General features: G+C 43.2%; 4 protein-coding genes across 11 annotated transcripts in view; 2 read left to right on the forward strand and 2 right to left on the reverse strand.

The window, feature by feature from the left end:
• The window catches only part of TP53INP1 (tumor protein p53 inducible nuclear protein 1), a 12,310-nt gene extending 9,389 nt beyond the window's left edge, over nt 1-2,921 (forward strand). For all 5 annotated transcript variants that reach the window (XM_075743681.1, XM_075743679.1, XM_075743684.1 and 2 more), the window contains one exon: nt 1-2,921. This exon is cut by the window's left edge and continues 588 nt beyond it. The gene's annotated coding sequence lies outside the window, so the exon portion shown is untranslated.
• A 7,751-nt stretch (nt 2,922-10,672) lies between these two features.
• CCNE2 (cyclin E2) lies at nt 10,673-25,323 on the forward strand. 3 transcript variants are annotated; one of them, XM_075743690.1, is made up of 12 exons: nt 10,673-10,732; nt 12,911-12,949; nt 13,043-13,151; nt 13,326-13,385; nt 15,330-15,481; nt 17,555-17,690; nt 20,152-20,298; nt 21,569-21,664; nt 22,409-22,543; nt 23,345-23,456; nt 23,822-23,976; nt 24,376-25,323. In XM_075743690.1, exons 2-12 carry the CDS (start codon nt 12,936-12,938, stop codon nt 24,475-24,477), a joined length of 1,218 nt encoding a protein of 405 aa, XP_075599805.1. In that variant the 5' UTR covers nt 10,673-10,732; nt 12,911-12,935; the 3' UTR covers nt 24,478-25,323. The 3 variants fall into 3 exon arrangements, with proteins under 3 accessions (XP_075599805.1, XP_075599804.1, XP_075599806.1); XM_075743689.1 differs by lacking the exon at nt 10,673-10,732 and adding an exon at nt 11,057-11,137; XM_075743691.1 differs by lacking the exon at nt 10,673-10,732 and adding an exon at nt 11,057-11,137 and having other exon boundaries at nt 13,329-13,385.
• A 367-nt stretch (nt 25,324-25,690) lies between these two features.
• INTS8 (integrator complex subunit 8) lies at nt 25,691-52,114 on the reverse strand. 2 transcript variants are annotated; one of them, XM_075743686.1, is made up of 27 exons: nt 51,875-52,114; nt 50,163-50,337; nt 46,479-46,619; nt 45,977-46,048; nt 44,793-44,844; nt 43,587-43,769; nt 43,006-43,113; nt 42,140-42,295; nt 41,571-41,671; nt 40,006-40,147; nt 38,750-38,820; nt 38,437-38,612; nt 37,533-37,666; nt 36,799-36,909; nt 35,974-36,175; nt 35,294-35,415; nt 34,102-34,286; nt 32,626-32,659; nt 31,865-31,921; nt 31,720-31,781; nt 30,534-30,652; nt 28,744-28,847; nt 27,204-27,254; nt 26,429-26,502; nt 26,285-26,349; nt 26,137-26,180; nt 25,691-25,897 (listed from the first exon to the last, which is right to left on the reverse strand). In XM_075743686.1, exons 1-27 carry the CDS (start codon nt 52,002-52,004, stop codon nt 25,781-25,783), a joined length of 2,988 nt encoding a protein of 995 aa, XP_075599801.1. In that variant the 5' UTR covers nt 52,005-52,114; the 3' UTR covers nt 25,691-25,780. The 2 variants fall into 2 exon arrangements, 1 of the variants encoding a protein (XP_075599801.1); XR_012833755.1 differs by lacking the exons at nt 25,691-25,897; nt 26,137-26,180; nt 26,285-26,349; nt 30,534-30,652.
• A 1,149-nt stretch (nt 52,115-53,263) lies between these two features.
• On the reverse strand, nt 53,264-117,069 carry LOC104629307 (neural-cadherin). The gene is made up of 33 exons (XM_075743685.1): nt 116,131-117,069; nt 98,198-98,392; nt 97,526-97,751; nt 96,012-96,216; nt 95,498-95,609; nt 91,554-91,803; nt 90,568-90,710; nt 90,040-90,212; nt 89,527-89,695; nt 88,049-88,219; nt 82,398-82,570; nt 82,105-82,272; nt 80,919-81,168; nt 78,299-78,426; nt 76,932-77,118; nt 76,622-76,765; nt 74,596-74,879; nt 72,009-73,626; nt 69,980-70,073; nt 69,011-69,195; nt 68,156-68,388; nt 66,844-67,121; nt 65,213-65,427; nt 64,804-64,935; nt 63,842-63,965; nt 63,571-63,703; nt 63,308-63,488; nt 60,185-60,351; nt 59,251-59,515; nt 58,279-58,459; nt 56,616-56,869; nt 55,512-55,666; nt 53,264-55,110 (listed from the first exon to the last, which is right to left on the reverse strand). The coding sequence occupies exons 2-33, from the start codon at nt 98,325-98,327 to the stop codon at nt 54,709-54,711; spliced, it is 7,530 nt and encodes a 2,509-aa protein (XP_075599800.1). The 5' UTR covers nt 98,328-98,392; nt 116,131-117,069; the 3' UTR covers nt 53,264-54,708.
• Between the last annotated feature and the right edge of the window lie 2,760 nt (nt 117,070-119,829).

Here is a 119,829-nt window from a genome sequence, read left to right on the forward strand (position 1 = left end):
GAAAATTTGAGGTTAGCTGTATGCTTTAATGACCAGTACTTGACAGCTTGTTTATCTGTCTCTATTCAGCATATAGGATTACTTTCTAACAGGGAAATACTATAGCTGCCAGTGGGTATTACATAAAGCTATGCTGAACTCTTACAAGAAGGACATCTAATCTAAATTGCCTAGTACCTCCTTGTGTTAGTAGAGTCTGTGTAGGTGTGTTGGGTACTTAATATGGGTATCAGAAAAGGGTTAAATGTCCCCCCCTGCAATATTGTTGCAGTATGATATGGCGCTGGTGTTACAGATGTAGTACCTCAGTGGAGTGGAAGGAAAAGTGGACCTATGGGTTAAATGCAGATGCACAACCCAGAGAGCTCAACTGGGTTTGACTTGGTACAGTTTGAGTTCTTACTCCTTTTCTCTAAGTCTTTCTTTTTCTGTCTCTGAAAGGTGTTATTTCCTCTACCCTATTTCACTTAATCTCTAGTCTAGTTAAAGGAAAAAGATGGTGGATTCACCATTCTTCTAATCCCATCAGTAGCTGACTGCTCTTTAAAGAAGTCAGGCTGATGGATAGCTGTTTCTGAGCTGCTAATTGCTGTTAGATTGTATTGTATTTACAGATTGAGAGTAGCTCAAAAGTAGCTTGAAGGAAGATTTTTATCAGTTGTTCTCCTAATGTTCTCTCTTTCTTTCTATGAAAATGAAGTCTCAGTTAATTGTGACTGGAAATGAAGGGCAGTGTGTGGCAGGGAGCAAAGCATGCTGAAAAACAGTCTTACGGAACTAAACACAGTGATAGCAGGATGTATAAAAAAAAAAAAATTAAGATCAGCCTTGGTTGTTCTCCTAGCCCATTGGGGGCAGAAGGACTGGATAGCAATTCTGTGGGCCAACAGGAAAGAAAAGCCATTCAAAACTAACAAGTAGGTTTTTTTAAGAACACTGTGCAAGATGTTTTGGAAGTTGGCAGGCACTTAAAAAAAAAAAAGTAATGTCAAGTTCACCTGTTAACAAAGAACACGTATTACACAGCAGCCACGTGGCTTGCCAAACCCTGATAGCTCTGTCTGGGAAGTAGATTAAATGGCTAGGGAGGTGAGGCAGCAGAAATCTGCACCAAAAGAAGGGGGGAAGTATAAGTAAGTTTATCCCCCTTTCTGTTGGTGCTTAATGTGACTTACTGGTTTTTTTTCCTTGTGTTTAGTGCCTAGGGCGTTAAAGTGTTAACGTTACATTCAACTATGTCTTCCAGTAGTCCTTATACAGAAGTTAGTATAAGGTGTCATGTCAGGAGTCTTTGAAATTAGGCAAGATCAATAATGTGAATTATTCCAGACCTATGAAGTATTTTAAATTTGGCAAAATGCTTCCATTTCACTGAAGCAGAACCCTGACAATTTGGATTGACCTTGATGTAGTGATACTGTTGCATGTTTTGCAGCTGGAATTGTTGCAGAATGTATTTAGTATACAGGAAATAGCATTTACAACCTCTGCTTTACTGCAGACATTTTTGTGCTGCTTCACTGGGATTAGTTAGGATTGTTGCAAAGGGATGTTGATAAATAGTTAAATGTATAAAAGCAAGTGGTGCTTTCTTGGATACACTAGTTTGTTTTGGTTTTTTTTAAGACACATTGAATTCACATGGACAGTGAAAGAAAACACAAATGGTCACATCATGAGTTTCCAAAACAGAGGTTTTGTTAATACTTTCTTCAGCAGTACAGGCCCATGTCCATACAACAATTCTCTTGTGGTCCAAATACTCTGGTTTATCTGCAAATAGCTGTAGTTTCACCAATCTCTTGTCTGTACATGAATACTCTTACTTGCCTCAGATTATCTACCTTTATCACTCCAACTTCTTGTCTGGCTTAAACTTCTTTCTCCTCACTGCCAACTTTCTAGCTCAGGAAAATTCTTTCCTTTCCTGTATTATTTTCCTTCATATAAAAGTAACTTCTTTCCTTCAGCTTTAATTTTCTTAAAGTGAAATGAAGGAAGATGGAGTCTCTACCTCCCCATGTTGGAAGGAGCAAGTAATCCTTTAACTCTTAACGGGGAGATGGAGTGGAGAGTATAAGGCTCCCAGGCGTTATGATGAGAGCCTTGGTCCGTTCTTCTCAGTAGGCAAGTGAATGCAACTTTAGACTGCTCCTAGGACTGGGAGATACTGATCTTTTTATACTACATTACTAGATGACTTTCTGGTGATGAAAACCTATATCTTTCAGGATATAAACTGTTTTGTTGCACAAAGCTGTGCTTCTCAATTTGTAATATTGGAAACCATATTATTGTGTGAGATAGTACTGCATCAATGGCTTTTTATTAATTTGTTTTACGTATTTATGTTGGTCTAGCCCTGTTTTGTGCCTGGAGCAATTGGGCAATTAGATTTGTTTTGGTTTTCTGTTTTAATAGTGAGCTGTGTGGCTTTTTATATGGTTTTTGAATTGTATTAAAGTGTGTGTTTTTTTCTTGTAAAAGTGGAGGCCTTGCACTGTCTCATACTGATTGATATTCATGAATCTTGCTGAAACTGTATTTTCATATGTATTGGTCAATAGACAGATTTGCATTTTAAACTGTGCCTTCTACACAGCAAACTTGAAGATTGAAAAGGGACATTTCATTTAGGATTAATACTGTAAATCAGTCTATGCATATATGGCAGCTTCTTTCCAGAGCCATTTCTCTATTTGTAGCAGTCCTTTTGATACGGAAGAATGTCTGGCTCTTATTTTTAATAGTTTAACACAAGCTGAAAACCGACAAAATACAGCACTTTGCCAAAAAGTAGCATTGCTTAACCAGTGTGTATTTACTAAAGCGATCTTCTGTATTTTGTTTTCACAGTGCGTTCTGCGCACCATGGGGAGACATGATCTTAACTCTCAATAAAAAAAATGGCCTATTAAAAATTGTCATTCTGTTCTTTTATGTTATAGGTTGGTCAAAATCCAATTCAGGTGTGGTAGGTACAAGTACTGAGTATCTCAAAATGCTTGCTCTAGTACAGAAGTTCCTCTGGGAATCGGTTTGCATTGCTGATCAAGTGACAATGCATGGTATAAGTAGTGTTTTACGTCACTGCCAACTGCTATGTGTCCTGATCAACGTGCAGAAGTGCCATAGGTAAACACGACAGATAAAAACATGTTGCCGCTTAAAGCGTGCATGGAGTGGGGGAAAGGTTTTTCCTTTTCTAGGCTGAACTTCTCTTGTTTCAACACATACCCATTGTTTTCCATCCTCTGTGAAAAATCTGTATGGAAGGTGGCTGTTATGTTTAAGAGGTGGAAGAAGGGACAGATAACCTGTGAGGGACATAGAGATTCCATGCAAATGGCCAGGGGTGGGGTTAGGAAGGACAAGGCTGAGCCATCTGCAGTTGAACCTGGCAAGGGATGTAGAGGACAATAGGCCTTCCAGAGGTATATCAACTGCAAAAGGAAAACTAAAGAAAACGTAAGCCTGCTGCTGAAAAATGAGGCAGGAGTCCTCATGACAAAGGACATGGAGAAGGCTGAGGTACTCCATGGCTTCTTTGCTTTGGTCTCTACTGATAAGATCAGGCTTTGGGAATTGCAGGCCCCTGAGACCAGTGGAAAAGGCTAGAGCAAGGAAGATCAACCCTTGGTTGAGAAGGATCAAGTTAAGAAATGCTTAGAGATGGAATACAAACAGATCTATGGGACACATTCATGACTGGGGAAGGATGTGGCTGATGTTATGAAGCTGTTCTCAGTCGCCTTAAAGGTAAGGACCTTGGCAGACTGGAGAAATGGGCTGATGGGAACCCCATGAAGTTCAGCAAGGGGAAATGTGGAGTCTCGTGCCTGGGGGCCAAGTGGCTGGAAAGCACCTTGGCAGAAAAGGCCCTGGGGGTCCTGGGTGGACACCAAGTTGACCATGAAACAGCAGTGCGCCCTTGTGGCCTCAAAAACTAAAAGTTTCCTGGGCTGCATCAGGCAGAGCATTGCCAGCAAGCGGAGGGAAGTGATCCTTTCCCTCTGCCCAGCACTGGCAAGACACATCTGAGTCCTGTGTCCAGTGCTGAGCTTCACAGCACAAGAGAGACATGGATGTATTGGAGTGTATCCAGCAAGAGGCCAGGGAGATGATAATAGGATTGAAGACTGAGATAATGGGGAGAGGCTGAGTGTTGGGGTTGTTTAGGGTGGAAAAGAAAAGGCTCAGGGGGCTCTTGTCAACCTGTATAAATACCTGATGGGGACAGTAAAGAAGACAGGGTCAAACTCTTCTCTAGTGGTGCCCAGTGAAAGGACAAAAGGCAAAGGGTGCAAGCTGAAATATGGCAAATTCCATTTCAATGTAAGAAATAAACAGATCTCCTCTGGGTTGTTCTTTTGGCTTTTTCTTAAAATGTGTGTGAATATATTTTAATTTCTCAAAACAGACAGTCTATGCTGAGAGCTGTACAGTATTCTGCAGGAGAAAGTTTGACCAATTATGCTTGTATAATCGTATCCATACAGATAACCTGACAGAACTATGCTGATAGTGTTCCTCTTGGGGGTGCTTATTTCATACTTAATGCAGCTTTTTTCAATTTAGGTTGGATACTTTCCAAAACATGAACTTATGGTTTGTTTTTCTTAAAACTTATCCATGCCAATGCCAAAAATGTTCATATAAAGGGTCGCTTCAATATAACCATATTGACTTAGCTTCTCGCTTTACATTCTCATTTTTTCTGTTTATATAAATTCTTGTAAATCTCTGATGAAGCTAGCATGCTAATTATTGTTCTCTGACACTTAACACTGATAGAAGCACTCTGTTTCCTTATTGAGTCATTCAGTATCTGTTTTCTTTGTCACACTGAATTCTTTTGGTGCATGTTCACAACCACAAAACGTTGTCACCTCCGCTATTCAGTGATACTTGCAAGTAGAGTTTAGGCCTTTTGACACACATAGAAATGACTAATCAAAAGAACAGACCGGTGGTGCTGTGGCAGTGCATGATGTGATCACGATAGATCAGTGTTAGAATAAATGGGACTGAACTGAGACTTAACAGGATGTGTACAAAGTTTTGTTTCTCAGCCAGCCTTTTTCTTCGTGAAAATACTGTCTTGGAGCTTCTGCTGTATAACTAATATTTCAGAAATTAAAGTCTCTTGACTTGTTTTGAAGATTTCTGGACAGATTGGTAGTTAAACACTAAACACCTTAATTAAACAGATAACTATATTGTAATTTAATGGGTGAGCTAAGGAGAAAAAGAATAATAGCCAGAAAAGAAAACCCAGATAAGAGCAACAAAACTAGGCTATTGGCCATGAGCAGACTTCAGATCTCGTCTTCTCCTGAAGTGCAGCCTTGTTGTGTCCAAACAAGATGGCCTAGTCAGGCAATATGATGAGAGGTGTATTTATGCCCAAAAATCAACCTGAGTGCTGAAAGAATCACAAATTCCCTGAAATAGGGCTCTACAGAGAATTAGTAGAGGCAGAGAGAGGTGAGAAAGAGAAGGGAGGCCTCAGGCTTTTGGGGGTATGTGGGTAATGGCCAATGGCTGTCAATTTTTGCTAGGTGAATAAAGAAGATGATATCATTATTAAGAAAGGGGGGACTGACATGGGCGGAGGTATCCCCTTGTCTACTCCCAGCAGTGAATTGCAGCTCTAGTTCTTCTGTCTGTGGTGTGAGACTGAGGGAAAAGAGATGGATGTGTCTTCTATAAAAAGGGGAGGAGAGAGAGGTGTTTGGTTTCTGTGGCTCATGACAAACTATTAAACAGCTGAATTAGTAGATACATCTTTACCAAATATCTGCTGACAGTGGGCAGTTTGGTATGGGGTATTATCTCCTGCACATCATCTTTGCCTCTGGAGGGATCCATGATGTGCCCTAAACATAGCCAAGATCAGGGCTATGGAGGATCATAAGCCTTGGTCCCCAGGAGTTGAAAATGTGTTTGCTGCAGTGCTTGGAAGCTGGAGCATCAGCTCTTCCACTTTGCATGCTTCAGAGGGAAAGCCCAGGGCCCAGCAGTTGTAGGTTTGACCTGGTGATGTGAGTCACCTGAATGAGAAACCACATGGACCCCAAGTCAGGGGCTGAGCCAGGGAGGAGAGGGCCTTCCCCTGCAGCCACCTGCCTACTTCTCCTGGCAGCAGCAGGGGGAAGGGGGTTCTCCTAATATGCTGTCCATCCTAGGAGGTCATGGTGAGCATAAATGAATCTGGTTTGTTTTTTTAAAATACTGTATTATTGTCCTACTTGTGTTCTACGTGGTTCTTTTCTGTGACCTGAGATTCCTTCTTTTTCCCTACCTACACTTATTTCCTGGTCCAAAAGGTGTCACGTTTACAGCCCAGTGGTGAAGCGATGCTGAAAAAACACGAGGAAGGTGCATCTTGTTATTTCTTGAGCTGCAAACAGGAGATCCAACACAGGGGTAGGTGAAGATAGGCTCAATGCTTGGCTATTAGTTATAGCTGCTTCTTTCTACTGCAGAGATGCTGTCCTTACTGGGGGGTGACTGTGGGCTTCGTTCAGGAGTTCAACCATAAGGATTGTACTTTAAAGGTGTTTCACACTCGGTGCGTTGGAAGTGGGAGTTTAAACGTTCATGTCCAGGACAGGATATGGGTTTCTGACAGGACATGGATAAAGTGTCTCCTGCATTAGAGGGCAAGATAATGTTTATTCCAAGCTTCTTACTGCTGAGAAACGTACATCATCTCAAGAAGAAAGAAAGAGGCTACTAACAAGAGCTAGGAGTACGCAGTCTGTTGGTTTGCTTTATGACTGCTGGGAAGTGATGGCATCTACTTCTGAAAGCAGGTTTAAAAGTTTGGTAAGTCTCTCTCTGCTCCCCCCTCCCCCAAAGTGTGAAAAAATGAAAGTCACATTTGAAAAAATGAAGTCACAGAGGAAATCCTCGTATCATGCTATATTGTTGTAGATCTGACCCTTCAAATTGTAAGGAAACTGTTAACTTGTTCTCTGAGTTTTCTTCCTCTATTATAAAAATAACTCCTAGTATTGGTTGTCTTAAGCTGACCTGATTGTCATACAGGCTGCTTATCAATAGCTGGTCGTTGCCTATGCTCTCTGTTGCTGATATTGACCTTAGAAAGACATATTCACATGCTTATGACTAAAAGGTTTACTCTGTTATGTTACCTCACAGGTTCTTAATAACTGTGATATGGGCTCTTTCCACCCCAAATTGGGGGGGGGGGGGAACACACCAAACTAAAAGAAGTTAATCTAGTAAGATCTTAAAAATATTCATTAATGCATATTAAACTGGATTGTGCCTTGTTTGAAAAAGCCTCTGAGATGAAACAAGCAGGAAAGTAGTGGAATATTATAGGTTCAGATAGAAAATAAGGGTTTTGAAACTTCAGAGTTTCAACTTATCCCATGCTGTTCAACAGAAGAAAAAAAAAATTCTAGTTTGGGAAAAGTGCAACTTCCACCTAAAGGATTCTTCTTCAGGAAGCGTGTAAAGATTTAATGGTGCTTTGCTTAGACTATGTAGCTGGAGCCATTCTGCCATAAATAAGCTTAAAACTCCTCTTAAAAACAATGAAGTTCATCCACACAAGAGTCCTGGAGAAGGCCTTTTCCTTAACTGGATTATAGAATAGCTGTGACAACATGGCTGTGACTTAAAAGGACGAAGCCTAGGAGCACAAGTGAGTGACTGTAGTAAAGTATTTACTGCAATGAAGTAGGAACATGGGGAGTGATAATCTGTGTTATTTTGTGCTTGGATCACAGTGGAGCTGTGTGCAAATGTTTATAATGAAATACTGCTCCCTTCCTTGGGAATAACCAGGTGGATTCAGAAGCTCTGAGAGAAGAGCAGTATTAAGCACACTGGGTAAATGGACTGATCCTCATGGCTTTTGATCTGTGCTTTATAGATCCCTAGTAGATTCTGGGCTCCTTCAAAGAGATCTATAAAAGGATAACTAAGAAAAGCAACCTCAGCTGTGTAAACTTGGAAGGAAGGCCCTGTAATTCCTACCTTTCCAATGGGGTTCACACCTCCAGAACATATCTAGAAGTGGTAATTGGCAAAAAAAAAATCAAAACCACTAGATAATCTAAAAGGACTTACCAGATCCTAGCACAAATACTGCTTAGCAGTTGTAGTGTATTTCTAGAAGCCTAAAATTTCTTCTCTTTTACACTCGTCGCCCCTAAGGAGGCATCCACATAATGAAAGAGGATGTATTGTGTGTTAACTCACTTGGAATTGTCCCAGCGTGGACTAAGTCACTTTAGTTTTATTGCCACATCAAAAGGTGGCACGTTAGCTTGCATTAAAATCATAATTTCATTGTCTGCAGCAGGATTTTATTACACACTAGCTTCTGGGTTTTTACAGGAGAAGTTGCTGACAGAGTGGAGAATACTTACGGGACCTGGTGCATTTTCCAATACTGAGGCAAACCACAAATACGGTGGCATGCGACCTCGCATCAAAAGGTGTGGAAAAATGAGCAGCGTAGTCATTACAGTCTTTGTGCCAAAATCTATTCATGGCAGACCTGATTCATTCAATTTTTAGCTACGACTTCACTTTGCAGTATTCTCCTTTCACGATGTGCCATGGAATTTATTCCTGACGCACCAAACCAGCTTTGCTGCTTGCAGGCTGGCTGCCACCAAGCCCCGATTTGGTATCTGTGAGGTGTGGAGGGTTTTTTTAGGGTAAAAGATACTTTGTCTCTCCTCTCTTGCTAGCCCTTTCATGAAGTTCTAGTTCTTTTTAACAATTTGTCTATGGTAGGGTTTCAACTTCAGCAAGTCGGTTAAAGGCCCAAGGTTAGAGTTAGGTCAAGTTTGCCCAAATTCAGGAGATCACCTTCTCTCTGTGGTTGGGGGAGCAGAAGATGCACTTCCAGACAGCAGGATGTATCTTGCTGGTGGACTTCAGTGGAGGTACCTAACAGAGCTACCTGCCTGGAGGCTATGTCTACTTTAGGCATCCCAAACTATGACATGAGTTAAATTTCTGGTGCAATATAGACAGTTGACAACAATTGTTTAGAAGTGCCAATGGGCTTGAACAGATGACAGTAGTTTGTATTTTTTTACATCTCTTTTGAGCCACAGCTGGCAGATTTCTTCATGATAAAGACTGGAACAGGCATTTTGCAAAGCTGAAGAGGCTGGGTGGCTGCAATGTCCATCTCACGTGTCTGTCATGCACGCTGCTTTACTTGAAGTTTGCAGGAATTGTTGACCTTGCTCTGCCAGGTGCTGTAAGCACCCACAGCTGAGGGATGGCCCTTGCTGCCCAAAACTTGTGACCTGTTAAATTGCAGTTAGCAACCCTACTGTAACAGAGCCTTTGGTGGGCTCTGCTACCTTTTCTCTTGCCCTTTAAAATGGCAAATCTATGAGAAGGTAAGCATGAAAACCTGGTTATTTTGTTTAATTACTATAATACATATTTGGAGGTGAAAACTATGTTTACTCTTTAATAGCGTTACACTTGGGAAAAGAAAAAGCAGAAGTGAGAAAAATGCTGATGAGGTGGATTTACTTGAAGGCAGCTGCAGCTTCTCTTCGCGCTGTTTTGCAGCACGTGTGCCCTGCGCTGCGAGAGAGGAGAGGGAAAGTACCAGCTGCTTCCCAACAGCAAAATGGCTGCAGGTGGCCTGTGCTGAGGTGAGGCCCTGCCTCCACACACAGCCCCTGCCGTGGGTGTTTTAAAGAAAAGTGTGCACTCAGAGCAGTGATAAGTACATGATGCTGTGGGGTTTGGCTGCTTTTGGTGCAGTGTGGATTAATTATTTTTTTTTCAGGGTATTTATTAAGAAAGCTCCACACAACCCTTGAGCGATGTTACTAGTGACTAGGAGGTGTGCCTGGCGCTAAGGATAAGCTTCAGCATCATCTCCTGATAGAGAAGGGTATTGCAGGGTGGGCAGTCCCATGGTGGGCACTGCTGCCCTGGGATTCGGTGGACCCCAAGGAGCAGTGGTGGGCCTGGCTGACAGGTGGGGAAAGGGGACTGTCCATGGGAGACCATGAAGGCTGTGCTTGGGGGAGACCTGTTTTCTGCTGGACAAATTTCTCTGTGGCTAAACACGCTGCAAAAACAGAGGGAGAAAGAAGGGACCTCAGGGAAGGTTCTGGACATGAAGGCCCAGGCCCCTCATGGCAGAGCCGGCTGCCTTCATGGGCACAGCTGTGTGAAGGCCATCCGGATGTGACAGCCATGGGGCGGCGGGCTGACACCCCCCACCCTTGACGCGGGGTGTCGGTGGGGTGTCAGGGGCCTGGTCGCACAGCAGCGGGGTGTCGGTTGGTCGGGAGGCTGGTGCCACATAGAGAAACGGGGAGTCGCTGAGGGACAGCGGCCTGACACCCCCGACGGGCAGGGGTGCCGCTGACGGGCAGCGGGCCGCTGCGCAGCCGCAGGGGGTGCCGGTGGGGCCGGGGGAACGCTGACAGGGGCTGCCGGCGGCGGGCGGGAGGAGCCGCCCCGCGCTCAGGCCGCGGCGGGGGCGGGGCGGTGCGGTGCGAGGCGCGCGCGGCGGAGCCGTGTTTACATTCCACCGCCCGCTGCACGTTGCCGCGGAGCGGCGTGCTCCCATTGGCCAGAGCGGGCGGCGGCCCCGCCCCGGGGCGGGCCAACTGCGCCCTGCCGGGAGCGCGGTGTGCGGGGCCGCCAGCGGAGCTGCCCCGGCGGGGCGCGGACCCGGGGCTTGATGCAGCGGATCGGGATGACGGTGCCGGGGGTGCCCCGCCAGCGGGGTCGGGGCGGGTGGGGAGCGGACGGGGCAGCGTCCCAGCTCTCCCTGCGGGTCGGTAGCGGTGGCAGCCCTCCTCCCGGCACTGTCCGCCGCTCTCCCGGGACGCCTTCGCCAAGGGAGTCGCGGCGGGCGGGCGGGTGGGCAGGACGCGGGGGTGTCCCGGCAGCGGCGGCGGGCGGAGGAGCCGCTGGGCCCAGGGAGGCCCCGCGGCGAAGGGGCGGCGCTGGGGCGAGCGGGGCGCGGGCGCTGGCGGAGGGAGGGCGGCGGGCGGGAGAGCTGTCTGCCGCCCTCGCACATGCGCAGCGCGGGCCCGGGCCGCGCTATATAGCGACTTGGCGCCGGCGCCAGCTGAGCAGCGCGGCCCGGGCGGCAGTGGCAGAGGTGCGTGAGGGGTGGCAGAAGGGGGTCCCGCCGGTGGGCGGCCGTGGTGGCGGTGATGATGATGGCGATGGTGGTGATGATGGTGACGATGGTGGCGGCGGTGGTGGTTATGATAGTGATGATGGCAGTAGTGGTGGCAATGGTGGTGGCGGTACCGGCAAGACCCGGTACCGGTGTGAGGGGGTGTGAGGGGCCCAGTCGTGGCGGGCGATGGAGTGGCGCGGGCAAGCGGCCAGGAGCGGGAGCGGTGAGGCGGGCTGCCGGCCCGGGCACCGTTTGGGAGGGAGAGCGGCTGAGGAGAGCCGGGAGGTGGGTGACCGCGCGCGGCCCCATCCGCCCCCGCGGTGCCCTCCCGCCCCGGGCGGGGAGCGCTGCGGGGCGCCCCTGCGCGAGGCGATGGTTCCGGGCGGGCACCGCCGGCGGGAGGCAGCGCGGCGGGCCGGGGTGTCGGCGGGAGCCCGCCATCGCCTTCCCCCCTACTCCTCCACCCTACCCCGGGGCTGCCCGGCGGCGGGGAGCCCGGTGGGGGTGGCGGGCTGCCGGGTTTTGGAGGGAGACGGGCGCGGTGGGGGCGGGGAAGCCGGCCGAGCCGCTTGGCGGGCTGACCCCGATTGCCGGCCCGCGCCGCCCGCCCTCACCCCACCCCGGCGGCGGGTCCCGGCTCCCCCCGCCGTGGCCCTCAGGATAGGGGCTTGGCGAGGAGAGTGCCTGGTGGGGACACCCTCTCGCCCTGTAGCCGCCGATCCCTGCGGGGCTCCGGCCCCAACCCGCGCTTGTGTGGGGTCCCCCCCTGAGGGAAGGTGTCCCGGCTTGGGGAGGGTGGGGGTGTCCCCGTGTGTGGGGCTGCCGTCCCGCAGGCCCACCCCCCCCCCGCTTCCCTCTCAGGTTTTGGAGGGAGCCTCGCTCGCAGCAAGGCGGGAGCGCGGGGGAGGGGGTGCCGCGTCTTGTCCTGCTCCCTGCCCCCTCACGCGTCCCCTCAGCACCCCTCGACCGGGGGGGGGAGGGGGGCAGGCGGCGGCTCGGCCCCTTTTGGAGGGAGAACGAGCGCGGGCAGCGGCGGTGCCCCCCCCCCCCTCACCCCGGAGCCTGACCCCCGCTGCGCCCCGGGGCTGGCCGAGGCGCCCCCCCCGGCCCGGCCCAGCTCAGCTCGGCGCGGCGCAGCGCAGGCCGCCGCCTCCCCGCTCTCTGCAAATTGGCGCGGAACCGGCGCGACGGGAGCGCGGGCGGCGGCGGGCGGCCCGGCCCGGCTCAGCTCGGCACGGCCCATCCTGGCAGGTGTGGGGGGCCGGTGGCGAAATCGCCCCGGAGGGAGCCGCTGCACCGGCAGAACGTGTGTGGGTGCCGGGTGGCTGCGGTATGCAGGGTGTAGAGGGAGTGGGGGAGGTCACAACTTCAGGGATCCCTCCCCCCCCATCCTCTTGTGTGGGAAATGTCCCTTTACAGCTTCTACCCCCCAACCCCCCCCGGCTAGACAAGCCCAGCTAGCCTGAGCCAAAGTGACTGCTGGCATACGTGGGCATCGCTGTGTAACCCGCTTCAGCAGTGTAACTCCCAGCAGGATGTGGAGCTGCCTGTGATTTTATATATATATACACACACCACAGACATCCTCTGCTAAGGCGTTCCTCGCCCCAGTAAAATACTTGGGCCCTTCTATTTCAGTTGTGTAAACCATGCTGCTCTTTGTGACGGATCTTATGATGCAAAGTATGGAATTTGGTCCTAATTTCTTGAGGATACGTTAACTGAGCTTATGTTATTCCTTTGGTCCAGGTAGAGATCTTACAACCCAAAGAAGATGTCAAGACGCAGGTAAACCGTTAGCATTGTAATACACTGAGCTTATCTGTATTCATCTAGCAACTGCTGCTTTCCTAACATCTAATGTCTTTTTGCTTTCTGCAGTAGCCGGTTGCAAGCCAAGCAGCAGCAGCCACTGTCATGTCAAGAAGAGTCTCCAGAAGAACTGCAGGCACCAGAACATCTCCAGACCAGAAAAAGGAGAACAGCAGAGGTGACCAGTTTGGGCAACTTGAAAAGTTTAATAATATTGAAAGTTCTCCAGTGCATTTCCTTGGGAGAATCTTTACTCTGCGGAGTTAGAAAGTGGGGCAGGAGTGGCAACACTAGCTTTAGAGGTGGGTGTGCTGGTCATTGTCAGTGTATTGATGTGTCTGTCTCTTCTCAGCAGGAGATTAAGAAAAGAGAAGATGGAAAAATTGCTAAAAAGCATCAATATGAGATTAAGGTAATTCAATCCTGATTACTGGTTCAAACTAGGTGAGGGAGTCCATCTGGTTTGTGTTGATGGGTGTAAAGTCATGTATTCCACACTAGAAAGCATTGAATAGGGGAAGTTTCTACCTTCAGATATTAAAAACTATGTGAGCTTTGCACCTTAGCTTCTTTTTAGACATTTTTGCTTTTTTACGCATGGCTTTGTTGTAGATAAAGGGTCCTTCAATGTGGAAACCACTGCAGAGTAAGGTTAGGTGTAAAAATGAGAACAAACTCAGGTATTTCAATAATTTCACATGCAGAGCAGGTAAGGCCTAGAGGCAAGATCATTGCACTTGTTTTAACTTAAGGTGTGGTTTCACGGCCATTTAGTTAAGACTCATAACCATGCAGGCCCTCTTTACTTTCATTTAACAGTTCTTTTGATTATTTTAATCAATTTAGGAATCTGTTTTAACTAACATAGGATACTCCTAAACCAAGTGTGGGGCTTTACAGTTGTTTAACTTAAAGCAGATTAGTAAAATAATGTAGCTTTCTCTTGCAAACAATCTTGTTTGCAGTTATTCTGTTTGTAAAGCAAATGAGACTAACAGCTATGGCGAAGCAAAACTCTTCTGATTGTGAAGTTGTCTTTGCAAACTTTGTATAGGGAAAAATGCTGTGTAAGTATGTCAGCTGTACTCAGGGTGAAATTGTGTGTCACAACTTACCTTTGCTGAAAGAGGGAAATCCTGCTCCCCTTTCCTTCCTTCATAGCTGGCTACGCACTCCATCCCCTGCCTTGCTCCGTTTTTAGTTCTCTTTAAATGAAGCAGTATGCAGGTTCAGCTTGCTAATTAATGTTCTGCCAGGTTAGTGAGTTGAATCAACCCAGCAGAGAGTCTGACAAGCCCCAAAGCTGACAGAAGAAGGAAGGGGTGGGACTTGGGCAGTGGGGATCACAGGAGAGAAGAAAGAGCAGGATTTCCCTTTTTGCATGGCTATGTGCCTGTTGAGATCAATTCTGTTGAAACATGTAACTTCGCTCTTTAGTCTGGCCATAAATAGATTTAGATATGCTAAGGAAATTGTATGCAGTTTACCTTACCAAAACAGCTATATAGGAAAAGTTACTGTGTTCAGGGGCAGGTATTGCCATTCTTTGGGAGTGGGATAACCTCTAAATCCACAGAGCATAATTAAAGTTCTGTGTCACCATTTTGAAGGCTGTCAGCCATTACAGCATTGCATATGCTCCATGCATTTGATCCAACCTTATTTCTATTTGTTATGTACAACCAAATAAGTGTTAGTGAAACAAGTTACAGAGTTAACTAAAGTCATCTCGAATTCCTTCTTCAAAGCTTTTTGCATGAATAACTTTGGACTCTTCTCCTTTTGAGTCATTACATCCCATATTTGGCATTGGCAGGCTCAGAGATAGTTCGCAGCTGCTGCTTGCTCAGTGGGTATCTAGTGCTGGAGCTGAGATGGGTGGCTCCTCTCTGGGGTGCTTAATTGGAAGATAACAAGTTGCTGAATTTCCACTGAGAGACAGTAGAACCTCCACCCTCTCCTTTCTTTTCCCTCTGAGTAGATAAGTAGATAGGACCAGCAAGCTCATGTCATGTGTTTTAGTAGCAATGAGTACCTTTTGCCTTCTGTACTGTAACTGAGCAGCTCAAGCAATGGATAGGTTACTTGTGGGTTCATAAACTAAAGTCAGTGGTCTTCCTCAAAGCTGAGTTTTCCAAATTTCCCAAATTTGTTTCTAAGTGTTCCGCCTTGACTCTGAAAGGCTTTGTTGGCATTTAATCTCTCTGTCTTCCTTGGTTTCAGTACTTGAATCGATGTTGAGGTCTAGAAAGACTAACATACATTACATATATTGTTGTTACTGTAATGTACTACTTGCCTTTCTTTGCTCTCATAGTAAAATCAGCATTTAAAAGATACCTTGTTTATGTTGCAGAGTTGTTGGCCGCCCACGATAACGGGAGGCATCTCGCCTTGCATAATTATTGAAACGCCTCACAAAGAATCAGTAACCACTGACTTCTCAAGATTCAAAAAATACAGGTTCAGAAACCTCTTCATAAATCCATCACCTTTGCCAGAACTCAAGTAAGTTTACCAGATGCAGCGGTTGTTGATGTTTTATCAAATATGCTGAACTACTGTGGTAAAATCTGTTGTTGTACTGTCTCCTATTATACAAACACAATACTCGATCCATATTTCTACTTGTCTCTTCATCCCACAAACAATTTGATGTCCAAAACTGACAGATTTTGTCTGTGTTTTTCTTTCCTCCCCAATCTTATAAACGCACTGGACAGATAACTTTCACCTTCCAGAGCTGTCCTTTTATAACTTGACATTGGAGACTTTAAGCGGTTAAGAGGCACACAGTGGTTAAACTAAACTTCTTTCAGTGCTATTGGAACTGAGTGACCAAAAAATACTAAGCAAAGTTTTCTTTAAGAACATAAAAATGTACGAATACACAAATAAACTTGTGGCAATAGTGCTGTGCAGGTAGCTTGCTAATGCAATGCAGTATGCTTGGTGCAGTCACGGTTCTAGAAAAGGTTCCCTTCTGCAGAGGGATAGAGTAGCTGACTAAATTGAATTTTTCAATTTCTAAATTCCTTAGCCATTCAGGTGTGTTGGAGAAGTACCCCTGTTGCTGTTTGTATCAGCCTGGTGTTTAATGAAGAGTTGTTAAATTTACTGCAATGCCTTAGGGAACGTTTCTGCAGAGGTGAATGAGAAGAGAAGCAAAACATGAAGCATTTCTTAGAGAGCCTTTCTAGATACACTATGTTTTTATTTGTTCTGGCCAAAACTTGATCAGAACTGGGAGATGCTGCATGGTGATGTTTTGTCTCAGTGCAAAGCCACAGGTCTCTTAGTCTTTTTCACTGAATTTCAAACTCAACTGCTCTTCCTTCTCAGTATTACTCCCAAGCTTGCTGAACTGTTCTTTCAAGAACAGTAAGCTCTTCTCTATACCTAGCAAATCACATTTTTGTATGTGTTAGAAAGCTTAGTGCAAAGTAGTTTTTTTAAAATAATAATAATAACGATGGTGAATGAGGGAATCTCATGCACTCCTTTAGCAAGTTGTTGGAAACTGCTGGATCCCAAAGATATGTTCAGAAACAAAATTCCATGCAAGGAGTTTGATCCTTGATGTTCACTTCTTGTCAATAGGCATCTGGTAACACTGAGCTCCATCATTTCTGATTAGCTGCATAAGAGGATAATTTACTCTCTCCTGCTTTCCTAACTGCTGCAGGATAGGAGATTTCTTGATGCCTGGCCACTTAAATGGGGAGATTGTGCATTAAACAAGCAAGTATCTCTCCAGCTTTTAACTTGTGATGGTAGCAGAATGAAACTGATCTGGGTTAGAATTTGTAGGTAATACCAGTGATCAGGTCTGTTTACCTTTCTCAAGCAGAAGCAGAGAGACATTAAATATATAACTCCAAAAATTTCAGTAGGAAATCAGCATGGCATTGGTTAACTTGCTGTCCCCCTTAGTAACTGCAGGATGAGAAGTACACCTAAGACAAAACCCCACATCAATTCATAATAACAATAATTACAAATGAAAACCAAGCAATATTACTGATATAGGCATCATCTTCTAATGAATTATAAGTATTATGAATCTGCTAATGAATTATAAGTTAGCAATGAACAAGAACTCAGTTTTTCTCACAATAGCCTGTTTCTGAGCCTTAAGGGAGGCTAGAAAAGGAAAGGATGGATGAGTGACTTTTAAACACCATCTGTAAATGTTTTTCCCAGAATAAACCGGACAACTTCATGTATGTTTTGTGTTTCTTGGGGAGTGGGCTGGGTTTTTTTTTTCTTTTTTTTATGGGGAAGGTTATGTTTTTTATCTTGTTCACCTAACTAGGCAAAATAGGAAAGTCTGGTTGTGTGTGCAACTTGGGGATGTGCACAGTTTTATTGGCTGTTCTGTAAAACTGGACATGCTGATGGTCTTGGCAAGCTGCTGTTGTGGTGATGTAAAATGCTCAAAGTATACCTGCAGTTTTCTAATTACCATAAGGATTTTTCTTTTTGTTCCTGACTATCTGTAAACAATAAATAATGTTTTTATACTCCTTTTGTGAAGGTGTATATATACTTAACAATGCTTTGTATAACTTTTTTCCATAGCTGGGGAAATTCCAAAGATGTCTGGCTCAACATCCTGAAGAAAGAGAACAGATACGCTCATTGCAAACATTTCACATCACTACATTCTAGTTTGCAACCTCACATGAGATCAATACTACTAGACTGGCTCTTAGAGGTGTGTTCTTTTAGTTACTTTGCCATGTGTTATGCCTGTGAAGCAGGCAGATAAAAGTACAGCTTTTACATAAAGATCTGATAGCAAAATGTATGGTAATGATAAACGCTAAAACTAGTTTGCAACAAAAGGGTTACAAGTTACTGTTTTTGATCCTCTTGGTGAGCTACATTCAGTCTTCCCTGGCAGGAGATCTGAACCTTCCACACAGGACCGTGAGCAGCAGCATGATTTTTGCTCTTGCTATACATGGGAAGGGGAGAAATCTAGATTTGAGATACTTGTATTGAAATAGGCTCCATAACTAATCTGTCTGTAGCTCCCTTTACATGTCAGCATGTATCTAAGCCGTGAGACAACTGTATCTGTACTGAGGACTTACCACCCTGGCCCTGTCTACATCAAGAGCTCTTAGATGTCAGTGCCTAACACTATTTTCTAACTTATTAGTGAATTTTTAATTCTATCCTATGAAGTCAGCAGAAGCAAGTAGTGCATTGGTGGCTGACATCTGAAGGGTCTTGATATAGACAGGTTCTTATTTGAAAAGGATTACAAATAAATCACCCATATTCCAGTCTAATTATTGTACTTCAGAGAATTCCAGTTGCCAAACAAAATGGAAGCTCTCAATCTTGGCAGCCTATGTGAAGGAGTATTAGTGTTGTAAATAGAGAGCTATGTTCTGGAGGCGTTTCCAAGAACTCTATATTGTGCATATTCAATCACCACTGCCATAAGCAACCTTTGACTCATGCAATCCTTGCCCATCAGCAGAAGAGAGCTTGCAGGTTTACCAATTCCATAGCGAGTACTCCAGGGAAGCAGATGTTAGTGGCGCTCTTGCTGTCTTGGTGGAATGGTGCTAATAGGGAATTGCAAGAGAAAGGAAAGGATCATGTGGTTGTTTTTTTGGATACTTCTTTTTTTTAAATACAATCTGAATTTAAAACCTATTGTAGTTGTCCACTTCACTACTTCCTCTAATGTGTAATTTACATACCACCATTAAATTGTGTTTCGTTGCTGCTTTTTTTTTTTTTTTTAAATCTTGAACTCTTAGGAAATCATTCGATTTCCAAACAAAAATGTCAACAAGGGCCTTGCTGTTGTTGCCCAGCTCAGTGGTTCTATATGCCACAGTGGATTAAAATCCCAGCAACTTTGAGACTCCTCCAGTAGCTCCTAACATTGTCTTCTGTAACATCATAACTGAGATATTATTTAACATGACCAAGCACTATTGCTTATGTTTGGGCAATACACTTTTACAGAAATTGTGCCATTTATTTATTGGTGAGCCTGGTCTGTACCTATTTAGTTCTGAATCTTGTTTGGAGCAGTAGTTAGTAATGTCAGTGCAGCACATCAATTGGCAAATACTAGATCAAGTCTAAAAGAATGAGCTGTGGTGTTACTCCCAGCCAGTTGCATTTTTGATGGTCAGGAAGGGTTTTAATTTACAAATAGGCTTTCAACCTTATTTTAGGAAATAGCTAGTAGTAGTGAGATTTTACTCTGTATCCAAGTGACATCATAGTGAAGCAGGGCAGGAAGCTTGGACTTGAGAGCTATTTCTTGGATATTCTTTCCTATTGACTGTATGTAGATTATAAGTAATTTATAGATATCTAATTAGTTTCTAGTTGTGGAAGGGATACAGAGTTGCAGATAAGCTGGACTTGCGGTAGACCCACCCGAATTCAAGAGTTTAGAGGAAAAAGTAGCCCCGTGTGTGAGATCTCCAGGCCTGGACAGTCTCCTTGCCTTTTTTTGTTGAACTGGCATTTGAACCACTTTGATACAATGAAAGTACTAAAAGTTCTCCCTGCCAGGGAAACCCGCAACTGTAGGGAGCAGATGGCCATTCTTGCAGTTTTGTTCCTGCTTAGCGAGGCTGTCGGTGTGCCTGAGGGGCTGCAGGCAGGCTCCTGGCTTGCCAGCAGAGCCCCCTCCAGCAGGAGCTTCCAGGCTTACTTGCTGTAAAGCAAAAAACTTCAAGTTTTACCGTGGTTCTGCCCTATAAAAGGGACAGAACTGCTAGGAATACAGGCAGGATCTGCTCAGTGACTTCAGCCTGAGGTTTGAGCCCAAATTAGTGGGGTTTTTTCCCTGGGTTTTTTTTTTGGCGTGTTTTTCCCCTCAATGAGGCTTTCTTCTTTCAGTAGAAAATTGTTTGTACTCATTTTTAGGAAAAATGGATTCTGTTAAGATTGGAAAAAATATACTTTGGAAGTATGCTTGTGCATCACAGACAATCCATGTTTAGGTGGGAGCATGGGGAATACTTTTCCCAGTCCCATGCTAACAACTGCTGCATCCTAACATACCTAGGTATGTGATAGTTGGTGTGTGCAAAAGATAAAATTGTGCATACTGTGTTGTACTGTTCAAGTGTGAATATTCTAATGTGTGTACATAGAGAGTTTTAATAGAAAAATGATTTTTTTTCCTGTTGTAGGTATGTGAGGTGTATGCACTCCACAGGGAAACCTTCTACCTAGCTCAAGACTTTTTTGATAGATTCATGTTGACACAAAAGAACATTAACAAGAGCATGCTTCAGCTCATAGGAATTACCTCATTATTCATTGCCTCCAAACTTGAGGTAAGAAGCTCTGTTAGAGGGAGGAGAATATTAAGTTTGGAATAACTAAAAAGACAGTGATAACATATTTATTTCTTCTGTCTGGCTCTTTTGAACTTGGTGGTGTACATACAGCTCTGAAGGTCAGAAGGGGAGTTTTTTTCTCTTCCTTCAGTTGTGCATATGTCAATCTCTTGGAGTCTAGTCTTTGTCCTCCCTTTCCTCAGCAGCAGGGAAGGAGAGCACATAAACTTAAAAGGTATGCAAATGTGCTAGGAGTAGTTTTGTTTTGTTTTGTCTTTTTCCACATACACAGCAATTGGCAAACAATCTCAGGAATGGGTGTGGGACTTGGAACAAAACCAAGCCTAAGTCTCAAACTGCCTATACATCAGGCTGATATTCCTTTAAACCCATTTACTGGAGATTTTTTTTTTTTTCTTTTAAAGATAACATAATCAGTGCAGCGATGGCAATATGATACATGGCACACTACAGCTGTGAGCTGAGAGCATATTTTTGCATGCCTCCTTTTGTAGGTCATGGTAGGTTAGACTGAGAGGAAAATTTGGGATATTAAATCTTTACACTTGGAAACCCCCCAATCTAGCTGCTGTTGTTAAGGCCAAGGTAGTGCGCTACAAGCAGTTGTCTAGCCTAAGAAAGTGCGTGGGGCTGGTAGAGAAGCAGTTCTGCTAGCAAATTCTCTTTTACTAACACACCTACCTATGCTGGCCCCAACTGGCACGATGGGGTTGGCACATTTCTTTGTTAACTGTCTCTGCACCATGGATTTTGCCAGCTACAGTGGCTGTGGGACTTTCACCTTTTTCTAGCTTTTTTTTTTTTTTTTTTTTTTAATCAATGAGGCTGCATCACCACTAACTGAGATGATTGTGCATAACTGGTCTCTGCAAACCTTTTCTAATCCTGTGGTGTGCTGTACAAGAATTAGGATGGTATGCGTTTTTACATCAAATGGCATAGCTGAGTAGAAAGCGGTATAAATGAAAGGCTGTTCTGATTGCTTGGTCAGCATTTATTTCCCCAAAAGCTAAAGTTGTGATAAATCTACTTACATTTCATATAATGAGAATCTACTAGATCTACGTATCTAGTATCTGGTAGATATGAATTATATTTCATATAATGACAAAAACACTGTTCTAGTATAAGAAATGTTAATATTCCAATACGGACTGAAAAGTATTTGCCAGTATCTTCTCAAGCTTTCGTAGAATCATAAGGCACTCTAATCTTCACTTTTTCCCCTCCCTCCATCCCTTTAAAGGAAATCTACGCTCCTAAAATACAGGAATTTGCTTATGTCACTGATGGTGCTTGCAGTGAAGACGATATTGTAAGAATGGAACTTATAATGTTAAAGGTAATAACTTTTCTTTGCTGAATGACGGTCTAGCTGAGCCTTGTGTTTTAATGTCATTCATCTGCTTAGAAAGGGAACGTGTTTAGTACGTCCCTCTCTCTGTAAAACAAGGCAGCCTCCGTTGTACGTGCAGTGGACCTCTTGAGCCCATCTGGAGTGAAATCCCTGTCTGTTAGAAAAGGACAGGTTTCTTGTCCTTGTGTGAAAGTAAAGGCTCCTAACGGGTGCAGCCAGCCACAGGGCAGACCAGGCAGCTGCCGCTGGAATGTAGTGCACTTGCCAGGGTCCTTTGCTGTCCAGGAACATGGGCCTCCGGGAGAGCGAGACACAGAACTAACACTTCTCGGTGCTCCTTATGTTGGAAAGGATCCACCTTTACTATCACAGAGTTCCTTACACATTTATACTTCATTAGTAGATAGATACCAGTTGCAGGTTCAGGCAGCTAGGCTCAGGGGAAATACTCTGATTTCCCAGCTTCCGAATGGGGAAGATAGGGGATCCAACTGCACAGGCATAGGAAAGGGGGTTGAGATAGATACACTTTGGTGCTGATAGTAACGCAGCCTGTTCAAAAAGTAGTGAGAATGCGATCCAAAAATGCGTAGTTGTACTTGAAATTGTACATTAGTGGCTTTTGAGGAGCTGTGCAATAAAACTCAGAAGGGGAGGTGTGGGAAAAGAGACCAGAGCACAAACCTATCTGTGCGTGGTTTAAGATGCTTCACTGTTTAATTTTCACAGGCTTTAAAATGGGAACTCTGTCCAGTGACAATCGTCTCTTGGCTGAACCTCTATCTTCAGGTGGATGCTCTGAAGGATGTTCCAAAAGTGCTGCTACCTCAGTATTCTCAGGAAAAATTCATTCAGATAGCACAGGTAGGTAGTAAACTGTATTGGAAAGTGCTTTTTGAAGTGATTAAAGCACAACTGAGCATTCTGCCCTAAAAGCCATTAAAGAATGGTTTCCCTTGTTTCACCTTGCCTGTTACTTTGTTAAGGAACGTTAAGACTCCCAGAGAACTTCATACTAAGTTTTGAGGAGAAGCACCCGTGTGTTTCCTGATACTTTAAGACTTTTCCGTACACTGGAAAAATAAAAATCCTTTTTTTTTTTTTTTTTTAATGACTACAGCAGGCAGTGGCAACAGCTCTGAGAGGAGGGTGGATAATTTAAGATAATTTAAGATGGTTAACTGTTTTTACCTCTCTGATCTGTAACAGCGTCTCTGTGTATTTGCCTAGAAGGCAGTCTGAGAAGTGTTTTGACTATCTTGAAACTACTGTGGTTCAATTTTTATGGGCATGTGTTGTGTCCAACCTACAGAGGCTTACTGAAGAGCAGACATGTCTACGTCACTGAGCTTCTAGGTAATATTTTAAGAAAATACCTTCCTGGAGCTCTGCTAAGAGTTTAAAGGTGTACTTAAATTTGTGCAAGTGAAGTGTCTTGCATGTTACTCGCTTGCATCATAACTCTGAGAGCCCCACTTTAACTGCAATTGGTGCCAAAAATAAAATAGCTGCATGCAATTGATGTGAAAAAGCAGAGCTGTGTTACAGAGAATAGACTGTAGGAGGACTGCTGTATGCATAGCAGTTTCTGAGACAGGACTATACTAAAGTATCATCATGTTAAAATTTGTAAACACTTATTTCCTCCACTCTTTATTTCCTCAGCTCTTAGACCTGTGTATTCTGGATGTGAATTCTTTGGACTTCCAGTATAGAACACTAGCTGCTGCAGCGCTCTGTCACTATACCTCACTTGAAGTAGTTAAGAAAGCTTCAGGTAAGAAGCCTTTGTAAAGCTTGGTCTTGTTAGGCTGGGAATTCTGAAAGCTGTTACATGCCTGAGGCTGCTAAGAGCGTATTGGTTTACCAGGCTGCCAAAGAGCAAAGTCTACATGGACACTAGGGCTGTTCTGTTCCACGGGGGTGCGCTGTCCCTTTGGCCTCCCCTGCCAAACAGGAACACTCATGGCCAGGGAGCTGCTGTGCTCCCCATCAACACTTTTAAGTAACAAGCACAAGGAAATGCTGGGAGTTTCTGGAAGGATGTTTCTGGATTTCTATCTGCAGTATTATTGTAATTTTTAAATTTATGTCCATATTGGAACACTATTTCTAACTATAATGCTGTGTTCTACCCTCTAGGCTTAGACTGGGACAGCATTTCAGAGTGTGTAGAATGGATGGGTCCCTTTGTGAACGTGGCAAAAAAAATCCCTGTGAAGCTGAAGAACTTTAAGAAGGTTGCAGCAGAAGATCGACATAATATCCAAACACACACAAATTATTTGGACATGCTGGTAGGTGGTTTGTGGAGTTGAACGCATTACACACCCCTCCTCCTGAGGCAGCTAAGGGAGGCCAAACCCCTTTCTGCTCACACCTGGCCTGGCTCGCCTCAACCAGCCTGGTCAGTAGTGCCTAACCTTTTGTTTCTTGCTCCTGCTTGAGGATGCTGTAAACTAAAGGTGTTTTACCATAACACTCGCAGGCCACAAGCAAAGACTCAGAGTAGAAGTACTGCTGAAGTGTTTAAAAGATAATCACCTTTGTTGTGTAACCTTGCTTTGGCTTTTTTGTTCAGTATCCTAACTCTGGAGTACTTACAGTGTGAGGAAGCACTGCTGAATAGTACTAGTGAAACAAATAAGTAGAACTTGTCACAGGTAGTAACTGCCTTCCTCCTCCCCACTCCACAGGAAGAAGTTAACAGTGGAGTAGCATCTACTGCCCCAGGCCAGTTATCACCTGTGTCAACAGGAGGAATAATAACCCCTCCCAAAAGTACAGAAAAGAAATGAAATACGGACAACCAACATCACAAACAGGTTCAGAAACAGGACTTGGTGCTTCAGAAAAGACCACACTAAAGATGAATTTGCTCTTTACTGCTATTCAAGACTTGGGCAGTACAAGCAGCATCAAGCACAGAGCAGCAGCTGGAAATTGAGACCCATGTCCTCCTACAGACTTGACAGAAGATTTAGAGCCAGCATCCTTCCATGCTACCACAGGAGCCTGGACTACTTTGGTCCATTCTCAGACATGACTTTGACCATTCCTAACTTACCCATTTCAAGAACTTTTTAAGCAAACATGGCTGAGTGGCAAAGTTTGTCCACTCAACTTACATGTCAAACTTGCTTTAACTTGGGCTAGCCATACAGAAGTTAATGACAGCTTGTACATATTACCTCTTATTTTTTTTTTCCTTTTCTTGGTAAGGGCTTAAGGCCTGTCAGTCACCCATGAGCTCAGGTGCAGTATTACAGAGGTCAGTGGGTAGCAGTTTACTTCTCTGAAACCACTCTGCCCTTGCAGTACAGCGCAGCCAGCACTGTATCAAACTCTAGCTCCACATGAGGCTGATGAATTGAAGGTGGCCCTTCAGGGCTGCCATGAACTTCAGTTCTAAGTATCACTGACCTCAGGTAAGAGTACAAGCAAAGAACCTGCTGCTGAAATAACTGTAACTGGAAGTACAGTCCTTAAAGGAATGAGTTCTGTTTTATACAACCTAGCCACCAACTTTCAACAAGAACAAACAAAATGAGAACTGGAGAGGGTATGGAAAAAAGCCGCTGGTACTCTACAACCACTCACTGCGGAGCTGTACTTTATCAGTGTTTATAAACAGCATTAACTACTGTGTTTTCCTTGGACTATTCACTACCTCTGCCTCTGAGGTGCTTCACTTCTGTGATGAAGGGTCAGTACTGGGAAAGATGGGTATCAGTCCTCCCCCCACCTTCCAGATGCTCCCACCTGTGCCCCACTGCCAGGGACAAGGTTTACATGGCACTGAGCAGCCTGTGAAGCTGCACTAGAGCATCAAGTGCCACCTGCATCCACATTAAACTCGTGCTCTTAGCAAACTTGAATCCATGTCTTCTTCAAAACAAGCCATTGTGGAACCAGCTGAAGTTGCTTCCAGCCTTCTGTACAGTTTGTAAAAATAAGGGGTTTATTATAAGATTTCATCTATTTCTATAAAGAAAGATACTAGACTGTAAATGTTGTATAAAAATTTAAATGAATTTTAAAAATAAAGTCTTGAAAGATTTTTTCACTTTACACATTTTATAATAGTCTTCCAGCATTAGCCTAGAAGTAAAGTTTTGCCATTGCTTGAAGAAACTTCTTTTTTCTCCTCTGTGCGGCAAGCTGCAAGACTTCCTCAGGATTACTGGCATTCAGCTCTGTCTGCCCAATGGCTTTTATCTGAAAACCAAAGAGGAGACAGCACTAGCAGCAGTCACTCTAGTAAAACTGTCTTGTTACAAGGTATTTTCTGTAATGCTGTGCCACACCACAACCATCCGAGTACAACTTTCCATCAGCATCCCTCCTCTATTAAGAATTACACAACAAAATTAAAACCAGAAGTGGCAATTCTTTTCAAAGATGGCATCAGGGAGGAAAAATCCCCCACCCCCCCCAAGCACCCTGCGTTAACTTACCGCTATCTGCCGCTTGTCCGTCTCGCCTCTTTTGTGGTGGAGATCTGAGAGGGAGTTAGGAAAAGACACTTGGGTAGGAGACAGACTTTTTCTGGCCATGAACATCCAGTATGAGCTCTCTGCAGTGGGACTTCTAGTGAAAGGATACATGTCAAATACTCCAAGATGGTGACATCCCAGATGTATTCATAGTAAGAATCCATGGCATCATGACTGAAAGAATACAGGTTAGATCACCTAACACATTCACATATTGTGGGTACATATTGATAAGCTTGGTTGGAACATTTACCTGTTTTGTTCCTGCAGTGCCTTAAACGCAGTTTTATAGTCTACTTCTCTGAGGAACTGGCATAAAATAGCTACCTGTAAGGAAAGGCTCACAGGTGATTTTCACAGCCTGCCTTCCCCAAATACTGAAATCTTCCACAAAATGCCTCTGTAATCCCACCCTGTTTCTAGACCTCACCAAGTGCTTGTTTCCACAGCAAGCAAGTTCTGAGCACCCGAATTTCGAGAGCATACACAGCTCATTCTGAAATACCAACAAAGAGTAGTAGCTAAAAGGAAGAAAAAAGGGTTTTACTCAACTATGCAGGGACTGACCTGGCTTCCAGGTTTCTAAATGCATTTAATAGCTCCTACAATCAGAGCCTACTTATAATCCTTGCTACTTCCTGGGGAACAAAAAAATCCCACTGACCAACAGTGGCCACCTGTGGGTATCATGAAGAACAAGGCTGGGTTCCCAATACCATTCCACAGATACCGTACCCTCTCTCAACTCTACCAAAAAAACCCCAAACCATAATAAATCTATATCCTAAGAGAAAAAACGGGACAACCCCCCTCTAACTGTTTCTACTTTTTACAACATTTCCCAGTATATGTTTGTTTACTCCTTAATTTGGGTCCTTTTAATGTCCTAGAAGCAACAATCTATTTTATTGCAGATTGCATTTACAAGGAAAGTTGGGTTCAGTTTTACTTTTTAGAAACTTCTCCCGTTTTAACATCAAAGTATTTATAAACTAATGTTTTACTTAATGCCATGTTTCACCTCTTACCTGTGTGTGACAGTTGAGTAAAGAACAACACTTGATCATTCTTTTTATCACCTACAGAATGGTTAAAAAAACCACAAGTTTTGAAGTGCTACTAATGGAACACGAACAGCAGCTTATGTTTTTTAAATACAAGGTGGCAGCTAAATAACTATTCTGACCCCCCCAACAATCCCTGGTTCTAGCACAGCCACTGAACAACTGAGCTTCTGTCAGTTTGGAGACTTCACAGGAGCATGATGTGCACTACAGAACACAGCGTCGTGTTCCTGCTAAGAGCCAAGCTGTGGGCTGATAAAAGCTTCACCGTTACCTCCTGCTGCCCACAGAAAAGGCCTGTCCTGGGTGGGAACAGCACAGCGAGCGGGCTCACGGACAAAAGCTCTCCCACCACGGCCAACACAGCAGTGCTGCTGTGTGACATGGCGGTGGTCCCAGCCCACACTCCTGCTTCGCAGCAGCCTGGTACAGGCACAGCTTAGATTGGGCCGTCAACTTTCAGGATCCCAGACAGCATGCGAAGCTCTCACTTGCCATATGAACGGGAACGTGAAAGGAGCAGCAATGGGGCAGGGTAGGTAAATAACTTCCTTCCCTGGGTACAGACAGTCATGACAAGCAGCCATTCCCTACTGCCTAACGAAACGCAGCCTGTGACTAACACAGTGGTTTCCTAATGAACAAGACACATGCCTGGATAAAGGCTAAAGAGGCTGCAAGATTTCACAAGAACACCCTGTAGCTGGGATTGAAGATTGCCCCCCAAAACACAGAGTTATTAAGGGGTTTTCACTCACAGCCCACTTGCAAGTGACAAGCCACTTGTTACACCAACTTGCAAAGCACGCAGGTACATGCTACTTACAGTGCCATGCCTCTGGCACACTCTGACAGTGCAGAGTTGCACGTGTGTGTGTGCATGTGTGTGAAAAGGAGCCAACGTTGTCTGGATCTCACTACTAATGTGATCCATGCTCCTACCCCTCAACGTGTTAGCTAGAGCAGAGAATATTTCAGAAGTGTTTAGACAACACATTTCTGCTCATCTGCACCATGGGTGGAAGCAAGCAGGCTCCATTCATGCAAAACCAGCACCAGAAGCACGGCAGGAGCCGGACGTTTCCAGTGGCGGAGGCCCAGGGCAGCGCTCCAGCACCGCCAGCGAGGCAGAGCAAGTGCTGCTGCGCTGCCTGACTTCGCAGGGATGAGCCAGGCAGTGATGCACGCGCTCCTCCCGTTTTCATTTGCTCACTACCGCACTGGAGCCCAGTACCAGCACTTTCCCAGCTGGCAGCTCTGCGCACTCAGTCTCTAAAAACAAATAGAAAAGCTGTCTGTGCTTCAGCAAAGGAGAAGCTTCAGATGTTGGCTTTGAGCAACAAGCAAAGAAAAATGGGATCTATGAGGATTCAGAGTCCTAAATGCATTAAGATAGAAAACTGTACAGGCTACAGGAATGTGTGCGTGTTTAGCAGTTTTATGTCTACAGAGAATGTGGATGCTGGCTGAATCCAAAGAGAGATTTTTGTACATTTTACCTCACCTGGTCTGTGTACACATCTGGTGGAACCATCTTATTAAAGAAGTCTGAGCATACAGCTCCTGCCTGTAGATAGTAGTGAAGGGCTGCTGAGTACTGATTCGTTGCTGCAGTGGAAAAAAACACAATAAGGTCTTAAAAGTAAAAACACAGCAGTTATTTCTAAGACTCACATCAATTGTTTATAGAATTACTCAGATACATATATCTCATAGCTGAATTCTACTGGGAAAGTGACTTGCATATCATTGTTTAAAAAGCACAGACACACAGGAGGTGGTAAAACAGTGATAAACAGAAAACTACACAATCAGGAAAACAAGGAACACAGGCAAAGTTCTGCCTTTTGAGAATTACTTTTTACTTTTCAGGTATTTGATCTTAAATCCATCAGCCTTAGAGTGGAAAAAGAAGTTTGCCTTTACTGAGCTTAGCATGTGGGCAGTAGTGAAGGAGTTTGGTCAGTGTGAGTTAGAGAGGGCCAGCTGATGCCACCACACACCTCTCGTGGCTCAGCAGGAGTTTTACTCCCAGTAAGTTCTTAGTGAACTGACATGAAGATGAGAGCCTTCAGGGGCTCTGTGGTGAGAGCGGTCTGCTTGTCAGGTCTGTGTTTCAGAAGCTGTGAGGACACGTGCCAGGAATGCTTCAGCTGTTGCTCTTTCAGGTACCAGCTTCTGAGGCTCCCTACATAAACACCCTCCCTTCCGGGGTGCTGCTCCACTTTGTACGAGCTGTAAATACTGTCAGTTTATAACCTTCAATCACGCTCCCATGTGTAAGGTGACAGCGCTAAACGCTGGATTAAGAACCCTCCCCTCACCCCAAGGGTGACAAAGCATCTTCTAGATAATTTGTCTCCTTTGGAAGAAGCAGGCTAGGACTTCTGCACTACATCTCACTGCACGCCACAGACCTCCTTCCAGTCCAAAAAACCAGATTTGGAAACACGCACCCATGCCTCCCGCGATAGCCCAAAGCACCAGCAAGTCGATGGCAGAGGCACAGCACATACCCTGTTCTATTGTCAGAAAAGAACAACCTGGCTTAAATGCTACATTTCACTAGAGTGGTCTCAACAGATAATTTAAGTGGCAGAAATGGCCAACTACCTTTGAGGATGGCTATGGCCACATCCTTCCCTGGCACATACACCAGGTAGTACCATACTTGTCTGGGTACAAGTCATGGTGCCCAGAATGTGAAACACTTTATGTCCCAATTCTGCTGGCTGCTCTCAGCTGAGGAGCAAGGGGGAGTACTGGGAAAGTGGCAAGTGAGGACAGAGCTAGAGGAAAGAGCTTCCCATAATAACCAACACCAGATCAGGAGCCCATACTGCCTCATTTACAAGTCCCAGATACTCCCCTATATAAAATACAGATCATCCCTACTCTGCTCGTCTTCTGCTTCAGTGGAGCTGAGCTCCACATTTAAAAAGCAACCACTATTCTCACACAACTTTCCATTCCCTTAATAAAAGACTCGAATATTAGGGATTTGCATAGTTATACCATGTAAGTACCAACTGCACCCACTAAAAAAGTGAAGCTAACAGTGACTCTTAAGGTTTCCCCTACCCTACAAGCAAGTCTGCACAACCCATTGAAAGCTCAGTCTCTTTGTGGGCTTAGACTAATTCACCTACACTATCACTTCTAAAGCTTTTAAACTCATATATCACCTAAGCTTCTTTCCAAAAGAGGAAATACAAGGAGGGTTATGTCAGGCAAATCTCAGAGAAGCAAGGTACCCCTACACACATGCTAACAACAGACATTGGTTTCACTTACCAAAATAAATATCCGCCTGAATAATTAACCAGAAGTGGTTGTTTGCGTTAATAGTCAATGCATAGCTGACCAGCTCTTTTACTGTAACAGCCACAGCTTCAAAGTCCACTGACTGAAGACTACAGGAAAAAAAAGGAAGAAAAATAATTTCTAAATGATCTTTTTGGTTTTTTTTAAACAGCAGTCTGTTTAATCACATCTAGTTTAAGTCCAAAGCACCTTGCATTAAGTGTCAGGCAAAAATAACTCCAGGAAAGTCTTAGTGTTGACTAAGACTACTGTTGAATTGTTTCAATACAGTAAATCTGACTGACAGAACAACTATACCCTTCACAGACTTGGACAAAAAGCCAGGACTATCTGTGGCTGACACCATAAAAGGGTTCCATGCACGAATATATGGTCTCAGTTTCAAGAAGTTTGAAGACAACACCTGAAACCACTACAAATTTATCACAGCATCTGCATAGAAGTCCACAGACAGCATCTCTGGAAACTTGTGGAACTAGCTTGGAAAGGAAGGCTGGTAATGGTCTGGCCTTTCCCAGCTCATGTGGAATCTCCATTTTTAAAAACAAGTTTTTTCTCACCCTACTGCCAAATTCCAGTAAAATTAAAACTGCTTGACCTTATAATATACACCGAAGTCTACATCAGTAACAATGAGACTATTCAATCAGACCAATTAAAGACAGGTTAACCACACTAAGCATTGCACACACTCTCACGAGAGTCATCTCTTGATCCATATGTGGAATCTAAACCAGTAAGGTTCTAGTCCCACAGAGCCTCTAAACCTCGTTGGAGAAATACAGTTCAATCTAGTCAGAACAAATCCATACACACAGTATGTCCTTTAATATTTAGGCAATTATCTAAACACACCTCAAAAAATCTTAGTTATTTTGTATCAAAATATTATACAGTTCACAGTTATGTATAGCTCAGTAAAACACACAGCTAAAAACCTCTCAGGTTCTTGTACCTGCACCTCCATCAGGGCCATTAAATCAGGAGCAAAAACCTCTGTGCAATCAGAGCAATCTGCCTGCAAACAGAATGGGGCTTGGTGATGCCCTTACATGGCAGAAACCACACTAAACACAGGACAACTAATACACAGTAACTGGAACCAAACCAATTACTTAAACATGTATTTTATAAATTATTTTTTTAATGATCTTACTTGGGGATGGATGAGGGCCAGATGGAAATGTGCTCTGCTGCAATATCATTCACAATATCTTCCTAAGAGTAGAAAGATGATAAGAGAAATTACAAAGAGAAACATTTAAAGAAAACTGAGTAAGTTGTTTATGATCTATACTAACCCGAACATTGTGAAGCTTGACAAAAAGGGACAATATAGTGGTTAAAACCAATGGTTCCTGTAAGGAGAAAAAAAAAAAAGAGTATTCCCATGAACTAACAAAACTCCACTTTTTACCCCAAGTTTTAAAGCTATGTAAGAAGTTCTGACATCATTATAATTTCCTATTGACAGAAGGCAATATTTTGTTGAGAATCCTGCAACGCAGGAATACTGTAAGAAAGTTTCTGTAGGAAGTCTTTAATTACTTCAGATTTTCCTGAATAACTCCTTGGATATAAACTTTACTCAGGTTTTACATATCTTTCTGCGGGTACTGCCTAGCCTTAAACTTAAGCTAGGTATATGACATCTTTCTATGCATTTACAAACCCACAAGCTATAATAAAACAATTTCCCTTCCTCTTACTTCTGCTTAGTTACAATGCAAGTAGCAGCTTCCTTCTCCCTTCAAAAGGAATGTTTTGCTTTGTGATAGCTGCAATAAAATGAACTTCACGATAGCTGCAATAAAATATACTCCTAATGTTAACAGATCTCTGCTGTCAGGATTCAGGATCTTTTTTTCTGGGGTTTTTTTTTTTTACAAGCTATTCCCAATTGCTGTATGGCAGGTATAGCAAGTTGAGAAGTTCTTCAGCCATATAAAACACCTGTACAGCTATCAGATATTCTGAATTTAACAGGAAAAAAATCCAGGAAAATATGATACCAAAAGAAAGTTCTGGTTGCAAACACATTCTCAAGACCACTACAACTTACCCGAAGCTTTTTGATGAAGGACAGCAATTCACTCCTAAATTAGGGACACAGATACCCATGTAAGTAATCATCCACAGCAAAGGATATATGCAAACTTAATACACTGGAAACAAGAATCAGTAAAGCAAATTCTTCACCCACCAAAATGCTCCGTCACCTCTAAGTTTACAAATGCAGGGTATGTAAGTGAAAACACTCAAGCAGGTCATTGACTTTTAATGCAGTTTCACTTTTACGTTTAAAACAAGTTAAATAAGATGTATCTGTTATTCCATCAAGCTATCAAAGGCATGAAAAATCACTTGGTACTAAGTCAATCATTGACTCTAAAAGGGAAAGCGATTGAACCATACTGTAATTCTCTAAACCAGGATTGCAACAATAACCTACAGGCTTACAGAAGAGGGTACACAGTGATCATTTATAATGCACATTGATTTCCTTGTCATGTCACATCAGAAATTGTCACCATAAGACAATCCAGACAAGCATAGCCTGTTTGGAAAAGATTTTATTGCTTCTTTTCCATAATTACATCAGGGTCACTGCCCTTTACTGTTTGAATCAGAGGGATTGGAAAAGGTTCAGTATCCTAGAGTACATCTGTACTGCTTCCTTTTCGTTGCCAGAGTATACAACTGAAACCCACAGCAAGCACATACCCTCTCCTCCAGCCATCCCACAGCAGCATGAACAAAAGCAGCTGGCCTTTAGGCACACATTAACCTGATTCGCTCAAGAAAGGCCAAGAAATAAGTCGATAGTTTGACAAGGGCACCTTTTCCCATTTTTTACCATGGAAAGCTGTTCCAGAATTTACCATAATAGGCAACTTCTAATCAAGCTTGGACTTAAGAACAAGCTGAAAAGATTTACTGTGTGGAAAAATCAGAGAGTCCTGAATCAATCAACCAGAGTAAGGCTAAGGCTAGCAGAGGTTAGGTAACCGACAGTGAAATTACTCCAGTCAACAATATTGTCTTCCTTTTGCTCTTCCCAGGGGCTCAGCTGAACGAGAATTACATTTCAAGACTGAATAACATCTAGCTTTAGATTGAGACACCTAAAGCTAAGTGTAGACACTGTGAGCTAAGTAGTTCACCGATACAGTCAAAGGACTCTGCAGAGCAATTCTATTCAATGCAAAGCAGACATCTCCAGTTGGTCAGCTAAACTGCTCTCTAGATGCCATTACCTTTCCTGGAAGATCTACACTGATTATAATGGGAGCACAGGCACACATGCTTTGGTGTCTGTATGTTGACCCAAATCCTACACACTCCTTTTCTCTCTCTGAAAAGGAAAGTCAACATATCACCGCTAATACCCAACACTGCCAGCGAGCATTGTTCACTCAGTAGAGTTCTTTAGCTGCTGCTGCCACTCCAATAGGGGAATCCAGACAATTCTTGAAGGGAACACAGTGTCAAATATACAATTCAAACAATCTTTAAACATAATTTAGGAAAAACACACCTGTACATAATACCTAGTGTAGACTCCCTGTGCTTTATCAAACTCACTCTGCCATCGTTCCCCCGTTTGTGCTGGTTGGATACGCTGCAGATTTGTACAACAACTTCCCAAAGGTCTTTCGCTGTCCGTCTACTTTCTTTGGGACCTGGAAGTTCTTTGCATGTAGCAGCCAGCAACTGTCCCAGCTATGCAATGCAAGAGAAAAAATACAGTAACTACAGCTTCTCTGAATATTGACTACAGCAAAGGAATTATCGGTATTTAAAATGGCTACACAATTTTAAGCTACAAACTACAAAGCAATGTGACTAAACTGTGCAGCAGAGGACATTGATGTGGACCCTGGAAAACAAGAATTAAACAACAGAGGATTTTTCCCTTTATTAGGTTCCTTAGGGTATATTTCATTCCTACAGGCTCCAGAAAACAAGCTTTACACTCTACTTAATTATATTGCATAAAACCTAAAAACCATAAAATATAGTTTTTACAAAGACTGGTTGCCTAGAACTCCCTTAACTTTCATATAATAATTAATCTGAACTGAAACTGGAACCCTCTGCTATACAGAAAAAGCTGAACCTCAAAATGGAAGCACCACAGGTCAAAAATAACTCTGTCCTGTAATGTGATCTGCATTCAGCTTCAATATCTGACTCTGAAGTAGAAACATTGCTGTAGAACTATTTTGAAAGTAAAGCTTCAAAAAATGCAGCGCTTGAATGTCTCCAGAAATTCAACATGGTGTCAGGTTCAAAAACAGAATCATTACAGCACATTTAGGAACCAAGTGTCTTTGGAACAGAAGAACAGCCACACATGAAGCTTGAGATCTGTACACTTCTCATACCTCCTACATGAATCTAGGCTGAGTTCCAGGTGAGAGGACAGTCTTTTATGGAAGTGCTATAGGACTTCCATCAGCTTATGGAATCAATCTCCGTTGGCAGTCGACAAGGATGAAGATGCAGTTTGGTTTATTTGTTTTTGCAGCACAACCTCCATGTCTTTTGCCAACCGTCAAACACACTCGTTGCTCAGCCCTGCTGTCTTCTGCACCACACAGTTCATTATAGCTACAAAACCCAACACTCTTGAGACAGAAGAGTACTTGCTTTTAAAGGTATAAAAGACTTCAACAGGAAAAAGTTAATTACAGTCTGACAAAGCTTTGAGACTGAGCACTCATTACCTTCACATAGGGATTAGTTTGAACCAGAGGCAATGGAACTTGCATGGTCAAATACTCATTCTCACGCCAGTTTAACAGGAAGGCAACACATTCTTCAGCTATAACTTGTCGAAGAGGAATATCTGGAAGAAAAGGGGTTCTTTGCTTAACTGCCTTTTTTTTTTTTTTTGAGAAAACACAGTGTTACATGAAAACAAGCTAAACCCTTTCCCTCTAACTAGCCATTTCTGTTCCATATCTTCTATCACAGAAAAACACGATGCTTAGCCCTACAAGAGACTTCACCTCTGAAAACTAGGAGCAACACCAGCTTCCTCCAACCACAACAGCACTATGTTACTCCCTCAGTGTGAAACCACACTGACTGCCTTAACAACTAGCAAAACTTTTCAGGTAAAAATGCAGACATGTTTATCCTGTTCAAGTCCTTTAAGTGGCACTAAACAGAAACCGCCAGTGTTCAGCAATATAGAGGCATCAGGATGTTGCTGTTCTCATTTCCAGCTTCTAAAAGCTAACCAAACCTCCAAAGACTCACTACAACTAGTGTCAAACTTCACTATTGTTTTTCCAATTATATACCTAAAGAGTAGATTTACAATACAGAGTTGGGCTTTTTCCCCTTTCTTTCAGCCTTTGTGCTTTTTACTGCGTCCCAGGGAAGCCAGCAATGTACTTACCAGGTACTCTCATTTCCAAATACCCTCGGACTCTGCTTATGAGATCAGAAGGAGGACGTTCTCCAGAAACACCAGCTCCAGCTTCATGAGTGTAAATGTCCAAAAGTAGCATTTCATTCAGCATGACTTGACGGAGTTTTGGAGAAAACTCTGTCACAAGCTCCAAGCAAGCGGCAAAAAGCTGTTTTGCATGAACAAAATCCTGCAATAAAGAGGATATGCGTTAAAGGTTCCTAATGGATTTGTACGAGAAAATACTAAGAGTTAAAGTGCTGTTCAGCTCTATCCTGGCTGAACCAGCCTCAGCATCCATTATCATTAGCACTGCTCAAGCATCTCACAATTACTATTTACATTTTTGAGTCCTTCAGACTTGCTATTAAGCTTAACAGTTCCAACAATTCCAGATCTTGTAAGTTTATCTTGTAGTTTAGCAAACTACAGCATTGTCAATTACAAAGCAAGTAAAATAACATTCCAATAAATTCGGTATGTAAAATGGCCAAAAGAACAGCAATTCATATCAGTAAGTCAAATCACCACTGAGTTTAGATGCAATGTGATTTACTACATCATAATCAAAACTTGGTATGAATGAAGTTATCTCCAGGCCCAACTCACTGGAAAGCCATTATCCCTGCTCTACTGATGGCACACTGTGAGACAAATATTTAACCATCATATGAGACATGGAGCTTGTTACTATGTCTCCCTCACCTCCCAGTTTTTCAATTCTTTTTCTCATAAAGAGCTTTCTGTATTTTCAATTCGTTAAAATTCAACTGCCCAAACTAACTCACCAGTAACTTCAGATGGCTCGCTCACCTTAATTGCACAGCAGTGTAATCCCTTTGCCATAAGGATGTAGACCAAATCCCTAGTCAGATTGTCTTTGATTCCTAAAATAACATTGCCGTAAACATTTGGTACTTCCCACTGGGAGAGAAATACATAGGACATTTGCACAGAAATAGGTTTTAGAGTTCACATCACTGGTTAGAACATTAAAAAAAAAAAAAAAAACAAATATTGAAAATGATTGACATCTAAGTGCCAACTCTCATTTTCACATCTAATCAGAAGTAACGTATTGCTTATATAGAAGTACAATAGGCTAGCTACCCTACTTTCTTCATACTCTCAATATGCAATAACTGGAGGGGAAAAAACAAAAAAGACAAGAAATCCTTAATTTAAAAAAAGTTCTTCCTCTCTCCTGCTCCCAGCTTTTAACGAGAATTTAAACTAAAATAATATTGCCAATTAGTCAGAACACTAAAAGTAAAAGCTACAGAAATTTGTTTTCTCACAAGAAAAGCGTGTGATAGTCAGTAATTGCTTAAAGCAAAGGTTATACGTTTTGTTGTAATACTTTTCATAGAGACTGTGAGTTCAGGCATGTATCATCATTCTTATTAAACCACCATTATGTAGAGAGAGAAACAAACAAAAAAATTAACCACGTTGAGGATCTATGACAAAATGTTTACTGTTCATTGCAGTATGATACCTAACCAACCTTGAATTACACTCTCTCATGACCACATGAAATAAAATACCTTATTCGAAATTGTCCAGAATTGACGTTCTGAAGTCATACCATGCAACTCAATTAAGATCTGGCGAATCCTCCAAGGATCTACTGACAATATGAGCTGATGTTCAAGCTGGCCAATATTGACACTTGCTGAAGCTAGAAGAGAAGGAAGGTCTCCAGCACATTCCTTCTTAATGTAGATGCTTACACTTCTTTAGTATATAACATTTTAAACGTAACACAGTAAGAACGGCAGATACATTGATGCTTTTGTAGGCCACTTACACCCCTTCATGGCCTCCCATGAACACCTTGTGCTAGCTTCCCAGCACCCTGACTTAAAGGGCTGCTTGCAGTGTCCCCTTTTCTCACACCAGCAGCTCTGAGTATTCCCTTATCCTTGCTACAGGTTCAAGATCTGCACAAAAAGAATATACATTTTCACAATGGCTTAAGTCAATGCAAGACTCGGTATTAGAGCTGAAAAGGTAAGTTCTTTCCAGCTCCAGTCACCATGTGGCACCTCTTATGCTAGCTTTGACTTGTGCAGCTGCACAGCCAGCCAACTATATCTGGGAAGTGAACTGGCCAAAAAGATCTGTGTTTCAATTTGGTAGGTTTAAAACTTCATCCAGATGGTACCCCGATCCGGTTCATTACACAGCCAGATTTAAACCAACGGCCACACCTCTCTTTCACTTGGTCAGCTAGGACACATTCATTTGAGCATATCTTTTATATGAGATACAAGTAAATAACAGTCATCTTCTTGAACAACTAGGACATTCACCAACTAAAACCGGGAAGTATTCTCTCTGCAAACATTTTCTCTAAACTTTTTCTGAGAACAGAGCTGCACATAAGAACCTCAAGGATGGAAACAGGTAACTGCCTGCATAAGTTAATGGAAATGCTGTGAAAATTACCAGGGATATCATAAAAAGAAGTCACAGGTTTTGTGCACAGGTTGATTCGAGGAGATCTCTTCCGCATTTGATCAATGAGCAGCTTCCGTTCATCATCTTTCAGCAGTTTTATGAACAGCTCATGAGACGAAATCATGAAGACAAGCTGAAGATCTTCCAAACCCAAACACAAGTTTCTAAACAAATAAAAAAGTTAATACATGAACAGGAAGAAGCTGCTTATTTTTCCAGTTATAAGTTCTCAAAACATTTATTGTGCTGTATTACATTCCTTATAAAGTGTAAATTCATGTTATTTAATACAGGTACATACTTGAGAAATGCTGCCATTTTTCTCTTCAGTGCTTCAGAGGCATTTTCCAAGTTTATCGATCTTGAACAAACCTGGGAAAGAAAGCAGTAAATAATTAAGCAGCCCCCTAGAACTCTTAAGATGTTTAAGTTACATTGTTACTGCCCAGTTTTGTGACTTCCAATTAGTATCAGACAGTAACCCCCTCTCTCAAGGGAGGCAACAAAGTTATCTGATAAACACTGTAGCCATCACAGATGGATCAGAGTTTCCTTGAACCTGTACACAAGACAGGCTGTTTCAGACAACTGTGATCTTCCCCCAGACATGAGTCACATTCCATTTTCCTATCATCTGATATTCAGGGGGGCTTATGCTGAGTGCCACAGTATCAGCCAGCCTCACAAGATCATTAAGTACATGAGAACAAAGTTCTTTCACATGACTTTAAAAATGAACCAGCATTTCTAAGTGCAAAACCCTAAGATTCAGTAGGACTAACAGTTAAAAAACCAGAATGCAGTAGTTGAAAAGTAACTAGTTGCATTTAATTGCCAGCTTGCAAGAAATGATTTGAGAAACATTGAAGTCCTAATATGAGCAGCTGATGGAACAGCTTTTGCTTGCTCTTCATGGAGTACTGTCAGTCAATTTTTGCCATGTGCTTGAAGAGACAAACAAAAGACAAGGCTCAAATTAAGCAAAGATGCTACAAAAATAACAGCAAAGCAACACAAAGAGTTAAGTTTAGTTTGAGCTGAGCAGTAACAGTTTCCTAAAAAGTTTCATTGAGGGCAACAGTTTAAGTCTCACACATACAGTAACTCAGAATCATTTCACAACATGCTAACTTTTACAACAATGCTGGTAAGGGAAAGTGGTCCTCCTCAACAGATACTTCTTTTTCTAATATATATCTCTGTCTTGGAAAATTTGTTTCTTTGTTCCTTGAAAACAAATATTCAACAATATTTCTATATAATTTAATGATGTCAGGAATCGCAACAATTTCAAATTCATGCTGATGCAACAGGTCAACACTGGTTCCTCCCCAACAGATGGAAACAGAGCTACAAACATAGATGCAAGACTGATTACATAGAGTGTAACTGCACTAACTGCAAAGAAGTTGAATAAAGCTAAAGAAATTACTGCAGAAAGCATATTTCTCTTGCTTCAAAAATTTGAGCATGACTTGCAACAATAATTTGGTTATATGGGGAAAGAGATAGCTCACTAAATACTATTTCCCCTTCTCATTTCAGATAATTTCTTACCTCAAGGAGGAAGTCTATTTTCTCTTTGCTGGGTTTCAGGAAGAGCTGACAAAACTGAATATCAATTGTTCGACCCTGCAATACATCGCAGACTGTGTTGCATACACAGACTTTGAAACAAACTTCATCCAAAGCATCATTCCTGCATGAATACAAAACCAAAGATCACAGAACTTCTCTGACAAACACAGAGTTGATATCACAGCAAAGCTCCAGTTGCCAAGTTTGGAGCATGTGCTTGTGTCCAAGACTGCACTCTGAAAAAAACTTTACTCAGGATCTACTTAAGTTTACTCAGGACCTCATTTTTTTTAAAAAAAGAAAATTCCCTCTCTGCCCACAGCTCTGTTTCACACACAGACTTCATTCAGTCTGAGCACCACTGGAACTCCAATTAGAGCAGTGCTACTGACACAAAGGTGCATCGCCTCTTGGCGAGCATGCCCTGAGCATGACTGAGAGCCCAAAAGACTTCAGGAGTATTTACACATCTCAGATTACACAACTCTTGGACAAAAATCAAAACAAATAACCAGAATGGCTTCCTTCTCCTAACCCTTCTCTGTGCGCCTTAAAGTCATGCTCCTCCATCCTCCTCTGCCTAGTACTCATCACTGAAGGTGCTCCGTATCAGCCACATCAGAGATGAAAACGCCCCTACGCAGTGCTATGCTACAGCCTCCAAGATCCTCTTCTAAGAGATGGTTATTTGACTCCTCTCTGGCTGAAGTGAAAGCTGAATTCAGTAACTACTAAGCTCTTACACAAGAGGCTGTCACTATCCATATTACTTTTTCCTCATACATGCGTTTGTGAAACTGAGCCCCTCTCACTTCAACTGAAATACCTGTAGGCATCTTCCCTTCGGAGAAGAATTATTATCATCATGTTCATATGGAGATGCTTTCCATATAGCCCTGATTCAAGTGCCTAAGCTCCACAGAAGGTTGAATTTTGGATGTGGCCACATGCTCAGCATTTCTCAGTTGAGTCATCCACATGCTACCCTTATAATGTGCCTAATTCTCTCTGCTTATTATATACATTTTTTCTCATTATAAACGTACCATACTAATCCTTCAGCCCAGGGCTAGTTCAGCAGTGCACAAGGCTCCTCCTCACAGATCACTACGCTGCCAGTGTTTCTAACAAAGTACAAATTTCCTACAATATTACCGCTTAGTATGGTTAGCCTGACCAGCTTTGACTTCAAGTTTTAGAAGACCTCTAAAGAGGCATTAACTTAGTTATAAATTTTATATATATACATACATATGATCAATTATGACTCTTACATAAATTAAAAAACAAACAAACAAAAAAAAATAAAGTGGTGTTAATACTCATTAAATTTTCCCCCATCTATGACCAGTGAGATAACATCCCAATGTAACTCCTTAGTTGGAAGATAGAGTTTAGACTATTGCTAACAGAAATAAAGGCTGAAGTTTCTTAGATGCAAGTAATCCGCTGTTAAAAGATTTTGTACACTTTCCATGAAAAACATAAAACTCATGAAAATTGCTTTTCATCATCATTGAACAGATCATTATTTGATGTCTCACCCCTGTTGAGCTTTTTGGAAGAGCTCTCTCAGCACCGATTGCCTGAACTGAACAGGTAAACTGAGGGTTAGATTATCTTCAAGGAATATCTTCACTACGTCCTGTAACACAAACACAGTTGGAATAGTCAATAGATAATGCGAAAGATACAGATAAAATAATTTTTTTCTGCTAAAAAAGATCATGCTAATAGAAGCAGCTTGCACCTGTATGTAACACCAGAACTCATTAAACAACCAGAAACGGACCAAACAATAAAACAGTCCTCTAGCATCAGAGAATCAATTGAAAAAACCCAAACTTGCACATCTCAGCAGCAACATTCCCTGAAACCCAAAGAATTAGATTCTATCTGAAAATTTCACACATCAGCTAGTAGGAATTATTTACATTGTATGGAATCCAAGGTATTTTAATCTAATATGTATCAGAATATGTTATATTCCTATATACTTGTGTTCTAAACCAGTATGTTAATTTATTAAAATCCCAATCAGTTCAGGTGGAATCATCCACATGGAATGATAAAGAAACCCTCAAATACATGTGCATTTATTTAAGCACCCTACCTGATAGTTGCCAGATTTCATACAGCTGTGGATTTGACTATAAGGAGTTGCCTGTTGAGATGCATCATCAGAAGATGAAGTAAGAACTCCACAAGCTTGACAGTACCCAGCTAACCGTTCCTCATCGATGGTAAAATGAGGCGATGATGAACCATTCTGAAAAGAGTTAATCAAATCTCAGTGGCCAAAATATTATGAAACATAAGCTTAATTCAGAAACACAATCAGAAACTCAGTTTCCCCAAGTAACAGCAAAAGAACAAAAGAATGTGTGTGTACACACTTCTTTTTTCATAGCACACTTTCATATGTGCTCTTTACAGCTTAGATCAGGTGTTGTTTATTTAAATAAAAATTTTACTTTTGCAGTTTTGGGAATATAAATATGAAGCAAAACAAAAAGGGAAGCATACCTTAGCTGTAAATGAAAACATTGTATTTTTTTAAAAGGTAAGGCCATAGATCTCCAAGGGAAAATTAAATTAAAAAAAAAAGAATAGGAAGTGCTGTATGGTTACCTTCCTCAAAAACACATTGCTACGATCAAAATACCACAACGGACACAGAACGTACTGTTCAGTCAATATTAGCACTGGAGATACTATTCTTGCATTTTGTTCACCAATATGATTTGTGTAAGATAATAGTCATTACAAAATGTAGAACAAAGCAGTGATATATTGCAGCCGATTAATATCATTTCAAACAAAGCGCAAAGTGAAAACACAAAAATTGCTGTCAAAATCCCATGAAGTTTCTTTAAAGACCATGTGTTCCATTAACAGTTATTAAATTGCTAAAGAAGGAAGCAATAATTCAGACAAGTTTTTTGAGTAGAGTTGAACACACATGCTAATGAAACTCACCTTCGCAATCAACTCCTTTGTTTTGAAAAACTTTTCTTTAGCATTTTCATGAACAGCTGCATTTGTAGATCCTTGTTGAAAATAGATTGCACCCAAGTCATAGCAAACCTGCAAATAGCACATTTAAAGTCAAGATTAAGTATTTCAGCTCAAACTTTACACGTACTTTATTCCTATTTTTATCTAATGTACTGACATACATTGCATACCTTTCCCCACGTACTTTAATTGTTTCCTCTTTAACTGTGATCTCAGTATGAGTAATTCTGCACAGGCAGTACAAAATTACAGAAGGATTTCCACATCATCGTTAAGAACGCTGCAATAAGCTGTCCTTGCCATATGATGGTTTACTCCAGAGGTGTGGGGAAAGCGAGGGGTTAGGGGTGAGGGGAAGCAGCAGCATTTACAGTGTTGAAAAAAGTTCTAATAGTGTAAAAATGAAGTAAATATCTCATTGCATTAAAAAAAGAACACAGGAAATACTAACAGAAAAATACTGCAGTTTATCTCAAACATTACTTAACACTTTGTCTAAAGAAAAATATAAACTGAAAGCTTTAGCATAGAATGTGAGCTACCTGACACTGTATCTCCTCTGCACTGATTTTCAGTCCAGCTGTGGAACTCTCTGTTTCTCCATTCACCATACTAGGCTCCATGGCTAATAAATCCAGAGTTCTTATAGTGTGGACATAAAGATCTTTGTTTAATTTAAGTGCTCCTTCTAGGACCAGGATGGAATCAGCGGCCTGCTCTTTCAGCTGTAATAGTTCAAATGCATTGAAAAAATTAACCTTTTGGGTTTGAGTTTAGCTTTGGGTTTAAATTAACACTAGAAATGTAACAGTACAGTAAAAGGATAGTAAAAAACCACGTCCTTTACCCCTGTGTTATTGCTATGTAGAATCTGCTCCTATATTTCTCGTACAATAAAGAAATTTGTGACTTCTACTTCAGTTTCAGGTATTCAGAGAAACAGGATCAAACCCTAACTTCCAACTGAAACAAAACATTTCTCTGTTTCACCTACACCTTTTTGTCCATTTTTGGAGCATTAAGTTATACAACAGTCAAATTGTAAATTTTAAGTTATTTCATAGCTGAAACAAAACCAGCTTCTATGTGAACATCAAGATTTTTTCAAAAATTTTGATGAATTGGTAGAACAGTTAAACATCATTCATGCTTATCTATTTGAAAAAATATGAAAAAGTAAAAAAAAAATGTAGAAAATGTGTAATACAAATTCTTTAACTGATTCCAAGTAGTACAAGAGTAGGAAAATGAACTAGGCTACTTATGGAAGTAGGGGGTTTATTCTTCCTCTTTCTTGCTGCTCTCAAAGGGAAATTCTTTAGGCATAACTAGCATTCTGTTGAAAGCCATGTACAGAAAATACTCAGCCACTAAATACTTTAAAAAAAAAAAAAACCAAACATTTTAAGTGTTGACTTTCGCTGCCATATGATTTTGCAGCTCAAGCATGGTATGGTCTTAATTACTAATTACATACTGATTGTGTAGAGACTTGCTCAATTCATATGATTCCACGGATGGGCTGATGAAAGAACACTTCAATCACAAAACAAATTCCATACTACGTGCAGTGCAGAGACAACACTGTCCAAAATGCACACAGCAGAACTGTAGCAAATACTATAAAGTGGCAAATAGAATCCAAAGGCACTGAATCCAACAAAACCGTAATGCAACTGTTTATTTCCTGTCCATTCATATTTACACGTCAATTCAAGCAAAAATAAGATGGGGGAAAAAAGCCTCACCACTTTCAAAATATTTTCAGTTAGTTCCTTTTCTTGCTGTATCTGGTTCATCCTGGAAAATACAGAGAAGAGGTCAAGATGTCAATTATAAAGCAAACTTGCATGTTACTTTACTTCATATTCTAGATCACAACAATCCATTCACAGTAAGTCTTGCTTAATTACATTTTAAACATCATTATGCAGGATCACTGACTGTTCTTACCTACCAGTATCTGAAAAACAGAATTATATTATGAAAAGGTAGTTTTGGATGAGAATGTTTTAATTGCTTTGTTCTTTAAAAAAAAAATCAGATTGTTAATAGTAGCTAAACTGTCATAAAGAAATCAGCTTCACAGCCTTAAGTTTCTTTAAGCTACACTATTTAAATCTTCCTGAGCATGTGTCAGGGCAGAAGCGTGTTAATGTCTTTACGTAAAAATAAAAAGTATTTTTAAATTTTTGCCCCATACAGAATTTCTTTATTCAAGAACAGACTCTGAAACATATAGGACAATACAAGATTTATAGTAAAAGGAGGAGCAGTAGTATTATTTTTAATCAACATATTTAACAGACTCTCAAACAAGTATGGCCAAATACTAGAGTATAAAATTAACATAAAACACATGAAAAGTTCCACTAAGATACTCACAGCTTTATCAGAGAAATTTATAACATAAAAGTCAATTCCAAAGACAGGTTGTAACTAAAGCCACATAATTTTTGGAATGCAAAATGAATACTGACTTTAAATTACAATTTATTGCCTAACGAAGCAAACAAAAATACTTCATTATTACTTCATACATAACCTGGCAAATTGCTGTAATAAACCAACTGTTATTAAGTAAGCTACTGTAAGTTAAAACAGGATGCAAGAAACATACCCTGTTTAAACTAGAAAATAAACATTCTGCCTAGGCAAATTGCCGTCTCCCTTTCTCCCATGATTTTTCATGCCTCTACAAAGTCACAGAGATTATAACGTATTAAAAGAGTGGAATGACAGAAAAAAAAGTCTGTATCAAGCATGCCTGACAGGATAATAAGAATATACTTGAAATAAATGCAAGTTCTCTATGCTACAATTAGCCATTTTAAGCAACTGTATGTTATTAACATTATTTAATACACTTAGAAATTAATTTTCCGATTACAAAATACACACGAAGTTCAAATGAATTATGCCTGTAACTTACACATTTAACTGAGGTGGGCCAGGTTTCGCTTGCTTTACAGGAAAACTACTTTGAACGATGGTCCTTATGGCCCTACATAGGGGAAAAATAAGCAAAGAATGGTATTAGCCTCAGAAATGTAATAAGCAGATTACATGCCTCTTAAAAATACCAGTTTATCATTTCAGATACATTATCCCATTAGAATACATCTTCTCAAGAGCACATCTAGTATTGAAGAAATGCTCTTATGTCCATAAAAAGCTAAAAGACAGAAAGATTTTTATCTTTATAAGATAACAGTTCTTGACAGTTCAAACCACTACCTTGACTATTTTTTTAGGGAACAAAACCAGTTGTAGAATAGCTTTTCAGACTCAGCCCCTCACTATAACCTACCTACAGATCACAAAATTAGTATTAATTTGAGATTCTTTTTCCTTCTATGTTCAAGTATATAGACAGAAGAAAATATTGCTTTGTTCTATCATGATTTTAAGATTATTGCCTTAAAGTAGTTTACCATCTGTTGTAGAGTAGTATTGCCATTGCAGTGGTTGGGGGTAAACTGGACAGGTCTACATCCACATGTTTAGTTCCTGGGGGAACTTTGCTGATACACAGAAGTTCATTCAGTAGCATGTTCAACACAGGAACAGACAAACTATTAAAAAAAAAAGAGAATCAGATATTTTATATAGTAATTCTACTTCTGGAATGTTTCAATAATATACACTACTATTAAGTACTCTATTATTACTTAACATCCCATGGAAGTAAGGGTAGTATGTTTATTTAGCATAATGAAATGCTCTGTATCAGATAGCATTCTAGATCAGGTATATAAAGCAGCTGCCAGTATTAGCAGCATAAATTAAGCCAAAGTTGAAGGTTGCCCTGACAGCCGAACTACTACAATGCACTGCTGCATTAGTCCACACAGACACATCCCCAGAATAACCCAGTCACCTATGACAGCAGGCTCCAACTAATAAGAAACTCTTTTCAAAGTATTCCCAGATCAGACTTCCAGAAAGTAAACAACCACCTTTCCATTGCAAACGGAATTTCACTCACGCAAAGGGAGTATTTCTCTGTGCTATTATGGCTTATCTCCCTTTCTGCAGCATCCATTAGCAAACAGTGAAAGTTAAGATTAGGAACAGGAATAGAACACTGTAGAGCACTGTAAGCTGTATTACATAAAACATACATACAAAACCTGCCTTGATAAAATAAGAAGGCATGCAGGCTAGACTGCATCACTGCAAACTTTTCAGGTATAATTTAACACAACTGAAACACTACTGCTATTTAGACATTTTTTGAAATGAGAAGTGATCAGCTACTGCCAAAGTACCTTTGATCTTGTGAAAAATTTGCATTCTTTGCAACTAGCACTGAAAACAACCAGTGAAACTACACTTTTAGCTACTAGAGGCAGAATTCCTGTTTAACAAATTTTAGGTTTTGTGTAATATCAGACTCCGGGTCTGTCATCAAACTATCATTTTAAACTAACAAATACTGTTTTTACTACGTGAGGACCGGGAATCTTGTTTACATTGGCAAGAGTAGAACATCATTCAACTGCTTATAAACAGCAGGAGTTTTAGAAAAAAAGCTGGGCTCAAGTTGTTATTTTATTCCTTTTCACCTACCATGACTGAACCTCTGGGTATAATCAGTTAACAAACAAACATGTTTCTTAATTAAAAATAATCTTGGGCTTCAGGAGCTAACAGAACAAGAACTCCAACTACCACCTAGAGATGCTAAATTAGTAGTTGAAATGACTTCAGATTGGTTCTCAACAAAAACATCATAGATGGACAGAACAATCAAAACCCAGAATCAGACCAATACCGTCATATAGTAGGGCTGATTTTTGAATCAGGATTATACCTGCATTTTAAGAAGGTACTAATTGACAAAACACCACATGAATAAATGTCAGTATAAATTTCCTCTGCAAGAAGGGAAACAGCCTTAAAGAAAAAAAAAAAAGCCCTCTTGTACACATTCACATACATCTGCTTTCACAACTAAAGTACATACAAAAACCTCTATTGTATACCAGATACTTTTGTCCACACAGTATTTGCGCAACTAACCACAATAAAGATTTCGGTTCATTCTCTGCAGTTGTGCAGTATCTTGCAAAGGTACTGTGGCAAGTCATAATCCCACCTCACAACATTTCACTAAGGCAGACAAATATCACATAGCTTAACAGATGACAAAAATATTATTGTGGGGAGATGGAGAGCAAGATAACTTCATAGATAAAAACCAAGAACATCTCATTCCAAACCGTTTTTATGGCTCATTATAAAAAAATTATTATAGTACAAGTGAGAAATACAACATTATAAAAAACCCGAAAGTATAATACAAGTGAGAAATACAAATAAAAGCATACAGGAAGAAACAAGCCATACTAGTAATTTGAAGGAATAGTTTTTTCAAAATATGTCTGAAATTCAAAAATCTCTTTATAACATCATAAAGAATACACGATTTTCAGATCAACTCAAAAGAAATAAGAAAATATAGCATGGTGGTGGTTTTTTTTTTAAATTTTAACACACTCAGAGTCAATGGAGCTTTTATTTAATGAAGAACTTTCTTCTTCCAAGATGTCTGCAAGCCAAATGTTTTAATATCTTTATCAATGATCTGGACAAGGGGATTGACTGCACCCTCAGTAAGTTTCAGACAACACCAAGCTGGGCAGGAGTGTTGATCTGCTGGAGGGTAGGAAGGCTCTGCAGAGGGATCTGGACAGGCTGGATTGATGGGCCAAGGCCAACTGTATGAGGTTCAAAAATGCCAAGTGTTGGGTCCTGTACTTGGGTCACGACAACCCCATGAAACGCTACAGACTTGGGGAAGAGTGGCTGGAAAGCTGCCTAGAGCAAAAGGACCTGGGGGTGTTGGTCAACAGCTGGCTGAATATGAGCCAGCAGTGTGCCCAGGTGGCCAAGATGACCAACAGTGTCGTGGCTTGTATCAGAAACACTGTGGCCAGCAGGACTAGTGAAGTGATTGACCCCCTGGACATGGCACTGGTGAGGCTGCCCCTCGAGTGCTGTGTTCAGTTTTGGGCCCCTCACTCCAAGAAAGACATTGAGGCGCTGGAGCATGTCCAGAGAAAGGCAATGAAGCTGGTGAAGGGTCTAGAGCACAAGTCTTATGAGGAGCAGCTGAGGGAACTGGGGTTGTTTAGCCTGGAGAAGAGGAGGCTGAGGGGAGACCTGATTGCTCTCTACAGCTACCTGAAAGGAGGTTGTAATGAGGTGGGTGTTGGTCTCTTCTCCCAAGTAACAAGCAATAGGACAAGAGGAAACGGCCTCAAGTTGTGCTAAGGGAGGTTTAGGTTGGATATTAGGGAAAATGTCTTCACCAAAAGGGCTGTCAATGATTGGAACAGGCTGCCCAGGGAAATGGTGGAGTCACCATCCCTGGAGGTATTTAAAAAGCCGTGTAGATGTGGTGCTTAGGAACATAGTGGTGGACTTGGCAGTGCTGGGTGAACAGTCGGACTCTATGATCTTAAAGATTCTTTCCAACCTAAACAATTCTATGAAAGTTACAACTGGGGCAAGCATTGTCCCACTGATTTTACACTGCTAAAGTGCAGTTCCCTGATGTGCTTAGTACTGCCAGAGTAAACAAGTTCCTAACTGTTATACCTCATCAGATCATTCAGTAGCTGAAATTATTTGGGTTAAAAAAATTGAAAGGAAAAAATGCAAAGGTAGAGTTTGTCTGTTTCAATCATACTCAGTTCAGTGATCTAGGTCACAGATAAACAGAGTGCTTTACATCAACAAAACTGGAGCAAGACCTCCAACTTCAACCTTAACTTAAGGGAAGCTTAAGCTAGTTTTGTCACTAAAATTCAAATTTTGTAACCTAAAATTCATCTTTATGCAGTTTAAATGTGCACATCTTATTGCCTAAGACCCACTATTCTTCCTCTCTAAATTATGAATGGTATTGATTTGCTGAGAGGCATTGCCTTTATGAAAACCCTTTTCTAACTCACAGATGAAACTGAACTTGATTTCAGTTGCCACACTCAGGACTCAATGTAAGAAAGATACTGTCAGAAGAGGGAGCAAAACAGATTTCCGTTTGTTAAAATAAAGATCTCAAGCCACGTCAGTTTAGTAATTTCAACATGAAGATGTACAGACTATACCTTTTCTCTAATACATCCAAATCCCACTTCAGATGAGCAGCAACTTTAAGAGCAAGAAGTTTTAAAATGCGGTTTCTTTTGTTATCAGGTGGTGGCTGAACTTGGTTCTGTTCATTCACTGACGGTTTTGAAGCTTGTTCCAAGAACTGAACAATCAGCTGTACAGGTGGCGGATCTGCAAAAGACACAGTCACTCTTCAAATTCTTCATAAGTCCAGAAATTAATTTTTGGTGTAGCTATGAAAAGGATCTTATTGTCATTTATACAGCTGACATTGTAACCTCACAGATTCTAATTCCAAAGGACATCTTCCTTATGCTGACTCAAATCAGACTAATAACATCTTTGTTTAACCTTCAAGTTTACTTGACCATGGTAATCACACTCTCATACACTTATTTTTACTATTTTGTAATAATTACGTTTCAGTACTTACATCTACAGAAAAATAAATGCCGCCTATTGAAATCACAACTCAGCTGTTTTAAAAATACATACCTAGTTGTAATTCTCTTCTGTATTTTAAAATATATTTACAAGCAACTGCTGGTACTTCTGAATACATTTAGAAGATAGTTTTAGACTGGTTTAAAAAAAAAAAAAAAAAACAACAAAAAAACCCCAACCAAATCTCTCCCTTACAATAAGACAGTCTCTCCATTATCTTTGAGCTGCTTAGAAAAACTGAAGCCAAATCATAACTATTACACACTCACTGAACTTTGTGAAACATAAGACTAGTATTAATCATTATTTTAATTGCAAAATAGCAGTATAAGATCTAAGCACAGAGATATAGCCTGACTATGCTTAAATTTACTTTTTGTAGAAGCAATACTGCCCTAGGTTCTCTTGTTTCTTCCACCTGCTTGTAGAATTCAGGTAGTGAAAAAAAACAATTCTCACTTCTGATCATCAAAAGATCAGCTACGGTTAAATATGGTCACTTTCTTATAAGCCATCAGACTAGATTTCTATTCATTCCAGGTCTAAGAAGACAAAGCAATTTCAGCACCGAACCTTTAGCAGGACTCTAGTACCAGGCACTAGCAAGACTTTAATGAGAGAAGACCAGCTGCAAATTGTAATGATTTTTACAAACAGCACTTTGCACTGTAAAAACAAACAACTTGTAACATTTCCGCAAAGAAAATTCACATATGCAAAATGAGGAGTGATCTACCACACAGGAAAATGGAAAAATGAAGTAATTAAATAAGAAATTTCATGTAACATGAGAAAAACACGTTGCTGGTTGCGTTAACTAGCGCTGCCCAGCCGTGGCTGCACGACCCCTGGGCCTGACGTCCCTGCCTCGCCCCCCGCAGCCCCCCCACTAGACCCACAGTACCACAGCGCACAACCCCCGGCAGCGGACTCCTCCTCACAAGCCCTCCGGCGGCCCCTCCGCGCCCAGAGCTGCCCTTCGGGCGGGGGCTTGTTTGCCACCGCGTAACCAGCGCCGAGGTAGCAAAGCCCCGCGGCACCTCCTCCCCAAGGGGGAAGCCAGCGGGCGGGAGGCGGCGCCAGCAGCAGGCCCCGGGAAGGCGGAGGCAGCGGCCGAGCTGCAGGCCGCAGCGGTGAGGAAAGGAGCCCGTAAGGAAACGAGACAGCGGTTCGCTCCCAGGGCCAGCGAGGAGCCGGGGAGCAACGCCAGGCCGCGTGCAAAGCCGAGGGCAGGTGGCCGCCAGCAGGGCCGCGCCACACGCACCGGGAGAGGGCTTCTGCAGGTGCTGCTCCAGCAGCGCCTCCTCCAGCAGGAACTCGAACCAGGACGTCTGCGGCGGCGTGCAAGGCCGGCTGGACGTGGCGGCTTCCCGGTCCGCCGCTTCCGCACTCATCGCTGCCGCTTGCCCCGAAGGCAGCCCCGCTAAACACCGGCGGCCGCGCAAATCGCTCCCTCCCCCGGAGGAGCTGGCAGGGGGAACAAGATGGCCGCCAGCCACCACCCCCGCGCATGTAGGGGCGGAGCCGCGTGTAGCCCCGCCCCTCAGCGCGGAGCCCCGGTCCATAGGACTGCGCGGGGGCAGGCCTGTGGCTGAGGCTCCGCCCACCGCGGCGGGGAGGGAAGATGGCGGCTGCGGGCGGAGCAGGTAGAGCGGATGGGGCTCAGTTCCGTCACCTCTGCCTTAGGCTTTACCTGCCGCGGCCTGACGCTGCCCGCGCCCCCGGGAGGGAGCCCGGTGGAAGAACAGCCCAACCTCCACCCGAAATCGGTGGGAGCCTGGGCTGATGTCAGCTCCACCGTGGCGCTGGCTTCCCTCGTCACCCCCAGCACCTGCAGAATAACTGTATCGGTTATTCTGGGGATATTGCGCCAAGTAGTGCCCGGTGTGGCCCTTTCTCAGTCTCAGTCCATGTAACTGTGTAGCTAGACAGTGACCTGCCAGCCATAAAAATTCTGCATTTTGCTGTGAGTGACCCAAGGAGACAGAAGAACTTTCCTCTTTCACATCTTCCCTGAGGACACAAGTCCATTAAATATATTGACAACAAGGCAACTTGTTATCTTCTGCTGTGCGTGTTACTTTGTGTCTTCAGTTATTTGAGGGGAAAAAAATTAACTGCTGCTTCAACTTTCCTGAGTTACTGTTTAATGCATCCACATGTAAAATGTTCCATTTCAGAATACGAATTACGAAATAATCCTCTGGGAGATGGTAGTTAGCCTGTCAGCATTATCTGTAGCACATTGTTCAGATTAGTCTCTTTTGGAAGAGACAGTTTATCTATAATTACACTAAGCTTTATACCAAGTTCAGAAGACACAACTAAATAAAAAGCAATAAAATGTATATGCACTTCAGAAAAATGTTCTAAGGGTTCAAGACTCAGAACAGCCACCTTACTGAAGCTCTGGGGCGCAGCAGTTTTCATTTGCAGCACAGCATATGTAACATCCCCAGATGTAAGAGATTTTGTAGTTTCTTACCACACCATACATCTTTAGAAAGGAGGAAAAATGTACATTAAGCAAGATGTGGCTATATGTTAATATAGCTACAAGATTTCTTTTTTATGACTTTGTAAGAAGAATCAATGCCCAACCATGTGAGGCTTTGGTATGAAGGAGTGGCTCATACTGACCCTTTGCTCCAAATCTTTCTAATAAATATTGCTATTTTAGTATCATTTACATAAATTATTTTATGGCATCAATGCAGATTGTTTTATTCAGTTCACATGGTGTTTTTGTTCAATCGATTTTCAATGTAAATTATACTTGTTCTAATAGCATCAAAATCACCCTTCTAGGTACAAAATGGATTTACATTTGCATTTTTTATGCCAAGTGATCAACAGTGATGAAAGACCTGATTTTAAAACAATATTTATAAATCAAAGGAAGCATCAATGTTTCAATAGGAAGCAAACCTTGTAACTTAAAAAACCCTGAATAGAAAACAATAAAAAAAACCCGTAGCATTTCAGAGCTTTGCAGCACACTGTGAGCAACTATTACCATTCCCACATCACGCCAGGCATGGGGAGCTGCCCCTGAGAGGTAAGAAAGAGAGAAAGGTGATTTCCCCATGGTCACAGGGGTGAGCAAGTCAACATCAGATTTCAGATGTTCCTGGCTCCCTTTCCACGCTCAAACCACAGTCCTTTTTGGGGGGGAGTGGGAATAGGAGGAAGCAAAGGGGAACAGGGCAGGTTTCCACACTTTCTGTCTTGAGGATCCCAATTTTTACCATGACTGTCCTGATTGAAAGAATTCAGTTCCAATTTTTGCCTGGATTTCCTTCTAGCTTCTCTTCACACCTGCTATCAGCTCTTCTGTTTTCCAGCTGCAGACTTTGAAGAAAGGTTCCACATAGAAAGCAAAGTTGGACTTAAAAGCTTACTGAATAGAAACTTTTCCCAGGTCTCACAACCACTTTTAAGAGTGTAAAATTGTCACACCAGCAAAGTGCTATTCACAGCTAGGATTTTTCCACTCTTTTTCCCTCTTTACAGGTAATTAGAAAAAAAAGGTCAGACAGAAAAAGCCTCACGTGGTTGGGCAGCCTGTAGCAGTGACATGGTATGTGTGATGTCAAGGGAGATTACAGTTTAGGAAGATAAGACAAAAGCTGACAAGAAAAACAGAAATTTAAGATGTTTTATATTTAACATTTGTAATAGTTATTTCACAGTCTAAAATGAATGCAATTTTCAAAAAATGTCCTACGCATTGCTACCCACCTGATAGGATGCATATTAATACTAGGGAGAAAATAATTCAAGTTCTTGCATCCAGGATAATTCTAGTAAGTCACTGTGGTCTACACAAATAAAAAGGGATATTATAATGCTATTCTATACAAATCCTACTTTCCGAAGTTTTCAAGAAAAGTCATGTTTAAAAGTCTTTGCACTTCTACCATTAAATACCTGTTTGTACAGTGCATATAAAAAGACTCCTGGGAAAAGTTAGTATAACACACTACTGTACTAAAAACTTGCATCAAGTTACTTGATGTACCTTGTATATAAAAAAGGGCATTTTTAAAAGTAGTGTCCATATGTCATGGCAATGTGTCAAATTTCTTTTTAAGCTAGTTATAAATGTTCGTTTGAGACCTTATAGAGTTCTTTAAGCTTGTCAAACTTTGACCCCCACTCTTGGAGGCAATCACAATTTAGATCTTCATCACCACAAATGGAGTCTAAGGAACTAAGGCTCCCTGCTAGAGAGCATTGCCCTTCCAAGCAGTAAAAATGAATAGTGTCAGCTGGAAGACTCTGTAGATCATTGTCTGCATCCCAAATTATTTGAGAAACGTATTCCTTGAAGTCTGGGACGCCGGTAACAGCTGATGTCGATAGTTTCTGATGTGCATGTTTTGGGAGTGAGTCTCTTTTTGGGCCGGTGGGTGTCCTGGAGTGTGGAGCAGCTGCCTTCAAGGAAAAGTGGGGAATCATATGGAGAGGTTTCTTCAGCTCATCTATATCATAAGCATTCTGGAAAAAAAAATACAAATACCTGAGAGAAACAACACAAAGGAAACAGGTTCCGAAAAATGTTTTAAAACTCAATGCAACACGAAACTGGATTCTGTGAGTTTTCTACAAACTGATGAAAAGAGAGGGCCTAGTTCAGATCACACCAAATCCCTTTGTGAAACGATAGTCCAACTAAAGCAAGAATGCTGTGTCCAGAGCAACCTCCTCAAAGGTGGCCACAGATGACAAGCATCATGAAAGGTACAAATTGGGTTGAAATAGAAGCCTCCCACTCATGATTACTTCAGGTTAAAAAAAAAATAATCAATTGGCTAAGATTTATTCAGATAAATAAAAAGTCTGGGAAAGGAAGGTAGAGAGGTTGGATTTGCAAAGACTGGATTGAAGCTGCATCATACCTGGTCATGTTCTCCACCTCCTTCTTCATTATAATTGAAGACATTTTCTCTAACATCCTCCCAGCTTTCACGCTCTTCAGGAATGTGGTAAACTCCTCCTTTCCGAAACCCTGAGCTTCCCCACTGACTCCACACCGTGTAGGAGACCAAGAGTGCTGGAAGAAATAAAGACATGTATTTGTTGTATGAGATATGACAAAGTACGATGCATGATAAACAAGAAGTTACACGATTTCTGAGATATTAAATCAACTCTTAATTTGACAACCAATTTCCCAGGTAAGAAATGCATAATTGTTAATATATAAGCAACTTATATTCAGGAATGTAAAGAATCATCTATGTATATTACATCATAAACTTCATTAAAAGGGTATTTTACTTACCTAAAGGAATCCATTTAAATAGAAGGCATTTTGGCCAATCTCTGGCCTTTCACCAATCCTGAGTAAATAAGATACCCAAAGTAAGTAAAACACTGTTTTAATGAAGGTTACAAGTGTAATATTATCATGGAGTCTTTACTATTCTGAGATGTGTATGCAGTTTTTCTTTATCAATAGGAGAAACAGTTTTACGGTGTTATTAACTTTTCAGCCAAAGTGCGCCTGAAACTAGACACACAGTGAACATCTCTTTCTGCCCCACACTCTTAACAAGGCTTGCCTCTTAAGATCATAAACTTTCTAGAGAAAGATCTCTTCCTTCCTAATATGTGACTAGCACGTACTAGCTGTAGGTCCTACCTAATACAAATGTAAGGTCTCAGGGCAAGTGGGAGTTTCAGGTGTCTGTGGCTGTACACAGATTTGCATACATAGACGGAAAGCTCTTTTTTAAGAAGGATTGAAAATAAGTGATTCTGAAAGAGAGAAGTCCTAAATTTGCTTGAACTTCAATGTAAGTTCTGTAACAAGGCTTCAATACAAGTAAACTGTAACTATGTGCTGATGCCTGTCTTTTAGCATCCTCAAATGAACTCCCAACTGGTGATCTCCAGAAAAAGTGAAACACTGATCACTACATCCAAGGGTAAAGCAGGCTCGATTCAATGGAGCAAGGTACAAGATTAAAAAGAAAGACAAAAAGTACTTGCTTTCCTACCTAGGAAGACAAGGAGGCACATGCTGATTGCGAGAATAGAGCCAGAGCTGAGTCCGACAGGTCTTCCAGCCTTCACTTGGCTAATTTCACACCATCTTCCCTTGTAACCTTCAGGGCATTGGCAGATGGTCTTGTCTTGGGATTGAGCCACACAGGTGCCCCCATTCCTACAGGTCCAGTGTCCACAAGGTGATGAGGTGCAGTGTCTGAGCCCTGTAAGGCTGTCAGTCACTTCTACTTTCCCAGCTGGACACCTGAACAACAAAAGCAGAAGATGTCTTTTAGACAGGCAAAGCACCTACAGTTGTACATTGTTTTGTGCAAAGTTTGATACTATTTCTTTAAGGCAAATAATTAAAGTCTTTTCAAGCAATCCCAAATACACACTGAAAGTATGAAATAGATGTAAACTCTAACATAGTGAGCTAGTAGGCCTATCAAAACATGAACATATGTTCTGCTTTCCCCATCCAGAAGATATGCAGAAGAGCTTCACTCCTTCCTTAAAAAAGGAAGGAGTTTGTTAAAAAAGGAAAGAGCCTGTTCAGCTTCTGAATAGACTAACCCCTCTTCTACAAACATGTTCAAAACCCCTAGAAGGAAATAGATGCCTGAGATCAATGGGGTTAGCAAGCACTTAGGATAAGCTTTGCAACATTCATCTGAGCCTTTGGGAAAGAGATGTCATTGACCTCCTCAGAATGACCCATCTTGTCTTTGAGGACTTTAATTGGCAGAGAAAGTGATTTCTTCTGATATGTAATTGAAGAGGCAGTGTAGGAATACCGTGAGGAGCACAGACCCGCTTTCTGCAATCCAAAGAAGAAATACTAATGAATAAATGGAAGAGCCTTCATATTGCTCTTTCACTAGCAGACTGAAGAAAGGAGTGTCCCAAGGCACACTTAAAACCATCTCACAGCCTGTTGCAGCAATGAATCACTAGGCTTCAGAAGTGCTAAATTTTGGCTGAGTTGAATGAATTCAAGTGGTTCCTTCTCCCAGTCCTGCATGTATTTATATACGGGGTTTTTTTAACAGAAATGCCTGTATTTTGATTTGCATATTTTAATATACATATTTTGAAATTTTTCTTGAAAGAGTGGATCTTCTCCAAGGAACTAACTGTGTAGGATACCAGCTGGTGGGCTTTGGTTCTGAGCCTGGACAGCCAATTTTAGAATCCAGTTTTGTGACAGTCTAATTTTGAAAGTGTCATTGTTTCATACAAAGTATGATTAATTTCAACTTCACAGAAAATAGAAGTAAATATATATTGTATATGCAAGATATATTTTACACATATATATACCAAATATGCATATGTTATATCAGAATATATATTTTCACACAGAGGAGAGACCAAAGCTTTTGCAACCTGCCTTTTATCAAAGGGCATTTCACTTCCTCACTGGTCTGTGATCTTCTCACCATGGAAAAAATGGTGGAGTAAATAAGGTTCCATATCAGACTTGCAGGAAAAGGCAAGTTTGGCCCCTGCTGGGAGATGAGATGGAGAGCAGGATTTGTCCTTGGGATGCCCCTCTCTGACCAACAGCAGCAGGGACTTAGAAGCTTCATTGTTAGAAGCAAGTTGCCTGAACTAAGGTAGAAAGAAAGAGCTTCCCCACGACCCCTGGATGAAAACAAAAGCGTAATGTACCGGCATTCGTATTTTCTCCACAGGTCTACACAAAGGAAAGGGCTGTAACAGGGCTGGCTGCTGCAGGCACTGGAATGGCATCCCATCGTGACACCTTGCCGCCTAAGAATTAAGCCAAACTCCGTGCTTTTGCCTTCCACGAGAAGTGGCTGACCATTCAGCTGGACATCACGCATACAACCTGCATCAAAGCAGGGGAGTACACAGAGAAATACGTTGAGTTAGCAACTTCCCCACCTCAAGCCTTGCCCACGATGCATATGCAGGAGACCTTACAGCATTGTAGAAAACATGAAACATTTTTAAAAATGATCCTAATACTGCTTATCAGTTTTATTTTAGAAGAAGAGCTACAGAACATGTGGCTATGGGCTCTGACCAGTCTACAGATTGACAATACTTCTGTAGGACAGCTTGGTTGTAGCAATGCATCAATTTAGCAGAACTGTGCTATGAACCAGAACAGCTCCACTAAATTAATCTATGTTTAAAATAGAATCTTAAAAGTAGGGCTGAATGGGAAGCAACAGAATTGAAAAAAGTTGTCTTCTGTTGAGCCACCATCTCCAGTTCCAGCACCCCACACCAGGAAATGAAGTGTGGTGTGAATTGCCTCGAAAATCCTTCTCCTCCTACTAGGAGGTGTTGTGTCTGTTCCTTAAACCTTTCTGAGGCAAAAAGGGAGTGAAGATCTCAGCGTGAGTTCCCTACTTGGGGCCTCTGGCATGGGAAATAAAAATCTGAAGTGCTGTTTTTCAATATTAACAGGAAATCTCACAGCTTCACTAGAACCAGATACAATGGCAAATAAAGAGTTGAACATTAGTCCTGAATCCTCTAGTAGAGGAGGTGGGATTTCATGGGCATTGTAGTCTCCATGGGAATTCTTACCTGGGTTTTAGACTCTCCAATACACTCAAGGATACCAATTTTAGGATTTAATTCCCTCCTTTTGGGAACCCATCACGTTACCTTGGAAATCGCTCTCTGAATGATTAGGAAGGTGGTTTCCTAGCACGATGCTTGCCCAATCCATTTCAAACCATCTATTTGTACCCAAGACAGAGGTCACTTCTTGATCACCTCCACCACTGTTAACACGCAGGGTAAATTCATTGTTGTATCGCTCCATGGTCAGAAGAACCCACTGGCCGTTGTTTATACGTAATGTCCTCATTCTCAGAGAGTGACTTTTGTCCCCCAAGCTGAAGTTAACGCTAAAGAAACCCTCAATCACCTAGAGGAAGACAATAAATTCTTTTAATAACAGAAATGTACGTCTAAATGTTATTACACAGTCCTGCCTCAAGAAATGGACCTGAGTTCTTAAAATGAAAATGGCACTCTTGTTTTTAAGTGCTTTATTGCCAGATAAAAATTACTACAAGAAAACTGCAGGTCCAGGAATTATCAACTCTTTTCTTTACTGGCTACTGTCCTAACTCAGATGAACCTTTTTATCAATCTTCTCCCTATTGATGTCTACCTCTTAAGTCTTCCCAGCTGACCCTCCTGTTACAATTGGAATAATTAGCCTTTGTCTAGGCAACGTAATCCAGATAGCTTTTTTTCAACAGCAAGAAAAATGAAGAGACAAGTTCTATAGCCAGAGACAGATAGAAGCAAATGGAAAAGGCAAACAAGACAAAACAATCTTCCCCATTCACATGTATCACATGCACTCATCTGTACTTTTTGCAGGGAAACAACTAGAATCTATGTTATGAAAGGGTAATACTGAGAAGGACAACACAAATGAGAGTAGTTACTCTCATGTGGAAAATTCTTGCTTTTTATTACATGAAAGAATAAGTGTCCATAATTGGAACCTGCATCCTTTCCTCTTACCGGGGTACTCCACGACAAATGAAGAGCACTAAAACAGAATGGCTTTTGGGCTGCTCACCTCCAGTCGGATGTATCCATTCCCATCTACAGAGGCCAAGCTGAGAAGGGTGCTGTGGGAGATACGGGTGCGCACCATCAGCTGGATCTGAGTGCTGTGAGTGCTGAGGATGCTTCTTGGCTCATAATGGATCCAACTGTCCCTTCCAAAAGCCCATTCTGGAAGAACTAAGCACAACGCACAGAAAATCAAAGTGAAAATCTCAGAAATTACTGCTCACTGGGATCTCCACTGCTTGAGAATTAACCAGTTCTGAATGTCAGAATTTTAGTTCTTAAGAAGCTTTGACAATGTAATAAAGCACCATGGAAAGCATCCCCCCACTGCCAAGGGAGTTAAGAGCAAAAGAATAAATCAAGGAAACAGATTTTAGGCAGGAAAGGGACAATTAGATGATGTCTCTAACATTATGCCTATCACAAGCTATACATTCTACCCAATTACTCCTACACTGAGCCAAACAACTTCTTTTATTTTTTTAAGATCTGAAACATTTCTTCCAGTAAAGTAGATGGTATTGATCTGAAGGAAAAAAAAAACCCAAAGATAATCTAATATTTCTTTCAGTAGTTTAGTCCTGTGGTTAATAACCCTCATTGTTAGAAAATATGCACTTTACTTCCCATTTCATTTGGCACAAGAGAAAACCTCATAGCAGGCACAGAGTCAAAAGTCATAATATGTATTTTTTTTAATTTACAGAGAGACATTATGTCAGTGTTTATTATCTGAACTAGGGAAAATGCATTGAAATTAATTCTTTCCACATCATCCTGGGGAATCCATCTGAGAGTCATTCAGCAGAGTTGCACTGCACTTTTGTGGAAATCAAAAACCACTAAACCACCCAGACCTTGGTGCTTTTATGCAGCAAGCACCCATTTCAGTCTCACTACCTGACAGCAGTCCTAGATCTGCTTGTTCTGGGCACAGCTCAGTTGAAAAAAAAAAAAAAAAAAAAAAGAAGTTTGTTCTTACCAAATAAAGACATAGTCCAAGTTAGTGACGAGACATGAAGAACGCTGGGTCACCAACAGCTAATCTGAGGTCAGTGTCGCACAAGTAGAAATCCAGAAAGTGCCCGGTTGATGCTGGGGCACTTAGTCTGGTTCCCAGGACATAGAATGATCAAATGGTTTGGGTTGGAAGGGACCTTAAAGATCATCTAGTCCAACCCCTGTGCAATGAGCAGGGACATCTTCAACTAGACCAGGTTGCTCAGAGCCCCGTCCAACCTGACCTTGACTGTTTCCAGAGAGGGGGCATCTGCCACCTCTCTGGGCAACTTATGCCAGTGTTTCACCATCCTCATCATAAAAAATTTCTCCCTTATTCCTAGTCTAAATCTGCCCTTTTTTAGTTTAAAACCATTACTCCTTGTCCTGTCACTACAGGACCTAATAAAAAATCTGTCCCCATCTTTTTTATAAGCCCCTTTTAAGTATTGAAAGGCCACAATAAGGTCTCCCTGGAGCCTTGTCTTCTCCAGGCTGAACAATCCCAACTTTCTCAGCCTGTCTTCACAGGAGAGGTGCTCCATCCCCCTGATCATCTTTGTGGCCCTCCTCTGGACTTGCTCCAACAGGTCCATGTCTTTCCTGTGCTGAGGTGGGGTCTCACTAGAGCAGAGTAGAGGGGCAGAATCACCTCCCTCGACCTACTGGTCACACTTCTTTTGATGCACCCCAGGATAAGGTTGGTTTTCTGGGTTATGAGCACACATTGCTTGTTTTTGCCCAGCCTTTCATCCCCCAGTACCCCCAAGTCCTTCTCCTCAGGGCTGCTCTCAATCCCTTCATCCTCGAGCCTGTATTGATACCAGGAGTTGCCCTGACCCATGTGCAGGACTTGGTATTTGGCCTTGTTGAACCTCATGAAGTTTGCATGGGTCCACTTCTCAAGCTTGTCCAGGTCCCTCTGATTGGCATGCCATCCCTCAGGCGTGTCAACCACATCACTCAGATTGATACATCAAATGATATATCCAATGATCAAGAGACTTAATTTCCGCACTCTCCCCCTCACTGTTTCTCCTCTCTTCACTTTTTTAAAGCATATTTTCTTTTCTCCTCTAGCTTATTCCCCTCCTATAACTCTTCCTAGCCCACTGTTCTCTCTTGTTCACTATCTCTGCAGCTACAGGCTCTAGCTGATGAGCAGGGATGGATTTTCTTGGGACACTGCAGTGACTCGTATCCCCAGCTGTCTGCTCCTTGCTGTGAACACGGCTCAGCCATTCATAAAGCATCAGCTGAACACCAGCATTTTGCAACCAAATATATTAGAAGAAGTTGGAACCAATCAAAGTTTTCCTATTAAATCAGTATATGACTTATGGATTTTGACTAATTATTTTCTGAGCACTTCGTTTGTCCCACAGTGGTGAGGGGGAGGAGCCAATACAGCAGCTGGGCTTGTGAACCAGCATCCCAAGATAATGCAAAGCAGAATAATATTTAAATCTAGGCAGATATTTATAAACCAGTGTCATCCGTCTGCAAAACATTAATACAAATAGCTGAACAATATTAACCATTTCCATGGTCATTGTAAACACTTTAAGTAGTGAAGGTTCCAAGCCTAGAGCGTGCCAATTATAATTCCAGTCCTCATCCCATTGGACAGACAGAGCTTCCGCTGAGTAATTTACTGTCACACCTTTTAAATCTTGTGTGGCAGATGGAGAAAGGAAGAGAGGGTCTGGCTGCCTGCATAGAGTATTATTGTTCTGTATACAAGAAGGAAACATACACAAATAGTACCATGTTCATTAAACTACATGTTGTGATCATTATGATCAGAGGAAGAAGGCACAATACAGAATGTTTCCTCTTTCACCACTGAGAAGTAAGATGCTGTGATGAAAAGGACAAAGCAACCCATCTGACCACTTGCCTCCCCTGTAAAGCAAAGCAGGTCTCAACAAGACCCTCATCTGTGGCATTTTCTTTATTCAACAAGAGTTAGAAGGATCTTTACATCATTGCAGATCTAAATCATTCCCAGAACACAGCATGGTCTTATTAGGCTACTCAGTTCAAAGTTGTGGTAAATTTAAAACAGTATGTTTGATGCTGTTCCCACAGATCCTCACCATTAATTTCCCCCTAGAACTTGCAGTACCTTTTTCACATGCTGGTCCAGCATATCCCGGGGAACAGTCACAGCGAAAGAAATCCCAACCACCAACACACTTGCCATGGATGCCACAGGAGGCCATCCCACCGCTCTGACACATCTCATCTGTACGGACACAGCCGGGAGAGCTGTTCAAGGACTCTGCAGGGTGCTCTAAATCATAGACCTGGAAAAGGACAAAGAGGAGCGTCACATCAGGTGTTTACAGTTAACAGCAGTAAACCCAAGACTGGTGTTAGTAGCGTTACCTTACTATCAACAATGACATTGCGGATGCAGCCAACAAACCCTCTGAAGCGCCTTTGTGAATCATGGTAAGGCAAAGTCTTCTTAACTCCACCCAGCTGCAGGGGCTGACGGCCACTGAAGAGCCTACCCATGCTGAAGGGAAGGGAGGGAAAGAAGAAATTAGGGGCATGAAAAATACAGAAACTTGGCTGATTTTTTTTTCCTTTTTCCTCAGCTATTTTGAGCAATTATGTTTTCAATTCATGTTGGTTTATTTGGGTTTTTTTTTACCTCTGAATTCCCACAGTCTCTTCAGAGGCTTCACAGGCAGAGAGATCCATTTGGGAGAGCTTCTTAATGACACTGTCATCACCTCTAATTGAGACATTTACGCAGTGGTCAAGAATCAGCTTCACTGTCTGGAGAAAGGCAGTATTTAAAACAATTGCATCCAGAGATGTGCATACAGTTTAATTACACATTTTCTTTCACTTAGCAGAAGGAGGAATAGTAACTAGCAGTCACAGTGTGGGAAACTTTATTAAAATAATAAAACACTGCCACATACTAATCTGGAAGGTTTTTGCACATGGCGTATAACTAAGGAGCCACACAAAAGAAAGATCTGACTCTACCATGACCATGCCAAGTCACTGACATGGTAGGGGAAAGATGGGATTTTCTTGGAGTTTTCTGCTTAATCAGAACCCAAAGGGACAGTCTAGCTGAGCAGATGGTCTTCCAGGCTACCCGTCCCAGTTCCTGACATGATCCCCAGTTTGTCTTACGGGGGAGAGGAAGGGGCAACCCAGCAGATGCCTTCACCAGTGTTATAGCAGCAAGATGTTCCCATTACACAAAAGCATAACTATCTCCTTTGTGCTGCATGTCTGAAGTCACTTGGTGGGGCAGAGTTTCCCACTTGGAAAAATTAAGGATATTTCCTTCCATCAGTCCAGGAAGCATTTAGGCCCTGGATTATCATGACTCTGTGGTCTAAGCTATGGATAGGTTCATTAAACAAAAAAACCCAGCATGGCCAATTTCAAAGTTGGATCAGACTTCTTCAGGCCTTGTTCTGCTTCACTGCCTCAAGACTAACGGGGCATCTGAGCTGACAAACTTCAATCCCTGCTGTTGCAGAGATGATGAAAGACCGATTGGTAAAAGAGCTCTACCGAAGGGAGGAAGGATTCAGAAGGGATAACTATGTACATGAATTAGTGATTCCACAGGACTGTCCATATTTACACTTGCCTTTCCATCATTTATAATTTTTATATTATGCCAGCGGCGATCTGCAACGTTAACTTTTCGTGACAGCTGCAGGAAAAGCTCACCAGAGCTGTGGCTCACGGTTAGCGACGGGATGCCACCAGAGAGCTCTGCAAAGAAAAGACTCTTATTTAATATGCATGAACCATGTTCCCACTCAAACACAGTTCAACTGATTGTTAGAGTCAGATTTTAGTTGGAGGAATTGTTCAGTCAGTTTAAAAAAATCCAACTTCAAACTGGGCATACTGGCAAATTGTTCCACATTTTCTTTATTCTCCAGAAGGAACTTTATGAACTTTTCTTTTTTTTTTTTTAAATATCAACTGTAAGTAGAATCTCACCTTCATACAAACACAAAGAACAAATACTCTTTAAGGCGCTAACCTAATGCAATGAAATCTTCTTGTTCTCCTGGCTGCCCTCGCGCCACTGGTCCGTGGTACAGCAGAAGGCCGTCGGCGACTTCAGTGATAAACTCTAAGGAGATGCGGCTCTCAAAGCAAGGCTTAAGAGGAGGGAACCAGGCATAACCATGTCCTCTGAAGCTGTGTTTTGTCTGCTGGCAGTCTGGTCCATGGAAATTTGCAGAACATTTGCATCTATTAAAAAAATAAATAAAGCGAAATTCCACCATCCAAGCATTAGTCATGAAGGGCTCTTCCCACAGCAGGACTCTCCACTTCAAACACAGAAGACGGTGTTGCCTAGGCCATAGTGTGGATTAAGCACTAGCAAAACTCCCATCATAAAATGTTCCCTATTGACTTGTTTGTACAAACACAATTGAGCTTTAGTTCTAAGTGATAATATGTCTATGCAAGAATAATTCTGTGAACAAATGATGGAGACATGGTAATACACAAAGCACCTGAAACTCTAATCTCTTCAGCAAAGATAAAAACCTCCACTTTTTGGTAGGCTTAGTTATCAGCTTGTTTAACGACTTTATAGTGTTGACAGGGAAAGCAAAGGAAGGGTGTGGGAAGGTAATATCACCCAGAAAAAGTGAGAAAAGGGATGACAGTCATAGATCTTGATAACTTCACTTGTATTGCAAGCTACTTACTGGTCTATTTCACTATCAAAAATAGATGCTTGGGATTCTTTCCTTAATACTCTGGGGATTTTGTAGAAAACTAACCACAGCATGACAATAACAAAAACTGTAAAAGGCGAACTAAAGGAGCAACAGAAAAGGGCAGGAGGACAGGGAGGGAGAACAGCTGGGCCCCTGTTTCTTAGGCTCTGCGTCCCATAGGTCGCTAGTACCTAATGAGAGCAGAGTGGCACAGTAGGATGCAGAAAAAGATCACTCACAAAACCCACCGAAAATGGAGTAGAAGTAAAGAAGCCTCAGAGTTGCGCAAATGATAGGTGGAGGAGCCTACCAAGAGTTTCTGGGCAGCAAAATTTCCCTGGTTGATTGCATCTGAGCAGCAATGTCAGACACAAATCTTTACTATGATCAGGGCTTCTGCAGCTTCATTCTGAGTCCTATCACCCCTATTAAGGGTTCTCAGAAGAGGCTGGTTAGTTGTTTCTGCTTTCCTATGTTGGGATGACCATTTTTTTAAGCAAATATGCTTAAGGCTTGCCTTCTGGAAGGGGATTAGCCTCATTCTGAGCTACTATAGTCCCATCTTTTTTTTTCACCTTCATACTATTTTGTCTACAAGATGTCATTTTTTGAGAAAAAATGAGGCAGAGAATGGGGGGAAGAGATTAGTAAGTGACTTAAGTGAGATGATTTAAATGTTTAACAACATTAAGGTAGGTTGCACAAAACAAGAGCATTTTGCAGGACAACGTTAAAGGAACTGGTGCAGCCTGCAAACTTCCCAAGGTTTTCCCAGAGACTATGATGAACCAAAGCATCTACCTGAAAATAGAGGATTGTTTGCAAAACCTGTGCATGGAGTATAACAAAAAAGCAGTGATATCTCCCCAAGCTTCCGGTCTTGCTCCTTACAGACTGAGCTAGAAGCACTTTCCACAGCAGACAAAGCTTTACCAACCTGTAGCCCAAATCAGTATCCACACATGTGCCACCATTGAGACAAGGGTTTGTCTGGTATGAGGAGCAGGAGAGACGAGGACTCTCCCGAGCTGCACAGCCACACAGGGCATGACTCAGGACTGTCACAGACACCAGTGAAATGCTTCCAGCTGTGGTTATTGTTGGCACATGATTCTGTTCAAGCTTGCTGATGCATCCGCTGCTATGAGTGCAGTTTGCGGTCACACATTCATCAATGCCAATCTGGGTGATATTTATATCCAAGATGTTTTCCAGCTGTGGAGAACAATTAGTTGCATTCATCTGACTTTTCCACAGAGAGGAAGCTTACAATGACAGCCATGAAAAGCCCCAGTCTTATTTATTCTCAAAACTGGTTGCTATGCCACTTCCTTCCAACATCTACCTCGCTCTATCCAGCCAAAGGCAGCTCAGCCTGGCATCTGTTCAGGCCAAAGCCTCGGTATAAGTCAATTACGGTGTGAGTAAGCACTTAGAAGACAAAAATATTATCATATTAATCATAAGATGAGTGGATACATTTTAATCTCTGATGGTTGTGATGGATTATTTACATAGCATCTGATCTGTATTCTTAATTTGGACTTCCATCTTAAAAATATTGAGAAGGGTGGACAGACATTTGGCAATGAAGAGAACTTTTCTGGCAAGAGGGAGCTGGTACAGCAGCATTTCTTCTAAACATAATTCTTATTTCAGCCTCTGTGTACCAACAGACACATTTCCAACAGAGTGAGTCATTTAACTTTGATCAAAACTTTTTTTTTTTTTTTTTTTTTTTGCGAGAGGGGCAGGAGCTTTACTAAATTGTCAATGCACATTTCCAACCTGGTTTTCCACTGGAGAATGGTTATTTTACTGCTTTGCCCTCTTAAATCAGAAAGTTGGAACTTTTGACTGGTTTGTGAATTTCAGCTACAGAATGTTTCTGTGTAGAAGACTATAAATCAAAACATTAAGATACCACATAGAAAGGCAAGAGCCAAACACATCCTTTATACAGAGTTTAGCAGTCTTTTCGATAGGAAGAACATGTTCGCTTTCCTAAAAGCTCATTGTGTTTAGGTGACTCAATATGTATTTATAGGCTGGCTTTTAAAACACACATATTTGAAACTTTTAATATAAGTGCTAAAGGACTGTTTGACTTTACTGACTAAAATTATCCATTTTTCTCATACATTACTCCCTCAGTCATTCTAAATACGCGCATTCACTAGGCAATGGACATTATCTGAATAGACACAATGAGAAGATGCTGCGGTTTCATACATAGTATGGATACTTACCCATGCTCTGGAGGCTGCTACATTACCATTAAGTTTTTCTGCTTTATAATAGGGTGGACCATAAACTGCAAACCAAACATCAACCCCTTGGGTTGGACTTGCACTATTTAATACACTGAAAATGTGAACGTTTTCGACTTGGACTGATATAATTTCTGAAAGCAGCTTCTTCATCTGGTAGTATTTACTCTGTTTTTCAGGGGATTGGGATATGAACTCCTCTGGAGTGATACCTGTAATAAAAGTTAAAAACCTGACAAACACATATCTTGCAACTGTTGTAGCAATTAGAGAGGAGCAACACAAAATAATATCAAGGTTGCAGAAAATGCATTCAGCTGCAAATTCGGGAGTATTTTCATTTTTAGGCTCTGAAATTCTCCAGGATGGCTTCTGCTCAGGGTTTGTGTTCTCAACCTTTTTGACTCTCATTCATTTCCTTTTTTTCATTCTTTTAAATCAGAAACATGTTTAAGAAGATTTTACTTTTCCACAAAGAATGAAACAACTTGGTGAATTTCAGGCAGACAATTATTCAAATAAATAATTCAAATAAATTATTCATTTTTTTCCTGAAATATAAATTGCTGCTTTGTTAAGAAGTTGGTGTAGAAATTTCACATCTTTGTCTTCTGCATCAGACAAGTATTTCTTGCTGTCTTTTTTCACCATAGATGCACCTTCACATGCAGTGTCAGAGGACCATACAAACAAAGATGCATTTTCAAACCCTTACCTAGAAAATTATTCACCTTCATCTCATGTTTAAGAGCATTAGAATTCTAAGCAACGCAGCAGTAACAGTAAGGTAGATTTCAGTATTACGATCCTAACGTACTTCACCACATTGCTTACCTCTTATTCGTATAGAACCAGCATTACGCAGGCCATCATCTTTGATTTCCTTCACCGTAACCTTTACAGTTGAGACAACATCTGGCCAGACTCCATCAATGACTCTGACTCTTATGTTGTATGTTCCTGGTGGGGTTCCTTCTTTAATAGTCAGCAAACCTGAGTTATCATTAAGGATAAAGTACCTGTAATAAGAGTTAAGCCAAGGATCAAGCTATGAGAAGTTCAAAAGCTAAGTAGCAATTTTCATCACTGCTGTTTTTTCTGATCCACTTTATTTTGGGAAAGCTATCAAAGAAAGCAGATGTGTTCCCTCATGAAGGGACAGGGCAGAACAGAACTTTTTCACATTGCCTTCTGTTGGCTCCTAATCACTCTTCACCAGTATATCAAGAAGGTTTTGTCCTGCTTCTGTGCCATAGGAACTGTGTAGGAAGACTCCGGTTACTATAACTGTAACTTTGGAAACAGTGCAAACTCCTAGTTTAGATACATTCATTGGAAGTGCACCTCTGTCAAAACCTCCAAATGGCACACGTACGTCTCAACCACATTCACAATCCAGACACTTTATGTGAACACATCCAATACAAGTAAGGTCTTAAAACCAGTGGTGACACAGAAACACCGACTCTCCAGGAGCATGGAGGAAGGAGAATGGAAATTAGTGGGTATTTTTTCTGTAGTGGCTCACTGATACTGATTATGGGTATGACTGTGAACAGGAATTTGGAGTAGTGTTCTAGCCCATCAGGGGAAGTGGACTGGTTTGGCATACAGCATTATTTACTGTGGTCTCAGACTTGGAAGGGCTTTTGGAGAGCTACGTAGAAGCATCTAACCAACAAAATGCTTTTGCACACTTGTTTTTTTTTTAAAAAAAGGCAGTTTAAATACTTTTTATGTTTTTATGTGTTTGGGCAAGATTTCCATACATTTCACCCAATTTCCTTTTTTCTCTCCAAATACCTTGATGTTTTTCCTTCAAATTGGTAGATTTTGTGATCCCAGTCATCATCATCAGGGGCACGGACCTGGCCCAGTACAGTCGTGGGGAGGATACCTAAAACAACACAGCATGTAAGTGGCACGGTTGGACCTCTCGCACCTACACAAACAGGTTGGCCATTCAGGTTTTACTGGTTTAAGTCTAAAACCTCTACAAAAATAGTTATGATGGTTCCTGAGAGAAGAGGTGCACCAGTTTGCAAATACCACATGGTGTCCTACTTATTGGGTATTTGCTGTATGGCTACATAGATTTAATTCAACAAGTAGCTGCAATGAAAAGCGGATGAGAAGGAAAAAAAGACAAGCCACCTCTGAGGAAAAATGTAAGAGATATTCAGAAACAATATCAGAATTACTCATTTTCACTATTTTAGCTGCAGTATCCAACCAACTTACAGAGTGCTTTAGACAGGGCTTGGGCAGGAAAAACAACAAAAATGCTGACTGGATTATAAAGGGCAAAAAACAATAGCAATTTGGAGGAAATTACAGCAAGACAGAGAGGATGTCCAAAACACAGTAACCAGCCTTATTTTGAGTAGATGTTGAGACTTTGGGGTGAGATAGAAAGCAGCATGTATTCTCCTGGTTTTGCATCCTCTCAGCAAAGTTCACAAATTAGTATTTTTTTGTTTTACAAAAGCTATTTCTGAAGGAAAGATGCACAGGCATCTGAATTCATATATCTACTGATCAAGGATACACAAAGAAGAGGAAAAAATGTAGGAATTCACATTGTGAGAGGGAACAGCACAAGGTTGCTGACAACCCTGACAGCTGAGGGACGGCATGCAAAAAGGAGAGAAAACTGTACCTCTCCTGCAACTGTGGCAACGTTCATTGGATATTTTGCAGGAGGCAGTATACAGGATGCCCTGGTGTTTGACTCTTACATTATATGAATGTAACACAAAACACGATAGTAGCCTTCTCATTCTGTCTCTCCTTAATATTTTACCTAACCAAAGATCTGAAGGCTTGAATAGTCCCTCCCAGAAATTAACAGTACAGATGAGTTTAACATTTAAAAAGGCAACTAAAAGGGAATTCAGGCTTAATGAAAAGATCTGGAACTTAGGCTACAAGCAGAGTTTCTTAGCAAATAGCAACCAGACTCAGTTTCAACTTTACAATAAACCAAACTTGAGAGTGAGCACACAACAGGCAGAACAACATTTCAGTACAAATAAATGGTCAACAGCATCTACACAGAAGTAGCTTCTAGTGTGCCCACAACAGACAATCTATTTAATGTGCTATCAAACCATGGGATACACAGCATAGTAGAAGAGGAAGGAAGGACCTGAGCCTACATGGATGCAAGCATCTCAAAATTTTTTTACCTGTGTGGTTTATTTTGCTGTTGGGCTTATTATGTGGGGACCTTGGATCACAAGAGAACTGCTAGCTGATTGCCAAAGCAAGAAGGGAAAGGTGGCTTTTCTTGCACTGCCTGCAGCCAGCATTCACAGAAAATTCCCCCATAACAGCATTTGCCAGCTGAAGGATTATATGAATGTCTCAGGCAGTTTACACATGAGTTCAGCTTAAGATTATTCACTAAAACTGAATTCAGTTTGGAGGAGAAAAAAAATTTGAGGAGGAAGAAAAGGGTTCTCAGTATTCAGACTCATCACTTCTCAGCAACATTATGAATTTTGTTATTTTTCCCCCCTGAAATGTTAATGCTGCTGGAAAACTGCATCTGAAAACAAGAGACCATTACTCAAGTTTGACAGAAACACACATAGAGCAGCAGCGAGCTATGCTCTTCCTTCAAGGCTAGCTCAGTTTCTTCTACAAACCAAATGGCCCAGAGTCCTGTGCCCCACACACATACTGCTCTCCGGTGGGGCTTAAGCAAACTTCAGAAGCACCTCTACTAAGATCTTAGCTTATGTGGAACGGGACAGAGGCCTGTGAATCTCACAGCTGCTCCTTTGGCATTACTGTCAAACTTGGAAGCAAGCATCAGGGAGCAATTTACCATCATAGCTGTAAATGAGACATTCCATGTAGCCAGCAGAATGCGGGTGGTCATTTTGGTCTCCGATATTCACAGTCAGTGTGTTGGTGGAGCTCATTGGCGGGATCCCGCTGTCTGTGATCAGGATGGGCAGGTAGAACACCTTGTGCACTTCCCTGTCAAAGGTACGCAGTGCGGTGAGCAGGGCACTGCCGTTGTGGAAGTCCTGCAAGTCGAAGTTAGTCAAACTATCGAAATCACTGAGAAGGTGAAAGGAGAAAGGTGCTCCGTTAGCAGCAGTGTCTCGGTCCTTAGCGTACAGCAACGTAGAGGTCTCGTTCATTTGGACGACCTGTGGAGAAGCTGTGTTTTCCCAGACCACTGGGTTATAATGAGCCTCAAACTCTGGCCCGTTGTCATTTATGTCCTGCAAAGTCACTAAAACAGTGGCACTGCTAGTCAGAGGGGGCTGCCCCATATCAGTGGCAATGACAATGAGCTGGTACTGTGTCACTGTCTCATGATCCAGCAGTCCTGCAACCACCACCCACCCATCACTAGTCACAGAGAAATGTCCACCTGGGTCAGACTTGTTTAGCAGGTGGAAAGAGAACCTTCCGTTCAGGCCAGAATCCAAGTCAACAGCAGAAACCTGAACAACTTTGGTGCCAACTAGCGCATCTTCCCCTAATGCAGCCACTTCATAGAACTGGGGGTAGAAGACAGGAGCATGGTCATTGGAGTCTTCCACATAGATCACGCAGTGAGCAATGCTGAAGAAATCCGTGTCCTCTGCTTTCACAGTCAAATTGAACACCCTCTCATGAGGCTTCTCAAAGTCAATCCGCTTTCGTAGTCGAATAAACCCACAGTTGTTGACTTCATCTGTCTCTATGGAGAACTTGCGGTCGTTGTCCCCATCAAGGATGCTGAACGTCACCATGGCATTTTCTCCCTCATCTCTGTCCACAGCAGACACCACTGCCACCTCAGTGTTAATACTCGCATTCTCAGAGACAAATGCCGTGTAGATCCTTTGCAGAAAGACTGGAGCATGATCGTTTACATCAGTCACTAAAATAGTGGCGGTGCCTGTCCCAGTAAGCCCTCCTCCATCTCTGGCCTCAACCACTACTAGGTATTTGTCTTCCTTCTCCCGATCCAGGGACCTGAGCACTGTATAGATGGTGCCACTAACTGAGTCAATTGAGAACAAGTTCAGATTAATTTCATTTTGGACATTCTGAATGATGCTGTATGTTAGCACAGCATTCATACCAGCCTTTGGGTCATCAAGGTCCACTGCTGTCATTTCCATGACAGGAGTGTCTGCCGGAGAATCCTCAGGTACGTGGCCCATGAAACAGCCATCCAACGCACAGAGGAAAAGGGGTTCATTGTCATTCACATCCCTCACTTCTATGATCACATCTGCAAAGCCAGTCAGTCCTTCTCCGCTCTCATCTGTTGCAAGAACAAGAAAGCGCCACGTTGATCGCTTCTCACGGTCTAACCTTTTATTTGCGCTGATCTCGCCTGTGTTCTCATTGATGCTGAATTCGCTGCTAGCCCCCTGTCCGTGCAGGGAATAGTTAATGGCATTTTGATCAGCCGCTTGGTCAGGGTCTGTTGCAGAAACCTAGAACAAGCCAGAGCAGGCAAGTGTTTATGTAAAAGAAAAGGGGAAATCACTATTCTTTTGTTGATGTCAGTTAGTATTGTGCAGGCTAAATAAATAGCATGCATTTTAATAGCAAATATCTATTGGTTTGAGTCATTCAGGTCAAGTAGTCTTTCAATAAACTTCATGCATGGCCTAGAGAAACAAAAAGATCACATTTAGACAGACGAATATATTCTACTTCCCAGTATATTTTGGAAAGAGGAAATAACTGCCACAAGAACCAAGTGGAAGTAATAACAGATCTGCTGAGCAAATGTTTCTTGCGAAACTTTTTGGAGCTGGAATACAAAGGCAAACAGGGGCTGTTTCTCTCTGAGTGAACAGAAGGCTGCAAAACCAGGGTGGCCATACATCCAAGCTGATTATCAGCACAGGCCAGAGAGAACTCCCAGCTCCTGATTTGTGTCCAGGAATTGTTTGGGAGACTGCTAGTTGGGCCAACAAAGCAGTCCTCATGCCAGGGACTGCTCTAACAACAAAACAATGAAAATGATCAAGTCCCAGAGTCAAAGAACGATCCCTGGTAATGTTTATTTGATAGTATAAATGTAGTCAAAGACTCTGTGACTTAAATGCATGAGGTACGTGTGCCAACCACGCTATGCTTATCCAGTTACTCAAAATATGCTGACTCTGCTTTGTAACGGAAAACCATCACATTTGGAATCATAGAATCATTTTAGTTCGAAAAGACCCTTAAGATCATCGAGTCCAACCGTTATTTATGCTGGTCAGGGGAACAAGTCCATCATGCAAAGCCAACTAGGCTTTTATTATTCTCTTTTTTACAGAAAGTTTCTAGCTAAATCCTAATACCAGGGCTCACCCACCCTAAAGCTGCTACCTTTTTGGATTTTTGTGAATGGATGGCATTGAGCTGAACAAAAAGTCAGGTTTTGCCCTGCTTTGTGCAAATTGCTTTACCTTTAGGACAAGTACAGGCAGATCTGTGAGCTCCTCCAAGACATTGCCCTGGTATTCGTTCTGAGTGAAGACTGGTGCTTCATCATTTTTATTGATGACATTGATGATGATAAGAGTGTGGTTTTCCCATTTTCCATCAGAAGCTACAAGCCGGAGCTCATAACGTTGGTCTTGTTCATAATCCAGAGGCTGAGCAATGAAGACAGTTCCAACCTCAGGTTCCACATCAAAAACTCCTTTCACATTTCCTGATGTGATCTGATACCTTAGTTTGGCATTTGCACCTACAAGAGAAAGCAAATGACCACTGCCTATCCACCCTCTGAATGCTCAATCCAGCTATACACAGTGGACATGTATCCAAGAGAAATCTTATTTGCCCAGACTGTTACAGTGTGTGGGGGAGATAAAACATAGACACAGACACAAACACAAACAAAATGACCCATGTATGTAATTTGTAGGGTCTGTGTATGGCAGATCGGGGTTTAGGTCTACATTTATATTTACAAACATAATTTGCAGTCACAGACAAGCACCTATTTATTGATAATGAAGGAATTGTGTGCCTCTAATTTATTGTGCATTCACTTGCCAATAATAAAAAAATAACATACTATTAAAATATTAGAAGCGATTTTTGCTCAATGTTTCCTAAGCCTCCCATTTCAAATGCCGATAATCCTTAACTTTTTTTGACCACTGGATGGTGCTAAAATATAACAGAAGTTCCCTATTTTGAGCAAGAATTAATCTCGGAAGAACATTCCACCTGTACAACAACAGTTGTTTGATTGCTGCAAAATGTTTAGGGACAACAAAAAAAAAAATGGTTTAGTGTTTCATGTTTACTTATTTGAAAAGGAAAAAAAATACATGACATCGTGTTCCAGGATAGAAAGTAATTTCCCAGATTAAATAGGTGAACTGCTAGGAGTAGAAAGAACATTCAGCATTTTAAGTTAAGAGTCAACTGTGGATGAGAAGACTAGAGCAGCATGGATGGCAAGAAAGTGGAAAGGCCATGCTGAACATTAGTGCTTGGGAGAACTTGGCTGCCTTTGCAGCATGAGTTTGAGCATCACTTGCTAGTCACTTTTGCCAAATTCTCTCAAGTGCAGCAGCCTGTTTTAAATGGTCTCTTTACTTCTCCATCACGGGCACTAAAGAGGCACAGGCATTACAGCACTGTCACCGAAGGGAATGGTCAACTCCCAGCTGCTCCCAGCAACACGTTCCTCTGGTGCTTGTTTGGGCTCTGTCACCAACACACCAACTTGACTTCTTTTTTTCAATGGGTTTGTTTTTCTCCAGCAAGTTGAGCTGGACCAACTTGTGAAAGGAGCAAAAATGTCGCAGCAGAAGCAAAGGGAGGAACTGACCGGCAGTGCATGGTGTTGGGCTGGCTCAGCCCCTCTGGTCTCACCATGCCGTAGGGGCAGTTTCACACCATCGGAGCTGATGAGAAGTCAGCCCAAAAGAGTGAGCCCCTAAAGAAGGTCTGGCTTTCTCTTTTATCCTGCCTTATTCCTGCCTTCTCCCTGTCTTCATTTCTGGCTATGTCATCCCACATTTTCCACTGCCTGTCTGATTCTTCTGCAAGCATATTCTACCCACTAACTCACCAAAAAGCACACAGGTTTGGTTTTCTTGCAATAGTAATAGGTAAAACTGACTCCCAGGGAGATCTGGAAAGCACAGGAGTCAGCACAAAGCAAGCACATGCCCAGGAGTGAGTTTTTATATTACCTCTTATGAAGTTACAGCAGGGTTGTGACTCCAGGAGATCTCATTCTGCCCCAAAGAGACTGCCAGCTAGCTTAATTAACCTTTGCATTGCAGACCTGAGCACCTAATAAAAGAAAATGCTCCTATGTGCCCAGAACTTCTCTCCTCACTTTTACAAATGCTTGAAATGCTTAATCATCTCCTGAATGCAGAGATTTGTTTGCCCATGAAGGAAATAACCCTACACAACACACAGTAATACTAAGAGGACTTAGAAAGACATGCAGAGTCCACTTACCCTCATCTTTATCATCTGCTGTTGCTGTCACAACGGGACTTCCAACATCCCTGTCCTCATCTATGCTGACCTCATACACTGACCGAGGAAATGACGGAGTGTTGTCATTCACATCACTGACAAAAATCCTTACGTAGGCTGTGTCTAAGAAGGAGATGCAAGAGTAACATGCAGACTAGAAATGGCAGAGGTCGAATACCTTGTTGTAATCCAGTCAGCTCACATACCCTCCCCCCCCCAAGTCTAGAAAAGTTGAGGGGTCCAATCTCTGATGTCTTTTACCTGATATATAATTCCTTACTAATTTTACCTGTGTTGGGCTGCCCGTGAACACCAGGTCTAGCAGATTCTGAAGAGTCCTGAGACTGAATTTCAATCAAGTAAGAGGCTCTTTTCTCTCTGTCAAAAGAGGCATGGGTGGAAATAATTCCTGTCTCAGGCTCAATGGTGAAGAATTGGTAATCCTCACTAGCATCTTTCAATATTAAGTAGTGCACCTAAAAAGGAAATAGTTAAGAGAGGTTGCATTTTCCACTTTCATTTGTATGACCATGTGCAGTGACCTCCCCCTCCTCCAGCAGCCTCCTGGGTCTGTTTGCAAAGTAGCAACACTCTGAGGAAAGACAGTTCATCTGGACATAATTTTTCTGTCTTTTTCCCATTTTGGTATAAAACCCCAGAATTCTCAAACAGAAGAACATCTGTACCAGTGATATCAAGGCCCATCAAGCCCAGTATCTCATCTCCAACAGTGGCTAGCAGGAGCAGTTAAGAAAGATCATGAATAACAGAAGGACAGAGAATGTATGGAATGAATTCTTCCCTGGTGACTTCCCAGCTTCTAGCCACCCACGATCTAAAAAAAAAAAAATGGAGCTAACGGAGAGTTTGGGTCCTATTCAACAGGACTGAACAAATGAAAACCTCCACTGATGAAAGCTATCCACATTCTTCCCTTTAACAAAGGTTTGGCTTCCTCCTCTGAAAAACACATTTCCACCCCCACCTCCAAGTCATGCCCAGAGCACCGCCTGGCAGTTCTACCAGACAGGTTGCTCTTCAGAAGTTGCAAAATGACAGTTACAGAACAGCACATCTCTACTAGCCAGAGTTCCCTCCCAGAACAGCTAGTAGTATATTTGGAAAAGGCTCAGGAAAATGCACAGAAAATGAGCAGTTTCCTTCACAAAGCTGCTTTTTCCTACGATTGGATCATTATGACAATGATGGTTAAATGTTGATTTGACCAACCATTTGACCAATGATGGTGAAATGAAATGTTATTTAATTGACCATATTTAAATGGCTGTGTTTAACTGATCATAGTCACTGATGGTCAATTACATAATGAGCTGAAGAGGCAAGAGTTTGGAAACATGTTCTGCAGCCACCTCCACTTGTGTTGTCATGGGAGCAACCCTGAGAATCACAGTGCTTTGTCAGAGTTGCTGGATCAGGATAAGCTCCTATGACGCAGGATCCCAAGATCATGAACAGCATCTTCTCTGCCTGCATCCCATATTATGCACATCAGGCATATGCTAGACAAATGCTTGACAAGTGCTGTAAGAAGTGTTTGTGGCTCATTACCCTGTCATCTGCTGTCTGTGCACTCTTACTAATTACAGTACTAAAACTTGCCTATTGGGAGGAAAAGAATTGCACGTAAGGTCAAACCTCTCCATGTAGGCCAGAATCCAAGTCCGTAGCTAACACCTGAACCACAGATGTGCCAACATCAGCTCCTTCTGGCACAGACACCTCGTAGTTAGAAGACACGAAGAATGGAACATTATCATTGACATCTGCAAAAGGAAGTGATGGGGACCACAATGAGAAATGTTTGAAGACTCTTTTTTTTACTTTATTTTTTTCCACAGTCATAATTCTGCTTGGAGAAAGAACTCTCATTGTTCACAGTAAGAAGCAATCCTGCTTTGGGTCTCCCCATTTTCATGGCAGCTGTCAGGAGGCATTTTGTATTTTATTAAGGGCTGATTAACATACAATGGAAATGAAAATTGCAGAGTTGATGAAGAACATGTCTTTCCTGGCCATTGCAGGGCAGTATAAGCAGAGTTATGTTAGGCTTATCACTAGGACCCAATGATTATTAAGGATGCAGCTGCACATTAGCCTCCTCTCATCTAACTACTGGCCAATGTCCATGTCCAATGGCATGCTGATCTTCCCACTCTTGTCATCCTGCTCTAAGCAATGGGATCCTCCTTCCCATGAGCTGGATCACGTGGCGGCCCTGTGCTCATTTGTTTCTCTGAGAGAGACTGACTTTCTGGAGAGAAAAGGGTTAGCTGTGATCTGACACGCTCTGCGGCTGCGTAATCACCAGATCCAATGCCAGGGGTGTGGTGGGATTGGGCAGGTGAGGGAAGGGAAGGGCTGCAGTCAGGTCAGATTAGGCACAATGCGAAGCCACATTAAGCATCTATTAGTGCTCATCTTGCTTGTCTTCCTTGCCTGACCCCTGTAGAGACCTAAACTGGAAAAAATATGCCCAGTGTTTTGAAGGGCCAGTTTCTGACATGTTTTCTCCCTATAATTGTTGTGTGGGACCAGGTGAGCACAAGGGACAGGCAGGACAACTATGGTAGCACTGACTTGGATCCATTTAATCTGCTCTGGAATCACGTCCTCCTGCTCAACCCACAACAAACCAGTCCAGTGTTCATCTTTGTAAGATGACTAAGCTCAGAAATGCTGCATAGTCAGTCGTCTACATCTTTTCGCACTTCTCACAGTTTAACAGCCACATTTTGAAAAAGTCATTTTCCTGTGTTGTGGCACAGTACCAAAACAGAGGAGCTGTAATGACAGTTCCTCAGATCCATCTGTCTTTATGAAGAGCAGACAAAAGTCTTAATATTTAATTCTGCAAACCCGTAAGCACACATTTAGTTTTACTGCTGCCACATGACTCCACTGATTCTGACACATCACTATTTGCAGGAACAATGTCCTAAATTACTTTTTTTTAAGTTGTCGGTGTGGGCTCCCCTAAACCCCAATTTTCTTTCTCTCTCATGTGCATAATAGTCTGTGAAAACTTCTTTTCTAACAGGCTTTTTCTTCGTATTTTATAGAAGAAAATCTGTCTTGTTAGAGATAAGTTTCAGCAAATTCACTGAGCAAGGTAAGGAAAATATGATGCTATGAAAGACTTCCTTTTCTGTGTACTTATGCATAAGTAAAGGACAATTCTGCATATGAAACTTTCTGGTGGTTATTTCTCTCTTAAAGGTGTTTAACTTTTTTTTTTCTCCAACTAATACATACATGTGTGCAAACCTTTTTTTTCATATGAAATACTAATTTATTGAAAATGGATTTTTGCTTGTGAGCAAAATGAAGTTTCTGCCAAATTCTGACAGTAATAACTGCATTATAGGAAAAATCTTTTGGGACAGGGCCCATAATGTAAATGAGGCTCAGACCCTGACTTGAAGCACTCTTGCTCTACAAACCTGAAGGGTTTTTGCATTGGTGGACTATGGAAGACAGGACAATGCTGTGATAAAGTGAAGCAGGGAAGTTGGATTCCTATTCAAATTACCATGTAGGTGTCTCATTTCCATGGTGGTGAGCGAGGTAAATGTTTTTGCTGGAGACTTCATTTATTCAGATTTTCATCTAAATGTCTACATATCAAAAGTAACTCCAGTAATGCTTCCAAAAGCAGGGATTAAAATCAGATTTATAGTTTTATGTGGATCTATAGTAGAGCCTTACAAAAAGAACACACTATAAGGAGGGTTGGATCAAATGTTTGAAAACTGTACCTATTGTCAGGACCCTTGCATTTCCATTTCTACAGTTTTAACCTCAATGTTAAATAGAAAATGTAACAACAGCCCTTAAACAGATTGGGTTTCTGTTTGATATCTATCTATATCTGAGCTGTTTCTCTTTCTAATAGCACAGAGCATTTCTAGTAATACTTCTCTCCTTTCAAGAGCTTGGGGCATTTACTAGATATTTTTTCCTCCTATCAAAAGAAAATCTTTGCAATTACACTTATAAAAGCAGGCACTAGTGTTGCATAAACATTCATACAGCCCATTTTTGCATTATCACATTTTCACATTTTACAGTTGCACTTAGAAATTGTCTCAATCAGACCTTTTTAATGACTGCACGACTTCCTTTTACAGGATAGAAACATACAAAGCATTCTTAGGTGGCTTGGCATTTCATGGTTGGTACCGTAATTCGGTGTGTTATACTTAAAATAACAAGACTATTGTTCCGAATGAGCCGTTCTAAGAGCAGCAAAGCTTACCTGTTATGTTCACACAAACAGTGGTAAAGGAAGCTAAAGGGGTCATTGCTACGTTTTGCGCCCGGACTGTCAGGGTGAAAAACTTAGTTGTCTCAAAGTCAAGTGGTTCAGCGACTAGAAGAGAAGCAGATCCATCAGCTCTGTTTGGCTTCAGATAGAAACGAACTGGCATGTTAGTCTCTGGAACTTGACCCTCCTCCAGATTATACGTAACCCTGGGATCACCAAGAGGGGATGTGGCTTTGATGGTCTGAAGAAGAAAAGAGCCACCACATATGTTCATGAAGTGTGGGGTTGCAAATGTTAAATGTTCAGCTTGATGGCAAGAACATACACGCGTATATGTTCTTCAAGAACACACATGCCCGTATGACTTGGATAACAGACAGAAGAGAAACAGTTTACAGAGCTGAGTTTCATTTAGGGTTGCTGCAGGTCTTTAATCAGCAGCAAATTTACCTGCCTGTAAACGTGCCAAGCCAGAACTGCATCACTGGCCAAAGGAAATCCCTCCTCTCTCCTCCTTCCAAAACAAAACCAATCCAAAAGGAGACTGTTTCTCCACTGAGTGATACATTTTACCAGGCAAGATACAGAAAAACCTAAACTGTTTGCAAGTGAATGGATATTACATGCAGGAGGAGGAAGGCAGGAATTATCTGGCAATTTATGGAACAGGCTATCCTTAAAGAATAAGTCTGTCCAGGTTAAAAAGGAATTGGCTTGGGTTAGAAAGGCCCAAAGCAAACTACAGCCGTCCCATGCTGTAGTGCTAAACTGAGAAAAGCTGTAGGAAAGATGTGGGCAGGCAGCACAGTCCACTGAGGATGCAGGAGTGAGGAGCCGGCCCTTGGTGGGAACGCTCAAGGATTTCCCACACAGGCAGGGCATGGGTCTCGCTTCTCACGCAGAGCTGCTGCCTGCAGGAGCACACCCTGAGGGCCGTTGTTCTAAGAAGTCCCTGGGAAAACTGTTGCCAGCTGAAACGCCGACCTGTTCTGCAACAGGTACTGCTGACAAACACTAGCTGGGTACACAGCTGTGAAGGCTGGTCAGCAAACAGCACAGCGAGGTAAGGTTGCAGGGTGAGCACCCATGCACTCTTAACACCGAGACGGAGCACAACAGAGGAAGAAGTGGAATAAGAAAAGAAGGAGGGAGGGAAGTAATTGCACTTTTAACATACCACTATCTTGGTGTCACGAATGGTGTTTTCGGGGATGGTTACCCAGTATCTGCTCTGCTCCCACTGGGGTGGCTGGCTGAGTGCATTAGTGACAGTTACCATCAGCTCCACAGTGCTGCTTCTGTTCCCTCCATCTGTTGCTGCAATGTAGCGACTGATGCGCGTTGTCTATGAAACAAAGAAGATGGAGGATACTTGCAAACCACTTTGTGCAAATCAAGAGATTGCAACTAACCCTTTGCAATGGATTTGAGGGGTCAGAGGTTGTGCTGTTCCAAGCAGAGTTGCTTTACCTGGGATAGCAGGCGGTTCACGTATACCCAGCCCGTGCTGGGGTTGATCTGGAAGTATTCCACTTGCTGCTCTAACATTGAGTATGTGACGGCAGCATTCACACCTTGGTCATTGTCATGAGCGGCAACACGGAGGAAACTCATCCCCACTGGAGTGTCTTCGCTGAGGAAGTCTTTGAAAAGACAAAGGTATTGTCAGCAGGTCTTGCTGTGATTTACCAGGCTGTGTGTGATGACAGAAATACTCCTGTAAAACCTCATAGTGCCTTTCATGGGAGATTAAATGTTTCTGTAATGAGGCAGGTGTGTTGGGTTTGCGTGGCAAGGTTTTGGTTGCGGGGGGGGGTTGTCCACAGGGGTGGCTTCTGTGAGAAGCTGCTAGAAGCTTCCCCTGTGTCTGACAGAGCCAATGCCAGCCGGCTCCAAGACAGACCCGCCGCTGGCAAAGGCCAAGCCAATCAGCGCCTCTGTGATAACATATTTAAGAAAGAGAAAAACAGTCAGAGAGAGCTTTTGCAGCCGGAGAGAGGAGGGAGAAGATGTAAGAACATCTGCAGACACCCAGGTCAGTGCAGAAGGAGGGGGAGGAGGTGCTCCAGGCACCAGAGCAAGATTCCCCTGCAGCCCGTGGTGAAGACCATGGTGAAGCAGGCTGTCCCCCTGCAGCCCATGGAGGAAGGATGAGGGGGTGTAGAGATTCCACCTGCAGCCCATGGAGGACCCCACGCTGGAGCAGATGGAGGCACCCAAAGGAGGCTGTGATCCTGTGGGAAGCCCACGCTGGAGCAAGCTCCTGGCAGGACCTGTGGCCCTATGGAGAGAGGAGCCCACGCCAGAGCAGGTTTGCTGGCAGGACTTGTGACCCCGTGGGGGACCCACGCTGGAGCAGTTTGCTCCTGAAGGTCTGCACCCCGTGGGAGAGACCCACGCTGGAGCAGTTCGTGAAGGACTGTCTCCCGTGAGAGGGACCCCATGCTGGAGCAGGGGAACGATGAGAGGAGTCCTCCCCCTGAGGAGGAAGAAGTGGTGGAAACAACATGTGATGAACTGACCGTAACCCCCACTCCCCGTCCCCCTGTGCTGCTGAGGGGGGGCGGAGGTTGAAGCCGGGAGTGAAGTTGAGCCCGGGAAGATGGGAGGGGTGGGGGGAGGTGTTTTAAGATTTGGTTTTATTTCTCATCCCTCTACTCTGTTTTGTTTAGTAATAAATTAGATGAATCTCCTTTCTAAGTTCAGTCTGCTTTGCTTGTGACGATAACTAGTGAATGATCTCTCCCTGTCCTTATCTCAACCCATAATCTTTTCGTTGTACCTTTTCTCCCCTGTCTAATGAAGGAGGGGAGTGATAGAGCAGCTCTGGTGGGCACCTGGCCCTCAGCCAGGGTCAACCCACCACAGGCAGGTTGTAAAGTATCGTCACTAACAGAGTGCCCAGCTTCCCCCTCCCTGTCCCCTGACATGCTGGGCTGTTAGTGACGCAGGTTTACTGACTACGCCGCTGCCGGCACTCATGCCTCTCCACGGCGGCGCTGGCAAATCCCGCACGCCCCGTGCTTCAGGTCGTGGCCCAGGCTGCTGTGCTCAGCTGCTGATAAAAGCAGGTTGGCATCAAAAGGAATTCTGTGTGAATTGAATTAATACCCAACGTGAGCAGCGGCAGCAGCATCGCCAGCGGGAGGCAGTAGGTAATAGCCAAGCCATGAAGGCTCAGGTGATAGCGAAGATCCTCCCAACATCCCAGTGTTTTGGAGAAGCTGCCCAGGGCAAGGATGCAAGGAGCATTTTATACGTGCCCCTTTCCTTAGGTCTCACTCGTGTTCCCAGCAATCCACCTGAGGCAGAGGCTGTGTCTTTGTGTCCGTAGTCCTAGACAGACCAGTCTTTCTTTGAACCTGCTTTTATAAACATCATCTAAAAATCTAGTGGCAGAGAGTCGCACAGCTGAAGTACTCAGTGCACAGAAGAGTAATTAATTTTGTCTTCCTAAAGCCTGATTCCTGGCAGGAACACCAACAAAATGATGGGAAATCATGAGCAACCATTTCCTACTCCCCTCCTCTCTGTGAGGCAACAATTCCATAAAAAGCTATCGCATCCTGCCGGCTGCCTCTCTTCCACACCCAAGTCTTTAGATTGCTCTGATCTGACTTTGGTCCTGCTCTTCCCTCCATCCTCAGCCATCCAGCCACAATTCCTCCTCCAAGCAGCCACGGGTGCTTGCCTGACCGGGTTTTTGAGCCATTTCCATGCACTAAGGCTCCATCAGCTCATTGTATTGAAACTGCCTTGGCAGTGGGATGGCTGCCACAGTTAGGTTTAGACAACCCAGTCAGTCTATTTAATCACTTCTTATTCAGAAAACATTTCATATCTTTGAGTCTCCTCTAGCATTTTCAAGGTGTGACAATCAGAATTGCACACTGTTTATAAAGTGAAGTGGTCATATTTTCTGTTTTGGTTTTCTCCCTTAATATCTACAGGCTATGACAGTGGGGCAATAAAACCTTAAACCACAACAACTGCTTGCTCCGTGAACAACAATTTGAGCTTTAATTAGCTTCCCTCATCCCCCAGGACATGTAATTGGCTTAGGATTCATGTCCCTGGTATGTCAGTAACAGCCAAAGCTACTCTCAGAAGAGATTTACTGGCACTAAAGTAAATTAATGAAAATGGAATTTATTGCTAAGAAACACTGTAAAAATAGCCCTTTTTTGTGTGTGTTTACATTTGTGCTTTTATAGTCAAATCGCATTATAAGAAAAAAATACAAAATTACTTGGAAGGGCCGTACTCTCTCATTTCACGTACTTCTGCTTGCTGCTGGCATAACTCTAACACTTGCTATACCATCCCTACTGCACAGAGTTAAGCATTTCTTTAATGTCTGTTTTGCATGCAGATGACAAGATGCATGGCTTAAATCAGGGATTTGACCAACATCCTAATGCAGAGGAATAAAGAACCAGCAGTTTCCAAGAAGAATAGAAACCTATGACTAATGGCATTTGATCTTGTTGGAGAAGAAGCTATTTTTAATTCTCTGACGTACAAACATTGATTACTTATGTATAGATGCTGAAAAAGTGCTATGCATGAAGTGACCTCATTATCTGCAGTTTCCCCATCCCAAAGGACTGCCTTTGCTTCAGGACCTTTGCTGGTTCCCTGTGTTCATGAAAAAAGAAAAAATATCTGCCCATTCCTCGGAAGTGCTGAAGCAACCATAATTACCAAACACAACCTCTCAGCTTCACCACTTTTAAATAAAAATAAAAATAATAATAAAAAAAAAATCCCAGGCAGTTTCACCTGAAGGACATGTTTGAAGGTAGAGAGGTTCATTTTTGCACAAACATTACCTTTACCTCAAGGACTTCTCTGCTCTGTCCTAAAATATTTCTCTCCAGTAAGACAACTCCCACCTGACTTCTCAGCACTGCTTTGGCCAGGTTTGCAGAAACCCCTGGTAGGAATGCCGAAATGGCTGCTCCCAACCTGCACATTGAAACCAATTTGGCACTTGGAGTTAGTCACTATAAGATACTCTAAAAGGTACAATGCAATTTTCTTTCTCTCCTTGTGCATAACTCTGAAGTGCAGATGTATACATAGACTCTATCCTAGCAGCGACTTCTCCTCCTTGTTAAAATCCTGCCGTGCAAGCATCCAACCTCTTTTTGAATCCTGCTAAAATGCTGGCCTCTGTGATGCTAAAAACTACTTACTTAAGAGGCATCCTCTTTTTAATAAGGCATTGGTCACTGCTTTGCCCTACATAACATTTCCATAGAACATGTCTCCAAAACAGATTAGCTGTCACATGCGTCATCAACCATTTTTACCATTTTTGGTGAGGCAACTATGCAAGGAAGGGCTTGTCCTAGTCCAGCAGCTAGGGAGTACGCCAGTCACTTCTGGGTGACATCAAGTGTAGAGGGTGCAAGTGTACTGAAGTGCAGGATTATACTGGAGAAGCGGCGAGTGGAATTAAATCCAAGACTGATGAAAAGCACGTCATGTGGGAACAACAAAGGGAATGGCACCAGAACAAATGGGAAAAGCTAGCTCAGCAGCACAGTTACAGGAGGCATTGGAGCTCATCACCAAGCACAGGCTGTAAGCCAAGGATTTTGGGCTGTTTGACAGGAGATAAATACCGCTCCAGCCTGTTCGCACGGAGGAGCTGTGTTAAAGAGACACAGATGACAATTGCTCTTCTAGTTGGGGTTGATGACTTCTCAGCTAGGATGTCATGTTTTGTGTTGGGACATCGAATAAAAATTCAGTATGCAAAAAAACTGGGCAGGGCAAAGCCACAAAGGGAAGGGATCGGCTCTGCCTAATCTGTAGGAGTGAAGACTGTCAATGTATTTAAGAGTATTGCAATGAATGAAGAGGACAGTGATCAGTTCTGCATATTTCCACTGGCGATGGATTAAGCAGTACTGGCTTAGTGGTCAGCAAAGGAAGACTCATCACCTAAAAACTGATCACTGTTTGTGTTGGTTTTGCATGGCAAGGTTTTGGTAGTGGGGGGGCTACAGGGGTGGCTTCTGTGAGAAGCTGCTAGAAGCTTCCCCTGTGTCTGACAGAGCCAATGCCAGCCGGCTCCAAGACGGACCCGCCGCTGGCCAAGGCCAAGCCAATCAGCCCCTCTGTGATCACATATTTAAGAAAAACAGTTAGAGAGAGCTTTTGCAGCTGGAGAGAGGAGGGAGAAGATGTAAGAAACTCTGCAGACACCAAGGTCAGTGCAGAAGGAGGGGGAGGAGGTGCTCCAGGCACCGGAGCAGAGATCCCCCTGCAGCCTGTGGTGAAGACCATGGTGAAGCAGGCTGTCCCCCTGCAGCCCATGGAGGAAGGATGAGGGGGTGTAGAGATTCCACCTGCAGCCTGTGGAGGACCCCACGCTGGAGCAGATGGAGGCACCCAAAGGAGGCTGTGATCCTGTGGGAAGCCCACGCTGGAGCAAGCTCCTGGCAGGACCTGTGGCCCTATGGAGAGAGGAGCCCACGCCAGAGCAGGTTTGCTGACAGGACTTGTGACCCCGTGGGGGACCCACGCTGGAGCAGTTTGCTCCTGAAGGTCTGCACCCCGTGGGAGAGACTCACACTGGAGCAGTTCATGAAGGACTGTCTCCCGTGAGAGGGACCCCATGCTGGAGCAGGGGAACGATGAGAGGAGTCCTCTCCCTGAGGATGAAGAAGCGGCAGAAACACCGTGTGATGAACTGACCGTAACCCCCACTCCCCGTCCCCCTGTGCTGCTGAGGGGGGCGGAGGTTGAAGCCGGGAGTGAAGTTGAGCCTGGGAAGATGGGAGGGGTGGGGGGAGGTGTTTTAAGATTTGGGTTTATTTATCATCCCTCTACTCTGTTTTGTTTAGTAATAAATTAGATGAATTCCCTCTCTAAGTTCGGTCTGTTTTGCTCGTGACGATAATTAGTGAGTGATCTCTCCCTGTCCTTATCTCAACCCATAAGTTTTTTCCATTGTACCTTTTCTCCCCTGTCTAATGAAGGAGGGGAGTGATAGAGCAGCTCTGGTGGGCACCTGGCCCTCAGCCAGGGTCAACCCACCACACTGTTATAAGGAACTATTAACTAGGTTCATGTAGCAGTACTGGGACGGGTATTTCAGACACACTCACACTGATAGCGACTGTTCTCAAACTTGGGATCGTTGTCATTGACGTCAGCAATAAGGACGGTGATCTGACACACGCCGATCAGCGGTTCCTGTGCCTGGTCAGTAGCAGTAACAGACAACGTATACTCCCTCTGCTTCTCCCGGTCAAAACTCTGCGTGGTTGTGATGACTCCTGGGAACACAGACACCTCCTGTTCTGCACTTCACAGCCTCGGGACTGAATTTGCAGAAAGGGACCAGCACGTCTCACGCACAAGAGGAAGTTCTGACCACACGCAGCACAAGCGTCAAGCTTAATTCACACCAACCCTGCAATGTATGTCTTGGGCAAGACCTACTCCAATTCCCCTGTCTCTCCTCTTCTACATGCCACGTACTGCCAGGGGTCAACAGCTTTCTCTCCTGCTGCCCTGATAAGGAGCTTCAGTCTGAGTACCTGGTTATCTCACTCCTCATGGAGCAGAGAAGGACTTTCTCCTCCTCATCCAGAGGCCTCTCTTAGGTTTACTCCAGTGACAGTCCAAGTAACTGAAAATTTCTGACAGGTCATTATTACTCTGTGGAAGAGTCACACACACACAGAAGGCACAAGTGATATGACCAAAATCACCTCTACTACAGGAGCTGGAGGCTGCCTTGTTGAACAGAATAAAATAGGGTAAAATCATGTAGCTCAGTTAATAAATCAAACAATTTTCTCCAAATCTTCAGCTTTTCCTCTCTACTCCAGGTCTCTCACTGTCTCAGCTCTTTTCTTCTGGCTGGGAGACTTTAAACTGGCTTCTTGAGGCCACTTCCAGACCTGTGTCTCTTCTATGCTAGGGACCTGGATTCTGCTGCTCTGCTGTCGGCCCTTCCAGTCTCCTGTGCAGTCCTGGACATGCAAATATCACATCTCACTGTTTTGACTATAGAAACTTCAACAACTTTTATAACTCCTTCATCTGAAATGCATCAAGACTGTCTGTCACTGCCTTGTTCTGGTAGAAGGCTTTTGCCTCTATACACACTGCACCAGACCTCCTATTTGTGCATGAGATGAGAAATAAACCATTTCAAAGAACTGTCAGGCCACACTGAAGGGAAGAACAAACTCCATCTGTTAGAGTCACACTTTCTGCTCTGTATTTTTATAGCTACACTTGATCCAATAGGAAAATAACTGTTACAGAATAGCTTTTAATCTTCTTATTGAACTGGGGTTTGTTTCCCTACTTAATTTGTCATTTAAATCACTATAATCTTAATTTAAACTATGTGCACGACTATCCACATAGTCAGAACTTTTCCCAGTGTTTATTCTACAAGCTGCTATAGCTAGCCCTGCAGTTACACTGTTAAAGCATGAGCCCGCGTGGATGCTACATACTCCCTCTGCTTCTCCCGCTCAAAACTCTGCGTGGTTAACTCCTACAGTGGCATTTTCATTACAATACAACAGCATTTTCATTTTATTTCTGTAACCTGAAAGCTACTGACCTGTGTCTGGATCAATGCTGAAACCTAGGGAAGATCCATCTCGGTGCATGAGCCCATACTTCACTTCTCCATTAACGCCGAGGTCTGCATCGTAGGCTTCTACCTGTAGCACATACGTGCCTGGAGGCTGATTCTCCAGAACCCAGGTGCTGTCGCTGTAGTAAGCGCACTAAAAATACACCCAAACATCCAACCCTATTTATTACACAGAGCCACATGAATTCGCTGCACAGCATCAATATTTTTTCCAGCACATCTGAGAAAAACTCGGAAGAAAATCACTTCTATTACTTATAGTCACAAAAGAAATCAAGCTCTAAGGGAGAGGAAGGAAAAAAAAGAATAAAGACTTTGATCTGTAAGTATGAAGCAAGCTGTCTGCATGTTCTTTTACAGATTCATCTTGCTCTGCACACACAGTCCCTTCAGCCCACCAGCAATCACCGATAGCCAAGAGTAGTCTATAACCCCAATTACGGATGGGAAAAGAGTATCTGCAGAAAGACATCTTACCTCTCTGAAGACAGGCTTGTTGTTATTAATATCATTAACTCCTACAATAACCTCAGCAAAACTTCTGAGAGGGGTGGGTCCCCCCGAGGCATTGTCATCTATCGCAGTGATGTTCAGCGTGTATCGTGGTCCTTTCAGGTTGGGCGGTGGGTTTCTGCGGAGTTTAATGATACCTAAATTTGGAAGCATAAGGTGTCATTTTATTTTACCGTGTAAACAAACAAACAAAATCAAGTGAGCATCACATTTCTCTGCCACTGTATTGTTGGTTCAGTTTGTATTTTGGTCGCAAAGCATAAGAATCAGTCATCTCCGACCGTACAGTCCTTGGACCAGGATGCCAGGTTTTGGTTGATATTTGGAGAACAACCATCATATCAAAGAGCTAATTCTCACTGATACAAAGCATCCCCCCTTTTGTGGATTATATAAATATGGTGCTTTCTTATGTTTTTTGCCACACAGGTGAAGCACAGTCAATATAGATTAGACCAGTAAATAACTGTGTTGTAAAGCCTCTTTCTGTACCTTTCTGACTATCCAGTTCAAAGTTGCCCTCCTCATTGCCTCCTGTAATCAGATATAGCAGCCCATCTCCATCAGGGTCCTTTGCCCGAACAGTAGCCACTAAGGTGCTGGGACCAGCATCTTCCGAAAGGAAAGTTCTGTAACTGATGGACATAAGGGAGCAATGACACCACATTCAGTATCAGAATAACCACCACCATGTTAACCATCAGGCAAGATTATACATTCGTTATGAATGTAATTTTTTTTAAGCTTTGGGCATGCAATCATGGAATCTTTAATCAGTTTAAGACGAGACTGATCATCTTTGTTCAGTATAGGGTATGCATTTTAGGACTGCAATCCTGCATTTTTGGTATACATAATTTCCAAGGATCTTTTGGAAGATATCAATATGCTCCATACTACATTGCACTGCAAACCAGGATCACTTATCTCCTAAAGATGAGAAAAAGGACTAGTATCTGTCATGCAGTGTTTCTTACATCCCCATATACTAAGAGAAAGCATCAGAAACTAGACATGAATGTAAAACTGTATTTCATTTTGTAAATAAATATATGTACATTTTGTCTTTAAAACATGTTTGTACTTTAAACTTGTGCAAAAAATAGAAATTGTATTCATTCAGGAAAGGAAATGTTTGCTAACTACCATCTTCATCTGTCATATATTTATACATGGACAAACACTTTGAGACCTAGAAGTCAACACAGTCAAAATCATTCCCTATAGAGTTAGGTCTTTTATTCATTCTGTTCTCTATAAAGTCAATATGCTGGTATCACAAATGGTGTATTTTTTTTTGATACAATCTAGAAATGAAAGGCCAACTTTGAAAGCCTTTCTTCATACAAATTACCCTTTGATTTCACTGGTACTTATAGTTGCACAAAACAAGAAGTGACCTTTTAAGCAAGCGTTATTAAGGGTACACGTATGAACAGCATCTTTAAAAACCAAAGCAGGTGTTCAAGCTGGCTTACATGGACTGGGAGAAGACAGGAGCCTCGTCATTCACATTGGCCATTCGAATCCGCACAGACGCCGTCCCTGTCCGAGGCGGATGTCCTTTATCGACAGCTATCACCACAAACTCATACATATGGTTTGCTCGCTCAAAGTTCAGCCTCTGGTTAGAATTGATGACCCCATGATGTGTGATGGAAAAATCAGTGCTCTGGATGAAGTAAGCGATCTCAGAGTTGGAGCCGGAGTCGCAGTCTGTTGCAAGCACTATTAGAGAACACATTTAACAGAACAGTCATGCTGCAAAAGAGGTTTGCTTATGATATTTCCTATCAAGTCAACTTCAGATACTTTTTTTTTTTTTTTTTTTTGAGAACAGATGTCACCTAAATCTGTGTTTTATCCATAAAAAAGCCTTATTTTTGTGATAAGAGTCTGGGAACTTAGCAGGAGGCTGGGAGTAAAAAAGTAAAACAACACTTCCCCCTGCTCCAACCCAGTCTGAGAGATTGCAGCAAGGTGAGTTTGGAAGAGAGCTGTGATCCCAATACTACACAACATGCTTTGTACAAATAGCAGTCAACACTGGTAATTACCGCACAATCAATATGCACGTTGGTAGAACATTATCAGTCATAAACTGTGTCCTCACTCTCTCCGGGGATGCCGTTCAAATTTAATTAGCTCCCAGCTATGTTATAGCTAAAGTACTTTTTAATTACCTGGCACTTCAAGGTACAAAGAGTGATTAAACATTCCTCCCCAGCAAGTGTTTAATCAGTACATTGGGTGTCCCATCTGCTCTGAAGCAGCAAATCAGCAGAACAAAGAGCTAGAGCTCACAGTGTAGTATCAAAAGTGATTCTTAAGAGCAGGAGCTCACCTCTTTAATTACCCTGCCATTTTTCTAGCCAAACAATGAGGCTTCACATCATACTCACACTGGTATTAAACAAACTCCTTATTCTACCAGGAGGAGACAGATGCAGCCATCGTGGTAGCACACAGCCTTTCGGAAGTGATTTCAGTGCCCGTAACAAGCACATGGACACCCCGGCAGACAGCTACAGCATCATCCAAAAATGAGATGAAGAAACAATGACCGGTCACAATCAGAATATCAACTCAAAACAGGAAAGGGGAAGAGATGGATTTCAAAAAGTGCAGTAAAATGCTGTGCTTAGTTGTAAAAAATCTTAACTACCTCTGCCTGTGTAAGTAAGTTACTCATCTCGGTTTAAAAAGACATTTAGGATGGTTGTAACATTTTGTTTAACTTCTCTCAAAATCCTGCTGTGAATAAATGTTTGGGTGTGTTACAGACTACCAAAGCAAGGGCTTTAAGGTTAATCACTCTCTTGCTGTACTGAAAGATGAAATGTGTTAAAAATCCAAGAAAGACTGAAATGAAAGTGACAAACTCGTTAAAGTTAGTGGTCAATTATTGGTTTTAGAAAGACATGCAGAAAGTGATAAACATACTTGATTTGAAAAGTTCTGATTTAATCTAAAGTAATTAGCGAGACATTGTAATCATTCACAAAAATACATTTTATGTGCTTAAAGATCATACTTTTTTTTCCCCAGATGTTTTCTGGCAAATAGGAAACACGATGCTTACTTGTACGTGACAAAGGCATGCCTTACTTCCCAATAGCAACTGGGAACTCCATTCCCCTGCCATTTTCATTCCATCCTGCAAACTGATCTGCATTGCAAAGGTATTTCGAGGATCATATAGCAACTACAAGCAGGTCTGTGCTAGCTCTACCCATGCTATAAGCTAGCTTAGTGCAAGCTAAGCCCAGTTCAAAGCCTAGTATGTTAGCACAAAGTTGCCAACCACAACTCTAAGCCTTGTTTTGCTGGCACAGTGGTGCAGCTGAATTACGCTAACCCCTGCTGAGACCATACCTCCATGCTTTTCGGATCATAGCTTGTTTGCATCCAGACATCTTAATGCACATGCAGTCAGCATAAATCTGCCTGTAATGACAGACTGACTTGGCTAGCGTAGCATCAGCACTACAAATATGCTATAAGCCAAACTTTGAGTGTGTTAAAATAAGAATGGTTGATGACTGAAACCTACATTTACATTATCCAGTTTTAACAAATGGCATATATCATGGTATCTTTTTTGCTACCATCAGTTGCAACCCAGTCAGTCACAGAATGGCAAAGGTTGTTCTGAATTTTTTTTTTTTTTTTGTCTGTGGGACATCTAGAGGTTGCAAACATCCCACCCCTCAAGGAGCTATAGCGAGGGTAAGAGCTGTTTGGGGTTTTTTTCCTGAGATGATAGTTGATTTGACAGTCACAGTTCACGGCGCAGCACTCATCCGGCACACGGACTGCACATACTGCTTCCTTGGTGGCCACTACCAACGCTGCTCAACCTTCACCCACCCATTTTCACTGACTGTCACTATACTTCCACTTCACATTTTCTTTTTTTAAGAAGGTTCTTTCTCTTGAAATGTACCCCATATGGCAAGACAACCAAATAGGCTGGAATTGCAAACCATACTGCACAGCTTTGCCGTTCTGCTTGCTTTGGACATGGGGTGTACTTTTCTTCCCCACAACCAGGTGAATTTTGATCAGCTTTACAAGTCTCCTGGAGAGAAAAGCATTCATCTTTTTAACGAAAACCACATGCTTAGGAATTTTTAGGAGTTGATCAATTTATTTCTTGCCAAGAGCCATTAAACCAAAAAAAAAAAAGAGCCACAGCAAGCTCTGAACTCTCTTGATAAGTATTTAGAGAAAGCAGACCCTTGTTATCAGCTTGTGGCTATGCAAGGGAAGCTAAGCTTCTTATCAACACTGTGTCCTGCACGTGTTCAGCTTCAAATTCAGGAAATTTACATTGTTGTCTTCAAAAGACATGTTAATTTTTGCTAAGTCTTGCCTTGGCACTTTCCCATTCCTCACATGGTCCATGACCCCACTGAGGTCTCAGCCCGTGTTCCCCTTACTGCCTCTACTTCCAGCTTGAATACTGACAGCGAGCCTGTAAGTGTTCTCCCAGTTTTAGGCAGAACACATCTGTGGCAAGTATCGCATCATGACAGACTATATCAGATCTCGAGACATCCTTGAAAGCATTTAACTCACACCAGTAAAACAGGTTGGAGAATGGACTTTAATTCCTTGTCTGTTGGACTCTGCAGACTGAGACAAAAGATGCAGCATCAGCCAAGTTCAATCCTTATTTATGCAACCACAGTATTTTGAGAGTGACCTTGAAGTTTTGGTTGGAATTTAGGCCTTAAAATTATTTCCAGCAGATCTAATCTTTCAACAGAAAACTATTCTAGCCTCTAAAAAGGTCATCTGTGTGCTCAGGGATTACGTGCAAGTGATCTGTGACCATCTTAAACACAACAAACTTGGAACGATGACTGGTAAGCCACAGCCATAAATATAAAAGTTCACAAGCTTTCCAAAGGTTTCTCCTTTAATGCTTTGTAAGTCAATTATACAGCATTAATGTGTATTTGATAAAACTAGCTGCCCATTTAAAAAAAAAAAAAAGTTTTTTTTCTTAACACACTAAGAAAAGAAAAACTAGTTGCAGTTGCTTCCTGGACACAAAAAGATGACCAAGCTGAGTTAAAAGACAGCCACAAGATTTAAAGGAAACAAGTTATGGTGATCCAGGAAGTCACTGCCTGTCAGCTGCCTTAACTGCTCCTGGGGCTACCACAGGATCCTTCCCTGGGCACAGCTGTGTGACCCAGCATGGTGGTCCTCGCCTGAAGACACTCTCAACTCCACTTCCAGGATACCTAAAAGCCACCTATACACCCCCAGGATGGCTGCCATCCACATCGTACAAAGGCAGTGCCTGCTGCGGAGGAGCCGGGACTTCCTCGTGGTAAGAACACAAACGTGTAACGCAAAACTGGTGGGTCCATGGCAAGACCGAAATGAAAGGTACCAGGATGGTCCTCACCTTGCAGTAGAGATGTGCCGACAGGAATGGTTTCGGGAATGTTGTCTCTGCTGTAAATGGAGTGCTGGAATTCGGGAGAACAGTCATTTTCGTCGGTGATGTGGACCATGACCTGAGACAAGAGGGCATGCTGAGAGGGGATTTTAGTTTCTACGCTTAGGAAAAGGGGGCACCTTGTTCTGGACACTGCCTGGGCAGCCATTGCTTTAGCTGCTGTCCTGTCCTTACGCCTCCGATGCTAAACTTCTCCTCATACTACTGTAACACAGAGAAGTAGTGTCTCCTTCAGACCCAAGCAGATGGGAGGCAAAGCCAAAGAGAAATAACAAGAGGTATTTCCAGAGCCTAGATCTGAACCCAGATCAGAGCCCAGCCTTCTGCCTGCACCAAAAGGCCTCCTTCCTCACGAGCATCTTCACGAGTTTTCTAGGCTATCCCGATGTGTAATCGGTCCTGTTAATGAGGTAATGAAGATTGCAGAGGCAGTGGGTAGGAAGTGAAGTGATCCACGTACCTCAGTCACGCTGCTAAGAGTGCTCTCAACTTCCACGGCTTTCAGTAAGAGGTGATAGAGGTGGTGCTCACTCTCGTAGTCCACGGGGTGGGTCAGGCTGAGCTCTCCGCTCTCCTGCCTCACCCTGAAGAGCCCACTGGGGTTCGTCAGCAGAGTGTACGAAAGAGGCTGGCTCTGGAAAGAAACTGCCTCAACAACTGCTACTCTGTAAAGAATGAGAGAATAACCCTTTGTGTCAAAACAACAACAACAAAAGCTGTCTCCTGAGCACCCAGAAAACAAAGATGAGGACGATGAGAGGTGAATTGCTCACTCTGTCAGTGTTGGGCTTAGCTTTGTATTCAGACTGGAAATCGCGGTGCTACAGAGAGCCCACCTACCCTCTCTTCTCCCACCAAACTGATCCCCTGACATAGCAGGGCTGGGATAACAACCCATTTCAGCCCCCTACTAACATGAAAACACCTTTTTCTTCCCTTCCAAATACTTGACAGCAGTTACTCGTTTAGCTTCAGTTACAGAGATAACTGAGCTACTACACTTTCGACTTTCTTTGAAGCTGTATATTCAGAAAAGGAACTGGTTCAGAGATGGATGGGAAACCCACAAAGCACAGGGCCTTTCCAGACCCTGCTGTCCCCCTTGTCAGGACATGAAACGAATGTTTGCCTCCCTGCTGTGACTTGTGCTTTGAAGCTCCATCTCTCGCAGCAGTCTCTGGCCAGCATGACAATATACTGTAAGCCTATCTTAGTGAAAGCTCCAGGGAAGGAGACAATTTTCCCTTCTCCTCCTCATTCAGTCTCTTTTAAGAAGTGGCACATCTCCAGCAATTTTTTGTACTTCATCAGCTTATTTTGAGGCTTCCTCCTCCCTAATGGCCCTATGGCACTGCTCCACCTGCTACTTGATGCCTTAAAAGCCCATGCTGCTCTCAAGCAGCTGAACAGCGACAATAAAACCAGATCCAGCTCAGCAGCATCTCCCCACTGCGGCTTGGCTTTGCTACTCTCCACGCACCGGCAGAGCCCCTTGGAGATAGAGCTGTATCTATTTGCACTTCACACTTGTTATCTCAAGAGTCTGGCAATGTCTTGCCTTTCTAAAAATGTAAATACAAGTCAAACGGGATACAAACAACTCCAAATCTGGTTAATTAAAAGACAGCATTTTTCAAGCACTCATTTATATCTGAAGTGCTCCAGGAGATGTGCAGCCAGGAGTTTGGCTGTTTTAATTGATGATGCAATGCAATGAGACCTCAAGCGCATTAAAATAATAATTTCAGCAGAATTCCAGCATCCCAGACTACACCACATGCCACACTGGAGACTTTCACACATCAGAAAAGGCATCATTTCTTTTAAAAAACACAATGCTATTTTTAAAGTGTAATAGGCAAATGCATATGCATAGCCCTGAGAAGTAACAACGCAAAAATTTCACTTTATTGTGCTCTGTGAAGTTCCTCTCAGACTCCAGGTAGGGAGCTCACCTAACAAAGTACAACTTACTTTTCTCCTGCTGGAGTGTTTTCAGGAACAAACACACTGTAGGACATGTTAGTGAACTGCGGAGGTCGGGAGCCTGCCAGGATGGAAATGGAGGCGTAGGGGCTTTTGTTGCCGTACTCATCAGAGGCTTCCACAGTAACCACGTACTCCTTGTTCCACGTCAAAGGCAAGCCAGTCGTCATGATAATGCCAGTGTCCTTATCTACTCGGAATCGCTCTTCGCCACCTATCAACATATGCACAAAACTGGTCTGAAAAATGCCCCACAGCAAGAACGTTTGCATCTTTACTATTTTAAGGTAAGCTATCCTCAAATCATCTACTTATATGCTTGCATGCTTTTTTGCTCGCCAGTTGTGCACCTTATCTTGCACTCACACCGTGCTCTGCTGACCAGTGCAGTGTAAAAGAGACGAGAGCGGGCGAGAACACGGTAAGGCTGCAAACGGTTTCAAAATAGAAGTAAAGCAAAGAAAGTGGCAGCAAGAAAGATTCCCATCCACATAACTGTTTTACTTAAAGCACCTCCAGCTTCTACTTGCTGTACCTGCTGTATCTTTAAGGATTCCCCAGGGGAAAAAACCTATCAATGAAATGATAAAATGGGAAATTGTTAAAAAAAAAATCTGCAATTTAACAGAATTTTACCATTTTTTTTCAGAATAGACCTACCTGCAATGAGTGTGTAAGTTATCCCAGCACTGGTGTTTTCATTGTTGCTGTAATATGCGACAAGCTGGTAGATGAGAGTGCCTTTTCGGGCGTCTGGATCGACACGGGCCAGGTAGGGGTATGGGTACATGCCCCAGGACAGAAGTTCCTCTTCTGGAGCAAGGAGTGTCACGTGGCAGAGGTACCAGTCATTATCTGCAAAAGATGTGCGGATTTCTAGACAGCTTGTTCACACGCTTTAGTCGGGAATGTTTAAGATCTTATTCGTTAGTATCTGTAAACAAACTGGATTGCCCATCGCATCCATCCTATTGTGTGCACAAAAAATTCATTACAGATACAGACTTTGGTGGCTCGACATGCATTAAGTGCAGTTAACAACTAATTAAAAATACTTTCAATAACAGCTTTTAATTAGTTAGATATGCATGTTAAATACTATGTCAGTTACACCACTTGCTGTGACATGTTTTAAGTGCATACTTATCCAGACTAGGATGAAATTTGGCCTTTTTATTTTGAACAAATTCAGCATAAATGTTGCCTGTTTTACCAAATCAGGTTTAGGGCGTATTAAAATATTTCTCTTAAAAATCAGTGGAAGTGGTAAGCACTCAAAACTCCCTACAATTCTTCCTGCTCCAACACTAATTTGTTTAGTTTTCTCAAATGACTGGATATTCAAGGAAAGGCAGACATGCCTTCCCCTTCGGCCCCCAGCATCCCATCTGGTTCCATCTCAGGGGAGTGAAACACCAGCTTTGAAATGGACCCCCCCCTCCTAAGGCAAAGCCTTGGGCTTTGCTTCTGCGGGGAGAGGCAAGTGAAGGGGCAGGTCAGCCAGCAGCTCCAGGGAGAGAGCAAACCCTCTGCAGTGGCAGGGGAAGCAGAGCACAAACTGCTGTCTACTGGGCATGGAGGATCTGGGGTTGGGAGCAAGCACGTCTGCATGAATCCCTGGAGAAAAACGGCACATACGTTGACTGCGCCTGTATTGTTTTGTCGGTAAGAAGTGAACTCCCATACCTAAAACAACGGGTGCAGATGATTGATTGCATCTGCCCAACCTTGGACTGTCAGACTTGGGAGCAGCCTGGAAGGACCCACACCACTGAGTATCTGACCTAGATTTTCTCTGATCTCTGACTGGTAGCACAGTCTGAGGGCCTACAGGTAGCAGCATTGACGGTCAGTGGGACAAGTCCTGGGATCACCCCAGATCTGCCACCGCTAGTGCCAGGCCAAGGAAAGGAGTGAACCCCTGACATGCAGAAGGGCTGTCCACAGAGAAGAATAAGAAGGAACCTTGTACTGCAAAGAACTCGTAGAGTTTTAATGTCAGTATTTTTACCTCTTGGGAGACCTAAATTCGAAGCTTTTGAACTCTCAGCAACTTGTTAACAGATGCTAAAGTTACCTATGAGCTTCTTGAAGAAATTTTCCTAAGCACATTTGTGGTCCAGAGGTGACCTTGAGATTTGACTTCAAATAAAAATGAATATATTGTTGAATATATAAAATAAGTTCAGATTCAAAAAAAGAAACTAAGTGTAGAAGGAGGGGGGAGTAGAAAAGTACATTTGAGAAATGCATGTTGTCTGCCTGATAAAATATGATCACACACTTGAAAAGCTGCACTGAGGCTGCAGGTTTGATAAGGGCTCCACCACTATCAAAGAAACACCCACATGGGTGTACATATGTCTATCAAGCAGGAAATGCTTGATATCTGCCTTCAGGAAGGCCACATTTCGCATAGGATGGAAGAGGACAGCAGCATGTGGACAAAACCAGCACCAAAGGCAAGAAGTAAGAAAGCTAGAAATTCCCAACGAATTTTAACTCAGGGATCCAATACTAAATAAAAGACTACCCACTGATAGAGGCATTGGCTGACACGCAAAATCTGTATTTACAAGCAGCCTTACCCCACAATAAAAATATGTGCTGGATAGTTTTACCAGAGATAATCATTCACTGCAGGGAAAAGACTTCATTAAAGTTTTGTGGGTTTTTTAAAGTATTTAAAATAATTTAAGGCACGGTTTCTTTAACTAGAGGAAATTCTTAGATTACATGGTTTCTGGTTTTCTGATGTACTGACATGACATACATGGGAACATTTGTTAAATACGCTCTTCTAAGAATTTTTTTTTTCTCTGTATTGCTTAGTGTAACACAAGGCACGACCCTCAGCACAAGCTAACGGCTCACAAGCGCAAGTCTAGTATTTTATGCGTAGCCAAGCAGAAGGGCTGAGAAACACACGTCTTAATTAATCCAGCTATCAACAGTGCCATTTTGCTAGGGCCAAGTAACAGAATGAAAACTTGTAGGAGTGCAATATTAAAAAATATTTTTGTTTATTCATTGGTCTAATTAAGGCAGTTCTAATTTATGCAGTAATGAGTATCTAGTTGAGCGTTTTTCCCATTTAGTGAAGCCTAGCGAATGATTTCAAAGAATTATAATTATATGGCTTATTCCTTAATATTGTCCCATGTAGGTGATGCAAGTGTTAAATAACAATCAATAATGAAGTCCTACTCCTGCTGTAAGAATTGTAAAAAACATCACCCTGTCAAAATGTCAGCCCTAAACCAGAGCTTTATGCTTTAAAAAAGATAGACAGGGGATTAAATTTCACTGCATTCAGAACACCATGTCAGGGAACATATTTGTCCTGTTCAAATTAACAATAATTTTCTGGACTTTTACAAAAACTTCACCTCCTCCCTCTCTGAAATGTATATTTAAATAGACTAGTTGAATCATAGAATCATTTAGGTTGGAAAAAATCTTTAAGATCATCGAGTCCAACTGTGAACCTAACACTGCCAAGCCTACCACTAAACCATGTCCCCAAGCACCACATCTACATGGCTTTTAAATACCTCCAGGGGTGGTGACTCCACCACTTCCCTGGGCAGCCTGTTCCAGTGCTTGAAAACCCTTTCAGTGAAGACATTTTCCCTAATATCCAACCTAAACCTCCCCTGGCGCAACTTGAGATCATTTCCTCTTGTCCTTGAGGTACTCAACAACTTCTTTGCCTCAGTCTTCACTGGGAAATGCTTGAGCCACACTGCCCAGGTCACAGAAGGCAGGGACTGGGAGAATGCAGAACTGCCCACTGTAGGACAAGATCAGGTTCAAGAATATCTAAGGAACCTGAAAGTGCACAAGTCCATATGACCTGATGAGTTGCATCTGCAGGTCTTGAGGGAACTGGCGGATGAAGTGGCCAGGCCACTCTCCATCATATTTGAGAAGTCATGGAAGTCTGGCGAAGTTCCCACTGACTGGAAAAGGGGAAACATAACCCCCATTTTTAAAAAGGGAAAAAAGGAAGACCCGGGGAACTACAGGCTGGTCAGTCTCACCTCTGTGCCTGGCAAGATTATGAAGAAGATCCTCCTGGAAACTATGCTCAGGCACATGGAAAACAAGGAGGTGATTGGTGGCAGCCAACACAGTTTCACTAAGGGCAAATCGTGCCTGATAAATTTGGTGGCCTTCTGTGATGGGGTTACAGCATTGGTGGATAAGGGAAGAGCAACTGATAGCATCTACCTGGACTTGTGCAAGGCATTTGACACTGTCCTGCACGACATCCTTGTCTCTAAATTGGAGAGACATGGATTCGATGGATGGACCACTCAGAGGATAAGGATTGGCTGGATGGTTGCACTCAAAGAGTTGTGGTCAACGGCTCAATGTCCAAGTGGAGAACGGTAACAAGTGGTGCTCCTCAGGGGTCAGTACTGGGGCCGGCACTGTTTAACATCTGTGTTGGCAACATGGACAGTGGGATCGAGTGCACCCTCAGCAAGTTTGCCAACACCACTAAGCTGTGTGGTGTGGTCGACACGCTGGAGGGAAGGGATGCCATCCAGAGGGACCTTGACAGGCTGGAGAGGTGGGCCCATGCGAACTGCATGAAGTTCAACAAGGCCAAGTGCAAGGTCCTGCACGTGGGTCGGGGCAATCCCAAGCATGACTATAGGCTGGGCGAGGAATGGATTGAAAGCAGCCCTGAGGAGAAGGACTTGGGGGTATTGATTGATGAGAAGCTGAACATGAGCCGGCAGTGTGCGCTTGCAGCCCAGAAAGCCAACCATGTCCTGGGCTGCATCAAAAGAGGTGTGACCAGCAGGTCGAGGGAGGTGATCCTGCCCCTCTACTCTGCTCTTGTGAGACCCCACCTGGAGTACTGCATCTAGCTCTGGGGGCCCCAGTACAGGAGAGACATGGAGCTGTTGGAGAGAGTCCAGAGGAGGGCCACAAAGCTGACCAGAGGGCTGGAGCACCTCTCCTATGAGGACAGGCTGAGAGAGTTGGGATTGTTCAGCCTGGAGAAAAGAAGGCTCCAGGGAGATCTAATTGTGGCCTTTCAATACTTAAAAGGGGCTTATACCTGAAGGGGGCCTACAGGAAAGATGGTGAGGGACTGTTTATCAGGGAGTGTAGTGACAGGACAAGGGGTAACGAGTTTAAGCTGAAGGAGGGTCGATTTAGATTAGATGTTAGAAAGAAATTCTTTACTGTTAGAGTGGTGAGGCACTGGCACAGGTTGCCCAGAGAGGTTGTGGATGCCCCCTCCCTGGAAATGTTTAAGACCAGGTTAGATGAGGCTTTGGGCAATGTGGTCTAGTGGAGGGTGTCCCTGCCCGCAGTGGCGGGGCTGGAACTAGATGATCTTTAAGGTCCCTTCCAACCCAAACCATTCTATGATTCTATGATTCTATTGCTTGTTACTTGGGAGAAGAGACCAACACCCATGTCATTACAACCTCCTTTCAGGTAGTTGTAGAGAGCGATAAGGTCTCCCCTCAGCCTCCTCTTCTCCAGGCTAAACAACCCCAGTTCCCTCAGCCGCTCCTCATAAGACTTGTGCTCTAGACCCTTCACCAGCTTTGTTGCCCTTCTCTGGACACGCTCCAGCATGTCAATGTCCTTCTTGTAGTGAGGGGCCCAAAACTGAACACGGCGCTCAAGGTGTGGCCTCACCAGTGCCGAGTACAGGGGGACAATCACTTCCCTAGTCCTGCTGGCCACACTGTTTCTGATACAAACCAGGATGCTGTCGGCCACCTGGGCACACTGCTGGCTCGTATTCAGCCCTCACGGAACCTTGGTAAAATTGACATTAGCAAAGCCTCAGATCACAGACTCAGGGATGGCTGAGGTAGGCAGGACCTCTGGAGGTCATCTGGTCCAACCATCCTGCTCAAGCAGGGCCACCTAGAACCGGTTGCTCAGGAATCTGCACACGGCTTTTGAATATTTCTAAGGAGTGAGACTGAACAACCTCCCTGGGTATCCTGCTCCAGTGAACTAAAGTTCTGGGGGACTGGATTTCAAGAAAGATGTGGACCAGCTGGCAAGTGTCCAGAAGAGAGCTAAGAAGACAACCAAAAAACATGGCCTGTCAAGAAGGGTGGAAAGACCTGGAGATTTTCAGGAGACTGCAAGGGATATGCTAACAGTGCTACAAGATGCCAAAGGACTGCTGTATGAAGTCAGTACTCCTACTGACTACTCCATGAAACAAAAAGTAACATACTCTCACTCCTAAGGCAAAAATTTGTCTTAGATGTTGGGGGGGGAGGGGGAAATCCCCCAGAAATTTTTGAATTATAAGGATAATGGAGCACTTGATAGTGGCTGGAGAGGTGACAGATCATCCATCAATGAGATCTTTAAGACCTGACTAGACAAATATCTGCCAGCAATCACTTTGCTATAGCAAAGCCTGCCTCTAGGCAGGGGCACGATATCAGCAAGACTGTTAAATCCTTTCCATCACACTTTAATCCCCTGCCCTTCAGCTTTTGCATCTCATTGATTTCTGAGGCTTACATGTTCACGTGTCACTTGTTCCCCAGCAGCCTGAGGGAATTTCTAGCATAAACATTCTTTGGACCTTGTGTTTTTCTTTGCCATTCGCTTAAAGGTAAGAAGTGAGAGAAGGAGTGAATGTCATTCTAGAAACAGACAGCACCACACATGAAAGGAAAAACACAGGATGAGGTCAAACCTGGAGGGCTGTGGTACAGCAGCAGGTGGTAATAAACTTCAGATATCAGGTGGAACATCTTTCTGCAGCTGAGACCTGGCTCACTCCTTCAGCCCCTCAGCATTTATTTCTGCTTTTAAGGCTTGAAGAAGCAGAGCTGTTCTCTCTGCAAGTAAACAAAACTTTAACTGAAGCACCTGCAAGCACGCTGACAAAATAGGCCAGGTTATCTGCATCGGACATCAGAGCTCTAATTCTGGCAGGGAGTGAACGGAAGTAGTGAGGTGGGTGTTGGTCTCTTCTCCCAAGTAACAAGCAATAGGACAAGAGGAAACTGCCTCAAGTTGCGCCAGAGGAGGTTTAGATTGGATATTAGGGAAAATGTCTTCACCAAAAGGGTTGTCAAGCACTGGAACAGGCTGCCCAGGGAAGTGGTGGAGTCACCACCCCTGGAGGTATTTAAAAGCCATGTAGATGTGGTGCTTAGGGACATGGTTTAGTGGTTGGATGTGGCAGTGTTAGGTTAACGGCTGGACTCCATGATCTTAAGGGTCTTTTCCAACCTAAATGATTCTATGAAGAAAAGATTGTTATGAAGTTCAAGTCTAAGTTGGAGCAAGTCCCAAACTCTAAAAAGAGCAGTGTTGAACATGCACCGGAGACTAACTGGAGGCCAGTCACCCAGCACTATCCTGCCCTATCATTCAGGAAAATCTGTTCAGAAGCAGCACTTTGAGCCTTTGCTGCTCAGGAGTACAAACATTTCTGCTCTGGTAGCTGTCTCCTCCTTGCACAGACACCAGGTGTGACAAACTCAAGGATTTTAAGGTGTTACAGATACATGGCAATCAAATACTATTGAAAATTATTGTATTGAAACAAGTCTGTGAAACAAAACCACTCTTGATAAAGTAGGGTTTTTTTCCAGCAATGCATTGGTTTTTCAACTGTCATAACTGCAAAGGCATTAACAGATCAAGCCTCTGAAATCAATAGTGGTTTATTTTGTTCCACTGACACAACCACGGCATCCTATTAAATCAAAATGCAGCATCACCCAGTGGTGTTACAGCTCACCCATTTTGTCAATACGAATCATCCAGTGAAAGGAAAGAAATAATCAGGAAACCAGGCTCTATAGCCTCTGAAACAAGACTATCAACAGGATAAAAGACCTGGCCTCTGCACTATGCATTGGAAAAAGAGTCTTGGTATGATCAAGCTGAAGAGAACATTAAGGGGCTGGTTTTGCTTGAGATACCAGTATATCCCCATGACTTCAGTTCTACCGCTTGTTTACATATAAGAAAGGCATGTCAGGGATGGCATGAAAGGGATGTCAACCAACCACCAGCCAAGAGAAACCTAAGTAAAAGGGTTAGGACGTAGCAAGTGCAAGGATGGGAGAACTCACTACATGGCCATCCATGCAATGGAGAGCTGCTAACTTTCTGTCTTTGAGGGCTAAACACACTTCAGTAGATCAGAGCAGATAGACGTGCACCATCCTTGGACAACAGCATGAAAGCAAAGAACTGGAAAAGGATTTTAAACTGCAAGTGGCTATTCCATGTTCCTTTAATAATTTATTTTCTTCCCTTAATAGAAGCAGAAAACATAATAGAAGTAATTTTCTTTTCCTGATATGAGGATTAGAGCTGCACTGACTGATGCGGGTTTGATGGGACTAATGTTGGGAAGCTGAGAAGTAAAAAAAGGTGCATAAAAATGGCAGTTTATGTTTTGCTTATATCCCCTCTGGCAAAATGAATGATTTGAATGTAAAAGAGACAGCATGGTATGCAAAGACATTTCTGAAGTACCCAGCTTGAAACAGGACATCAAGGCAGGGTGCCTCCACAGTCCCTTATTGTGCTGTCAGGCCATGCTGTTACACCTCAGTGGCAGGGGAACACAACAGGAACTTTGGCTCGCTACTGAACCCTCACCAGGAAATGCACACCTGAGAAATGGTTACTATCACGGCTAAGAAACCTTTGTCATCTTTGGCAGCAAAACACAAAATTAGTTTCAAATAACCTGTATTTCCTCAAATTAAAAAGAATGTAATTGCCAGAAAACACCTGGTGCACTGAATAAGTTAATAAACTTCTATTTCAAATATCATACAAAATTATATTTGAGATGGAAAAAATCTTGTATATATACATACATATAAATATAACTTGTTCTAGAAGTCCTATAAATGCTTGTCCTATAAATTTGCAATTTTCCTTATAAATTACAATTTTTAAGAGTAATGTTTTTAAATGTAATCTGATATACTGAAGACTATGAAAAGATCAGTGTGTTCTGGTAGAAGCAAAAAGAAAAAAAAATTATTTAGGCTTCAGTTGCTTTCAGGCTCCAGAGCCCGCTGCAGACAGGGCAGGTATGGAGGCAGTACGGCAAAATGCTTCGCAGGCAGCAGCGTGCGCAGAACATGGCGGCAGGCAGCAGCCGTCGTAAGGAACATCGCTGACATGATGTGTTCCCACGTTAACACTGCGCTTCAGTGTGAAGATGCAGAAACCACCACCTGTTTCCAAGATCTGTAGCAAAGATCAGACTCTCTGCTTGCCACAAGAAATGTTTTTCTTTTTTTTCCTTTTTTTCCTTTTTTTTCTTTTTTATGTTTAATGTTATAGTTACCAGCGATTACCACATGCAGCTCACGCTCCAGTCTCCCAAATATTTGACAGATCTGAGGAGCCTCAGGAAAGATCAAGGGAAGGAAAACAATGGGGATTTGTGCAGGAAGAGGAGAGAAAACACAAGACTAATTGGAAACGTAATCCTTAGAGTTTAAAGATACTACACTGCACAGCCCTCCCCAAGGCAGAGTGATTGAAAGACAAGTCACTGACACTGATGAATACTTCTCTTCTGGCAGCCCCATCCCCTTGATGAGGCTCCAGCGAAGAGGAGAGGGAGACAAGGCCTCCTGCTCTTCTGGGGGAGCAGAGAAAAAGCCCTGGCTGTCATCGCTGACATCTCTGCAAGTCGTCAGGGCTAGAATTGGGGTGAACCCCCCCCCCCCCAGCAGAGTTACTTAAACCACAGGCATGATGGCTGAAGCACTGAGAAGCAGCTTTTATGCCCCTCAAACTCTTAGACAACCAGTTCCCCCTACTGTCATCTAATACTGGCATGATAGCAGATGAAAATATCTTCTTGCTTTGGTTGTTTTTTCTTGGGTTTTTGTTTTTGGGTTTTTTTTAATTATTTTTTTTCTTTCAAACTGTTCACTTCTCTCATTCAGATTTTGTAAAACAGCTTTGCATAAACCACCTTGCAAATCATAAATGCCAGTTCATCAGCCTTTTTCATAACTAGATGCTCTATGGTTGTGACACACACTGGTGCCCCAGTTTCTAACCATTAACCTTGATTAACAACAGATATTTTTAAAATTCAAGTTGCTTTTGAACATTCCAGTCTTTATTTTGTATTTATGGTCAGTCACGTACTCCACTACTACCTGAGGATCAGACAAGATTGGGTCACCATAACTAAATCTAAAACATCCCTGTCCTCAAAGCACCTGCAATCCAGTCCTCATCCACAACACAGTATCCTACGAACAGTGAAGTACTGAATCTGAAAAAAAATTACAATACATAGGGACATGCCTCATGAACACTCTTCCACGTGTATTTTTGTGCCTTTCAGAAATTTCCCCGAAACTAAAGTATATGTAGGAATAATCTACTTAAAGTACTGAAACTTCCAACAAAATGTCTTACAGCAGTAATTAATGTTTAACCAGAGTTCAGCAACACTTTTAGAAATGCTTTTTAGCCTAAAGAAGTGATATTTACACAGTCACGCTGTCCGCCATGCCCCCTCTCTCCTGCCCAAGTGGCTTTTGAATCTGGTGGCCAGTTTGTTCCTAGAAGCTTTATGAAAGACAGCAGCTGGCCAGAAGACGGGGATCCCAAATATGGGTTCCCACTGAGGGAAAGCAGCTTTTGCTTGGTCTCAACGAGCAGACTGGTGAGCAACACCTACAATGCTCATGGGTCTGCCCCAGCTACCGCACGTGCTGTCATCTCTCCTGGGAGAAGCGTCGGGGTGAGGAGGAGCTCTCACAGAGGGGAGAGCCTTCATAGCGCAGGTCCCCCCTCCAGAACTAAACCCTTAATTTTCTGAATTTCCTTTCTCCAACTCCCTTAAGAAAAGTTGTATAGGGCAGTTTTAGTACTGCTAGTCTGCTGCCACGAGAATGAGGGACCAGGTCTACCCCAACCACTGACAAGAGATTCCCAAGGGTGAAGTTTCTGTTAATTAACAGATTTAGTTTCTCAAAAATACTCCTAAGGTTCGTACACAATGCTCAGGGGTATCACATCCCCTTGTAACAGACTAGCGTACCAAATGGGCTCTGCTGGACTAGGTAGAAAGGGCCATGTCTGGAAGGCAGGGTAATATCCTCACTATCCCAGTTACAGAAATAGGCCTCTCTACTCCCTTGAAAGCCCACGAACCACTACATTAGCTTGTGGATGAACAGCCCACAGCCACAGAACAGCTGGGCAATGCGACTGTACCAACTGCCTCATCTAGAACTATGTCAGCGGGTTTCAATTTTGCCTCCTTGGTTAACCACAGCCAGCAAGCATGACAGAGCAGCCTTGCATTATTTTCATGACATATTCTTAATATACACCAGCACTTGGACGTGTTTTCTACTCATACACCACCTCTCCAGTTTTTGGAGGCAAGGTCTTGCTTACATCAATACTACCTGTAGACCTATCCAGTGGGACCATCAGAGCTACAAGGCAATTGCAGGTGCTACTGCACACCTGGGCAACAAAGACAAATCTCCAGCCAATTTTTCACTTTTGGTAGGAGTGCCAAGCTACAGCGGGTACCTCCATCACACTGGGTATCTGAGACACCTATGGCATTTGTTGGGCAACAAAGACATCTCCACAGGCCGGTGCCCGTACATCACAGGAAAAGCTTCGGGCAGATGCAGGAACAGGACTGCAAAACCCATCGTATCCTTTCTGCTACCGCATCATCCTGTCCTGGCCTTTAAACCTTGACTGTGGTGTCATCCTCTAGTTTTTAAAATGTTTCAATTTTTTTGTTTGTTTCCAGAGGAAGGCCCTGAAGCACTGTCAGACCTGTGATTGCAGAAGTAGTATCTTTGCCTCAATCCTTAAATCTGCTGTGTTGGCCAAGAGCTGTCCGTTACCACCCAGCCACGAGGGTCAGGAACCTTCACAGCACTGCAGAGAAGGCAGGAGTACAATTATTTACAGGATCTCAAAAGCTTCCAGATGACAAGATTCTCCATAAAACAAGTTTTTTACTACAGCTTGCTATGTTAACAGCCTACTAATCACCATTAAATGATGCTATTAAATCCTATACAACCCATAATTATTTGCAGGCGCGTCGGTGAGGAAGTCAGACCATGCTGATACAGTAAGAATAGCTGAGGAATCAGCAGCACTGAGGACATTTTGGGGGATTTTTTTAATTTTTTTTTTTTAAAGAAGGAAAGTGCTGTAAAACACAGCTGCAATCTTGGCATTTAAAAGTTGCTTCTCTTTGCAGATCATTCAGCTTTTACTGTTGATAGGAAGGAGAGGCATGTTCTTTGGGTTTGTTTCCATCCCTCAGAACTTTGTCTCCACTCTCTGGTCAATATTTCACAAAGCTGGTGAAACAATACAGACAAAATAGACGTTTGTGTGGTACAGTACACTCTGAGACTGTACTTTTGCCACTGAAGTGAAATTACCTGCAATGGCTCTTGTCTGCCAGTAAAAAAGAGGCTCGAAACATACAGTCACAAATTCTAGGAAGGTTCCTAACCATTTTTTATATGGGCAGCATCATTAAAGAAACCCAACATCCTTTGAAGAGCCTACGACTGGACAAGCTCCCAATCGCTGCCTCTGCTTCCCGTTGTCCCACACAACACAGCACCTGCTCTTCCTCATTAAAGTGGCACTTACTAAGTTTAAAGTAGTTTGCGTGGGGCATAAAAGATCCTCTTCCTGAGAGGTAGAATCCGATTGCTGCAGTGGTTAGGAATCACCTCGCTTCCAGTCCCAGTCTTTCTGCAGAAAAGCTACAGGCATTTGTTCTTGTGTCAGCATTGTCCTTGAACACAAGCAAGTCTCTTCTTGAGGTTTGTTCAAATGGTTTTAAAATAAAAAGTTGCTTGATGAGCCTTTATGCAATAAGAGCTGTTCCTGTGACCATAATTTGAGTGTATTAACTTCTTTCCAAGCAGTTAAAAAGTTATCATTACCAGCAAAATACCAGTATTTTTTTCAGTAACAATATCGTGATTATATGTACAAAGAGATGCCAAAAAAAGTTGTAGCAATATTTCTTGTTAACACCAATGGATGCAACTGCCAGAGACGCACCTCAAAGCCAGCAGGACTGGGTAATGCAGCTGTGTAAAGGTGGACAGCAGCATTCAGAGGTGCGTTTGGAAGAACCAGAGCAGCAGCCTCCAAAGGAGCAGTGTGCCTGCTCCTGTGCTGTGTCCTGAGAAATGAAAAGGTAGAGTGGATAGCCTTCCTTCCAGTTCTCCTTATGTACTGAATTTCTAAACAGATCCTCTTCCCCTTCCACAGACAAACCCCTCACCACTTTGCTACTTGTCTCTGACAAAGCAGATGTCTATCCCATACGTATAGCATTTGTTTACTCACTCAAAAGCTCAGACAACCCATCTGATGTAAAGTAAGTGCGTCCATAGGCATAAGCACAAACTGCTCCTTGCTCTGCTGTCACCCAGCGCTGCTTTTAGGTCCTTCCATCAGCAACGTGCAAGACAGGGAAAAGCATATAGTTACAGGTGCAGAATCCCAAGTCCTTTCCATCAGCCCACTTCCTAAGGTCAAGCTTTTAAAGGCTTTTCTTAAGCTTTCTGCTTAACTTCATAAATTTTGGGCAGCTTCCACGAGCACGCCAACCTCTCTGCTCAGGCTAAAACTCCAGTACTGCTGTGATTCATGCTAGTCAGGGTCTGACCGCTTTAGCAAGGAAACACCAATGCCTGCACCAAAATGCCTGCACCAAAATGCCTGCTGAGAAGCCACCACCGCTCTCCAGCGAGGACAGCTTTCAAAGCCCCTCGGAGACGCGCGAACGGGAGCAAGTTCAATTCCACTTCAGAGTCATACTCCCAAACGAGAAGGCTACACGCACGTCTGCCTAGCGATGTGTACATGAACAAACTGCTTGTGCAAACACGGTATGTGTGAATTTTGGGCCTCCCACGTGTAACGCGGGTGTGAAAAGGCAGGCGCAGATCTGCCTGTACACAAAAATTAAACCTTGCCGCGCGCTGCACAGTGCTCTTGGAGCATGAGACAACGCTGAGAGCACGCAGGGATATTTCTGGCATGGTGCAGCTTTGATCTGCGTCAGAAACAGATTTTTAAATGCTTCCCTGCTGTTGTAATGTAAAAAAAATGCAGAAATATGAAATCATAGGCTGTATAAAAGGATTTAATATGTTAACATTAAGAATAAAGGGCTGAATATTCTGGTTTGAAGGTCATCTATTGCTCTTCTCTTTAACTTGTTATGATAAAGGCTTTCTCCTCATTTAAATAGCTTCCTATGTACCTTACTAAGAATACTTGTAACATAAACTTTACATTTACCTCTTCAGTTTTTAAGCTTTTTGTTGGTTTCTCAGCTATAGACTTTAACAGACATTCTTGCCACTTATTTATTGCCTTTGGGTCATTGTATAGATTTACATCCATTTTTTTACAGTAAGATTATTCCAAAGATACATACAGACAGGGTAACACAATAACCTTCATCCTGAAGCTTGCTGTTTTGTCTAACGATCCCTGGCCATTAAAATGGTTTCACGGCTTAATTGAACCAAATGTTTTTCTCTGTCGGCACCTGAATTTGAAGGCATAGCAATGGTATCCACAGATGGTTTTAATCAGTCTGCTACCAGAAGGGAAAACAAAAAAAAGAAAGGAGCATATGGTATGACCTCCAAACCTGAATGCCAGGTCAGATTTCTGTTTCTGGAGTCAGATTTATTTTGTTCTAAAAATGTCAGGGTGTGCCAGGAAGCAATGCGCCATTTCTGCCTCCATAAAAAAAATCCCCCAAACCTAATCTGTACCTTGATTTGAAATCATGGCCAGCAACATACACGGATTACTTGTTAGTTTTTACAGCAGCTGTATCATATGGATTGAAAGGCTTTCCTTTCCCAGCAGGCATCCTGGTGGAAGTTTTTTTAAGAAAGTACAAGGGACTCAAACCACATAAATGTTTCCACGTGCAGTCTAGGCTGTATTTTCAGGAATTTCAAGATTTGACAGATGCCTTTTTAAAATGTAGCTTGCTTCCAGTGAATCATAAGGATTAAATACTGATCATATTCTATCATAAGACACTATACCCGAGGAACAGCATTATGCTACAGCCTCCTCAGCCAGATTTAAGATCTAGCTCCTTGGAATTCAGTTACAGTAGTAAAGAGTTGTTATCCCCCCTGAACGAGAACAGGGGATGAGATCCATCTCAATTCCAAAACACGGAAATACTGAACAGCCTTACAACTTTTTTATTCATTTCAGTCATAAACTAACTGCTGTGTTTACCTGACTTCACTGTCTTGAGGCATCCCAGATTTGAAGGGTTGCTAGCCTCAAGCTTACTTCAGAGCACTGCAGACATGCTGGCGGGGGAAGAGATTTGTCTTGCTGGACTTTCGAGTCTCCCTTGTTGTTAAAGAAAAATAACCTTTGCAGCTTATGGAGTGACTTCTTACCAGGGGTGTTTTCAGTTTGATAGCACGTGGGCTGTAGCTGCAGCGTCGGCGTGCGCAGGAGTGTGGAAATCACCCTGTGGGTCTCACTATTGCAAGCCACTGCAGCGTGTGCTCTGTAAGCCGTTTGTGGTAGGCTCTTAGGATTAAAAAACAAAACAGAGCTGAAACTGAGTCAACGTACGGCGTAAGAAATTGCGTTCCTTCACTTTTTGAAATATGACAGACAAAGTCCTAAACATAAAGCTCCTACACAGGACACACCAGTACGTACCCGCAGCTACTGAAAGGACGACCATCGGTGGAGGAAGAGGCAACAGTTGTGTAACCGAACGTGTCCCACCCTGTGTAAGTCGGTAACAAGTATGAGAACCTACGTAGGTGCTTGCAGGTGTGCAACGAACAGGGGCAGGCTTGGAAGGGAAAGGGAGCTACAGCCCTTTCAACCCTTCCTCAACACCCCCAACCCTTCCACGCTCGGGCTATGTGCTGTTCCTTGGCCTTCTGAAGGCACGGTCAGTGTTTCCAGGATGTTAAATGTCAGAAGAAAACATGGATGAGGAAAGGGCGGGTTAGTAGCTCCTATCTTTGTGTAGGATCCTCATCTGAACTCCAGGTCCCAATCCCACCACTATGCTCGTCCAGAGCCCAGAACAGCAAGGCTTTTAGAGATGGAGGCAACCTGCCAGATTCCTAAAGAAGATGCTAACTGCTTTGTTTAGGTAAATCAGACAATTCACAGAAGTTTTGTGAACCTCTTTGCGATGCACAGTCCATGTACCAACTGTATATTCAATGGGAGAAGAACCGTATTTTCACAGTGCCAGCTACAGTGTCCCTACTGAACAGACGGCAGCCCCATGCACATCGCTGCTACGAGTACAGCTGAGCAACAGGTAGGATTCAGAAAGTTATCCTACTCTATGCTCAGTTTATTTCAGTATTTCAACTGAGTGCATGAATACCTTGTCTTCCTAGGACTACAGGTGCAAGAAATGGTGCTCTAAGTTACTATCATCTGACCTTCTTTTTTATTATTTTTAAGTGCTAAAAAAATCTTTGCTTTTCTTGAAAAAAACCAGAACTCCAAGACACGTGCTTCACTGGAGAAGCAGCACCTGTGAAACGCCTAAGTCCATTCATGACTTTTACATGAGAGATGGTAATTAATAAGGGTCCAATAGTTTTGTTTTTCAATTAATGAGAGGATTAAAACTTTGGCACGTGTTCCATAATATTGATTACTATGTGAACCGCTGTTAATTATATTTAGTAAAAGACATGAGGAGAAGTGAGGAGCAAACCAAAGTTAATTCTGTTTGGCCTTAGACAGTTCACCGCATTTCTTCAGGAAAAAGAGGATGCTCAAAGCCTCCCACTGTTCCATCATCTTCCCCTAAAATAAGATCCCAAGTTTGTTACTGTACAAAGTTATGAGATAGTTTTGATTTTAAAAGCAGCTTAAAGGAATGTCTAAATGACCTTGTCCCACTTCATCATCGAATTCCTTTCTCCCTGAGGCTCATCTCTTGTCAATACATTATCAGTGCACAGACAGTGATAAAAACATGTTGTACAGCACGAGATTGGAGAGGACGACATGATTAATTGTTTGTACAACACTGCTCACAAGGTTGTTTGCTTTCATTATGAATAAGCAAGACAGTCAAGCAACACGTCACCTTTCCAACTCCATCTTTAGCTTGAATGAGACATTCTACTTTCAGCGTTGGGTGATTTGTTTAAAGTTAGTACCTAGAAATACTGTGCAGTGTTTTTATTATTTTAAATGTTTCTCACTTGAATAACACAGCCCACTCCTGTAATAAGAAGTTTCTCAGACGGACGGCTCTGGGATTCTCAGACTGCACACAGTGCAGGATGGTAAAGGAGATCACAGCCCCCAGCACGCTTCAACTCATTTGTTTTCCTCCCAGCTCTATGTTTTGTGTTTCCTGAGCATTAGGCTGTAAAACTCATTTATAGAAAACTGTAAATATTCCCCCTGCAACAAAGTTGTAAACATCTAAGAAAAAAACAAACCAAACAAAAAAAAAATACAAGCAAATGATAACCAGTAACATTATCAGAGACCTGAGCTACAGTTACAAACGCACTGTCAAACTTACGCTGAGTAAGACGAAAGTAGCACACGGAAAGGATGGCTTTAGTAACCATAGCGTACCTCAAGCTTAACATGGTTTAAGGAGTTTAACAAGTCTAGCCATTCTCTTTGCTGTTATTAGGAAAAGCACATACAGTATACAAGCTGTTGATGCATGGAGGATTTACACAGTGGTATAATGATATCTCCACTTTGACCTCTACACCGACTCCTATGATTACAGATTCAGGGTTGTTGTTGGTTTTTGGTTTGGGGTTTTGGGTTTTTTTTTTAATTTTTTTTTTGCTTGTCCTAAGCCCACTGACATCTACTGAGCACCAGCCTCTTTCCCTTCCCGTGCACTGCCCTGCATTGCTGTTGCTGACTTCCAGCATCACTTCAGCGGGGTTCAGCAGTCGCAGAAGGATCTCGCGGCACAGTGAGCTTTAGCTGTAGGTCTGTAAGCATGCACCCCCAGGACAACATCACCTCTCCCTTCCCAGGTCACGGAGGACAACAGTGAACTGAAGAGGTTCTCCACTAACTCTATGATTCTATGAACTCCCCCTGCTATAAGACAAGCTGTCGTGTGCCCCCCCCCCCCCTTTTTTAACAAGTTTTAACTGCTTGTTAACCCACGAGCAGACCCCTCTGGTCCCACAAAGTGAACCTGCTGTGACGGAAATTCCTTACAAGCCAACATAACCAAAACACCATTACCCACGTTTTCATCTATTCCTTCAAAGACAGGAGGCGAAAGCTGTGCAGGCGGGACCAAGGAAGAGCCGGCACATCCCCAGTCATCAAACCCACATGATGGGGGAGGGCAGCTCCCACAGCCGCCCGCGGCTCCAGCGGGATCAGCGCGGCCGCATCCCCTGGAGTGACAAGCGCCCGGCGCGGCCGTGCCCGCTCCCTCGGGGCGACCCTCCATCCCCACCCGGCCATTTCGCGGCCGTCCCGCCCCACCCGGGCCAGCGCCGCGGGGAGATGCGCCCCATCCCCCGCCGTCCGGCCCGGCCCCCTACCTCGTCCGCCGCCGCGGTGCACCTTGACCAACACCTCCGCCCGGCCGCCCGCTCGCAGCTCCCGCCGGAGGTAGAGCCGCCCCGACGCCCTGTCGACCCCCACGGGGGTGGCGCCGGGAGACGCCAGCTCGAACCAGCCGCCCGCCGCCCGCTCGCGGCTCCGCGGGACGGTGAAGACGGTGTCGCCCACCCGCGCCCCGGGGGGCAGCCGGGCCGTGTAACGCCGGGAGCCGGGCGGCGGCGGCCGCTCGGGCGGCGGCAGGGAGCGCGCCCGCCGCCGCCTCCCCGCACCGCCCGCCGGCCGCCGGCCGCGCACGGCCAGGCGCAGGCACCGCGCGGGGCTGCGCAGCGGCCGCGGCCGGCCGTGGTCGTGAGCCGCGACGCAGAGGCGGAGCCGGCGCAGCCCCAGCAGCGAGCCCACGGTCAGCACCTGCCCGCTGCGGGGCACCACGAAGAGCAGGCGGCTGCCGGCGCCCGGCGGCCAGGGGCGGTAGGTGAGACGCGCGTTGGCGCCCTCGTCGCCGTCCGAGGCGCGGAGCCGGGCCACCTCCGTGCCCAGCGGGGCCAGCTCGTCCACCTGCAGCGGCCGCGCCGGCGGCAGGCGGGGCCGGTGGTCGTTGCGGTCGAGGACCCGGACCCGCAGCAGCGCCTCCCGGGGAAACCGTCCCGCCCGCCGCCGCAGCCGGAACCCGTACTCGGGCTGCGCCTCCCGGTCCAGGCGCTCGGCCGTGCGGAGCAGCAGCAGCCCCCGCCCGCCGCCCGCCCGCCGCTGGAGGGAGAAGCGGGAGGCGCCGTCGCCTTCCAGCGCCCACTCCCCGGCCGGCTCCCCGGGGCCCAGCAGCCTCCGCAGCGGCACCCGCAAGCCCCGCACCCGCGTCCCCGCCGGGCTGTTCTCGGGCACCTGCCCGGAGAAGCGGAGCAGGCGGGGAGCTCCGCCGCGCCCCAGCCCCGCCGCCCCGCAGAGCGGCAGCAGCAGCAGCAGCCGGACCAGCAGAGCCGGGCGCGACGGAGCAGCTGCGAGCGGCTCCCGGCCCATCCCGCTGAGCGGAGCGGAGCGGCGCGGAGCACCCCACGGAGCGGCACTGCGCCGCACTCCTGCCGAGCACACCCACGCCACGTGGAAACCCGGCCCGCCCCCGCCGCCGCGGCCACTCAGAGCCGTGGGCGGGGACGGGGCGAGCCCGCTCCCGCGTGGGTGGAGGCGGATCCTCGTCCCTGGCAAAGTGTGTAACGATTCTGTGCAAATTCCTCATTTCCCCCGATTCCAGAGCTTGCTTTCTCCGCTTGCCTGTAACGTGTCCCGCTGCTCCCTCCCGCTCCTCCACAAGCGAAGTGGACACGGAGCAGCAGTGCTCCCCGGGGCGGGGGGGGGGTGACTTCGGGGAAAACGGGCAACCTCCTGCTTTCCTGAGTGTGTACGAAAAACTCCGGCCAAGCTAAAAGAGCAATCAGTAAAAGAACCAGAGGAGAAAAGGCAGTAGGGGAGAGGGCCTTAGGATACTTCAATCGTTGAAAAACAGTTGTGACCAAGGAGACGTATTTTTCTGACGTGAGCTGCGCTTGTCGTGGCAGCGTGGCCTCTCAGAAGTGCATCGACAAGTTGCTGCTCCTTCAGGGGAGATGGTTTTGGCAGAAGAGGGAAGAGCAAAACACGTCTCAGCATAATACATGAACAGTAGCACCAATTATTGCATTTAAAATTTCAGCCTTTGGGTGAAATGTATTTGGGAAAAGAAGTTGCTCTTGAGAGCAATGCTGAAACAGTCCTTCTGAGTTAGGGAAGCAAATGCATCAGTCCTGCTAAAGATCTGTAAAAACAATCAAGGTGTGGGAATCAATGGAAGCGTAACCCCCCGCCAGACCACCTCAATGCCAGTCACTCACCCACTACTCGTCAAACCAAGCACAAGTCCCAGCAGCGTCTTCCATCCCTGCTAATAAACAGGAACAGCAATATCTCCCTTCGCACAGTGACGGTAACAACAGCTTAGGAACAGCCTTTTGCTGAGCTTGGTCAAACTGTGTTAATACTTTTTTCATTTAGAAATACTCCCTCTTGCTGTTTTGAACACAGGTTTGCTAGTTTTAGTAGAAGGCTGTTAGCAAGGCAGGGGTGTTGTAACTTCAGTGATAACATACCTATGCTGGAAGTGAAGCTTTGCTCAAGAAAGCCAGAAACCATTTCAATCAGCTTTAATCAAATATTACGGGCAACAGTCAAAGGTGACAACCAACTGCTAGATCTGCACCTCTGCCACCTGGGGAACCACCAGTTTTAAGGAGAGGTGATCACTGGGTGACCACATCGTGTTATTACAAACTGCCAGCCTTTGTTTTTTACCCTAGAAAGGTGAAAGGATGATAATTTCTAAAAAGCGGCAGGATGCGAGATCTCAGACTAGGAAGGCAGAAAGTAAACCCAAATATTTTTAAGGAATGGTTTACAGTAACAACAGAAAAGTAGCCATCAAGATCCACCCATGGTTAACATGCTATGGCAAGCTTTGAGTGTGTCATCTTTACTCTTTGTGCCCTACATAAAAATCAAATGTGAATAATTCCCTGCCTCACAAAGGCACTAGAAAGCTCGTTAACTTACAACACTTAATGAGCCAGCCAGACCACCCAAATGAGCTTTCAGTTTAGGACAAGTTTAGATCAGCACTGAGGTACAGCACAACATACCCTCTTCTGAACCACAATGTGTCCTACTGGCCTTACAGAAACTCTGAGCGAGCAAATTAAATCCTCTCAAAATCAAGCGCTCAATTTTAACCTCCGTTGCCAGATGCGCTGCCCTGTCTCTTCTCTTATATTCACACACATGCATTTAGAAACATGCGGTTTTGTCTACAGCCTGTCAAGACACGAGCTGGATTTTATTCACAGCGCTCCGTCACACATAGGAACCCATGTATTGTTAATACCTGTGCTAACACACCATTCTGGTGATGTAAATTTAGGCTTCTGCTGCACCACTGACAGAATTTAGGGCACACCTTGCAGAGCAGAACCAGCGATAACCTTGCCACCATGGATACTTACCAGCACAACTGTACAATGGCAAAACAAGTATATACACATATATTTGTGGACACACATCCTATCCTACAATTTAAAGAGATATAAACACACTTGAGGTGCGTTTGACTCTGATTACCAGCTCTAAAATTATGTGACTGCATCCCAGCCAGGCACAGCTGAAATACCGCTCTTACTGGTGTCAGGCAGCTGTATACACATTAAATACCTGTTTTGAAATAGTAAAAGTTATTTATAATGGGCTGTTTAGATGTTTTTTTTAAGCTAGAACAAAAGGACTAAACTGCATTATTTTGTTGGAAATATGAAAGTATTGATGAAAAGACTAAACATCTCAATCAGTTTTTCAATGAAAATTATTTTTCTTCTGGAATTGAGGGGTGGTGAGGGGGGGTTCAGTTCGGCTGACAGGGATTGGGGAAGTCAAAGCACAGGCTTTAGGGCATCATTTTGTATTCAACCTCACCTTATAGGATCTGCTGCTATTTATTGCAACAGTGTAAAAAAAAAGGCAGTCTAACATGGTTTTGGTTTTTCTATGACCAGGCAGTACAGTAGCATTGGGAGTCAAGGCTTGACAGCAGAGATTACAGTCAAAACTTTGAAACAAGAAGAAATTCCAAGGCATTGTAAAGCTACTACACAAAGATGATCTGA

Source organism: Balearica regulorum, chromosome 2 (assembly GCF_011004875.1).
Source record: "Balearica regulorum gibbericeps isolate bBalReg1 chromosome 2, bBalReg1.pri, whole genome shotgun sequence".
In the NCBI taxonomy this organism is placed as follows: domain Eukaryota; kingdom Metazoa; phylum Chordata; class Aves; order Gruiformes; family Gruidae; genus Balearica; species Balearica regulorum.

What these genes read in the sequence shown, in the direction of transcription:
- CCNE2 (XM_075743690.1), top strand. An exon ending in AGCATCAATATGAGATTAAG is followed by an intron (nt 13,386 to 15,329) that starts GTAATTCAATCC and finishes TTTATGTTGCAG; the next exon opens with AGTTGTTGGCCGCCCACGAT. An exon ending in TACTAGACTGGCTCTTAGAG is followed by an intron (nt 17,691 to 20,151) that starts GTGTGTTCTTTT and finishes TTCCTGTTGTAG; the next exon opens with GTATGTGAGGTGTATGCACT.
- INTS8 (XM_075743686.1), bottom strand. Translation starts at nt 52,004, where the DNA reads ATGAGTGCGGAAGCGGCGGACCGGGAAGCCGCCACGTCCAGCCGGCCT. An exon ending in CAAAGGAGTTGATTGCGAAG is followed by an intron (nt 42,296 to 43,005) that starts GTGAGTTTCATT and finishes AACTCTTTTCAG; the next exon opens with AATGGTTCATCATCGCCTCA. An exon ending in TCTGGACAATTTCGAATAAG is followed by an intron (nt 36,910 to 37,532) that starts GTATTTTATTTC and finishes TTTCTCTCCCAG; the next exon opens with TGGGAAGTACCAAATGTTTA.
- LOC104629307 (XM_075743685.1), bottom strand. Translation starts at nt 98,327, where the DNA reads ATGTACCCATACCCCTACCTGGCCCGTGTCGATCCAGACGCCCGAAAA. An exon ending in AGCAGATGATAAAGATGAGG is followed by an intron (nt 74,880 to 76,621) that starts GTAAGTGGACTC and finishes TTTCTCTTGTAG; the next exon opens with GTGCAAATGCCAAACTAAGG. An exon ending in TGGTTCTATACGAATAAGAG is followed by an intron (nt 68,389 to 69,010) that starts GTAAGCAATGTG and finishes CTTTTATTACAG; the next exon opens with GTATCACTCCAGAGGAGTTC.